The sequence below is a fragment of the Geotrypetes seraphini genome, chromosome 4 (genome assembly GCF_902459505.1).
Source record: "Geotrypetes seraphini chromosome 4, aGeoSer1.1, whole genome shotgun sequence".
NCBI lineage: Eukaryota > Metazoa > Chordata > Amphibia > Gymnophiona > Dermophiidae > Geotrypetes > Geotrypetes seraphini.
Window position 1 is genome coordinate 168,126,723 of NC_047087.1, and position 144,179 is coordinate 168,270,901.

Consider the following 144,179-nt stretch of genomic DNA (forward strand, 5'->3'; position numbering starts at 1 on the left):
TCTTCAAAAGAGGTGCATGGCTGTGCCGCTTAGAGGGAACATTGATCTCAATGGCTTGTTTTTGCACATTTTCTCCTAGAACGTTTTTGTTTCAAAATGAACCTTAAGGAAATATGCATGTAATACAAAAACATTTAGGGCTCCTTTTACTAAGGTGCGCTAACCCCGCGCTACATGAAAAATACTAATGCAAGCGTGTAGCATGTGCGGCAATGTAACGCGCGCTAAAACCATTAGTGCACCATAGTAAAAGGAGCCCTTAATATACAGTGATTTTCAAACCAAGAAGATAGATATTTTTTCTGGCTTGAGAAAGACCATATTTGGCGTTGGACATTTGGAAGATTTTTTAGTAAAACGTCCAAAATCGGATTATGAGTCCATATTGAAAATGCTCCTCTCCACACATACAACTTATTTAATGGAGAAACAGTCTATTTACTGTCTAAAACTTTGAAGGATTATTTCCCAACATGTATTGTATGCGAGTCTTCAAAAAGGTTATTATGCTTGATCTCTGAGATTCAATCACCTTTAACACTTTCCCCCTCTTTTAAAGACGCATAGTGCGGGTTTTAGCACCAGCAGCGGCGGTAACTGCTCTCACAGTCATAGGATTCCTATGAGTGTCGGAGCAGTTACCGGCACTAAAACCCTCGCTATGCGTTGATAAAAGAGGGGGTTTGTTTTGACCTTTTCCTAATATGGTCCACTTTTGTGGAATCCCTTGCCTCAAGAATTAAGAAACATCTAATTATTTGCTTTTTTGGAAACATCTAAAGACAAGGTTTTTCAGTCAGATTTATAATAATAATTTTATTCTTTCATACCGTCATAACCAAAAGTTCTAGGCGGTTTACACTAAAAAGATCTAGACAATCTGCGAAATACAATAATACAGTAAAAAATACAAATATTTGTAAAATAGAATTTCAATAATAAAACTCACTAAGTTATAAACTTATCGAACAAAGTGGTCTTAATTAATTTCCAAAAACTGCAATAGGATAGCATAGCTGCTGAATACATTTACCTAACCAAGATTGTTGCCTACCAGCTTGAAATGCTAGGGTCCATTAATTTTTGGATAAGCAAATAGGTAGAAGTTTCTAGTTTCTCTTGATGGTCTATGCAACACAAAATGAGGAAAAAGGTAAGCTGGTGACAATCCCGATATCAGCTTAAAGCAGATACAGGAAAATATGAATAATACTCTTGCCTCCAAAGGCAGCCAATGAAGTAAACAATAATATGGACTAATATGGTCATTCTTTTTTTAAACCAAAAATCAATCGAACAGCTGTATTTTGAATTATTCTTAATTTCCTTAGAATTTTTTTGGGTGCTCCTAAATAGATGATGTTACACTAGTCTAAAATAGATAAAACTAATGCCTGCACCAATAGTCTGAATGATAAAGAATCAAAATATTTTTTATGGTTTTTAATTTCCACGATGTAAAAAAGCATTTTTGTACCACTAAGTTTGTGTGTTCTGCTAGTGTTAAATGTCGATCTAGTGGTTTGTTTTTAAGGTTTCTCATTTTAAATGTTATTTTGTTGAGCTTATGGATACATTGTTTAGATTTTACTATTTGATTTTGTACTTGCAGACTAGCTCAAAACCAATTTTCTTTTTAGATCCACAATTCATCAAGTCGCTAGGACTCAAGCACGAGTCGATGGCACCTAACAACAACCTCAGCTTTCTCAGTTCTTTGTACTGTGAAACAATTTTTTAACTATTTATTCAAATGCACAAGTCAAGCACAAATGCACTGATACAAAAGTTTACATGAGTAGTGACCCAAATCCCAAAAGATACAAGACAGGCAAAACAACTTGAGTCCAGGTTCAGACTCGGCTTACATAATTATCCCACAGCTTGCCTACCCCTTCTGTACTGTGAAACATTTAATCTTGTACACATATCAAATGAATTAATTAGAATGCAATGGAGGATGAAGGGAAAACATTTAGAATGGAGAAGCAGAAATAGAGAGAGAGAATGGGGGTAAAGAAGGATGGAAGATTAGAATTGAGGAAGAAGAGGGAAAAGAGGTTCTGGGATCTTGTGGACGGGGCATCCAGAGAAAGGCTGCATCCTGGTTCCCTCTCATATCTCCTCTTCTGATCCCTTTTCTTTATCCCATCACATTATTTCTATCCTATCCTAGTCTTCTCTCTCACCCTTCCTCTTTCCATCCCATTTTCTTTCTCTCTCTTCCCATATGCACACACCCAAACCCATAACTATTTACTCTCCTCCTAGCTCCTTTATTACATTTTACATATAAGCCATCAACTCTCACAACCCCCCACCCCACCCCAACAACCCCCCTTTCACATTTTCCCACCCTTCTTTCACATACACATAGCTCCCCTTTCCTAGCACAACCTCACCTTTCATATATCTTCCAATTGTTCTAATCTTGCATTTCACAACTTGTGCACCATGAAAGTTTTCAGCAAGCTAGATCTGCTGGTAGAGAGAAAAGCTGGACTTAAAGCTATCACCATTGTTACCAACATCAGTAACATCCTTACTTCCACCCTTCTCTCACTTACCAAGATCTTCCCAGTTAGCAGGAGGAATCAATTATCAGGCCTTACCCACTGCTCTGCTAGCTTCCTTATGCATTTAGAACCCCATAGTCAGTGAGACCTATCAGCCCCATACAATTCAGACTACAAAGGGAAGCTGATGGGAAAGGAGACGGCAGCAGCTGAAGGTTATGATAAGGGGACAGAGAAGGTAAAGGAATATCTTCAGGAAGAGTGAGATATATAGATGACTGTTCTGTGGGGGGGGGGGGAATGGGAGGAAAGTACTTTTGGGATGAGATGGGGAGATAAGAAAAGGAAATGATAATGACTATGCTGGGTAGGGAAAGAATGGGAGCTGATTGTCCCAGGGTGCAGGGAGTGGATCATAATATCATATGAATTACCATACTGGGACAGACCAAAGGTCTACCAAGTCCAGTATCCTGTTTCCAACAATGACCAACCCAGGTCCCAAGTACCTAGATAGATCCCAAGTAGTAAAACAGAGTTTATGCTGGATAAAGAAGGAAAGATGAATACACTAGGACTGGGGGGCATGAGGGAGATGAAAGGAGATTATGCCAGCAGGGTAGGAGGAGAGGGAAAGGAAGGATAGGGGGAAAAAGTAAGGGAAAGTGATTATACCAGGTTGTAGGAAGGGGAAGAGAGACAAGGTTGAGGAAGGCAGTTGCTGCTGTGGCATGGTAAAGTGAACCTAATGTCAAGTGTGCTACAGCATGAAATAGATTGAGAGCAACTGCTTTATTCTCACACTACCAGCCCCTCTTTCACATTCTTTCCCCTTAAACCTCTCTATTCTCACACCTCAATCCTTCATTTCTTAAAATCCACCCTAGACCTTATTTCATAGATAGCTTCCTACTGCCTGCCTCTCAAGCTGATTGAATAGTAAGAGGAAGAGGAGAATGACAGCATATCAGGTCATTTCCTTACCCTCTTCTGTCCAGGGCCAATTGCATCTTTGAACTGTGGGGCTCCCAGCAAAGATCAGTCCCATGCAGCAGAGGATCTAGCACAATAAATTGTCAATTTCTTCTTCCTCTTCCTTCTGCTACCCAATGAGCATTGGAGGTGGCAAAAGGAAGGAGGGAGGGAGTAAATAAGAACATGCTATAGAGAGCTGCCAGCTCCTTGACCTAGTTCAGACTCTCACTCTCCCATGGGAACCAGCTAACATGATGAGAAGGGACAGATTATACAGTACTTCTGCAGCTATAGAATCCACAGACTGGGGGCCCTGCATAAAATTAGCTGATCCTTGTGTGTGATTTTGAGTCTTTGAATCTTCCTTCTCCAGGCATGCTTTCCTTCACCTCTCTGATCCCATGTTTAGTAGCCTATAGGATCGCCAACTCCATAGGTCCCCAGCAATATTTCATTGATGTAACTCAATGTGACATTACTGAACACTATGTTTAGATGATCTATATTCTCCAACTCAATGATATGAACCCTTTTCTTTTGCTGTTGATGCCAACGCTTGCAAAGTCCCAAACTTTGTGTGTGCACTGAGTCATCCCCTTCTGAGTAGATGATATCTATCGGATCTCCATGTGGGAAGGTATCACCATATATGTATGTCTCAGGAGTAGGAAATCCTGTGCCATAAATGCAATACACCTCCACACCAGGAGGAGGCAGCTCTTCTAGAAGATCCTTGGTGTCTTCCCACATGTACCAGCCATCTTCAAAACTGATGTCTTTGAAGAATTTTTGGTAGTCACAGTAGGTGTAATTGTAGGATGGTGATGAGATAAAGACATGGGATTCAGGCCATGCCAGGTTATTAGGTATCATCCACGGATTGGTAGTAGTCATACGCTGCTCCTCCCGGATCTTGATGTTGGAAACCATTTGGATGCCCTGGTTATCCCCTGGAAAATAGAGAAGTATCAGTACTTCTAATATCATTCACTGTCCAGTCAAGAGTAATGACAGGCTAGTTCAGTAAAATGGTACAAGAATATAATGTACACTTGGTGTACAGCAACATAGTGACACAAAAACCAAAATGACCCATCCAGTCTGGCCAGTAGCATTATGTCCACATTGGGTAGAAAAAACCTGTATATAATAAACTGCTTTGATTGTATTACAGAAAGGCAGTATATTAAATCCCATCACCCTTTTACCCATATGTAGTCCAACATCCAGATCCCATTTCTCTGTGTCCCTCACCTAACCTATGAAAATAGTGTCATTGCTTTTAGGATTGCAATGACCATTCTATCTCTACTCTACCCCCCCCCCCCCACACACACCTTTTATTGAAGCCATGTTAGGCTTTTTTCTCGCTGGCCATGGCAGAAAAAGCTATGATACTCATAGACTTCCTATGAGCTTTGGCGTAAAAAAGCCTAAAAGGGGGGCCTATATTTGCTTGCCCCACCATGCTGTTACTGTTTTGGGTTTTAACTATAACTCCATGCATGTTTCCCCAGTGCTTCATTTACATCTTCATGCCAGCATGTGAGAAAGAGATAATGGTTACTGCGGATGAGCAGACTAGATGGGCTATTTGGCCTTTATCTGCCATCATGTTTCTATGTTTCATACTCCACCCATACCCTGCCCATATATACAACCTATCAAATATATGTGTGTATTTAAAGAATAGCTCTTAGGTAGGTTTTTGTCATTTATGCATATATATGCCAGTTTTCCAATCATTTACATGATGCTTCTTTATATAATTTACCATTGCCTGTTTTGAAATTATTATAGGACAATTCTAATCAAAGCTAAAGTGGAAATGAGTTCCACAGAGTAGGAGCAACACAGCTAAAAACTGTCTATCATCATGATTCCAAAGCTTTTTATGGCAAGATATTATGTTTTACTGTGAAGATCTTAAATCACTTAGAAGGTTGGCAGGGAATCAACAGGGCATGTAAGTAAACAGGTATTCTTGTGTAGCAAGCAAAGTGAGCAAGCATTAAAATTATAAATTTGAGGCGAAAAGAAACAGATAACCAGCGCAACCTTCAAAAATGGTGTAACATGGTCATAAACTTTTGCATCATTAAGTAACTGAATTGTGAATAATACAAAGACTGGCTCCATCACACATGCTCTCTCTGTTAATTTTTTTGTCCATCTGTAGGAGCATAGGCTCTGCTTAAATAGTAAATGACAGAGTCTGGCTACAGTCTTAACCACTTTGACCTGTCATCAGAACAAGTGGTATAACAAGTTTTAATAAAACAATATCCTACAATACATCACAAAGGGAATGCTGTGAAACTGAACTCCTCATTTTGCCTACCTATTTTAGCCAACAATGAGGAAAAAGGCTTGCACTATGTGCCATGTAATCAAGGACATATTACATCAGTGGCAAACTATCACCTAGATGTGCTCATCAGATGGAATTGAACCACTGAGCTCATGTCATGTGTACGATCTTTCCCTGTACCTTTGGCCACTTGAGTTCAAGGACTTTTCTGAATTCTGGGCTTATCTTTGAGGGTTAGAACATTAGTGTTAGCCTTATATTACTGAATGCTGGTTGTTAGCATTTGTGATGGCCTAACCAGTGTCAGCAAAGGACTCTGGGATATTATATTAAACAATCTGACTCTGGGAATATTGGTGCAGATAGATTGAATAAGTCCCTGCCCATAATCCACATATCTTGAGTATCCAGCCAGACTGGATTTCTCAAGAAAATATGTTAACTACTAGTACTTAAACAGAATAAAAGAAGCCAGACAGACTGATTCCATCCACCAGAGCCACAACTTCCATATCAATTAAGGGCCATTGTCTCAAACAAGTACTAAATTATGGCACAGATGCTGGAAAATATGTTAAGATCAGTATCTAACAACTATAAATACTATTTTTAGAGCAAGACTCAAATATATAAAGACATGCTGCAATACCTTGATCTCTCTTTTGCTTATCTCATTCTCTGCCTCCTCTAGCCCCTACACAGACATACAGGACATCCATTCATGCAAACTGTTTTTTCTCTCTCATTCACTAAAGCAAAGAAGCAGCTTTATAACATTTCTCTTCTAAGTATTGTACCTCTGTAATAATAAACCTATTTCTACAGAATTAAAAAAATATACTTTTTATGCAGCCAAATGGCTGTTTCATAATTTTACTTTCCACTGCCTCTTTGAGGATGAACCCAGGACAGCGAATAGACTAGAAAATACATATAACAAAAAAACCAAACAATATAAAAGATTGCATTTGACATCCTAGACTGATATTATTTGGGAGCTCATCTGACAAAGGGAAGGAATCTGCTTATTTTCAAGAACGATTCCTCCCTGAACCCTATAAAAAGGAGTGCTAGAAACCAAGATGGATGCTAGTTTTTCAGTTCAACCTGAGTTGTCATTGTTCAGCCTTCTACTAGCCACCTGCTCTACACTGTGATCTGCTGAAAGCTCCTGCCTTCTGACTCCTAACTTCTTGCTACAGAAGAAGACATTGTCACAAAGTTGTATGTTATCTAGTAGCAGCTCTTAACTTCAGAGCCTAGCTAGGTGTGTGCTCAATCTGACTGATTTTCTGATAAGAATAGATCTCATTTACCTTCCTAACCCCCTCCCCCTTTTTATCAAGCTGTGCGAGAGGTTTTTAGCATGGGCTAGTGAGGTAAGAGCCCCAACACTCATAGAATTCCTATGAGCATTGGAGCATTTACCATGCTGGCTCATGCTAAAAATCTCTAACACAGCTTGATAAAAGGGGCACTAAGCTATTTGTAATTGTATATACTTCTAAATCACTCATGTTTCTATGTTTTATACTTGCTTGTAAATAAATCCCACTGTACCTACATATAGGTGACAACTATAGGCATTACGGCTATTGGTGTGGTGTACAGTTGGGTCCAGTAAGTTTTGGGTAGGTTTTGGAGGGCTCACCATACACTATAAGGGGGTTATGGTGAGATGTGTACCTGGGTCTTTTAATGTGAAGTTCATTGCAGTGTCCCCTAAGGTGCCCCACTACTTTACTTTTTTTTTTTGGGGGGGGGGGCATTTTGAGATGTCCATCTGTTTTGAAAATGAGTGCCGGGTTAGACCATTATCAAAAAGGATGTCTATGTCTGATTTGGACATTTCCTGCTAAATGTCAAACCCCTCCTTTACTAATGCATAGCATGGGTTTTATCGCCAGCAGCAGCAATAACTGCTCTGATGCTCATAGAATTCCTATGAGCGTTGAAGCAGTTACTGCCGCTGCTGATGTTAAAAACAGCGCTACGCGTTAGTAAAGGAGGGGGGAAGTTGGAAGCACAGAAATATCCCCCCAATTTTTTTTAAAAATCATCTACTTGGATGTCTAGGCTGACAGGATGTCTAACCCTTAGGATGCCTAACTTTATACCCCATTTTCAACCAAAGAAATTTCCAAGTCTTCTCATCTTATTGCTTTTTGTGGCGACAAAACGTATATAGGAGAATTTAGAAGATTCTCTTAGTTAGCTCTTATTCTGTTTAATGAATACCTCTTTTTTTCATGGTCATTAGGTGATATTTTTTCTTTTAAAATTATTTCCTGTATAATGAGATTACTTATTGTAGTGAATCTTTAATTGTGGACTTGAGGAATGTATACTTTATGTTACATAAGAACATAAGAATTACCATACTGGGTACAAATATTTCCTGATATGGCCAGATCCACCCAGATGAAAAGAAAATTATTTCTTTCATTAAAATCTAGAATATTGGCTATTGGTGCCACATTTTATTTAAAATTTCCTTGCAAATGCCTAGTGCAATTGCAGGGAAAAGAATATATTTTCTGGGATTCAATTCAATTGGAAAGCTTTTTAAATATGAAAGAACAACATAAAATTTAAATATCTGATTCTTTTTGAGGAGAAATTGAGGATACACCTAAATGTTTAGAAGAGTTTTTTTTCCTTTTTTTGAGGTTTATTTGTGGTTGACTATAAAATATATATTTTTGTTTCTGTACAGGGGAATTATTGTTCTTGTTTTCCTATATGAAAATTTTGTTTTTTAAAAGTATTTAGCCCTCCCTTAATGTGGGCTTGATGGAAGCAGTTTATGATGTAAAGATTTTCTTTGTGTTTGATTTTATTGAGGTTGTAAAATTCCATTCCTTACTGTTCTGGATGTAGAACTGTTGTAAAACTATAAATAAATAAAAAAGTATTACCATACTGGGACAGACCGAAGGTCCATCAAGTCCAGTATCCTGTTTCCAACAGTGGCCAACCGAGGTCCCAAGTACTAGAGAAGTTTGTCCCTGTCTCCACCCCATCCCCATCCCTGTCCAGTCCCAACGGACTCTGTTTCCATCCTTGCCCAGTCCCCGTAGACTCTGTCCCCGTTCCTGCCCTGTCCACGCAGACTCTTTCTGATCCTATCCACACAAGTCTTGAATAGCTATTTTATATTGAAATCATTTTAGTAAAGTATAAAAAGGAACAATATGGTGTACAACTGTCATTTTATAAATCATAAATACTGAAAAAGGATCAACAAAACCCATCTCCCCGCCATTATGAGAAAAACTGAATGCTACATAGAAAATTCATCCTAATAGAATACCTCTGTCATGCTCTTCCATGGCATTGAGCCTCACATCACAGTATGCCCCTCCCACCCACCCCGTACACTTCCTATGTCTCCCAGCACACCCCCTGGAACTCTGGATGTACAGCAGGAGAAACATCTCACTGGTCATCCAGGAAAAGGGTTTTGATTATCGGCACTTGGATGTCCTATGATTAGGATGTCCAAGTGCTGACTTAGGTGTTTTTTTGGGACATTATAGTTTTTTGATTATGAGCCCCTTAGTATCTTAGCAATGACCTTGTCCTTACACATTGCCCCTTTTACTTTTTGATCATCTAGATTAGATTGTTACAAGAGGCTGTTTTATAAAGGCACATAGGTGCCATGTGACCTTTATAAAATAAGCTTAAAGTAGGTGCTGTTTTGGATGTCTCACTTAAGCACCTTGTTCTAAAATTATCCCCACATGTACTTGTGTACTGTACACATGCTATTTATGTGGTCATTGAAGAGAATGTAAAATAGTAAGAATATTTTTGATAATGCCAGGTTTATATGCTGTATTTCTCCCTAAACCTAAATAAGGTTTCTGTAATGATAATAATAGCTTTATTTATATCCCGACATACTTTTTCAGTTCAAGAAGGTATACAGTGTTGAAGCAAACAGCGTGATTATATGGTATTGGTTCAGTTACAGGTTTGTGGAGATACAGGTATATCGCAACAATACAACGTGTTTGGGGTGTGGATAGATGGAGGGGAGCAAGGTAAAGAAATTAAGAGGGGGTATGTAGGGGGTTTAGTCATTGGGAGGAAGTTGGAAATTCAGATGAAGCTGAGTATGTAAGAGATGTAATCCACGATGGAGGCTAGGGCGGTTTCGGTGCTGTGGTGTGCATGGAATTCTGATTGGTATTCATGTAGCAATGAGAATTTATCCAGGTAGTCAATAAGTGCCATGTTGATCAGTCCTTCCATCAAATTGGTGAAGAAGGGAATGTTGGCTACTAGCCTGTAGTTGGAGGTTAAGGAGATGGGGTCTTTGTGATTCTTCATGATGGGTGTGATGAGGATGTGGCCTAGTTTGGATGGGAACTCACCTTTGGTCATCCGTTGTGAGATCCAGTCGTAGAGCAAGTCTTTAAAGGGAGATGGGGCTGTTTTCATGATGATGGGCGGACAGGTTTCTAGGCGGCAATAAGAGTTGGCATATTTGTTATAGAGTCGTAGGGATTGGAACCAGTTGGGGGTTTCGAAGAGGTTCCAAGTCATGTCGGCAGGAATTGAGTCAGTGCGGGTTTGAGGTAAAGAGGGAGTTGTTGAGGGGGAAGTTTTGGAAGGAAGATCTAAGCAAAAGGATTTTTGTCTGGAAGTGAGATGCAAAGAGCTTTGCAGTTGGTAATTGGGTAGAGGGGGATCTTTTATGATGATTAACTTCAAATATCGTGTTGACTAGTTTAAAAAGTTCTTTACTGTTGGATGTGGGAGAGCCTATTTTGTTCTAATAGAACGTGCGTTGTTTTTCATTTGCCATTCTTTTGTATTCATGTTATCTTAGATCTCCATATTGCTTTGTCCTTTTTTCATCTTTGTTTTATTTCAGATTCTTTCTAGTTGTCATGCCTTTCATTTAGTATTGTCAGTTCGGCGTCATACCATCCATCTATTATGTGTCGTCTCTTTTTTCCTTTCTTTAGTGGTGCAATTTTGTCTAAGATCAGGTTACTGATGTTGTTCCAGTTTTCGGTGAAGTTCATTCCTGTGTCAAGGTTGGGTGTTAATTCAAAATGTGACCAGAATTCAGTGGGGTTTAGGGAGGGTCTGAAGGTTGTGATTGGGGTATCCATTCTGTGTTTGGCTGATGGGTTAGAGTTTGAATTGCTCCAAAGCAATTGAAAGTTGGTGAGCAGGTGGTCCGACCAGATAGTGTTGGTCCAGGTTTCATTTATAAGGGTGATGGGAGAGGGAGGTTGGATCTTTTGACGAGAAGGAGATTAGGTCTAGGTGGTGAATTTCTGATGGGTGATAGTCGTGGGGGGGATGGAGATTCCCAGAGAATAGATCCTTAACTGATTGGGAGTCCTGGTGTTCAAGGTGGAGATTTATGTCGCCCAGAAGTAGATTGTATTTGTCCTTGGAAGTGTTTAAAAGGAGAAATTTGAAGAAGTCTTGACTAGCTTTGTTCCATTTGTTGGGCGGGATGTAGAACAGTGTGGTGGCCAGGTGGTTAGTGAGACCTTGTTTTGAGAGGTTACAGGTGAGAATTTCTAGGTCGTCCATCAATTTGGAATCTATGATCTGGAAGTTGAAGTGGTCTCTAAGCATGATGGTGATTCCGCCCCCTCTTTTAAGGATTCTGGAGAATGGTGCTATTTTGTAGCCATTGGGTAGGAAGTCGTTGATGATTATGTCATTGTTTGAGATGAGCCAAGTCTTGGTCAGAAAGACTAAGTCCAGCTGGGAATTTATTAGCCAGTATTTCACTAGGTGGGCTTTATTTCTTTCTTTTTTTTTTTTTTTAGTTCATTAATTTTATTGAATATTATAAGTAATATACAGAAAGCAGTTCAAATACATAAAAATTGAATAAGAAATAGTGATGTAGAAACAAAAGAAACCATAATTGCTGTTATTTGCATATAGTAGATTAGTAAGAAGAATTCAGAGTATTTGAAACTGCTAAGAAAAGAAATAGAAAGGGTAGAAAAGCAGAGAAGATGAATTGAAATAAAAAAGAAAAAAGAGAGATAAAGAAAGAGAGAGAGAAAGAGGCAGAAGTGTCTACAAGGCAGAATGAACATATGAATCTAAGAATGACCAAGGTGATTTATTTCGCACCAAATTTGTAGATAAACGAGATATCATGTTCTTTTCATATGCATATGATTCGAATTTGTGGTACATGCTCAAGGAGTTCCACCAAAAGGTATAGTCTAGTAGTGTGGGTGACTTCCAATTTTTCAAAATGTGCATAAGAGCTGTCACAATCATGGTGTCAATAAGTTTAGGAGGACAGTTTGATAGTGCGAAACAAGGGTGGTGAGAACGAAGGATTATAATGTCTATGGAAATAGCTTCTGAACATTTGGTAATAGATTTTATGGTGTCCCAGATACGAATCCAAAAGGAATGAACCATAGTGCAGTGAAGAAGCATGTGATCAAGAGTTCCAGGCTCTTTCAAACAGTTCCAACAGGTAGGGTCTTGTTTCAGTTTCGCTTTCCACATTCGAAATGGAGTCCATACTACATTCCACATAACAAAGAACATTGATTGCGAAACTCTTGAGGATAATAGAGGACGATTTGTAGATGACCAGAAGAGTTCCCAATCTATTTCAGAAAGCGTGGTCTTTAGGATAGAGCCCCAATGGTTCATGGATTGAGGTGTAAAGGTGAAGGTGTGATCTCTTAAGATGCTATAAAAAAGAGATATCGCCCTACCTTTCAGTAAAGCCAAAGTAGACCAGTGACGAATAGTTTGTTGAGAGGTCATAAAGTCAGGGCGCATTTGCACATTAGCTAGTATTTCAGTAAGCGTAAGCCATTGGGGATATACAGAGGATGGGAGTGAGTTTACAGAACAAAAAGTATCAAATGGGATAAATGAAGTGGAGGAGATCAATTGATGAACAAACCATACCCCCGCCCGTTGCCACCTCTTCCATGAAAGGGATCTACCCTTATTTTGAATTTTAGAATTATTCCAAAGGTACATAAGTGGGCCTTCAGCAACAGAGATCTCAGCTGGGCTTTATTTCTAATGGAGCATATGTTAAGGTAGGCACTTTGAAAAGTATGTATGTTGGGGAGTGCTGTGGGTTCAGCAAGGGTAATGTTTTGTAGTTGTCGTTGTCTTTTGGGGTTGTTTTTGGGTGGGTGGCGGGTGTTGTGGAATGCTTGAATTGGGAGAGGGTCTGGTCCTGGTTGGTGTGAGTGTGTAGGGGAAGGGTAGTAGTCATTGGCAAGTCGTAGTTGTTTGTTGGAGGGGAAGAGGGCGGGAGGTATTGATTCAAAGGCTGTAACCCTGTGGGACCAGAGTCTGAAGCAGATTAGGTAGAGAATCACGTGCTGAAGAAGGATGTCTAATGGAAGTCTTCATGTTTAGTTTTGGAGAGTACTGTGGACTAAGGTGTGAGAGAAGGTGAGTGGGGGAGAGTTAAGGGGAGATTGACCAGACTCCCAGTGAAAGAATGAAGGAAGGGACAGTTTTCACAGTAAAAAAGATTGTGAGCCAAATTGCTGGTAGCAGTTTTCAAGCGCAACGAGAGGATGAAGGAAGGGACAATGAAAGAAGGCTGTGAGTCAGAGATATGGTAGCAGTTTTTTCATGCAGCACGAAAGCTGTGGATCAGTTTTGCAGTAGCACAGTGTGGAAGAGTTTGTAGTGTCATTTCTCAGTTGTTGTGCACTGTTAGCTGCTGAGCCCTTTAACTGGTTCAGCAACTGGAGCGGCATGAAGGGACGGAGTGCGCTCCTATGCCCGAGGGGATCCTCTGTTGCTACAGACCACCGTGGGAGGAAATAAAATGGCAGAGCCAAAAGAAAATTTAAATTGGTTCGGATTTTGCGCTGAGCCTTCCGACTGGAGGGGCAGAGTGCGCTCCCACACCCGAGGAGATCCTCTGTTGCTCCAGACTGCCACGAGAGGGAAAAAAAGAGCTGTACTCATATAGCTAGAAGTACATGTGTTATGAGCCATGGGTATATTGTTGAACCAGTCTGAGGAAAGCAATTTTCAGTTAAGTGAATATCTTTAAAAATTGCAATCCATTAGGTTCCTTTACAAAGGAAACATAGTATGGTATGGTATGCTTAATTTTCCAGTCCCCTCACTTCCACGAGGATCATTAAAGGAAAAGGCTGATGTGATTTCACAAAAGGAACTTCTAATCCCAGTCTTTCATCACTCAGCAGTTGCATTAAAAAATCACCAAAGGTGATGAACACATATCAGAATCTCTTCCTAGACCACCCAAGAGAAGAGGTCTAAGATGAGGTTCAGGTTTATGACAAAGCAGAGTCCAGAGACCAGGCCTCACATGGCCTATATCAATCATCCTGAATCATTCTTAAAGAACAACATGATGAACAGAATATCCCACCTGAGGTCAGCACCATTAGGGTTTTGACGGCTCCACCCCAGGGAACTCCGAGGGAAATAAAGCCCTTGACATATGTGTCTTTCCATTCCTGAGGCTGGTTTATCAGGAAGTACAAGAGATACAACCCCCCTAAACTGTGCCCGATCAAGTACACAGGTTTCTGGTAAGTGTCTCTCATTTCCTCAATCAGGCCTTTCAGCTTGTCGTTGTATTCTTCTTGTTCATCTAATAAAACAAGAGAGAAAAAAGAGGGGAAAACATAGACAATAAGGCAGGCAGAAACAGGGATTGGAAAAGAAAAATGAACAGAGTACAGTAAGAAAGAAAGTGAGTGTGAAAGAAAGGAATTGAAAATTTAAATATAGTGCATTTTTAAACAAACACTTATGAGCCAGTATTTCGACAGCACAGTCAGCATTCTTTTTCCAGGTTTCTTTATGAACTTTTGATATCACTGAACTTTCAAATAAAATCAAATCAATGTCAGTACAAAAAGAATAACCAGGTTTAGCAAGTGGTAAGATCTTAAGGGGCTCATTTTCAAAATATTTAGATATACAAAGTTCATTTTTGTATTTGTTTATTTTTAGGTGCATTTTGTTGATTGCTCTCTCAGCACATGTTTATATCTGAATATGTTTTTAATGATATAATACGATATATAAATTTTTAAAATAAATAGTATTACTCATTGCTTTTATATTCTAATTAGTGTTTAAGCACGTTAGATTAACGGGTGCTAGAATAGATGTGTAGACTTAACAGATCACAAAATTTAATGAAAACTTACCATGTGAGCTGTCTGTCTTTTTTTCTTTCTCTCTCTCTCCTTGGCCGCTGTCTGTCTTTTTTTCTTTCTCTCTCTTTCCTTGGCTGTTAGCTATCTATCTGTCTTTCTGGCCCCCTGTCTGTCTGTTATTCTTTCTGTCTCTCCCTTTCCCTGGCCCCATCTGTCTGTCTTTCTTGTTTCTGTCTCTCTCTCTGCCCGCTGTCTTTCTGTGTGCATCTGTCTGCCTGCCTGTCTCTCTCTGTGGTGCCATGTCTGCCTGCCTTTCTTTCTGTCTCTCTCCATGGCCCCCTTCTGTCTCCTCCCCTGCAGAGCAAACCAAGATTGCTGCCTGCCCCCAGCACACCCTTCCCTCCAAAGCATAGCAAGTTTGCTCTCTGGCCCCCTTTCCCTCTCCCCCCCACTTCCCTGTGCAGCAGCAGCATTTCCCTCCCATCCTTCCCTGTGCAGCAGCACCCCTTGCCTGCTCCCCCTGTCCTGCAGTAGTCCTTCTCCCTTCCTTTTACCTCCCCCCTGTCCAGCAGCACCCATTCCGTTCTTCCTGTCCTGCAGTAGCTCTTTTCCCTTCCTTTTCCCTCCCCCCTGTCCAGCAGCACCTCTTCCCTGCTCCCCCTGTCCTGTAGTAGGCCATCCATCAGTAGCGTTTCTCATCCCCTCCCTCCCCTCTCCTCCCGGGTCTCACACAGCCGTCGGAAGCACAGCATTCACAACTCGCTGCTCCTGCATGCTTTGGTCCTTCGTCGCTGCTGGTTCCCACCTACTTTCTTTTTGCGTGAAGGCAGGAGCAGTCCCGGCAGCAAGGAAGGCCCGAAGCAAGCAGGAGCAGTGAGTTGAAGCCTCCCTCCCTGCCCTAGACAGGAAGCGACATCGGCAATGGTGAAAATCAGCGCTGCAGGCTCCTCTTACGCATGCAAATCAAACCGCCACAGACTTCACTTCCGCGCATGCGCCACACATGAAACACGGCCAAGGAAGCAGAAATCACGGCGGCAGGGATCATGCCGTTTCAACTACGCATGCGTAGGTAAGGGTTTTATTATATTAGATATTTGCATTAAATACAATCAAATTCAGCATACTTACTGGGAGCAATCCTCCAGTCATAAGGAGCAGCACGGACTGTCTCATCTCTCACGTACCCATTGTTCACCAGATGCTGTACTAGTGTGTGCAGATAACCTTCAAAAAGACACTGTCAGAGATCAGTGAGGATAACCAGCAACCTGAAATGCCCAATTAACAGTTGTGGAGGTAGACAAGCTAGAAAATCTGTTAGTTGAACTGAAGAAGAGCCAAATCCAAGCTAAATGAATTTAATTTTCATAAACAAACAAGGCAGGCAGTGTTCACCATAATGAATGTTGACTACATTTCCCATGTCATTTCATGTCTTTTTAACCTGAAGTGAAAGGAAAAAAGACCCCCAAATGTTATATTTTCTTTTTATCATCAATTATGTGATCTATTGCTCAACAGTGTACTCTAATACACACTGTTTATCAACAGACACACTATTGAGCAATTTGTGCAATAACGTCTACATTGAGCAGTAAAGTACACAACTGATGACATCCCCCCCCCCAAAAAAAAAAAAAACCTCCCTGTAAAACCCAAATAAAGCAAAAATTCCATAAATGACACAGGAAACTAAACAATAAGGATAGGCAGGCCTACCTATCATATTAAATATAAGTGAAACAACTTGAACTAGGTTTTTAAACATATGTATTTAATAGTAAGCTTTTTATATCTAGATACATTTTGATTTGTCTAACTGTCCATCTATCTTTGCCAAATGATTTGATACAGTGGGATTTAAAGCAGAGGCTCAAAAAGCAAAACCTAAGTTGTAGGGTGAAAGACCACCACAACAGTAACTGGCAAGACCCATCCCACCTGGCCAAAGAATGCTACCAAAGTGATTCATTGATACCTCTCTCACTGCCTGTCATTGGACCATTAGGAGAGAGGAGGGATATTGGGCCATTTCTTTAGTATAAAAATTCTGCAGCTGATCTCTCTGCACAACCACCCGAGGAAGGGATTTCACAAAGTCATGGTTAAGGTTGATGGTATGTGCAACAATTCTTCCTCCATAGTAACATAGTAAATGTTAGCAGATAAAGACCGCCCAAAAAACTGAGACAAGTAAGTATCAAAAACAATCACAAAAGATACATCAAATAGTGGGGAGAGAACCTCAAACACCCGCAACACACTGGTATTTTTGCTGGGGTAATGAATATCATCACTGGTTAAAAAATCTCCCACTGAAACTGTGCTATAACATTTCCCGATGCTAAAACCGACATCGATTGAAGTAGGCCACAGTTCTACGTGCAGTGGTGCTTATGCTAATGTGCTCTACACAGTAACATGAAGGCTTATAAACTTTAACCCCAGACGAAGCTTTAAAAGGCGAAACGACAAGAGCTCCCGTCGGGTGAAAGCTAAGTATTGGCTTTATTTTAATTACAGTTCATATAGTCAAATGTTACAGTGGTGATATTCATTACCCCAGCAAAAACACCATTGCATTGTGGGCATTTGGGTGTTTGAGGTTCTATCCTCACTATTTGATGTATCTTTTGTGATTGTTTTTGATACTTGTCTCTGTTTTTTGGGTGAACATTCCTAATGAGAATCTTCTATGAGGGTATTGAACCCGGGACCTAGCGGATTGTAAGGCTGCTTCAACATTACCCCTCTAAACCTTACATTTGGGGGACTAAACGTTACAAATACTAGCTTACTGTGGATCATCCCAGCATGTAACTGGGCACCATTTATTGAATCTAGCCCACAATATGCAAGTGTGGGGTATGTTTGAAATTTGGACCTAGGCCTGCATCTGTAATCACTATAAGTTCTACTTGTTTCTTTGCTATGTGTGTGAGGAAACAAGTTATGATTACCTGCTAGCTTTCCTTTGTCTAAGAATTCCACAGAAGAGGTCTTCCCAAAGTCTGGAACTCTGATATCCACCCCTGGGGCATTGGAAGTCTTCCTTGTTGTTCTGTTGTATACCACTCTGCAAGGCATCAGACAACAGGGATGTCTCTTACTCTTTGAATCCACCCAGTCACACATCATATTTTAACAGCAACCAACCTCTAACATCATAATATGTGTCGACCAGAACCTATTCCAAAGGTTCCCTCTCCAGTCCAGGATTTTCCAATGGGCTACAAAAGGTAAGAATGTACCACAATTTGGAAGCAGGCTTTTTCCTTCTGTTCATTCACTTATCAGAAGAAAAAAAAAAAACATTATACAAAACACAGCCGGGATTCCAAGATGGCCACGCTACAGGAGTGCTGAGAGGATCGCTTCCGAACCGCGACACTCAGAACTTTTTCTTGCGATTGTGCATTACTCCGGCTCTAGTAGCCACTTTTAAGATGCTGAAGAGGCGAGGCAGGAGTGCCGCTAGTGGTACGCAGCATCCCGACGTCCCAACCTTCAGCAATATCGAAGAGTGTTTGCGGAGGATACAGGGAGCAGTAGTTGCGACGCCGGAAGCCAGCCCATTCAGGGCTCCTGGTCTTGACGAAACCAGAGTCGCTTCTCTTGGGCCAGACATCACGCTTAGCCCTAACGTGAGAGCCCCACCCCCCAAAAGTTATATAGATGCTCCTACCTCAGCACTATCTGTAGTCATCTTGCTATATTATAGTATATTTTCCTTTATTTTTCGTCTATGTGTAACCTTGGAATCCTAGGTTGAGGACTTGAGCGACTTAGTCAATTTTTTTCTTAATTTTTAAACTTTCTTTGTAAATGGTATTAAGGTATGATTTACATTGTATGAACTACTTTCTGACTAATTCACTTTCTGTACAAGTGTGTGTTTACTTGATCTGTAAATAATGAAACTTATAAATAAATAAAAGAAGAAACCCCCTCAATTGATTATCTGTTCCTATTTAGTGCAGTTTATTAGCACTATAGCACTTTATTTATATATATATTTTTATAACAGTGTGAAGATATTAACTTGTGGAGAGTTTTCAGCATAAATTCTACCTTATCAGGTATCTCAAAATACTGCTATTCTAATACTGAGTGCCTCATACACTCCAAACACAACATGCTGTATCCATCCCCTGCTATGCCTGCTGCTCTGAGCTGAGCACCCCCCCTCCCACAAACACACACACACACAGTTTTGCCAATGCACTTCAGCTGACCTGCAATTTTGTTTCATTTATGTCATAAATTAAAACCATATGCTTTATGGAGTAAATAACCAATGTATGATGTTGCGTGGGTTGTTTACATTTGCAGGATTTGTCATAGCAAAGCAACACTATGGGCAGTTTTGTTTTTGTTTTTGGCCATAGGAAAACTGCCTACAGATATTAGCATCTGGATACTCTGAAGGCAATTTTTCTATCAGAATCCATATGCATAGTTTTATTGTAGAAAGTGAATTAAGCTGTAAGGAATCTAGGTGTTTGGGTGGATTATGATTGGTCTTTGAGGAATCAGATAGGACAGATTGTGCACTCATCATTTTAGAATGTTGATGGGATTGAAAATTGTCTTTTCAGCTTTTCATTTTAGATTAGTGGTTCAAGCACTAATGCTTAGTACTGTAGATTGGAATTTTGTAATATGCTGTATTTAGGAATGAGGAAAATGAAAATGAAGGCACATCAGCTGGTTCAGAATTCTGCAGCTAGAATCATTTTGGGATCACATTCTTCCAAAATTGTACCAACTTCATTGGATGCCAGTGGCTTTTTCAATACAATTCAAAGTCCTTGTACAGATTTTTCAATGCTTATTGAAATTGTCTTATTATTGTATGAAGAATGTGCCCATATCTTATTGTTAACTCAAAATATGTTTGTCATCCTTTTTTGAAGATCTCACTCCAACTATCTTATCACTAACCTTTATTATGTATGTAAACTTGTGATCTGTTCTAGGCTTTTTTGGGGAGGACAAGCTAGAAAATTGAATAAATTAATAAATTTCTGTCAGCACCTGCTTGTCTACAGGCTACAATCCAGCTACACAAACCAGTCTGAGAATTGAAATTTGAAACAATCTGAAAGGCGACCTCTGTAAGATCCATTATGCTAATACTATTTCTTCTTTTTCTTTTGTGGGCCCACAGCTGTGGAATAGCTTGCCAGGGTAACCAAGTTTCCACGTTTATTAATTATTTATATATTTATTTTCGTATTTCTATACAACTTATTACCTAAGTGGTTTACATTCAGGTACTCAAGCATTTTTCCCTATCTGTCCTGGTGGGCTCACACCCTATCTAATGTACCTGGGGCAATGGGGGATTAAGTGACTTGTATCACCAAAAATATATACAGGAATGAGAAAGAACAAAATAATCTCACAAAATACCCTTCTCAAACACTTTGAAGAAATCCATAACAGATTCACTCGGGAGTGTTGTTCTGCAAAGAGAAACTCTTAACTACTTTAATTATCTTCATTTCTTTTGAAAGGGGACAGAGCCTTAGATCCCCGTGCATTGTAAAACTTTAACAACTGCACTAGAAAGAGAATTAACCTCACTGGCTCATGTTCCCCCTTCTGCCCTTCATAGAATCTGGTCTTAAACAATGAACAATGCTGAAAAAATGTTTTAAAAAAAATCTAAGGACTTAACTTTAGCTTCAGGGCAGGGTTTGTTGAAAGTTGAATGTTTCAATTCTGGAACTTGGAGACGTGGTTAATGGCTGGTTAGCTGTTGAGCTCCCTCCTCTGGGCAGCATTTACTGGGTTACAGCGTTATAAATTTTCTTCTACTCACCTATAAAATCCTACACTAATGACTTCTAGCAAGCAGAAGTTGCAGGAAATTCCTACAAAGTCTGCTGAAAAGACAAAAAGGTTAAAAGAAGATCCACAAACCCCTAGTGGGATCCCTTTACCAATGGATGCCTTGGATATGATTGAGATAATGGAAGAACTAAGAAACATCAGTTTAACTTTGACTGAGATGAAGAAAGAGATGGTGATTATGAATAACAAGTTGGACTTGGTTAACAGCAGAATGGATAAGCTTGAAGCCAGAATAGAAAAAAATTGAACAAGTACAGCAGGATTATAAAGAGGATCATAAGATCCTAAAAGAAATGGTAAAGAAGATGACGGATTTTGAGAACCGGTCAAGAAGGCAGAACATAAGGATCCTTGGTTTAAAGGAAGGGGCAGAAGGGAGAAATATAATATCCTTTCTGGAAGAATTAATCCCGAAGATACTTCCGTTTAAGACAACAGTGCCAATTGAAATAGAAAGGGCACACAGGATCCCAGGGAGGAGACCTCAAAATCAGGAAAAACCCAGGCCAGTTATTATGTGCTTGCTGCGCTTTCAACATGTTCTAGAAATTTTAAAGGTGGCAAAGGAAATAAAAAACTTGACTTATAAGGATTCAAAGCTGTTTGTTCTGGATTTTGCCAAAGAGACAGTACAGCTGTGCAAGCAATTTCTGCAACTGAGGGAACCTTTAAGAGAGCTTGGGGCTAAGTATGGGCTCTATTACCCAGCGCTGATGAGGGTTACTTATAAGAATAAATTTCATCAGTTTGAGGACCCTGAAAGTCGCAAAGAATTTTTGGCAAATCAAGAAACACCTATGCACTGAATGATTTATCTTCTCAGTGAAAACTGAGTTTTTATTCTTATTTTTATATTTATTTTCTGTGGTTATATGAAGATGAGTTTTAATGTTTTTGGTTTTAAATGATTTTGATACATGGGAATGGTTTTTCAGCTGTAATAGAACTGTGTGAATATTTTTTTCTCCATTCAAATAGCAGGAGAAAATTCTATATCTAGATGGAAATTCCAGCTCTCTGGACTAATTATATGTAGATTATGCATGATGTCATGACTGTTTGGTGATGGTGAGAGAGATGGGAGGAGCAGTAGAATTGGCCTTCATTTGTCTTCATTCCATTCTGGGGCCTGCCAGTAACACTCACAGAACTGTCGTTTATGGAAATACAGACTGATAAGTATTTATGCATTAAATGTTGGACAAATGGAATGAGAACTCTAGCATGGAGGAAAAGCTGACACATAAATTTTCAGGCTTTTCATAGTGTTCTCTGTTTACTAAAGTATGATAATGTTTTGAAATTGCTTTGTATTAACAGAAAAATTTAAAAATGGTAACTGCAAGACCTTTGTGCTAAATGTTAAAATATGTTCACAAAAGTTTTCAAAGAGTTGCTAAAGTGATAACACTAAGAAAAGATTATTGCTTAAGACAGGCTCCCTTCCCAATGTTGAAATACTGTGCATACAAATTATTCAGACATGAAAAGTTGATGTAGGGTAGATAGAGAGACTCTTTTCTGGATCTTAATGTCATCATGATTATGTCATGTTGATACAGTGCCTCCAGATGTGGGTTGTAATTGATTTACTTGTCTCTCCTGTCTTTCTTTATTATGCAGTGTGAGTTACATGGTACTTAATCTGATAGTGGCCTGAATGATTTGGAGTAAACTAAACTTTTTACAATTCATTTCTTTTAGGTTTATACTTACATCTTTATGCTCTAGTTAGTTTTTGTTTACTATAATGAAATGCATCCAATTTACAATAGATCCATTTACAGGAAAGAATTGAAGAATATGGTTAGTATTGAGATGTGTTTATAAATTAATGTTCAGTTTCTGATATATGAATAAGTAAGGAAGATAGAAGATAGGAATAAAATTATAGATTGAGGGATATTCATATAATATCTTTCCTCTGTTAAATCTTATTTCTTCTTCCTGCAGTTTTGTTTAAAATACTGTGTTTTAGGTGGTATAGAGCCTATATTTCTGACTCACTAGTTTTTAGCCATTGTGTTTGATTAGGTGGAGAAGGGAGGGGTTCTGTTTTACTTCTAAGATTAATTGCATTATCTTTGGGACATTGCTGAAACAAGGCTGCCCTGTGAACTTCTAAAAGCTAAGTTACTCACCATTTCATATTCTGCTCTTTTCACTGGTTTTCAGCATTATATCTGCTTAATTTCTCTTCTCCTCCCTGTTTCTTACTAAAAAAAAATATAAAAAAGCACAAAAAAATCCTTCTCTTTCCTCTGTTAAATCTTATTTCTTCTTCCTGCAGTTTTGTTTTGTCGACGAAGCACTTTGAATCCCCGGAGCTGTTACAGTCATTTCTGGATAATCTCCAAACACAAGGCATGTCGTCCGCTTAAAATTTTCACTAACCTGCTTCCTGATCTACTTGACTTCTCAGTTTAATATACTTACTGACCCTCGAAGATTTTCTTTCGTTTCCGGCTGCACGTGGACCAGCTGTTAATGGCGCTAGTGCTCACTGACTGCTTCAACTCACTATGCTGCTGACTGCCAAAATATCTGACTTTCAATCCAAGTTACTGCCAAGTTACTGCTACTGTCTATTTTCTGGACATTATAATGGGCAGTGAAGCGACAGCCTTCCCCAGCGGCAAGAACAGCGGAGCGCAGCGCGGCAAGAATCAACACAGCGAAACACTAGGCAACTGCAGACATGGCGTCTTTCAAAGCAACCCTCAGCAGAAGAGACTCGCTGGAGAGAGTGATCGGTACGGGTAGGGGTCGTAGCCATGGCGCTACTATGTGGTCTGCCACTGCCTTGCAGACGGACTTCCATTACTTCTTTGCAATATTTTTGCTTGCACTGTGGTATTGTTTCTTTGTCTGCTCTTATCAAAGATAGTAATGTCTTAATCTGAATTTCCTTCTTCTAATCTGACTGTATTGATCGTTATACCTTGAATATTGCTCACACTATGTTGTTGCTTCCTTGTAATCTAAAGGTCTCTTTGACTATATGTTTAGACTTTTTTCTTGAGCTACTTCTTCTTTTTGCTCCATAACTGGTTTTGATATGTTTATATGGAGAGAGGACTCCTATGTGCCACGGAGTCTCTTTTGGTGAATGGAACCAATCTTTTTTCTCTGTTTTCTTGGCTGGACCTTTTTAGTCCTTATGCCTGTTACTTTTGCTAGAGCATGTTGCTCTGTGTTACAGAGGTTATGTGTGTTAGTGTGTTATAGTACAGGGCGTGTTGCATTTTTTTCTTTTCTACATTCTATCTCTGAAGGTTTTTATTTTTCATCTGCATTTGAATATTATGCTTTCTTATCTCTATGTCACTGACAAAACAATCCCAGGTCACTGTTGTCTCCTGGAATATTAATGGACTGAGAAATCCCATTAAAAGGAAGAAAATACTACTACACTTAAAAAGAAAAAAACCGGATATAGTCATGTTACAAGAAACTCACCTCTCATCTACTTCTATTCTAACCAAATCCTGCCCTTGGATTGAATCTGCTATTGATTCTCCATCCACTGGGAGAAAAGGAGGAGTCTCTATCCTATTCTCAAAATCTTTCAAACCCCACATTATTAAACAGGAGATAGATCCTAATGGTAGATGGATAATTGCTCAAATAGAAGTCCATAATATCAACTTCTTATTGATAAATGTTTATGCGCCTAATGGGGATTCTCCAGAGTTTTTCTTAACTCTTCTTACCCACATTCAGTCCTTTGATCCTCTACCGATTATTTTAGCAGGAGATTTCAATATCCCCTTTGATCTACATATTGATAAGCAATCTACCACTAAAATAACTCCGCTTAAATCTCATATATCTTTTCATTCGCTTATTTCGCAATTGCATCTTATGGACTCCTGGCGAACTCAGCACCCTTCCGCTAGAGAATATACCTATCATTCAATACCTCACAATAGTTTTTCACGACTAGACTATATTTTCATATCACAGCATCTCATCCAATCATTAATCAATTCTTCTATATCACCGATACTCATATCTGATCATTCTCTAATTTCCTGTGTTTTAACTTGGGCTCCTAACCTTGTTCCTAAATCTCCTCTATGGAAAATGCCAATTTCACTTATGGAGGATGATCAGACTGTGCAACATATAAAAACCTTTATTAATACTTATTTTAAACAAAACCCCTATTCAGATACCAATCCTTTAATCACATGGGAAGCTTTTAAGGCCTCGCTAAGAGGGGAATTTATTTCTCTTGCTTCCCATAAACACAAATTGGAAAAATCCGCTCTGACAGACTTAGAAAATCAAATTTCAACATTAGAAAACAAATTTTCCATTACAAAAGATCCTCTCCAGTATAATACTTTATGTCATCTCAAGTATCAATATAACTCTATCCTCTCTAAACAGGCTGGAATGCAAATTTTTACGACCGAAGCTGTGTATTATGCAGAGGGAAATAAGAGTGGTAAGTTACTGGCCTCTTATCTAAAAAGGAAAAAACATAAAATTCAGATTCCTGCCATCCAGAATAGTAATGATATAACCGTAACCTCCTTTACTGAGATTTTGACAGAGTTTCAAACTTTCTATGAAAAATTGTATCAGTCTGACTCACCCTCCATGTCGTCTTCCTTATCCTCCTTTCTACAGGGAATTGAGAAACCCAACTGGTCTGCAACAGATGTACATATCCTAGAGAAACCTATTACACTAGAAGAATTACAGATCGCTCTGAAACAACTACCATCTCATAAATCCCCTGGAGCTGACGGAATTCCAGCGGAATTTTATAAGATTTTCCAGAATGATTTAATACACCATCTACACCATCTATTTCAGTTCTTGACCCCTGAAAATGTCATAAATTCACGTTTCTCTGAAGCCATTATTACTGTCTTACCAAAACCTAATAAAAATCTTGCTCTGGTACAGAATTACAGGCCCATTTCACTATTAAACGTGGACTACAAATTATATGCGAAGATTCTAGCTAATAGGTTAAAAATGCTAGTACACAAAGTTATCCACCCAAACCAAATAGGCTTCATGCCTGGTAGGTTAATTGCTGATAATACTAGATTATTTTTCCATTTGGCACATATTGCGGAACGTTCTAAGCATCCTATTATTGCCCTTTCGCTTGACGCCGAGAAGGCTTTTGATAGAATTGAATGGAATTATCTTTTTTCTATCTTAAAATGGTTTGGTGCTCCCTCTTCCTTTATTAACATGATCAGAGTTCTATATGCTGATCCTTCTGCTAGAATTATTGCAAATAATACCCTCTCTACATCCTTTCGACTACATAGGGGAACTAGGCAGGGATGTCCCTTGTCTCCCTATTTATTTAATCTTGCGCTCGAACCCCTATTACTTCACATTAGACAGAACCCGAATATCTCAGGTATACTATGTAATTCCTTTGAAGTAAAGCTCTCTGCTTACGCAGACGATGTGCTTTTGTACATCTCTAATCCTGAGACATCTATAAAAGAACTTCTTCAAACCATTTCAGATTACTCCTTTTTCTCAGGATATAAGCTCAACCAAGATAAAACAGAATCTTTCCCTCTTAATCATTATTCCAACTCCTCCATGATTAAGCCCTATCAGCTCCAATGGACGCCCACAAAAATAAAGTATCTTGGTATTGAACTCACCACATCTATTGAAGATACTATAAATATCAACTCTCAACATATTCTTCAACTAGTCAAGGATCTGATTCACTCTTGGCATCCGTTACACTTATCATGGTGGGGCCGTCTTGAAACAATTAAAATGATGTTAATGCCTAAAATAAACTATATTTTACTCATGATTCCATCGCTTTTCCCATCTGTCTTTTACAAAAAACTTGACTCACTCCTGTCCTCTTTCCTTTGGAAAAATAAACAACCACGTATAGCCCTCCAAAAACTTAAGAGAACTAAAGACAAAGGTGGTGTTTTGTTCCCTGATTTTCTTATATACCATAAAGCATTCATCACTCACCAAGGTCTTTACTGGTTCACAGAAAGTGATATATACTCACCAATATGGTTCGAAGTGGAAAAACAAGCTATACAACCACTTCCTCCCTCAACTTTATTAACGACTTCTACAATTAATCTCCTCAGTCCCATTTTAAAACAGACGTCAAAATGCCTACTAGAACTTGATTCCCAGCTAGATCATCCATATCTCCGGTCGCTGTCAATCTCCTTGTGGTTTAACACTCACATTCTTATAAATAAGAAACCTTTTCTATGGAAGGAATGGATAGATAAGGGTATCTTGTGCCTATCTGATATTTTGGATACAGACTATAAATTGCTACCTTTTAATGTTCTCCAAACTAATTTTGGCCTTCCTGCTTCTTCTTATTTTAAATGGTTGCAACTTAGACATTGTATATCTGCTACCCCCTTTTTTGATTCTCTTCATTCCCATATACCAACCTTGCCTCAAATAGCTTCACAATACTTGACAACAGGCCATGTTGCCTCTAGACTATATAAATTGTTACTAATGAACAACATACCATCCACTCTAGTACTTAAGGAAATATGGGAAAAAGACTGTAATTGTCAAATTGACACTAAGTCCTGGTCTCTTTTATGGTCTAAAACCATAAAAGCTGTTTCTTCAGCCAGTGCATTACAATCTATGTACTTCTTGTATCATAAAGCAATATGGACTCCTTATAAACTTAAAACATCTGGCCTTAGTTCTTCTGACATTTGCTGGAATTGTAAATTACACCCTGGTTCCATGATTCACATGTTATATGACTGCTCTTTTACTCATTCCTTTTGGTATGATGTATGGACTATTATGCAATCGATTTTCCATTTGAAACAAGAATTGTCTTTTTCAATAGTAATGTTTAAATCTCAATCTCCGCATATTCTTCTTGTAGAACAACATAAAAAAACTATTTGATATTCTATTGATATTAGCGCAAAAAATAGTCCTTTCAAATTGGAAATCATCCGATTTACTCCATGTCCATCACTGGTGGAATATGGTTTTGCAACATCAAAAATATGAACTACATCTATACAGGAAAAGAGGTCAATTTCGAGCTGTAACAATGAGATGGTCTCCTTTAGCTGCATATTTACAAAATGTATGTACCTGAGTTTCCTAAGCTTAATCTTGCCCTTTCCATCTTGTAATTGTAAATGCAATTTGCCACTGTACTCTGTACCTTTTTCTTTTGTTCTTGTTATCTGGTTTTTGGAAAACTAATAAATCTTCATGGATAAAAAAAAAAAAAAAAAATCTTATTTCTTCTTCCTGCAGTTTTGTTTAAAATACTGTGTTTTAGGTGGTATAGAGCCTATATTTCTGCCTTACTAGTAGTCTTACTTATAGTCCCACCAACCCCAGGGACCACTATTCATATATAGAGACCCATATAATCAGGACTTCACAACCAATCAAGATGACCTTTATTCTATGCAATCACTGTGGTGCTTTAATTCCAAGACATACTATTTGGAGGCTTAAGGCTTGCCCCATCTGTCTTCAACTTGCCAGTATTAAGGAGGAGCTCTGCAAACTTAAACAGGAATTGAATACAATTAAAGCAGCTTCCATCACTCCACAAAATCATACCAACTTACCACCTCTACCTCAAAGAATAAAACAGCCCAGGAATAAATGGGTCACAGTAGGCTCAGGAAGACTGCGACATGTAACACAGAAACATCCACCTTCACTAATATTACCTCTACAGAATTCCTTCGCTCCACTAGTGCACTGCGATACTCAGGAAAACAGAAGGGAGGTGGGACTGGAACCAATGAAGGAAACTCAAGAGAACAAGAGCACCCTAAGTACAAATAAAAAAGCCAAAAACAGAAAACTATTACTGTTGGGGGATTCCATCATCAGAGGCATTAACCTTGGAACACAGGGCGAGGAGTCCAAAATAGTGAAATGTCTTCCAGGATCCTCAGCTACCAGGAGTTCCAGGCAAATACTGACTATAATTAAGGAAGAAACTAAGGATTTTAACACTGATGTTGTTATCCATCTGGGAACAAATGACCTGGCCAACAACTCCACACTTGCAGCACAGAAAGCTTTTCGGGAGCTTGGTGAGGGCGTGAAACCTTTTGTAAAGACTTTAGCTTTTTCTGAAATATTGCCTGCATATGGAAAAGGAGAGCAAAGAATGAAAAACACAGAGGACTTTAATAGATGGCTCAGAGCCAGGTGTCATCAAGAAGGCTTCAGGTACATAGGAGGATGGGGAAATACATGGAAGGACAAGAAGATATATTGCACTGATGGGCTACATATTACTACAGCAGGAAAAAGAAACCTTGCAGAGAAATTTAGACAATATTTTTCCAGGCATTTAAACTAGAAGGTGGGGGTGGTGTATGTACGAAGGACAATTATAGAGACCACCCACGGCAAAAGAAAAGATGTGATAGTAGTAAAGGCTGCAACATAAGCAATATCAGCAACTCATTTCTTAGTATTGCAACGGAAAGTGAAACGACACAAAAATCCATACGAAAAAGGAGATTATCGCTGAAAAATAGCTGGGAAGCGATGACCACAAATGCTCGCAGTCTAAGCAACAAAGTTCATGATCTGCAAGCCCTGATATTAGAGGCAGATCTAGATATTGTTGCTATCACAGAGACATGGTTCAGTGAATCACATGGATGGGATGCAAACATACCGGGATATAATCTTTTTAGGAAGGAAAGAGATGGTCATAAAGGTGGAGGAGTAGCTCTCTATGTAAAGATCAATATCCAAGCGACCGAAATGCAAGGGACCTGGGGAGAGGAAGAAGCGATATGGATTGCTCTGAAAAGAGAAGATGGAACTTCTATCTACGTGGGTGTAGTCTACAGACCTCCGACTCAATCACAGCAAATTGATAAGGATCTGATTGTGGATATCCAAAAGTTTGGAAGGAAAGAGGAGGTTCTGCTGTTGGGAGATTTCAACCTGCCGGATGCGGACTGGAATGTTCCGTCTGCGGAATCGGAAAGAAGTAGGGAGATTGTGGATGCCTTTCAAGAGGCTCTGCTCAGACAAATGGTGACGGAACCCACAAGGGAAAAAGCGATATTGGATCTGGTCCTCACAAATGGAGAGAGTATCTCTAATGTTCGAGTGGGTGCTCACCTGGGTAGTAGCGATCATCAAACGGTTTGGTTTGATATAACGGCTAAAGTGGAGAGCGGCCGCACGATACTATAAAGTCCTAGATTTCAAACGTACGGACTTTAATGCAATGGGAAAGTACCTGAAAAAAGAGCTGTTAGGATGGGAGGACATAAGAGAAGTGGAAAGACAGTGGTCTAAGCTGAAAGGAGCGATAAAAATGGCTACGGACCTTTATGTGAAGAAAATCAATAAAAACAAAAGAAAAAGGAAGCCGATATGGTTCTCCAACCTAGTGGCTGAGAAAATAAAGGCGAAAGAGTTGGCGTTCATGAAATATAAAAAAACCCAAGAAGAGGAGAGCAGAAAGGACTACAGGGTGAAACTGAAAGAAGCCAAGAGAGAGATACGTTTGGCGAAGGCACAGGCGGAAGAACTAATGGCTAAAAATGTAAAAAAGGGAGATAAAATTTTTTTCTGATATATTAGTGAAAGGAGGAAGATAAAAAATGGAATTGCTAGGCTAAAAGATGCTGGGAACAAATATGTGGAGAGTGATGAGGAGAAAGCAAATGTGCTAAACAAATACTTCTGTTCTGTGTTCACAGAAGAAAATCCTGGAGAAGGACCGAGATTGTCCGGCAAAGTTACACGAGAAAATGGAGTAGATTCTGCGCCGTTCACGGAGGAGGGTGTTTATGAGCAACTTGAAAAACTGAAGGTGGACAAAGCGATGGGACCAGACGGGATCCATCCCAGGATACTAAAGGAGCTCAGAGAGGTTCTGGCGAGTCCTATTAAAGACTTGTTCAACAAATCTCTGGAGACGGGAGTGATTCCTGGGGATTGGAGGAGAGCGGATGTGGTCCCTATTCATAAAAGTGGTCACAGGGATGAAGCAGGAAACTACAGGCCGGTGAGCCTCACTTCAGTTGTTGGAAAAATAATGGAAGTGTTGCTGAAAGAAAGGATAGTGTATTTCCTTGAATCTAATGGGTTACAGGATCCGAGGCAACATGGCTTTACAAAAGGTAAATCGTGCCAAACGAACCTGATTGAATTTTTTGATTGGGTGACCAGAGAGCTGGATCGAGGACATATGCTAGATGTAATTTATTTGGATTTCAGCAAAGCCTTTGATACAGTTCCTCATAGGAGGCTGTTGAACAAACTTGAAGGGCTGAAGTTAGGACCCAAAGTGGTGAACTGGGTCAGAAACTGGCTGTCGGACAGACGCCAGAGGGTGGTGGTTAATGGAAGTCGCTCGAAGGAAGGAAAGGTGACTAGTGGAGTCCCTCAGGGTTCGGTGCTGGGGCCAATCCTGTTCAATATGTATGTAAATGACATTGCTGAAGGGTTAGAAGGAAAAGTGTGCCTTTTTGCAGATGATACCAAGATTTGTAACAGAGTAGACACCGAAGAGGGAGTGGAAAATATGAAAAAGGATCTGCAAAAGTTAGAGGAATGGTCTAATGCCTGGCAACTAAAATTCAATGCAAAGAAATGCAGAGTAATGCATTTGGGGATTAATAATAGGAAGGAACCGTATATGCTGGGAGGAGAGAAGCTGATATGCACGGACGGGGAGAGGGACCTTGGGGTGATAGTGTCCGAAGATCTAAAGGCGAAAAAACAGTGTGACAAGGCAGTGGCTGCTGCCAGAAGGATTCTGGGCTGTATAAAGAGAGGCGTAGTCAGTAGAAGAAAGAAGGTGTTGATGCCCCTGTACAGGTCATTGGTGAGGCCCCCACTTGGAGTATTGTGTTCAGTTTTGGAGACCGTATCTGACGAAAGACGTAAGAAGACTTGAGGCGGTCCAGAGGAGGGCGACGAAAATGATAGGAGGCTTGCACCAGAAGACATATGAGGAGAGACTGGAAGCCCTGAATATGTATACCCTAGAGGAAAGGAGAGACAGGGGAGATATGATTCAGACGTTCAAATACTTAAAGGGTATTAACGTAGAACAAAATATTTTCCAGAGAAAGGAAAATGGTAAAACCAGAGGACATAATTTGAGGTTGAGGGGTGGTAGATTCAGGGGCAATGTTAGGAAATTCTACTTTACGGAGAGGGTGGTGGATGCCTGGAATGTGCTCCCGAGAGAGGTGGTGGAGAGTAAAACTGTGACTGAGTTCAAAGAAGCGTGGGATGAACACAGAAGATTTAGAATCAGAAAATAATATTAAAGATTGAACTAGGCCAGTTACTGGGCAGACTTGTACGGTCTGTGTCTGTGTATGGCCGTTTGGAGGAGGATGGGCAGGGGAGGGCTTCAATGGCTGGGAGGGTGTAGATGGGCTGGAGTAAGTCTTAACAGAGATTTCGGCAGTTGGAACCCAAGCACAGTACCGGGTAAAGCTTTGGATTCTCGCCCAGAAATAGCTAAGAAGAAAAAAAATAAAAAAAAATTTTTTAAATTGAATCAGGTTGGGCAGACTGGATGGACCATTCGGGTCTTTATCTGCCGTCATCTACTATGTTACTATGTTACTATAAGTATATTTATTTAGGAATGTTATATTTAAATGAAATTGTTTTTAGACAATAGATTTTGGTGGAGAGGGGTTTGGATATGCATATATATTTCAAAAATTAAATTAATAGAGCTGAGGTAATTTATTGGAAAGGGAATTCTTATATATTTGTGAACAATTTATTTATTTTGTTAATATACTGAAATAATTAATTATGCTTCTTTTATAGATTTCACTCAAATTATTTATGAAATGCTTTTATCTTATAGAGATGATTGATGTCATTCTTATTAAAGGGGTTATTACTGAGGGTTTTAGGGGTGGGAAATATTATAAAGAGAGTTCACTTAGATATTTATGAAATGCTTTTGTCTTATAGGGGTATTTGAGGTTATTCTTATTAAAGGGATTATTGAAGGGATTCACTTTTTTGAACGTAATTATATATTTATTTTCTAGTTATAAAACTTTTTTTTTAATATGGATTGATTAAATGTAATAATATGGAGGGAAGTATTAAAGTAAGGGTGCCTGGGGGGGTTATGGCTGCCAGTCTAAATATATGTCTTCAAGTAATCGTAGGATGTGGAGGGTGGGGGTTGGGAGGGAAAAGGGAGGGGTTTTGGGGGTATTGAGTGTATATTGATCAAAGGATCAAGGAAAGGAAGGGGATTTGGAAGGGGGTGGTTTGAGGAGATTAGGTATTATGTTCCGGGTTTCAAATGGGGGGGGGGGGGGAAATGAGCATCTACTAGAAAATTATAATAATTTGAATTATCTGATGTGGTTCATGTGTCTTGAAGGAAAATTTTATAATGGAGTTTAAAATATTCTCATTAAATGTTAATGGACTCAATCATCCAGTTAAAAGGGAAAAAAAAAACCTTTCTTTTTTAAAACAACAGAATGCAGATATATGTTATATCCAAGAGACGCATTTGTCGGCCATAGAATCCAAGAAACTAGAAGGGGATTGGGTAAAACATTGTTTTTTCACCCCTGCTGTGGGAAAGAAAGCTGGGGTAGCTATTCTGGTGAATAAGAAATGTACAGCAATGTTTAAACTGAGTTCTGCAGATCCTATGGGAAGATAGTTACATGTGGAGATGAGCATGGGAAATTATACGCTGGCACTTTTTAATGTATATGCCCCTAATTCGAATCAAAGTGAATTTTTCAAAGCTCTACCGCTGGCTGCTGCTAATTTAGTAGTGGCGGGGGATTTTAACACTGTTATGGATCCGTTGATGGATTAAAAAACCTAGTAAAAATCATGAAATCATTAGGATTAAACAATTTGGCACAGTCTTGTGATTTGAAAGATATTTGGCGAATACTTCATTTTGATGAGCGGGAATTTTCATTTTGCTCCCATGTTCACAAATCCTTTTCCAGAATAGATTACATTTTTGTTTCGAATCAATTAGTTCAACAGGTAACACAAGCCTCCATGGATCCAATCATTTTATCTGATCATGGAAGAGTATGGGTTACATTTAAAATTGCTGAACAGGATAACAGTAGACCTGTATGGAGATTTGATAATACATTGATTGCGGATCCAAACTTTCTTGAAGATTTTCAGTTAAAAATGAATGAATATTTCCAAATTAATACTTCAGAAGATATTTCCATGGAAACCTTATGGGATGCTTTTAAGGCAACCATGAGAGGACAAATTATTTCATATTCAGCATACGTTAGGAAGCAGATTAAAAGACAATTTTCTAATTTGGAACAAGAAATTAAGGTTTTGGAATTAAAATTAGTTGATAAATGGGAACAATCTATTTTCCAGGTTCTTTTAAAAGCAAAATGTAAATACAATGAGATTTCATCACAATTGGTAAGAAAAGACTTGTTTTCTCAGCAGACTTTGTATTATGGCAATTCAATAAGGCAGGAAGATTATTGGCAAATTATCTCAAAGCAAAGAAAAGAAAGACAAAAATTTTTGCAGTTAAAGATGAGAAAGGTAATACTTATTCTCAAATTGGACCTATTTTAAAACAGTTTCTAAATTTTTATAAAGCTTTATATTCTGAGCCTTATTTAGACAAGGAAAAAGATGGTTTAGAATTTTTAAAATTAATTAAGGGGCCAAAAATTCCTGAACATATAAAAGGAAGTCTAGAAGAGCCTATATCACTAAAAGAATTGCAAACAGCGTTGAAGTCCCTTAGAGTTGGATCCGCTCCAAGTGGTGATAGTTTCATGGTAGAGTTTTATAAATCATTTCAAAATACCCTATTACCATATCTGTTAAATTTATATCAGGCTCAACTGAATAAAGGTGCATTATAGGTGCATAAAGGTGCATTATAGGTACTATGGCAGAATCTTTAACTATAGTTTTGCCGAAGCCAAATAAAGATCCCACATTGGTTTCAAATTACAGGCCCATTTCTTTACTCAATGTAGATGGAAAACTTTTAGCTGACATTGGCTTTACTCTTGGCTAAGACTTTCCCTTTTATGATCAGTATGCACCAAACAGGGTTTGTTGCTCAGAGACATTCTTCTAACAACACCAGGTTGGCTTTTCATATGTTGAATTTAACAAAAGCCATGAAAGATCCGGCCTTTTCTGTATCCTTGGATGCAGAGAAGGCCATTGATCGAGTGGTATGGGCCTTCATGTATTAAGCAATGGATTGGTTTGGTATAGGTTCAGGATTTATACAAATGATCCAAACTTTGTATAGCTTCCCTGCTGCTAGATTGTATATTAATAATAATTTATCGGAGCGATTCAGTTTGCAGAGGGGGTTAGACAAGGTTGTCCCTTGTCTCCTTTGCTATTTGACATTGTATTAGAACCCTTGTTATTAGCTATTCAACAGGGCATTCCTTATTCTAATCAGGAATAAGGTCTCTGCTTATGCAGATGATATGCTGCTTCATTTGAGGAATCCTGAAGCAACCATTCCATGCTTGCTTGAATTGATAGAGAAATTTGGGAAATTTTCAGGATATATGATAAATTGGAGTAAATCAGAAGTTCTTCCACTTATTGTGCATTGTACAAAAGGTTTATTTGATTCAAACCCCTTTCTCTGGAAAGATGATGGAATAAAATATTTAGATATTTGGATTAAAAACAAGGTGGAAGAAACAATGAAAGTAAATGAAAAATTTGTATTACAGAAGGTAACAGAAATGTGTGAGCAATGGAATCCATTACATCTGTCTTGGTGGGGGAGAGTCCAAACTATTAAAATGATGATTTTGCCTGTAGTTTGTTATCAAATGTGTATGTTGCCAGTTTTTTTTCAGGGGTCCTTTTATAAAAAATTAAATAGTATTCTTACACAATTTATTTGGCTGGGTAAAACTCCGAGAATTGCTTTAGTATCTCTACAAAAACCAATTTTAAAGGGTGGGGTAAATTTTCCCAATTTTTATAGGTATCATCAATCCTATATTATGCATCAGGGTATTATTGGATCCTCCCAGAGCTCATGGAAGAGTTCCCAGATTGGTTGAGTTTGAAATTGGCAACTCATGTTTCCTCTGCGATTATGCCACGTTCTTAGTATCAAAACACCTAGGTTATATAAAGAAAACAGAATATTAGTGGATACATGGAAAACTTTAAGATATGTAAGTAATTTGACACCTATTCCAATACACAAATCAACGAATCAGACAATATGGCTGAACTCCAAGATTCAAATTGGCGGATTTAAGGTCATCTGGAAGTATTGGATGATTGCAGGTATACGTATTTTAGATGATGTTATTTCTAATGGTAAACTGCTTGATTTTTCACAGTTGCAACATAAATTCAGTCTTAGTAAATCACAAAGTTTTAGGTGGTTGCAATTGAAGCAGGCCATTCAGGTAGGGTTCCCTGAATGGAAAGATTTTAATAATCAGTATAGTCTGGAATTCTTGTGCTTTCAGGTGGACTTCCTGGGACACCAGGCCGCTCAGTGGTATAAACTGATAGCTGGATTTATAAAAAAGAAACCAAAAACTGCTCTTAGGGATATTTGGAGCATTGAGATTAAGCATCAAATTACTGCGTCTCAATGGCCACGAATTTGGACTTGGAGGATGAGATGTACAGTGTCTGCATCTATGAGACAAACTTGGTTTTTTCTATTACATAGAGCTTTCTGGACCCCAGTTCGGTTACAATAGTTGGATAGCTCTAAGTCCAATAGATGTTGACATTGTCATCTCAAAGCAAGGACTTTAGATCATTTATTATTCTATTGTCCATTCATTTTTGCATTTTGGAAATCAATTTGGGGTCAAATAAATTGTTTTTTTTAGAAAATCTGGTGGCATTGTCGTATGATACTGTATTATTTGGCATGTCAATGAGGGCTAAGAGTCAAATATCATCGAATAATAATAAGGTTTTACTTATTATGACAGGGGTTGCCATACAACAAATTATGAATAATTGGAATAATTGGAATAGACTAAACTATAGTTTCTGGTGGAATTCTCTGTGTCATATATATAAAATGGAAAGGGTAATAGCTACACAGCAGGGGTATTTAAAAAAAATTTCTGGATGTTTGGGAGCCTTTAACAAATTATTGTAATGAGTAAAAACCTTTTTTCCCTTTAATTGTTTATGTCTAAGGTTGGGGGAGGGGGGAAGGGTAGATTTTGTTTTTTGTATAATTATAAGGAATGTTAAGAAGGGAATTTATTGTATGGTTTTATCTGAGTTAACAATTGTTATGGAATGGGAGGAAGGGGGGAATATAAGTTTTAAGGTGGATTATTGGAGAATATTAAGTGTTGTATTTAAGTTGAAATGTTATTATTTGCTGTTTTAAAAATGAATAAGGATTTTTTTTTTTTTTTAAGAAAGTTGAATGTTTCAATGCAGGTAGTTATCACTCCTGCTGTCTCTGCTAGTCCCTTCACCAACATTAAGCTAGCTGTCGTTTCGCCTTTATGCTGCGTCAGAGCTGTGGACCGATGTCTGAAAAAGTAAAGAGAATTAGCAGGAGAGACTTCACACAGCAGACTTAACACTCTCCAAATAACGCTGCAACTTATTGTGGCGTTTAATTTTCACGCTTACCGTGGCAGAGATGGCCCCAGTTAGAACTGCCTCCTGTTTAATAGCATCTGACGTCACTCACAGCTGACCAGCAAGTCAGGAGCCTCATTCTCATGCCAAGCCCTGACGCAGCTTGAAGGTGAAACGACAGCTAGTTTAACGTTGGTGAAGGGACCAGCAGAGACAGCAGGAGCGATAACTACCTGCATTGAAACATTCAACTTCAAAAAGCTAGTTAAGTCCTTTGATTTTTTTTCAACATTTTTCAGCATTGTTCATTGTTTAAGACCAGATTCTATGAAGGGTAAGAGGGGGAGCATGAGCCAGTGAGGTTATTTCCCTTTTTAATGTGATTGCTAAAGTTTTACAATGCATAGGGATCTGAGACTCTGCCCCTTTCAAAAGAAACAAAGACAATTAAAGTAGTTAAGAGTTTCCCATTGCAGAACAACACTCCCGAGTGATTCTGTTAAGGATTTCTTCAAAGTTTTTGAGAAGGATATGTTGTGGGATTAAGTGACTTGCCCAGGGTCACAAGGAGCAGCATGAGATTTGAACCCATAACCTCAGGGTACTGAAGATGTAGCTCTAACCACTGTGCCACACTCTCCCATATACCACCTGTTAATGGAGGTTGTCTAAGCCAGTGTTTTTCAACCGCCTGTCCGCGGATCGGTGTCAGTCCACAGAAATTTCCTGCCGGTCCATGCAAGGCCGGCGAGATCAGTGCACAAAAATTTCCTGCCGGTCCGTGCAAGGCTGGTGAGATCAGGGGGGCCCAATTCAGTATGTGCCTGCAGCAGTGCAGCAATTCACTTAGGCAGCCTTGGGGATTTTGCTGAGTCTCAGCCTGCCCTGATGACGCAACTTTCTCTTTCCTCAGAGGCCAGCGCGACCCATCAAAGGACCCAAGGCTGCCTAAGTGAATTGCTGTGCTGCTGCATTCAAGTACTGAGAGCTGCCGGGAGGGGACTGGAGGGAAGGGAAGGAAGCCACTGTTGGAGGCTGGGAAGCTAATGTGACAAACCCAGGTCCGTTTCGGGTTTTGGCCAAAACAAACCCGAATCCGTACCGGGTTTTGCCCCAGTGATCAGGAGTATTCACAGTGCACCTAGATGCAGGAGGGCTGATCAGGTGACCTGCCAATTGATTGATGAAGCTGACTTCTGCTCTGATTCTGACATGTAGGTAGAAGAGACAGGGCAGGATAAGATTAAGAGAAAAATCCTACACTCCATGCAGACCTGTCACTGTCAGAAAGCTTATTCAGTTTGAACAGCCTGTTAAAATCAGGGCTAGGGAGAAACCTGCCTGTAATAGCAGGAAGCAAGCCGGTGTGTGGAAAACCCTTCCCCCACCTTCTCAGAGGGGGAGTGGTTATCCACAGGATATAACGAGGCACAGGGGACATATGGGAAAGAGAGAGGAGAGACGGGAGAATGGGAAGCTGAAAGGAGGCAGTCTCTCACAGACTGTCCCATGCTGAGGCAGATGAGTTACCTCCTGTCTGGGACACTGGAGTACAGCCAGAAGGAGAAGCCATGGAGGGGCAGGAAAGCTGTGTAGGAGCTGACACTCTGCCAACACCCATGGAGACCCAGTAAGCCTAAGATTGGGATTTAATTTTCTTTATGCTGCAAGCTTGTCTCTTACCCGTTTGAAGCCAGTGAAGCTCTCCTGGGAAGCCACATTTTTGAGGTTTTCTGTAAAGCAGGAATGTGTGTGTTTTCTGACAAACCATTTTGAATGTATTTCTTGTATGGTGATTCAGCTGGGAAATCTCGATGGTCCTGCTCAGCTGTGCCTGATTGCTACAGCAACGTTTAGAGGGAAACGTTTGCTTGATTTTGAACTCTGAATAATGCTGTGATTCTTATGTGTTCTGGACTGTTGGATAAAAGCATTACTTATCTGATTATTACTGCTCTGGTGAAGAGAACTGTATTTCTTGACTGATTAAAGTCCAGAAGCAGGGGACTGTACACAAGGCAGTGCTGACCCAAATTCAACTGCCTGATTATATTATTGTGAACCTTTGTATTTCATGCAATATCAGTCCATCTTGAACTACAAGGCTGTTGCCTATATTTTTTTGATTTATTCAACCAGTGGTTTAAATAAAGTTTATTTTTGCTTGGCCATTTCTGACTAAGATGCCTTTATACTTTGCATGCTGATAAGTTTGGAATGTGCCTGTTCTAAAGACCTGAAGGATTCCTTAGTGGAAAGGGACACGTCAGGTTTCAGCTTTGGTCACATTCCCAGGTGCTCGCTGCGCCTTACAGGAGCCCGGGTTGTGACAATTTGGTGTCAGGAGTGCGATTTGGTACCTCCTTCAGGTGAAGAAAGGCATAGCAAGGTGGAAAATTTTTTTTATTTTTTATTTTTGTTCTTCTGGATTTTCAACTGTGGATTAATGTTGCCGGAGGAAAAGTTTGTTGGACTAAACTTCTGGAAGTGATTGCTGAACTGGGAGTTAGAAGTCTTCAGGACAGCGTTTTGGAGCCTGCAGAGGAGCAGCTGGATCAACAGCGGAGGAATCCACAGCAGTGCAGCGCAGGAGAGTGTTCCAGGAGTGGAGCCGGTGACCAGACGATCCCTGGAGTTTCCAGTGGAACCAGAGGGGGCCGGGAGGTCCTGGAAGAAGGGCGGTGCACCCTGTAAGGAGCACAGAGGCGAAGACTCACCAGTACCGCGGTAAGCGCACTAGACAGAGGGTCTAGGAGGGTGGTACTGGGGGGGTCAGTGATTGTTAGGATACTACACTTGGATCGAGTGTTTGTGTCTCACATTTCCACAGATCCAGGATGGAGTCTTCAGCATTGGTGGCAGTGGCAGCGGAGTGTCACAGGCAGAACGAGGAGCTGAAGAAGGTGATAGACGCCAATCAAGGTCTGTGGCAGGCGAGCCAGGAAGCAGCAGAGTGGCACCACAAGGACTTTGTACATGTAATGGAGGCACAGGCACAAATGATGGGACGGCTTTTGCAAGTGTTAGAGGCGTACATGGACGCCCAAAGTAGGGTAAATATTGTGAGACCTGCTTTTAGAGCACACCCACCCACACCCATCCCGATACACACATCTGGGGATATAGGACCCAGTGGGAAAAGATTTGCTAGAACCCAGGGTAACACCCAGAGGAAATTTACACCTAATACAGGGGTGCAATGTTTCAAGTGTGGGGGAAGAGGACACCGACAGTGGGAATGCAGGCAGAGGAGAGACTGTACCATAACAACTGAGGTAAGGAGGAGCCCTCAGGGGGGTTATGTGCAGAAGGTATGGGTACAAAACAAAGCAGTGACTGCCTTACTAGACACAGGGGCGGAACAGAGTGCTATGGCCAGTGACCTGTGGCAACAGATAAAAGGTGACATCTCTGAAAGCACTAGCCTTAAGGAAGTTGAGATAGGATGTGTCCACGGTGATAAAAAGAAATACCCGGTGCGGATAGTGAATGTGAAGAGTGAAGGGGCAGCGGTATCATTGCAAGTTGCCCTAGTACACAACCTACCTTATGCCCTGATATTAGGTCAGGATTGGCTAAGAACCCAGGGAGGAGAGTTCCAAGTAGCCGGCCATAATAATATAAGCATACAGGCGGGTAGCCAAATATTAGGGGCATGGACCAAAAGAAAGCAGAATTACCCGAGGAGAGTACGGAGAGGCTGGCAGCCGACATTAAGATGGGTATCAATGTCTGATAAAGCCAAGGCCCCTACTAGAGCTTATGAGCGCGCAGCAGGTTATGACATATATGCAGCTCAAGAGGTAGAGGTGCCCGCTCAGGGGAGAGCAGTAGTATGCACTGACATACAGGTATCACCACCCCCAGGCTCCTATATAAGACTTGCCTCACGGTCAGGTTTGGCAGCGAAGAAGGCTATAGAAGTGGCAGCTGGGGTGATTGATCCCGATTACCGGGGTAATGTTGGAGTAATATTGGTGAATCAGGGGTCGGAGCCCTATTGGGTCCGACAGGGGGATTGCATCGCTCAGATGATATGTGAGCGGATCTGGCCAGCAAAATTGCAACAGTGGGTACACTTGCCAGTAACAGGCAGGGGTGCTAAAGGCTTTGGCTCATCCGATAGGGCAATTCCCGCAGAGCAAGGTAAGCAGGAACAGCTACCAGGAGAGGCTCAGCAGGGAGTTAGGATAGAACAGAATGGCAGTCAAGAACATAAGATACAGGGAAGTGTCCCAGAAACAATTACACTACATGAACCTCAAAGGAAGGGCAGAGCAGGTATGGAGGAAGTCCTCAAACAAGAACTGAGGGAGTTGAGGGAACAATTAAAGTCCCTGAGGGAGGAAAAGAAACAAGAAATGTACGATCATACACAACAGTCAGCAGAAACCTTTAATAAAGCCCTGACGGAGATGGCTGGGCAACTCTCCCAAATAGGCAAACAGGTAGTTGATAACCAACATCAGCAAGAAGAACTGGGAAAAATCTTAGAAACCCTATCGGGGAAATGGAAGGATAGGGAAGGAGAAAATAATAAATGGGGTGAACAGAAACAAGTACTAGATGCCCAAGTAGAACAACAGAAGTTGCAGCTTGATAAAATGGAGAATACACTAAAAGAAATTCAAACCCAAGTAGGGAGGAGTAAAAAGGAAAGGTTGAACGAGAGGGCTGAGGCTGTTGCAGCCCTAGCTCAGCGGGTGGAAGGGGTAGAAGTTCTGGATCAAAGAGAGATGGAGCCTACCCAAACACCAGTGCTACATTGGCCTGAAGATTTTCAGGACCCTCCTTCCATTACACAGGACCTTGAGAAGGACTGTAGGAATTCTAGGTTAAGTGAGGAGGCTGAAATGAATAGGGTAGAGGAAGATCTATCCCTACCGGACCCAATGATGTTAGGAGAGGAGGTGAGGTTCTCTCCCCAGCAGTGGGCACAATTTTTCCCTCACTTGTGTCCCGGTCAGCTCGGAGGGAGTTTACAGGGACCTGAAGCCATTCAGTCCTCAGGTAAAAAAACTAGAAATAAGAAACGTCATTGATTATTGCGCATCCCAGAGAATACAGGAGGTCCTTCATCTTTAAGCAGGAGTCAGCTTTTAAGTGTGGGGGAATGTGACAAACCCAGGTCCGTTTCGGGTTTTGGCCAAAACAAACCCGAATCCGTACCGGGTTTTGCCCCAGTGATCAGGAGTATTCACAGTGCACCTAGATGCAGGAGGGCTGATCAGGTGACCTGCCAATTGATTGATGAAGCTGACTTCTGCTCTGATTCTGACATGTAGGTAGAAGAGCAGGGCAGGATAAGATTAAGAGAAAAATCCTACACTCCATGCAGACCTGTCACTGTCAGAAAGCTTATTCAGTTTGAACAGCCTGTTAAAATCAGGGCTAGGGAGAAACCTGCCTGTAATAGCAGGAAGCAAGCCGGTGTGTGGAAAACCCTTCCCCCACCTTCTCAGAGGGGGAGTGGTTATCCACAGGATATAACGAGGCACAGGGGACATATGGGAAAGAGAGAGGAGAGACGGGAGAATGGGAAGCTGAAAGGAGGCAGTCTCTCACAGACTGTCCCATGCTGAGGCAGATGAGTTACCTCCTGTCTGGGACACTGGAGTACAGCCAGAAGGAGAAGCCATGGAGGGGCAGGAAAGCTGTGTAGGAGCTGACACTCTGCCAACACCCATGGAGACCCAGTAAGCCTAAGATTGGGATTTAATTTTCTTTATGCTGCAAGCTTGTCTCTTACCCGTTTGAAGCCAGTGAAGCTCTCCTGGGAAGCCACATTTTTGAGGTTTTCTGTAAAGCAGGAATGTGTGTGTTTTCTGACAAACCATTTTGAATGTATTTCTTGTATGGTGATTCAGCTGGGAAATCTCGATGGTCCTGCTCAGCTGTGCCTGATTGCTACAGCAACGTTTAGAGGGAAACGTTTGCTTGATTTTGAACTCTGAATAATGCTGTGATTCTTATGTGTTCTGGACTGTTGGATAAAAGCATTACTTATCTGATTATTACTGCTCTGGTGAAGAGAACTGTATTTCTTGACTGATTAAAGTCCAGAAGCAGGGGACTGTACACAAGGCAGTGCTGACCCAAATTCAACTGCCTGATTATATTATTGTGAACCTTTGTATTTCATGCAATATCAGTCCATCTTGAACTACAAGGCTGTTGCCTATATTTTTTTGATTTATTCAACCAGTGGTTTAAATAAAGTTTATTTTTGCTTGGCCATTTCTGACTAAGATGCCTTTATACTTTGCATGCTGATAAGTTTGGAATGTGCCTGTTCTAAAGACCTGAAGGATTCCTTAGTGGAAAGGGACACGTCGGGTTTCAGCTTTGGTCACATTCCCAGGTGCTCGCTGCGCCTTACAGGAGCCCGGGTTGTGACACTGCTGAACAAGGGAAAATAAAGGGAGAGCTGCTACTGGACCTGTAGGGAGGGAGGAGAGATGCTGCTGGGAGGGGAGGAGGGAAAGGTAAAGGAAAAGAGTTACTGCTGGACAGGGGAGGATGAAAAAAGGAAGGAAATAGCAGGGAGATTAGAGGAGGGGAAGGAGAAAATCCTGGAGAAGGACCGAGATTGTCTGGCAAAGTTACATGAGAAAATGGAGTAGATTCTGCGCCGTTCACGGAGGAGAGTGTTTATGAGTAACTTGAAAAACTGAAGGTGGACAAAGCAATGGGACCAGACGGGATCCATCCCAGGATACTATGGGAGCTCAGAGAGGTTCTGGTGAGTCCTATTAAAGACTTATTCAACAAATCTCTGGAGACGGAAGTGGTTCCTGGGGACTGGAGGAGAGCGGATGTGGTCCCTATTCACAAAAGTGGTCACAGGGATGAAGCAGGAAACTACAGGCCGGTGAGCCTCACTTCAGTTGTTGGAAAAATAATGGAAGTGTTGCTGAAAGAAAGGATAGTGTACTTCTTTGAATCTAATGGGTTACAGGATCCGAGGCAACATGGCTTTACAAAAGGTAAATTGTGCCAAACGAACCTGATTGAATTTTCTGATTGGGTGACCAGAGAGCTGGATCAAGGACATATGCTAGATGTAATTTACTTAGATTTCAGCAAAGCCTTTGATACAGTTCCTGATAGGAGACTGTGGAACAAACTTGAAGGACTGAAGTTAGGACCCAAAGTGGTGAACTGGGTTAGACACTGGCTGACAGACGCCAGAGGGTGGTGGTTAATGGAAGTCACTCGGAGGAAGGAAAGGTGAGTAGTGGAGTTCCTCAGGGTTCAGTACTGGGGCCGATCCTGTTCAATATGTTTGTGAGTGACATTGCTGAAGGGTTAGAAGGAAAAGTGTGCCTTTTTGCAGATGATACCAAGATTTGTAACAGAGTAGACACCGAAAAGGAAGTGGAAAATATGAAAAAGGATCTGCAAAAGTTAGAAGAATGGTCTAATGCCTGGCAACTAAAATTCAATGCAAAGAAATGCAGAGTAATGCATTTGGGGATTAATAATAGGAAGGAACCGTATATGCTGGGAGGTGAGAAGCTGATATGCACAGATGGGGAGAGGGACCTTGGAGTGATAGTGTCCAAAGATCTAAAGGCAAAAAAACAGTGTGATAAGGCAGTGGCTGCTGCCAGAAGGATGTTGCGCTGTATAAAGAGAGGCGTAGCCAGTAGAAGGAAGAAGGTGTTGATGCCCCTGTATAGGTCATTGGTGAGGCCCCATTGGAGTATTGTGTTCAGTTTTGGAGACCATATCTGACGAAGGACATAAGAAGACTTGAGGCGGTCCATAGGAGGGCGACAAAAATGATAGGAGGCTTTCGCTAGAAGACGTATGAGGAGAGACTGGAAGCCCTGAATATATATACCCTAGAGGAAAGGACGGACAGGGAAGATATGATTCAGACGTTCAAATACTTGAAGGGTATTAACGTAGAATAAAATCTTTTCCAGAGAAAGGAAAATGGTAAAACCAGAGGACATAATTTGAGGTTGAGGGGTGGTAGATTCAAAGGCAATGTTAGAAAGTTCTACTTTACAGAGAGAGTGGTGGATGCCTGGAATGCGTTACCGAGAGAGGTGGTGGAGAGTAAAACTGTGACTGAGTTCAAAGAAGCATGGGATGAACACAGAGGATCTAGAATCAGAAAATAATATTAAATATTGAACTAAGGCCAGTACTGGGCAGACTTGCATGGTCTGTGTCTATGTATGGCCGTTTGGTGGGGGATGGGCTGGGGAGGACTTCAGTGGCTGGGGGGGGGGGTGTAAATAGGCTGGAGTAGGTTTTAACAGAGATTTTGGCAGTTGGAACCCAAACACAGTACTGGGTAGATCTTTGGATTCTTGCCCAGAAATAGCTAAGAAAAATTTTTTTTAATTGAATCAGGTTGGGCAGACTGGATGGACCATTCGGGTCTTTATCTGCTGTCATCTACTATATTACTATGTTACTATGAGTCAGGGTGGAATGGAGAGATCAGATGAGGGAAAGGGGAGAGACTGAGGAATGAGAAAGTAGAGAGAGATTGATGCTGGGAAAGGAGTCAGCAGAGAAATAAGGAGAGAGGGACAAAGATGCTAGATCTGGTGTAGGAGAGATAAAAATGAAGAGAGCAGTGAAGCTGGAATGAATCATGGAAAAAAGAGAGAGGGGGCACAGGCAGGATGGAAAGGGGAGAGGGGCATAGAAAGAAGGCAGATACCATATGGAAGGAAAGAGGGCAGACAGTGGATGGAAGGGGCAAATGCTGGATTGAAGAGACAGAGGGCAGACGCTGGAAGGAAGAGAGTGAAAAGAAGATGAAAGCAGAAACCAGAGACAACAAAAGGTAGAAAAAAATAATTGTATTTCTATTTTGTGATTAAAATATATCTGATTTGAAATATGTATCCTGCTAGAGCTGGTGTTAAACATAACTGGGGACTGCAAAGCCCAGTAAGTGCTTCTTTAGCTTCTAGCTGGCTTAGGGCTCTCTCTGAACAGGGGGCAGTTGCCCTAGTTGCACTCCCCTAACACTGTTCCTGTCATGTGTGACTGTGGTATTCTGTTAGCATAATATTTCTGTTTAGCATTCTGTAATAATTTGGCTCATTCAGTTTTCTTGATAGCAGAGGGGATATATGTGAAGGGGAGGGGAGACAGGGGTTTTGTTGATCCTTGCCCTGTATTATTTGTATTTATAAAATGACAATTGTACAGAATATTGTTTCTTTTTATACTTTAATAAAATACGTTCAATATAAAATCATAACTATTTGAGGCTTGTACGGATGGGATCAGATGGTTTGCGCAGACCGAGCTTGCAGGGATGGGGCAGAGACGGGTTTTTTAAATTTCAGTCTTAGTAGTTTGCCGGTCCACAAAATAATTATTTTATTTCTGCCGGTCCTTAGGTGTAAAAAGGTTGAAGAACGCTTGTCTAAACAATTTACATTCATATACTCAAGCATCTATCCTGGTGGGCTCAAAATCTACCTAGTGTACCTGGATCAATGGAGGAGTGCTTTTGCACTTCACTACAATAGTTTTTAAAAGTTTTGAAAACCTATTTATTTGCAGATATATTTTCATGTACTTACTTTAATGTAGACGTGAAGGTTGGATGGGATATACTGTATGTTTGTTTTATTATGGATGTTTTATTGTGAGCTGCTTTAATTTAAGCAGCATATAAGTACTGTAAATAAATAAATGAATGCATGATTTTGTATATGGTAACAGCTAATGCAGAAGCCATTTTTGTTATGTTTTGATGGTTACCTCATGCTAAGTCATGCATTATAGGCATTTTGTGTTAGTGGACAGAATTAGGGGCTAGATCAGGGGTGGGCAATTCCAGTCCTCGAGGGCCGGAATCCAATCGGGTTTTCAGGATTTCCCCAATGAATATGCATGAGATCTATTTACATGCACTGCTTTCAATGCATATTCATTGGGAAAATCCTGAAAACCTGACTGGATTTCGGCCCTCAAGGACCGGAGTTGCCCACCCCTAGGCTAGATGCACTAAAGTCAGCGATCATCACTAAATCTGTTTTCACAGCTATAGCAATGATCGATTTTACCGACTCAATACACAAAATGGCTCACTGCATGTTTTTCTCCTCGATCACCCATTTTCTGATCCAACCATGCAAATTAGCTAAAGCCCCATGCAAAGTAGCCCAGCACTAACATCACTTGGCTATGCAAATAAAAAACAACCAAAAAACAAATAAACCCAAGGGTTTTAGCTATTGGAAAAAACTGACAGGTCTGCCTTTTTTTCTTTTTTTTCAATGGCAAAGATATTTTGTGTGTTACACATACAAAATATCTGGGCCATAAAAAAAAAAGAAATAAAAGTCCCCCACTGCTGATGATGGCTCTCCCCAATGACCTCTAACGAACACGGCACCGGGAATCCTCCCCCATGAGAGAAAATTGGCAGGAGGGATGCCCACTCCCTCCTGCCACCAGAAGCCCTAACAGCAGTGACAGGAGGCTGCTTCCCCTGTCACTACTGTTAGGGCTCTGAGCATGTGCCAATCGTTCACATGAAAACTTGGTAATGCATCGATCGCTGATCCACAATCGTCTAGAGAATCAGCCAATAGCGATCCAGTCGGTATTACCAACTGACTTTAGTACATCTAACTCTAGGTGACATATGAGTGAAGAACAAGTGTGGAAAGTGTACAGCATTTGGAGGTCTCTTTACTAAAGGGTGTTAAGCCTTAATGCAAGTTTAACGCACAAGAAAAGGCTTACCACAAAATGTGTTAAACGTTTTATAGTATTGTGCCTGTCAGCATGTGCTTAACTGTGCATTAGCTATTTAAAAAAATAAACATTTTGCAAGGGTCGTGTCATGGGTGGAAAATGGGTATGGAGACATTATCCAGCTGGTGTGTTCTGATTAGCACTTGCTAACTGGATATTTATCTGGGAGCATTTAACACTTCCTAAATAGGAGCTTGTATGTGCTTTCATGTTAATATTTTACAAGTACTGTGTGCTAATAGGAACATTAGTTCATTATCTGCAAAATAAAACCGGTAAATCATGGTAAATCTGGGCTTAGCATGTGGGAAAGTCCTGCATTAGCATGCCCTAAACCCAGATTTCAGTGCACTTTTGTAAAGAGACAACATACAGTTCTTTTTCTTAGGTGCCATCGACTCATGCTCAAGTCCTAGCAACTTGAATTACAGATATATAACAAAATAGTTGTTTTCAATGTGTCCAGCCATCTGATTGCACATCATCCTCTTCTCCTACTTCCTTCTGTAATGATTTTTCTCTTCTGACAGTATGACCAAAATAAAATAGTCGTAACTTCATCATTTGGATTTCTCGTGACATAGCTGGTTTGATCTCTTCCAGAATAAATTTGTTAGTTCTGGCGGTCCATGGCATGTATAAAATCCTTTTCTAGCACCAAAGCTCAAATGAGCTCAAACGTGCAGTTAGTGCCTTCTTTTTAGAAGGCTGTAAGTGGTCCCACATTAACTGTGCCCAAATAACACGTGCTAATAGAACTTTTAACACAAGACCTGCATAAATGGATACTGGGCATGCCTTCAATAGGTGCCATATTAATTTTGCAGTTACCATGCATTAATTTTCTACCTGAAGCCTTGGTAACTTCAAATTTTAACACACTCTAGCCCTGTTCTCAGGAATGGCTCTCAACAATTTGAAGAATTTTCTGTACAGTTCTGCTTCAGATAATTATTGATACCTAATGCAGAAAAAATGGCCTAATGCAGGAAACGCTAAAGCATTCTGCATTATTTTTGTCATATGCGCACGCTAACCATGCCCTAAATATCTTTTTTTTGTGGGGTTGTGTCAGGAGCAGAGAGTGGGCATTCCTGCACTAAGCAGTTAGCGCAGAACCAGTTAGCATAGAGATAATGAGGGAGCCCTTGCTGCTTACAAAATAGGAGGTAGCAAGTGCTCCAGCATCAAATTTTTAAACTGGCTGCGCACTAATGGCAACATTAGTACACAGTAATTATTTTAAAATAAATAAATAAATAAATCAAGATTTCTACAGCCAAAGTAAAAATGGCTTTAGTGCATGGGCCTTAGAACAGCTTGTGGTTTGAACCTAGTGTTCATTGCAAATTATAGTTTTTAATTTTATATAGTAATAAACTGCTTTACATGTACTTGCATGTTTTGCATTTCATTACTATGTAATCTTCAATGACCTAAGGGACAATTAATGAAACTTAAGGCCCTAACATAGCTTGATAACATAATCCACAGACTCAAGGAGGAAGTTATCTATGCAGTAGCAATAGACGTTTTTCTGGAAAATGAAAAGCAGTTCAGGGGCCACATTTTTATTCAGAAAATTTTTAAATAGTGGGTCTTTAGTTAAGTTCATATTCAGTGGGACACATTTTAACTAAAGACCCACTTTTGAAAACTTCTAGAAAAAAATGTGGCCCCTGAACTGCTTTTCTGCAAAAAAAAAAAAGTGAGGAACATTAAACCTCTCAGAGCTTTTTCATAAACCAGTTCCTTCTTCCTTCAAAAATCATCTACACCCAGTATTGAGCCTCTTGAGGCCATTTAGATGTAGCAGATTCCAGGACTAGATATTCTTCCTGTTTCAGGATTCTGCTGCCTTCATCTGGAACTGAGGCCATGGTTAGACACAGTGAGGAGCTCTTAGAACTCAGACATAACTTATCAAATGCCTTTCAATCTAATCTCAGAGCTGTATAAGAAAATGACTCCACCTTACTTTCACCACATCCTGCTCACTAACAGACTGAGGGCCAGATTCTCAAATCCAGCAAGTCGATGTAGTGACCATAATGGGAGCAATTTGACTTTTATGGGTGATTCTCAGCATAATGGCATGCAAATTATATGCATGCTATCAGTGTGGAGAATTGTCAGTAAAGGGAAGAGTAATCACTAAGTTCCTCCCTCCTATCAAGGCTGCTCTTCCTACCCCGATCAACTGAACTGTCAGTTCAGCTGATTGACTGGAAGGGAGAGCAGCAGAGGGAAATTCTCCCGCCGACAACCCCCTCATCGGCTGCTGCCCGGCCCCCTCCCCTTACACTCTGTACAAGATCGGCAAGAAGGATGCCCACTCCCTTCTGTAGCTGGGGTCCTTTGCCAGCCTCCAGGTAGCCCCCCCCCCGCATCTTTAAGATGAAGAACAGTAGGAGGGATACCCACTCCCTCCCGCCGCTGGGGTTCTCCACCCCCCGACAGCATCCTGACAACCCCCAACAGTCCCCTGACCCCCACCCCCACTTTTAAGATGAAGGACAGCAGGATGAATGTCCACTCCCTCCTGCCACAGGGGTCCTCTACCACCACACCACCCAACAACCTCCCGTACCTTTAAAAAGAAGGCCAGCAGGAGGGATGCCTACTCCCTCTGGCCGGCAGACCCGCCTCATCAAAATGACGGGCCTTTCCTTTCCTGGTGCATTCTGGTATACACTAGGGTTAGACTTAAGGCTCTGATTGACCCAGGCATCTAAAGCCCCTCCTATGCCCAGGATCAAACCCACAATCTATAGCTGCTGAGGCAGGAACTCTAGCCACTAAGCCACTTCTCCATACTGTATAGGGTTCTGCTTGAGCTTTGATCAGCAGCAGCAGCAAAAAAAAAAAAAAGACACCCGAGGTTGGAAGCTTTTTTTTGTTTGTCAGAGTTCAAACACAGAAGTAGTAGTTACAGCTTCTGCCTCAACAGCAGTTTGATCCTGAGCAAAAGCTTTAGAATGTTTTGAACAAAGGCAGCTTTTATACATCTGTTATTTGAGTATATGTTTTGTACCTAACAACTGAATTCTGCCCATAGGGATGGCACGTACACACACATAACAGACGCACAAACAACTACTGGCAGCTCCAGAACTCCTGTAAAATCTTAACCGGTAAGAGGTGGGCATTCCCTTTTGTGCATCACAAGGAAAGCTCATTTAAATACTAATGAGCTCCTTGTAAAGCATTTGCAGTGGCTGCTATGGCAATCAGTAAAAGCCCCCAAGAACCCTTTTGCGCATTGGAGGCAGAGTTGCTAGGCACGTTAAGACTGGCTACAAGCAGTCGTAAGTGAAGAGCAGACTTTTGTGCATTGGGACCTAAGATCCTTCAACCTAACAAGGCATTCACAGCAGATGGTGGTATAGATTTACCTAATATTATCAATCCAGCAGTCAACTTCCAGTGGAAGAAATAGGTTCTCCATATAGAGAAGTAATCTTCTGTCTTCTGATAGCACATCCAGTTCAACACAAAAATTTGACTGCTCTAAGTCTGATAGATGTTGGCATTGTCATCTTGAAGCAGAGACTTTAGATCATTTATTGTTCTATTGTCCATTAATTATGGATTTTTGGAAATCAATTTGGGGCCAAATTAATAATTTATTAGAAAATCATGTGGCATTATCATATGATACAGTATTATTTGGCATGTCTAGGAGAGTTAAGAGTCAAATCTCTTCCAAAAATAATAAACTCTTACTTATTTTAACAGGGGTTGCCATAAAACAAATAACATGTATTGGAAAAATTGGAAAAGATTAAGCTACAGTTTTTGGTGGAATTCAGTGTATCATATATACAAAATGGAAAGGACGTTAGCTATTCAGAAAAGGGGCCATTAACAAATTATTGTAATGAATAGGTATTTTTTCCCCTGAGTTATACAAATGAAAGAATGGGGTGGGGGAGGGGGGAAATAATTGTTAATGTAATAATTATATGGTGAATAATGTGTTTTTGTACAGTTTCCTGATATATCAACTGTAATACATTACTGAAGTTTGAAAATCAATAAAGATTTATTAAAAAAAAAAAGACTAGCTACAAGCAGTCATAAGTGAAGAGCAGACTTTTGAGCATTGGGATCTAAGATCCTTCAACCTAACAAGACATTCACAGCAGATGGAGGTATGGATTTACCTAATATTATCAATCCAGCAGTCAAGTCCCAATGGTAGAAATAGGTTAAGGTTCAGCCATATAGGGAAGTAATCTTCTGTCTTCCGATAGCACATCCAGTTCACCACATCCTTCTTGTCCAATTTGGCCTCAAGTTGATTTCCAAGACACCCTGGTACTGCATAGTATAGAGAGAAAAAAAATTGGAAAAGGGAGTCTGTGGCAGGGCCAGATTAAGAACTCCTGGTGCCTTAACCAGTGAAAAATGTTGGTGCCCCTCACCCCAGACTGTATATTGGTCCTGAAAAATTTGGTAAGTTAAAGGTAATGAATTAATCCTAAAGTAAATATTATTACAAATACATATAATTTATTTTCTGAGAGAATTATCATCTCTACGATTAAACATTTTATAATTTAAAAAAACTTTCATCCCCCTCTTTGCTCTTACAAATTCTTCAATAATTTCATTACAATTATGTTGTCGAATACCTATTTCTATGCACAAAGGGATAATACTTCAAATCTTTCATGGATCATTGTTGTAAGTTAAGTTTCTTTGGGAAGAAAATAAGCATTCTGTTGTGCAGTTTGTAACCTTCAGTGGCGTACCAAGGGGGGGGGGGGCGGTGCGCCCCGGGTGCCAGCCCTAAGGGGGTGTTCCCGGCCTTGCCGTTCAGTCCCCCGCCACCCCCGAAGGACCGCTCGCCCCACTGACCTTCCTGCACCACCTGTGAAGCAGCCCGCAGCAGGATCGCGAAGTCAGCGTCAGCGATCCCTGCACTGCTTCCTGCGCCGCGATCCCGCCCCTCCTCTGATGTCATCGGAGGTATGGATGCACTTACCTCGGTCTCAGTCTTGACCTTGAATCCAGTCAAGCTTCTCACAGAGGTTCTGCCTTCTGCCTCAACCTTGGCTTCAACTTTAATCAAGCCATCCTCATTCGGCGGGTCCTCGTCCTCGAGTAAATCTGCTAAGTCTTCTCCTGATGAGATGCTTGCCTCGCTGCCTCCCTCAGGTCAGGTACCAGCAGTAGTTATCAAGATACCCAAGAAGCATGTCTCCAAGTCGAAGAGTCATTTTTCCTCCTCTTCCTCGGAGACTATAGCCACACCAAATGTACCAGATCCTCAAGTCTCGGTGTCACATTTGGAAGCTATCTTGGATTGTCAGTTTGGTAATATGCTTGCTAAACATGCTCCTACCTCGACTCTGCTGCCTGCAATCCAGCCTGAGCACTTAGCAGTATCACAAGGAGTCGAGTCCTTGGCTGTACCTCAAGCTGATCCTCCTCACTCTATATAAGGAGTCGAGTCCTTGGGAGTGCCTCGAGAGGACTCTTCACACTCTATGCAAGGATTTGAGTCTTTGCGAGTATCTCATCTGAAGCAAAAGCACACTACTCAAGGAGTCGAGTCCTTGTCAGTGCCTTGAGATTCTTTGACACCAGGCGTTCAATCACTTTTGGTGTCTCAATCTTGATCTCCAGCCCCCAGCCTTCCCTCCTCGTATAAGGCATCGCCCTTCTTGAGGCATAGGGCAAAGATTCCTCGACTTTCTCAAGACCTGCCTGGTTCGAGGTACGGTTCTCCACATCAGTCGAGGCAATCATCGGGCATAGATCCTCTTCTCGAGACAAGACTCGTCTCTCCAGACCTTGAGACACTTCAAGGCTTCCAATTCTGAAGTCAAGGACACCACCTCCAGATACCGTTGCTTCTTCTCCTGAGAGGGATTCTATCCATTCTCTCAGTGAGTCATCTATACCTGCATATTCAGGCCTCAGGTATCAGTACTCCAAAGAAGCTTCACCTTAGTATATTAATGGGTAATTTGAGAGACTCCGCAGGAGGACGAGACATACCCATTTCTTCTAAATACTCCTGAGAGTATTTGGAATCAGAACCCAAAGTAATATTGAGCTCCTTACTCATTTGACGTAGGAAAGAAGAAAAAGATATCTGCTCCAAGGAAGGTTGACCTCGAGGAGAAGATGGTCACTAAATACTCTCAGGAGTATTTAGAAGAAATGGGTATGTCTCGTCCTCCTGCGGAGTCTCTCAAATTACCCATTAATAGACTTCTTTCTCAAACCTTCAAGAGAAAACTTGAGACACCTTATTCCATTCCCGCTGTCCCAGGAAAGCTGGAGTCTCGTTACAGGATGGTCCACTGCAAGGGATTTGAGAAATCTCAGTTATCCCATCAGTCCCTTCTTTTGGAGTCTTCTTTGAAAAAGACTAATCCTGCCAAAGTTTATGCCACTGTCCCTCCTGGAAGAGAGGGCAGGACCATGGTCAAATTTGGTCGACGGTTGTATCAAAATTCTCTCATGGCAACTAGAGTTTTGAATTACAATTTTGTTTTTATTTCTCATTTCAAGCATCAAGAATATTTCAAATATATTCCTCAACATCGTCTTCCAGGTTTTCAGCAGACGATCACCACTCTGACTCAACTCCGCATGCATCTCCTTCAATCTTCCTATAATGCATTTGAGCTTTCCTCGAGGGTCGCTGCCTTTTCAGTAGTGATGCGCAGGCTTGCCTGGCTCCGCACCATAGACATGGATCTTAATCTTCAAGATCGTCTGGCCAACATTCTTTCTCAAGGCAATGAATTTTTGATGACTCCATCAAGGCAGCTACTAAACGATTGTCTGAACATGAAAAATCATTTGCTTCCATCACTCATCCTAAGCCTTCTACATCTAAAGGCTTCAGACCTCTTCCATATTATCAGAGGTGTTTTCCACAGGGAACAGCTCCTTATACAAGAGCACCTCCTAAGAACCAACTAAAACAGCAGCAGAGGCAGCAAAAAACTCAGACTCCTGCTGCACCTAAGGCCTCTCAGCCTTTTTGACCATCTAATAGAGCATAACCTCCATTGTTCTGCCTCTGTCCTCTCCCCTTCCCATTGGAGGTCATCTCCATCATTTTTACCACCACTGGGAGATCATTACATCAGATCTATGGGTGCTGTCCATCATCAGGGAAGGATACTCTCTTCATTTCATCCAGGTTCCTCCAGATCTGCCTTCAAACGAGTATCCTTCCAATCCATCCCAGACCGCCCTTCTTCTTCAGGAAGCTCAAGCTCTGCTTTGTCTCCGTGCCATTGAGGAGGTTCCTCTGGAACAGCAGAGCAGGGGTTTTAACTCCCGTTACTTCTTAGTTCCGAAGAAGACGGGCAATCTGCGACCTATTTTGGACAAGTTTCAAGTTTATTAGGTTTCTTGATTAATCGCTTAATCAAACTTCTAAGTGATGTACATATTAAAATTTACATTTGTTAGGTGACAATACAATACATAAAAATACTTAAAAAAAGACAAAATTACACTCAATTTAACATACTCTTAACATTAGGTGAGGAGGGACCTCAGAGTCCTCAACAAATTTCTGGTCAGAGAGAAATTTTGGATGCTGTCTCTGGCATCTCTATACCCCCTTCTAGATCAGAACGATTGGTTATGTCCAAGATTGTTCACCAACTGCCTAGTGGTAGAGGCAGCAGCTCTGCAGAGCCATGGCCTCCAGGTGTTCTCATACCTGAACGACTGGCTTATCAAGTATTCAACATCTCAAGGGGTTATTATAGCAACCCAATGGACTACATGGTTCCTACAAAGCTTGGGATTCGAAATCAAGTTTCCCAAATCCAAGCAACAGCTCTCTCAAACTTTGCAGTTCATCGGAGCTGTTCTAGACACTGTCTGACTCAGAGCATTCCTTCCTCAACAACGTCAGGATGCTCTCATTAATCTCTGCCACAAAGTGTCTTGCTTGACTACAATTTCAGCAAGACACATGATGGTTCTCTTGGGTCACATGGCTTCTACTGTTCACGTGACTCTTTTTGCCAGACTTCACCTTAGAATTCCTCAGTGGACCCTGGCATCTCAGTGGGCACAGGATTGCGACCCACTCTCTCAACACATCAAAGTGACTCCTTCGTTGAGACAGTCTCTCCACTGGTGGATGCTCTCTTCTAATCTCTCCAGAGGTTTGCTGTTTCAAACACCTCCTCATCAGAAGGTCCTCACAACAGATTCTTTGACCTACGCTTGGAGGGGGGGCTCATCACGATGGTCTCCATGCTCAAGGCTATTGGTCCAGCATGGATCATCAGTGTCATATCAATCTGTTGGAGCTCAGAGTGATTTTCAATGCTCTCAAAGCTTTTCAGCATCACCTTCATGACCAGGTAGTCCTCATTCGAATGGACAAGCAAGTCGCCATGTACTATGTCAACAAGCAGGGAGGAACAGGATCTCTCCCTCTTTGCCAGGAAGCTCTACAGGTGTGGGATTGGGCAATCCTTCACAACACCTTCCTCAAAGCTGACTACATTCAAGGAGAGAAAAACTGTCTGGCGGACAAATTGAATCGTCTTCTACAACTTTACGAATGGACACTCAATTCCTCGCCTCTTCATCACATTTTTTCTCAGTGGGGGACTGCTCAGATAGATCTCTTCGCATCTTCCCACAACATCTCCCGCATCTTCCTCAGTTCTGCTCCAGGATATACTCTCCTCACCGACTGGAGGAAGATGCATTTGTACTGGAATGGACGAATCAGTTTCTCTATGCATCCCCTCTATTCCCTCTCATTCTCAAGACACTTGTCAAACTCAAACAGAAACATGCCACCATGATTCTGATAGCGCCTCGGTGGCCCAGGCAACCTTGGTACTCCCTTCTACTTCAACTTAGCACCAGGGAGTCACTGCTTCTACCAGTTTTTCCCTCTCTGCTAACACAGAGTCAGGGGTCTCTAATTCATCCCAACTTGCAGTCTCTACCTGATAGTTTGGTACCTCTCAACTTAACTACCACTTTACAGTTTTCTCAATCTGTGCAAGATGTTTTAGAGGCTTCTAGGAAGCCTACCACCAGACAATGCTACAATCAGAAATGGATTAGATTTTCTGCTTGGTGCACCATTCATCATAAGGAGCCTCAAGCTACCTCCTTGTCTTCGTTATTGGATTACCTGTTCAATTGGTCTCAGTCAGTCCTCAAATCCACATCCATTCGAGTCCATCTCAGTGCAATTGCTGCTTACCATCAGCCTATCAAAGGGAAACCCCTCTCTACTCATCCTGTGGTTTCCAGATTTATGAAAGGACTTTTCAATGTCAAACTACCTCTCAAACTGCCTCCAGTGGTTTGGGATCTCAATGTTGTTCTTGCTCAATTGATGAAGCCTCCTTTTGAACCAATGGATTCGGCTCATCTTAAATATCTCACTTGGAAAGTCATTTTTCTCATTGCTCTCATGTCCACTTGCAGGGTCAGAGAGCTCTAAGCTTTAGTTGCAGACCTACCTTTCACAGTATGCCATCATGACAAGGTGGTCCTCCGTACTCATCCTAAATTCTTACCTAAAGTGGTTTCAGAATTTCATCTCAATCAATCCAATGTACTTCCAGTGTTTTTTCCAAAGTCTCATTCTCACCCTGGAGAAACAGCCCTTCATACTCTGGAGCGTACTTTAGCTTTCTACTTGCAATGCATTCAACCACATAGATCTGCACCTCAACTTTTTGTCTCCTTCGATCCAAACAAGTTGGGACATCTGAATTCCAGGCGCACCATCTCCAACTAGTTAGCTGCTTGCATCTCTTTCTGCTATGCTCAAATCTACTCCTATTGAGGAAATCTGCAAAGCTGCCACTTGGTCCTCGGTTCATACATTCACTTCTCATTATTGCCTGGATACTTTTTCCAGACGGGATGGTCATTTCAGCCAGGCAGTTTTACAAAATTTATTCTCCTAAGTTGCCAACACTCCCACCATCCCATTTTGGTTAGCTTGGAGGTCACCCACATGTGAGAATATGCTGCCTGCTTGTCCTGGGATAAAGCACAGTTACTTACCGTAACAGGTGTTATCCAGGGACAGCAGGCAGATATTCTCACAACCCACCCACCAACCCTGGTTGGCTTCTCTGCTAGCTATCTAAACTGAGGAGAGATGTGCCCTGCACTGGGCGGGAAGGCACTCGCGCATGTGCGGTGTGGCAGTTGTGAACTTTCTGAAGTTCTACAAGCAAGTCTGCTTGCAAAGCTGTCGGTATCCGGGCTCCGTGCATGACATCACCCACATGTGAGAATATCTGCCCGCTGTTCCTGGATAACACTTAATATGGTAAGTAACTGTGCTTTCTGGATTGCCGTACACACGAGCAACACTTCTCTACCTCCTTTCCTTTGCCACCCCGACCACTGCTGCTGCTTCTCTAAATGAGTCGCAGTAGTGGCACAAAAGTCTGCCTTATTCTATTGCAGGGCCGCACCAGCAGTTTCTCTATACTCGGTGGCCAGCTGTGCCCCAGAACCGGAAGAGGATATTAGAAGATCGTGACCAAGCAGCTGTGCATACTGAGGCTGCAAGTGCAACCCTATGGGAGAGTGAGGTAGGCTGTTTTACTGCTACTGCTCATTTAGAAGAAAAGCAGCAGGGGCCAGAGTGATGGTGAATGAGAGGGAGGTGGGGAAGTACTGTTCTTGGTGAGTGGAAAAAGCAACAGCAGTCAGGATGTCAAGTGGAGAACACAAGAACATAAGAGAAGAGATAGATGGGATATGTGATGAAAAGCGGGAGGAAGAAAGAGAAAGGATGATGCTGGATAGAAAGAGAGAAGAGTTGATGCTGCATAGAAAGAGGGGATAGAGACTCAAGGAGATGCTGATGGAAAGGAAGAGAGGGAACAGATCTTTATAGAAGGGGGAGACAAAGGGCAGATACTGGATGGAAGAGGGGAAGAAAAATGGCAGATGGTGTGGGGAAAAGAGAAGCAGGAAATGACGGAAAGAAGAAAGAAGCCAAAATCTACATGGAAGGGGGGAGGAGGGGGCAGAGAGGTAGCTAATTCTGGATGGAAGGGGAGACAGATAGAGAGGAAGAAGATACTGATGGAAGGAAGAGAGAGGGGTGGCAGATGCTATATAGAAGTGGGGAAGACAAATTCTGGATAGAACAGGGAAGAGTAAGGTCAGATGTTGGGGAGGGGACAGAGAAGAGGGAGGTGATGACAGGGGGATCGAAAGGGGAGATACTGGAAGGAAAGGTCAGGGAGCAGTCATTGTAGGGAATGGAAAAGATAAAGAGAGGAGGGAAATATTGATTGAAGGGAAAGGGAAATATTGGGGGAAGAGATTTTAGAGAAGAAGGGAAACAGAGGCCAGGATGAAAGAGGGAAAGACAGGACAGAGATGATGGAAGGGAGAAGTAAAAGAGGAGATGTTTAGAAAGCGGAGAGGGGAGAGAGGGGGAAGACTCTGTATGGAAATGGGGGATAGAGAAAAGGAAGATACTGACTGAAGGGGAGAGAGATAGAGAGAGTGGAGACCCTGGATGGAAAGTGGGAGAGAGGAAGCAGATGCTGTAGAGAAGGGGGCACATGCTGGATGGAAGAGGGGAGAAAAAGGAACATATTTTGGGGGGACAGAGACAGAAAGGAGGGAGATAATGATAGAATGGGAAAGAAAGGGGAGAAGAGGACAAATGCTATATGGAAGGGGAGAGAAAGTGGACAGAGTTGGTTAAAGAATGGGAATAAGGAGAAATAAAATAGGAGAGCCAGGGTGAAGGAAATAATGGCAAGCTGCAAGTAGATCATAAAAAGTGGTAACTCGAAAACTTGATAGTCAGAATGAGTTAAATCTGGACACAGAGGTAGAAAAATAAATTAAAGAAAGCCAAAGGGAAAAGGAGGAGAAAAAAATCCTGGCAAAAGCAGAAACCTGAGAAGTAAATGAACAGAAAACAAAGGTAGAAAAAAAGAATTTTATTTTTAATTCAGGATAAAGTAGTTTGGTACCCATGTTTATAAAGATTAATAAATACAAAATTGAATTAATATATCTTTTCATTGGACTAATTTTATGGTGAAATCTGTTTTTATTAAGAAACAAACTATACAGCTACAAAGGCAAACAGCAGACAAAAATTCAAGTAAAGAAGACAATTTTGATCAACTGTCAGTGACCAAACCTTCTTTCTCAGGTTATGACATCTTATTGTCTTGACCTAGGGAGGAAGGTGTTGGCTTTTGAGAGCTAACTGACAAATGTTTCATGTCCTTTCAATAAAATATCATAGTATTTTCCATGTTTTAATTTATATTTGTAATTCTTACTTTGTAATGTACAGTAATATAATGTAATGTATCATCAGGGTAATGTAACGGATAATATTTACACTCATCAATTCAGTCCTTTGCTTACATGAACTCGTTCCTTGGAGGGAACATGGGTGCAAAACAATTTTAAAATTGGAAGATACAAATCTTTATTGTAATGAATACTCACCAGAAAGTAGTAACAATAGGGACACTAGTGCACTTCATTTGCAGAGAACTGCCTTCACAACTGCTACTGAAAGACTGAACTCAGGCTCCAATGTTCAGCAACTTATTAAAACGAATGCAGTATAATACACCACTATGAGTCTCCAACATTCAATATACTTCTGTTGTTTGAGTACTGTGAAAAGGAGCTTTTCGCTCCATGTACAAAACCTCTCTGTTTCTAAGAAAGAAACAGTATTCAAAAGAGAGCAGAAGAGATAATGAGGCATTTCAATTACAAGGGATGGGTTCATAGAAGCCGAGACCATATAGTTCAACAAATTGATTGAATTGGATGGAGCCTTGTAGCTTAAATAATCTTGCATGAGGCACTTCAACTTCCAGCCCTTCTGGTGCTCTTCCCGTGTGTTTCTTGTGCATTATCCCACCCACCCCCTTTTACAAAGCTGCACTAGTGTGGCAACAGAACCAAAGCCTATTAATTCCCAATGGGCTTCAGTGCAATTTCTGTAGGCTGCTGTGGTAATCGTCTTTGTAAAAGAGGGCCTATCTGTTTCAGACAGCTGGTGCTCCTTTTTAGCTTATGCCCTAAACACGTGCTTACCTTGCTTATTGGATAATCTATCCCTGGTCAGTGGGCTTCTTGATGCCAACTAATAATTATGTAATAACTACTCTGATACATGTTGTCAGCATTACATTACTGTGTATTGGCAGATCCAGAGTGTAAGCAAAGGACTCTGGGATATTATATTAAATAAATCTGACCCTGGGAATGTTAGTGCAGATAGACTGAATAGGCCCCTGACCATAATCCACATATCTTAAGCCAGAATGGGAGTACAGTAGAATCTCAGTTATCTGGCACTCATGGGAATTGGTGGATGCCGGATAACTATAATTTCTAGCTATTTGAGAGTTAATGTAAAAATAGTTGTGTCTCCCTTCCCACCTTATTCTATCATCCCCCACTCCCACTTGTAGGAATTAAACTCTAAACTGAGGTTTCCTATGACTATTAGCTGTGTTCTACATGATACTATATGATAATCCCTTTAAATGCTTAAGGAATTGTAACAGTAACTTTAAAAGCTGGAAAAGTATTCCCTGAGCTGAGTAAAAAGATGTGGAAGGCTTCAGTGCCACACCTTTTTACATTGGAAGCACTTTTTAAGCAACACTTTGCATGTTTTTTGTGCCCATTGCTGATGTTTCTGTCCTAATAATTCCAATAAAAAGATTTGAACTAAAAAAAAAAAAAAAAGAGCATAAACTGTGGTGATGATGGGTCAGGTAGCTAGCTTACTCATCAACCTTTCTGTGAGAACCTGGACACATGCTGAGAACAAGTGCTGATAAACAGTTCAATTGCCTCCTTTCCTCATGTTAGTGAGCACAGCTGGGGAAAGTGGCTGAAATTCCATTTAGCCTTCAGTACTCATAACCTTGAGGACTTGTTTTTAGAAAACACATGTACACAGATAATTATTAATCGCCCATTTAGTTACTGTGCTCAAAAGGCTAACCTCCCCCTCCCCATCCCCATTTTACAAAGTCATGCTAGCATCTGTCACATGACAAAAGCACCGAAGCCCTTTAAATCCCTATGGGCTTCAGGGTAGTTACTGCAGCACTAACTGCGAGCGCGACTTTGAAAAAAGGGTGAGAGGAGGTAAGAGAGGCTGCTTTTATTAGACAGTGCTGATTTCTGCCTCTTGACAGGTAAGAGAGGTGGATATAGGATGAAGAGGATTACATAATATTTCCAAATTCAAAAGAAGCAGTCCATGGTTGGATAATGAGCACTCTGTTTTCAGAAATCTTGAATTCTCAATCATTATTTCACATTTCAACTTTATTTGATACACTGCTATGGTGAGCAGATCTAAGTGGTTTACAGTAAATATAAAATACAGGGAAGACATAATATATTTGGAGAACTATATTAGAAGGTCTAGGTTAGAAAAGTTATGTTTGGCCATAACTTCCAATATTACTACAATAGTTATCTATCCAAAGTGACAAGATAGGACAGAAAGGAGTAATAAGGTGAGGGCAGTGGTGCCACAAAGCTGCATTAACCTACCATACAAGCGAAAGGTGGCCAATCCTCAAGAAAAGCATAGCCATAGTAATCTTTCAGAGCTTCAGTCGTCTAAAGGAAGACTTCAAGCATATATCTAAAGAGAGACTGTTCCGGAGTATAGGGCTAACATGCTGAAACAGGCTTGTCTACTGTTATCTAGTCTAATCTTTGAAATTGATGGGATAACAAGGAAATTATGCTGTGGCGAGCAGATTGTCTGAGTAAGCACATAAGGAATAAGTTGATTAGCTAAAAACCAGAATAGAACACTTGGTAGGTAATGGTAAGGATTATATTGAAAGCGGAATTCAGTAGAAGACTTGGAGCCAGTGCTTTCAAAGTGGTGATGTGGTCATGCTTCTTGGGACATGAAGCACCGTAACAGTAGTGTTTTGGATCAAATGGATCTGTCTTAATATGCAAAAGCTTTGGCCCTTGCAATAAAGAATTGCAATAATCCAAGTGCAAAAGCACCATGGTAGTATAAAAGGAGTTGTGATGCTCTCCTGTTTCAAAAGGGAGTGACTTTGCTAAAGTTTGTTTCAGGACAAAAAATGTTTTCTTCATGATATTCAATCTATAAAATATAGGGCTCCTTTTACTAAGCTGCGCTAGCGTTTTTAGCACGCGCTACAGATTAGCATGCACTGCCCCCATAGTACGCGGAAAACCTAACGCCAGCTCAATGGAGGCATTAGCATCGAGTGCATGTGGCATTGTAGCATGCGCTAAAACCGCTAGCGCAGCTTAGTAATAGGAGCCCATAGTCTGCTGTCATTGAGAAAAAGTGATCCAAGTATCTACTAATTTTTGTTTTTTTATATCTTTATTCATTTTAAAACCAAAAATAAGTGCAACATATTTTACAGACATTTTACACTTTAACAACACTTAAATTCTATCAAATTATATTTATGACAAATACATATATCATCCCCCCCTCTGAAGATCCAGCTTGCCAGCTTGCCTGCGTTCAGGGCAGGCAGGTGAAGTCGAGCAGAGGAGGGAGAGAGGAGAAAATCCACCGAAGAAGGCACGAGGTAACAGAGAGAAGGCAGAGGGTGAGGGGCTGAGGTGAGAAGTAGCTCCACCCACTCCCTGACATCACCCAAAGCAGACTCGAAGCTTCCCCTTTAAAGGGGAGGAGCCAACGCTGCACAGCTTCTGAAGATCCAGCTTGCCAGCTTGCCTGAGTTCAGGGCAGGCAGTTGAAGTCGAGCAGAGGAGGGAGAGAGGAGAAAATCCACCAAAGAAGGCGAGAAGGCAGAGGGTGAGGGGCTGAGGCGAGAGGTAGCTCTGCCCACTCCCTGACATCACCCGAAGCAGACTCGAAGCTCCCCCTTAAAAGGGGAGGAGCCAACGCTGCACAGCTTTTGAAGATCCAGCTTGCCAGCTTGCCTGAGTTCAGGGCAGGCAGGTGAAATCGAGCAGAGGAGGGAGAGAGGAGAAAATCCACTGAAGAAGGCACGAGGGAGCAGCGAGAAGGCAGAGGGTGAGGGACTGAGGTGAGAGGTAGCTCCGCCCACTCCCTGACATCACCCGAAGCAGACTCGAAGCTCCCCCTTAAAAGGGAGGAGCCAACAGCTCGCGGCAAAGGCGCTCGCCTTAGCGAGAGCGCCTTTGCAAAGGGCCTCAAGAAGGGCCAAGTCACTACACCCAAGGACATCAGGGAAGGACAGCAAGCAGGCAGAGAGGGATAGAGAGAGGACACCAGCAGCAGGCAGAGAGAAAGAGAGAGGACACCAGCAGCAGGCAGAGAGAGAGAGAAAAAGAGGACACCAGCAGCAGGCAGAGAGAGAGAGAACGACAATGGAAGCAGAGGGAAACCAGAAGATGAGCTTTCCAGTGTTCTTTACAGACTGTCATATGTATGACTACCTCCCCTCGGGGAGACTGTCATATGTATGCGGTCGGTGCCAGGAGCTGGAAAACTTGAAGAAGGAAGTCAAGCGACTAGAAGACAAAATACAGGAGCTAGAAGGACTTCATACTATAGAGGACCCAATCAGGACAGCTATAGACTTCATGAATGAGAGACACATCGAGGAGGAGGTCAGGGAACTCAAGAAATTCATTGAGGAAGCCTACAGGAGGAGAGTGGAAGAAAACGAACTTCAAATGAACGATGAAGTTACACTAACACCAACATGGAAGGGAGAACAAGAAGCAGATGACCTCATAGAAGACACCCACAGAGGAACATCGCATGAGGGGGAGAAAATGGCTAGTCGATGCCCAGGAGAGGAAGCAGCGAAGCACATCGAGACATTGACCTGAGACCGAAGCGAAACCTAAAGAAGGGAAAGTCAGCGATCCTAGTGGGAGACTCAATACTGAGGCATGTGGACAGCCACATGGCAGGAGGGTGAGAGGATCGACTGGTGACCTTCCTCCCAGGATGGAGAACCAAGGACATCGTGGACAAAATTGGAAAGATCCTGGAAGGAGCAGAGACAGAAGAGACCACAGTAATGATCCACATCAGGACGAACAATGTCAGCAGGAGAGACTACAGAAGAAGCACGCTGATAGAACAGTTGAAGATTCTGGGAAGGAAGCTGAAGATGAGGACCCAGAAGATAGCGTTTTCAGAGATCCTACCAGTACCGAGGGCAGATGTGAAAAGGCAGGAGGAACTACAATCAATAAATGCATGGATGAAGAGATGGTGTGAGGAAGAAGGGTTCCACTTCGTGAGGAACTGGACAACGCTCTGGGGCAAGAGCAAGCTCTACAGGAGAGATGGACTGCATCTGAGCGTGGCGGGAACAAGACTTCTAGCAAACAATGTCAGGAGAGGAATAGAACAGGCTTTAAACTAAGAAGAAGGGGAAAGCCGACAGTCGACCAAGCGTCGACGATTCGGAAGAAGGTATCCCGTGAAGATACCGAGGGGAAAAAAGGCTGGGAAGAAACAATGGATAAATTACAGGAGTCGACTAACCTAGAAGAGGAGGTTAGAAGGATTGTAACAAAAGAGAAGAAACTAAAGACCGAAACACTGGGAAATGAAATGAAGACAAGAAAATACCAGGATCTAAATTGCATATATGGGGGAATTAGAAGCCATGGCCAATGCAGAGGACATAGACATCATTGGAGTCTCTGAAACGTGATGGAATGAAGAAAACAAATGGGATACAGCACTGCCGGGGTACAAGCTCTATCGCCAAGGCAGGTCAGGACAGAAAGGAGGTGGAATAGCCCTATACATAAAAGAAAGCATACAATCGACAATAATGGACATAGCAGAGACAACCAACAAACTAGAATCACTATAGGTTAAAATACCGGGATGGAAAGGGCCTGAAATAAAGATGGGCCTATACTATCGTCCACCCGGGCAAACCGGAGATATCGATGAAGAAATGGAAGCCGAGATGAAGCGAGAATGCGAAAGCGGTAACACAGTTATTATGGGAGACTTCAACTACCCCGGGATAGACTGGAGTCCTGGAAGCTCAAAATGCGCTAGGGAGACAGAATTCTTGGAGGCTATACAAGATTGTTTCATGGAGCAGCTTGTTAGAGAACTGACGAGAGGAAATGCTACTCTGGATCTAATCCTAAATGGGTTAAGGGGACTTGCAAAGGAAGTAGACATAGTGGGACCGTTGGGAAACAGCGATCATAACATGATCAAGTTCAAGGTTGAGGTAGGAATACCGAAAGGAAAGAGAACCATAGCGACAACTTTCAACTTCAGGAAAGGAAACTACGAAGCAATGAGGAAGGAACTTAGGAACACTTCCAAAAAAAATGGCAAACGGTAGAACATGCCTGGTCTTTTCTCAAGAACATGGTTAGCGAGGTGCAAAATCTGTATTTCCCCAGATTCAGAAAGGGGTGCAAAAAGAGTCGAACAAAAGACCCGGCGTGGATAACTAAAATAGTGAAGGAAGCGATAGGCAATAAGAAAAATTCATTCAGGAAATGGAAAAAGGACAAAATTGAGGGGAACTGGAAAGAGCACAGGAAGTATCAAAAAGAATGTCACTGAGTGGTTCGAAAAGCCAAAAGAGAGTATGAAGAGAGGCTAGCCAGGGAAGCAGGAAATTTCAAACCGTTCTTTAGATATGTTAAAGGGAAGCAACCGGCTAGGGAGGAGGTGGGACCGCTGGACGACAGAGACAGGAAGAGAGTGGTGAAGGAGGAGAAAGAAGTGGCAGAAAGACTTAAGTTTCAAGTTTATTAATTTTTAATATACCGACCATCAACTGGTATCTAGCCGGTTTACAATAAAATGATAAAATAAGAATAGGAGTAATGCTTATAAAAAGTAATGCTTATGAGAAGGAGGGGATGTGTACATAGAAGACATTTTACAATAACAAACATGATGGCGGGGTTAGAAAAGAGGGGAGGGGAGTAAGAGTACATTATTAGTGGTGATGAAAAAAAACAACCATGTTCTTTTCGTCTGTATTTACAAACGAAGACACATCCAACATACCGGAACCTGAGCAATTCTTCAATGGAAATCAAACAGAAAAATTAACATCCATGGAAGTGAGCCTTGAAGATGTACGCAGGCAGATAGAAAAACTAAAAACTGACAAATCCCCGAGTCCGGACAGAATCCATCCAAGGGTTCTGAAGGAATTAAAGGAGGAGATAGCGGAACTACTGCAGCAAATTTGCAATCTATCCCTGAAAACAGGCATGATCCCGGAGGACTGGAAGATAGCCAACGTTACGCCCATCTTTAAAAAAGGGATCAAGAGGTGACCCGGGAAACTACAGACCGGTGAGTCTGACCTCGGTTCCGGGGAAAATGGCGGAAGCACTGATAAAAGAAAACATCGATGAACATTTTGAAAGAAACGAACTTCTGATAACCAGCCAACATGGTTTCTGCAAGGGGAGATCGTGCCTAACGAACTTATTGTGAGATGATATTTGACTCTTAGCTCTCATTAAAGTGCCAAATAGCACAGTGTTGTATGTTAGTGCCACTGGATTTTCCAGTACTTTGTTCACCTGATCCCAAATGGATCTCCAAAATTGAAGTATCAAGGGACAATAATATAATAGATGATCTAATGTCCCAGGTTCAAGATGGCAATGCCAGCATCTATTAGACTTGGAACTATCTAATTTCTGCAATCTAACCGGAGTCCAAAATGCTCTATATAACAAGAAAAACCATGTTTGTCTCATAGATGCAGACACCATACATCTCATCCTCCAAGTCCAGATTCTTGGCCATTGAGACGCAGTAATATGATGCTTTATCTCAATGCTCCAAATGTCACAAAGACCAGTTTTGGGTTTCTTATTAAAAAATCCAGACATTAATTTATACCACTGAGCGGCCTGGTGACCCAGGAAATCCGTCTGGAAGCACAGGAACGGTAAACTATACTGATTTTTAAGATTTTTCCAGTCAGGGAACCCCTCCTGAATGGCCTGCTTCAACTGCAACCACCTATAACTTTGAGTTTTAGAAATACCAAATGTTTGTTGTTGTCGTGAAAAATCAAGCAGCTTTCCCTCATAAATTACATCATCCAGAGTACATATACCCACCTTCATCCAATGCTTCCAGATGACCTTAAACCTGCCAATTTGACTCTTGGAATTCAGCCAAAGGGACTGACAAGTGGATTTATGAATTGGAATAGATGTTAAATTATTAATAAATTTTAGTGTTTCCCAAGTATCCAACAAAATTCTATTGTCCTTATACAGCCTAGGTAACTTGATACTCAAAACGTGACACAGTCTCATTGGAGACAAGAGTTGCCATTCCAACCACAACCAATCTGGAAGATTTTCCATGAGCTCAGGGAGGATCCAATACATACCCTGACGCATAATATAGGCTTGATGGTACCTATAAAAATTTGGAAAATTTACCCTCCCCCTCCGCAATTGGTTTTTGGAAAGATACTAAAGCAATTTGAGCAATTTCCCCAGCCAAATAAATTTAGTAAGAATACTATTTAATTTCTTATAGAAGGACTCCTGAAAAACCACTGGTAACATACCCATTTGGTAACAGACTACAGGCAAAAATCATCATTTTAACTGTTTGGACTCTCCCCCACCAAGACAAATGTAGGGGGTTCCATTGCTCACACATTTCTGTGACCTTTAGCAATAAAGATTTTTCATTTACTTTCATCGTTTCTTCCAGTGTTTTGTAAATCCAAATTCCTAAATATTTTATACCCTCATCCTTCCAAAGAAAGGGGAATGAATCAAACAATCCTTTTCTTATAATGTCCCTGTTGTATAGCCATCATACGTTCCATTTTAAAAATGTGGCATAGAGATTCCCACCAGAAAGCATAATTTAACCGATCCCAGTTTTTCCAATTCCTCAAAATAAGCTGTATGGCAACCCCTGTCATAATATAGAGAAGTTTATTATTTTGGGAAGATATTTGGCTTTTGACCTTCATTAACGTGCCAAATAGCACGGTATCGTTTGTCAATGCCACTGGATTTTCCAGTAATTTATTCACTTGATCCCAAATGGATCTCCAAAATTTAAGTATCAATGGACAATAGAACAGTAAATGATCCAATGTCCCTACCTCGAGATTTTAATCATTTATGCTCTAAACCTCCTCCCTATCATTTCAATTGATTATCCACAAGTGCTAAAAGGTTTAAATATTAATTAATCATAAAAAATCTTTTTTATACAAAAAACCTTATTTATCACACTAATTAACCACGAGTGCTGAGAAAATTGTGGCACTTGTTGATAATCAATTGAAATGGTAGGGAGGAGGTTTAGAGCATAAAAGATTAAAATACCATATTCAGGATGCGGACCTGAAATGATATATAGATGATAAGAGGTCCTATGATCTGACCCTACTAACAATTTATGATATGTTCACCTCCGTTCCTCAATAAGAATTGTATGATAATTTCAAATGGAAACTTTATTCAATTATTTATCAATTGTTTGTTTGATAAATTTTGTTTAAACTGATATGAAATAGAACTAAAGCAATAGCTATTTATTAGCTCCTTTAAGTAACTGTGTTACCGACAGGTCTGCCTGATTTTTTCATTTTTTTTCAATGGCACAGATATTTTGCGTGTGTTACTCCTGCCATGAAGGACCCCTGCACCATTCGCTCCCCTCGCCAATCATCACCTACCCTCATCCCCCAAAAAAGGTACAAGGGATGCCCACTCCCTCCTGCCACTGGAGGCCCCCCTCAACAATCCCTCATACCTTTTAAGTTGGGAGTAGGAGGGGCGCTTAGTCTCTCCTTCTCCGAAGCCGCCAAGTCTACAATGCTGAGCCTTCCCTTTCCCAGTGCATCATGTGATACACAGGGAGGGGCCTATGGTCCTGATTGGCTCTGACACCTTGGGCCCCTCCCATTGAGCCAATCTGGGACTTCCTTAGGCTCCTTCCTCTATATCCCAGATACAAGAGGGAGGAGCCTAAGGTCCTTATTGGCTTGACTGAGCCGATTAGGACCTTAGGCTCCACCCCATTATATTTGGGATATAGAGAAAGGAGCCTAAAGAAATCCCTGATTGGCTCAGACACCTAAGACCTCTCCCAAAGTGTTTTCATTGCTAGGGCAGGCTGGTTTCCTGAAGTTTTGCAGTCCCTTACCATTGAAAATGTAATAGTGAAACAGCACTCCCCACTGGCATGACCAGAGGTGGAGGACTCTCGCTCGTCTTAGAGAGAACAGTGCCTGGCAGAATCCCAAATAGTAGCAAGATTCCATGCTACTGATCCCAGGGCATGCAGTGGCTTCCCTCATGTCAATCTCAATAGCAGACTATGGACTTTTTCTCTGGGAACTTGTCCAAACCTTTTTTTAAGCCCAGATATGCTAACTGCTGTAACCACATAAGAACATAAGAACATAAGAAATGCCTCCGCTGGGTCAGACCTAAGGTCCATCGCGCCCAGCAGTCTGCTCACGCGGCGGCCCATCAGGTCCAGGACCTGTGCAGTAATCTTTTATCTATACCCCTCTATCCCCTTTTCCAGCAGGAAATTGTCCAATCCTTTCTTAAACCCCAGTACCGTTCGCTGCCCTATAACGTCCTCTGGAAGCGCATTCCAGGTATCCACCACACGTTGGGTAAAGAAGAACTTCCTAGCATTTGTTTTGAATCTGTCCCCTTTCAACTTTTCCAAATGCCCTCTTGTTTTTTTATGTTCTGAAAGTTTGAAGAATCTGTCCCTCTCTACTCTCTCTATGCCCTTCATGATCTTGTAAGTCTCTATCATATCCCCTCTAAGTCTTCTCTTCTCCAGGGAAAAGAGACCCAGTTTCTCCAATCTCTCAGCGTATGAAAGGTTTTCCATCCCCTTAATCAGTCGTGTCGCTCTCCTCTGAACTCTCTCGAGTAACACCATATCCTTCTTAAGGTATGGTGACCAATACTGGACGCAGTACTCAAGATGCGGACGCACCATTGCCCGGTACAGCGGCAGGATAACTTCTTTCGTTCTTGTTGTAATACCCTTCTTGATTATCCCCAGCATTTTATTCGCTCTCTTGGCGGCCGCTGCGCACTGTGCCGTCGGCTTCATTGTCATGTCCACCATTACCCCCAAGTCCCTTTCTTGGGTACTCTCATTCAATAACATCCCTCCCATTGTATAGCTGTGCCTCGGGTTTCTGATTCCCACATGCAATACTTTACATTTCTCAACATTGAACTTCATCTGCCATCTCTCTGCCCATTCTCCCAATTTGTCCAAGTCCCTTTGCAATTTTTCACAGTCTTCCTTTGTCCGAGCTCCACTAAATAGTTTGGTGTCATCCGCAAATTTTATTATCTCACTCTTTGTTCCTGTTTCTAGATCATTTATGAATATATTAAATAGCAGTGGCCCGAGCACTGAGCCCTGCGGGACACCACTCGTGACTTTCCTCCAGTCTGAGTAGTGTCCCTTCACCCCTACCCTCTGTTTCCTACCCGCTAACCAGTTTCTGATCCATCTATGCACGGCTCCGTCCACCCCATGGTTCTTCAGTTTCCGGAGTAGACGTTCATGAGGCACCTTGTCAAAGGCTTTCTGGAAATCTAGGTATATGATGTCTATGGGGTCTCCTTTGTCCATCTGTTTGTTAATTCCCTCGAAGAAGTGCAATAAGTTGGTCAGACACGATCTCCCCCTGCAGAAACCATGTTGGCTGGTTATCAGAAGTTCGTGTTTTTCAAAATGTTCATCAATTTTTTTTTTTATTAGTGCTTCCGCCATTTTCCCCGGAACAGAGGTCAGACTCACCGGTCTGTAGTTTCCCGGGTCTCCTCTTGATCCCTTTTTAAAGATGGGCGTAACGTTGGCTATCTTCCAATCCTCCGGAATCACACCTGTTTTCAGAGACAGGTTGCAAATTTGCTGTAGTAGTTCCGCTATTTCCTCTTTTAGTTCCTTCAGCACCCTTGGATGGATTCCATCCGGACCCGGGGATTTGTCAGTTTTTAGTTTTTCTATCTGTCTGCGCACATCATCAAGGCTCACTTCTATGGATGTTAACTTTTGTGCTTGATTTCCATTGAAGAATTGCTCAGGTTCCGGTATGTTGGTTGTGTCTTCGTTTGTGAATACAGATGAAAAGAACATGTTAAGTCTTTCTGCGACCTCTTTCTCTTCCTTCACCGCTCCCTTCCTGTCTCCGTCATCCAGTGGTCCCACCTCCTCCCTAGCCGGCTGTTTCCCTTTAACATATCTAAAGAACGGTTTGAAATTTCGTGCTTCCCTGGCTAGTGTCTCTTCATACTCTCTTTTGGCTTTTCGTACCACACGGTGACATTCTTTTTGATACTTCCTGTGCTCTCTCCAGTTTACCTCAGTTTTGTCCCTTTTCCATTTTCTGAATGAATTTTTCTTATTGCTTATCACTTCCTTCACTATTTTAGTTATCCACGCCGGGTCTTTTATTCGACTCTTGTTGCACCCTTTTCTGAATTTGGGGATATATAGATTTTGCGCCTCGCTCACCGTGTCCTTGAAAAAGGACCAGGCATGTTCTACCGTCTGCCATTTTTGGGAAGTTTTCCTAAGTTTCTTCTTTACCATTCCCCTCATTGCTTCGTAGTTACCCTTCCTGAAGTTAAAAGTTGTCGCTATGGTTCTCTTTCCTTTCAGTATTCCTACTTCCATCTTGAACTTGATCATATTATGATCGCTGTTTCCCAACGGTCCCACTACTTCCACTTCCTTTGCAGGTCCCCTTAGCCCATTTAGGATTAGATCCAGAGTGGCATTTTCTCTTGTCGGTTCTCTAACAAGCTGTTCCATGAAGCAATCTTGTACAGCCTCCAGAAATTCTGTCTCCCTAGCGCATCTTGAACTTCCGAGACTCCAGTCTATCCCAGGGTAGTTGAAGTCTCCCATAATAACCGTGTTACCGCCTTTGCATTCTCGCTTCATCTCGGCTTCCATTTCTTCATCGATGTCTCCGGTTTGTCCGGGTGGACGATAGTATAGGCCTATCTTTATTTCAGGCCCTTTCCTTCCTGGTATTTTAACCCATAGTGATTCTAGCTTGTTGGTCGTCTCCGCTGTGTCCATTCTTGTTGATTGTATGCTTTCTTTTATGTATAGTGCTATTCCACCTCCTTTCTGTCCTGACCTGTCCTGGCGATAGAGCTTGTACCCCGGCAGTGCTGTATCCCATTTGCTTTCCTCATTCCACCATGTTTCAGAGATTCCAATGATGTCTATGTCTTCTGCAATGATCATGGCTTCTAATTCCCCCATTTTGTTTCTTAGGCTCCTTGCATTAGTATATATGCAATTTAGCTCCTGGAATTTTGCTGCCTTTAATTCCTTTCCCTGCGCTTCGGTCTTTAGATACTTCTCTTGGGCTACAATCTTTCTAACCTTCTCTTCTTGGTTAGTTGACTCCTGTAATTTGTCCATTGTTTCTTCCCAGCCTTTTTTCCCCTCAGTATCTTCACGGGATACCTTTTTCCGAAACATCGACGCTTGGTCGACTGTCGGCTTTCCCCTTCTTCTTAGTTTAAAGCCTGTTCTATTCCTCTCTTCCTCTAGCAATGAGTTCCAGAGCTTTACTATTCATCGAGTAAAAAAATATTTTCTCCTATTTGTTTTAAAAATACTACTATGTAACTTTGAGTGTCTCCTTTTCAGTAGTTTTGTAGACCTCTATCATAAACCCTCTCAGCAGTCTCTTTTCCAAGCTGAAGAGCCCTAACCTCTTTAGCCTTCCCCTTTATCATTTTAGCCACCTTCCTTTGAATCATTTTCAAAAAAGAAAAACGTTCCAAAAGTGACATAATGGGGCAGATGGATATTTTTCCTTCCAAGTCACTATTTTGAAACTCATTTTTAGACAGATTTCTATGGTTGTTTTCTGCAGTGAATATTAATCTTAAGGAAGTGTGTTGGAAGTGTGGTTTGGGCGGGGCTAAGACAAGCTTTTGATTTGGCTTATGATTTTTAGTATTAATTAAACATTTTTGGAAATATTGAGGGCACAATTTGGTCATTTAAGGTAAACCTGTTTTAACAATGAATAACTACCACATGCCCCCAGGGGTCACTGACCCTCCTCCCACCCCCCACTCCCAAAGATGTGAATGAAACAGTACATACCAGCCTGTACTGAGAGCTTCAGGTGTTATGGCCAGTATTAATAAAGCAGCAAGCAGGTTCCTGAAGTTAACCTAGTGGGTGGTGCAATGGAGTACACTACTCTAACTATATAAGAACATAAGAATAGCCTTATTGGGACAGACCAATGGTCCATGTAGCCCAGTATCCCGTCTTCATGGAGGCCAATCCAAGTCACAAGAACCTGGCAAAAACCCATATAGTAGCAGCATTCCATGCCACTGATCAGGGCAAGCAGTGGCTTCTTCCATGTCTGTCTCAACAGCAGACTATGGACTTTTCCTCCAGGAACTTGTGCAAACCTTTTTTAAAACCAGCTACATTAGCCACTCTTATCACATCCTCTGGCAACACATTCCAGAGCTTAACTATTCTGAGTGAAAAAATATTTCCTCCTATTTGTTTTAAAAGTATTACTCTGTAATTTCATCAAGTGTCCCCTAGTCTTTGTAAATCTTGATGCAGTAAAAAATTGTACCTGTTCTATACTTATGGTGGATTATGTGAACCTTCTAAACCCCACCCAAATCCCACTCTACATACATATAGATAATACCTGCATAAGGCTATTGGTGTGGCGTACATCTGGGTAAGTAGGTTTGGGTGGGTTTTGAAGGGCTCATCATACATTATAAGGGGTTTATGGTGAGATATCTGGACCTTTTTATATGAAGCTCACTGCAGTGCTCCCTCAGGGGTCCCACTGCTCAGCTGGGATGTCTGTGTGGCCAGTCTACTGAAAATGCTGTCTACATCCCAATTTAACCATTAATGTATAATGCGTGTAACTATTGGTCAGACTGGATGGACCATTCAGATCTTTATCTGCTGTCAGTTACTATGAAATAAAAACATTTAGAAAGAGAAAGGATTTAGCTCACACCTTTTTCAGTACCGGTAGTAGCTCAGGGCAAGTTACATTCAGGCTGACTAGGGATCTTCCTTTTCCTGGAGGGTTTACAATCTAAGGGGCACTTTAGGATATGTTACATGCCACATGGCCCATAGGTATAAAATAGGACATGCAACATTTAGCACACGCTAATGGCTGTTTGCCTGTGCTAAACTTTAGTGAAAGGGCATCTAAGTTTGTACCATAGAAAATAGAGGGTTAAGGTGTGATGTAGTGGTTAAAGCTACAGCCTCAGCATGCTGAAGTTGTGGGTTCAAACCCCATGCTATGACCCTGAGCAAGTCACTTAATCCTCCACTGTCCCAGGTATATTAGATAGATTGTGAGCCCCCTGGGACAGATAGGGAAAATGCTTGAAGTACTACTTTGAGTGTGGTTGTATAACTACAAAAAAGCAGTATATGTCCTAATCCTTTTCCCTTAAGTGGCTTAACCAGGATTACAAGGATCTGAAGTTTTACTTGAATAGGGCTTCCCGGATTCTCATCCTGCTGCTCTAACCATTAAGCTCCTCCTCTGCTCTGATTGACAGCATTAACACCTACTCTGAGGCTGGCATAAGTGTCACCTTACTGCTCACTTGGAACCAAGATTTGCACAGACAATTGCAGGGAAGGGATGAGCATTCATTAATATGCACTTGGTTTGTTAGTACATCAACATAATTTAAGTTAATCTGCCCCTCCCCCGAACCAGCGGGGGCTACTTTAAAAAAAAGAATTGAGACCTGCGGGCAGGCAGAGGGAAGCAGGAGCCCAATACTGTAGGCAAGTTTATCTGCCCCTCCCCCGAACCAGCAGGGGCTACTTTAAAAAAAGAATCGAGACCTGCGGGCAGGCAGAGGGAAGCAGGAGCACAATACTGCAGGCAAGTTAATCTGCCCCTCCCCCGAACCAGCGGGGGCTACTTTAAAAAAGAAGCGCCAAAGGCACGCGGCCGTTCGGCACGCCGGCTAAGGCACACAGCAAAGGCGCATGCGCCTTAGTGAGCGCCTTTGTGAAGCGTCTGCTGAGAAGCATCCTCCATGGCTGGATCAAACATCCCAGATCGGACCTGGAACAAAACTACTCTGGTGTAGACCTCAGCAGAACTCCTGCAGTGCAGATTTTTGGAACTGGGAGACAAATTATTACAATTAAATGAGGGTTGCTTCTACAAGAGGTTCCTAGAACAAAGAGGAAGGGATCCTTCATCCTCCCTTCTTGCCCTGCCGACCCAACCAGCACAACCAACGTCGGGGCCGTTGTCCCGCCCCCAACGACTGACCCGACCTGACCTGCCAGCTTCAACCCTTGAAAAAGGGCCAACGAGGGTGCCAATTTCAAACCGACAGAACATAGAAGAAGGATCATCCATCTTCCCTCCCACCCTGCTAAGGTTCTTTGCTAAGGTTCTTCTGTTAAGATTTTCTACTAAAGTCTTTGTTCTCCGTACTTTACTTACCGTATTGATAGATGCATGTGTTAGACGCATAAGTGATTACTAAACGCATGTATTAGATGCCTGGGTCACATGTACTAGACGCATGTAGTAGACACATTCGAGGCATGTATTAGACGCATGGGATGCATATATTAGACACATTTATTCGAAGCATATGTTAAACGCATGAGTGATCGTTATATGCTTACATTAGATGCATACATGACTTAGGTTGGGAGAACTAATACACCCAACACAACCACTACTATCAGTTACTAGCTACATCTTAAGAGCTAAATCGATCTGTTTGCTACCAACTAAACAAACTAGAAATTGGGAGTGTTAGGGAAACCAATATAGCGATTGTGACAGGAAGAGTCGCACTACCCTGCAAACATGAATTTCCTATTGATTTTACTGATCTATATAATAAGTGGTAGCATCAAAGATGTTAACTCACTCTGTTCACAATTACGTTCAGTCCATTACCCTGATCTATCAATCAAGCACATAATTAACCCAGACGAAGATAGGGTAAATCACATTAACGTAATCTCAAATAAAGGAAGACATCAACAAACCTCTAAAAAAAAGAATAAGGAAAGTAAAACCTATCAGAACCACTACTCCTATCAAGCCTATCACAGCCGCCTCTGTACCCTGTGCATATCTTAATACTAGGTCTGTCAGGAATAAAGCTTTCCTAATTAAAGATTGGATCATCAGCAAGCAAATAGCCTGTCTTTTTCTAACTGAAACATGGCTATTGTCTGAAGAAGATCCAATAATAACTGATCTTCTCCCAGATAATTTTAAAATCCTTACGCTGAACCGTGAGGGAAGAAAAAGGGGAGGATTAGCAATTATTTTTAAGGAAGGGTTTCTGTTTGATCTATTGGATTCCAAAATTACCAATCAGCTAGAAATTTTAGCCTGCAAAATTAGCAATAAGGAACTAGAAGAATCCCTATCTTGCATATTATTCTATGTCCCACTGAAAAGCTGGCCAAAAGCTAAAGAGGACTTTTGTGAATTTGTTCTACATAATTCAATTACTCCTTCTTACAATATCATCACAGGTAACATAAACATACACCTAGATGAATAGGACAATTCAGATACAAAAGACTTTAAAAACTTTCTATCCCTACTCAACTACAATCTTCCTTTACCCACACAAACACATGAAAAAGGTCATCACTTAGATGTGGTAGCTATGTCCACAAAGGAAATTTTAGACCCTGCCATCTCTCTACCTGATGGCACCTGGTGTCACGATATCTGGTCTGACCATTTCACTTATTATTTCAAATTAAGCTGGACTCATTTAAAATCCAAGACACATCCAAAGGTAGAAAGAGAACATCACACAAGAGGCTTTATTAATCCAGAAGAATACTGGTCACAATATGAACTACAAGCCGAGATAGGTGAAGGAATCGATTTTTGGGATCACTGGATGAAAACTAACACATCCATTTTAGATAAAATTGCCCCTAAATGAAATAGCAAAAGCTGCGCAAATAAATATAACAAGTGGTTTGACACCGAACTTCTGAAAATGAAACTAGTAAGACGACTGGAAAGAATTTGGAAAAAAACAGGAGAATTGTCAGACCGTAACAACTGGAGATCTAACATAAAAATCTACAAACAACTGATAAAAGACAAACGTAAAGCTTTCTTCTCTTCTAAAATCAACTTATCTAGCACTAGTTTAAAAGGAATCAATACAAAAAAGTTGTTCAACTTGGTTATGAATTTATTTGACACCGCATGCTACTCTCAACTCGTGCACAATATTAAACTACCTTCAGCAAATGATTTAGCACAGCATTTCAACTCAAAATTAAAAACCTAAGAAACTACTGTTCGACAAATGACACTAATGATCACCAAATAGTTACCATACAAGAACATGAAATACCAGCAGACTTGATCTGGAGTTCCTTTCAAGATTTAGAATGGAATAATTATATCAAACTATATAACAAATACTCTAAATCATACTGCGTTCTGGACTCATGTCCCCCGTAAATTATGAAAGCGGCTCCATTAGAATTTAAACTATCTTTACTGAACTACTTAGCCCTTAACCTAAAAAATGGAAAGTTCCTCATTAACAGTGGTCACATAATAATAACCCCAATTCCAAAAAATAGCAAAGATTTATCAGCACTGGTAACCAACTACAGACCAGTAGCATGCATCCCACTTATTGTAAAAATCATGGAAGGATTGGTACATACCCAACTGATGGAATATCTTGATCAGTTCTCGCTCTTGCATGAGACTCAATCTGGTTTTAGACCTTTCTTTAGTACTGAGACAGTAATTGCGGCTATCTTAGATAATCTACGTCTCTTGTTCAGTAAGGGCCTTAATGCCCTGATCATGCAATTTGACATGAGCTCTGCCTTTGACTTAGTGGACCATGGGAAACTGCTACAATGCCTAGACGCAATTGGTATTAGGGAAGAGGTGTTAGACTGGTTTTGAGGCTTCCTTATGTCCCGTACCTATCAAGTACGTTTCAATTACGATCTCTCTCATACCTGGAGCAACCCTTCTGGCGTACCGCAAGGGTCACCACTATCCCCATTGTTTTTTAATGTCTACATGTCCTCACTAGGTGCGCAATTGACCCAGCTGGGGAAAAAATTATTCAGTTACGCAAATGACTTTACAATCATCATTCCATTTACTCACTCTCTCTCGGAAACCACTCCCAAGGCATCAGAAGCACTAAATTTGATGAAGCAATGAATGACTGAATTCAAACAGAAACTTAATTCTGAAAAAACAAAATTTTTTGTAGCTTCGCCACACCCGCTTGACACCGAAACACCGCTATACATCAATAACCTTAGTTATCCTATTCAGTCCGCTCTGAAGGTATTGGATATAACACTAGACCAGCGCTTAACCATGAAGGACCAGGTAGACTCCTTAATCAGAAAGAGTTTTTTCACTCTCTGGAAACTTCGATCCATCAGAGCATATTTTGATATGCCAGCATTTAGAATACTGGTAGAATCCCTCGTACCGAGTCAACTTGATTATTGTAACATCGCCTATTTAGCAATTTCCCAAAAGAATATGCGACGTTTACATTTAGTGCAGAATGCAGCGGTCAAACTGATTTTCGGGCTAAAGAAGTTTGATCATGTGACACCTTACTACCGACAGCTGCATTGGCTGCTGATGGAGGCACACGTAAAGTTTAAGTTTGACTGTTTCTGCTATAAAGTACTATATGGTCTAGCCCCTAAATACATAACTGACCTTTTCTCCTTCTCAGCCAACAGACATAAGAGAAGCTCACATTTGAACTTCATTTCCCCTCCAGTTAGAGGATGCAAACTCAAAAGCCACCATCAATACCTTTTCTCACATCAGGCTGCAATATGGGGTAAAGATCTAGAACAATTACTTACGCCTACTACTTATGGGGAATTCAGGAAACGCCTAAAAACATATCTGTTCCTGAAATATCTAGGCAGCTAATCCATACTACTCTTTCTCCTCAATAACTGATCCCTTGAACTGTTAATCTCTAGCTTCCACCCTGTTAAGTTCAATCAATTTGTACCATCTTTTAATCTTTGTAAACCGCATAGAACTTCACGGTCCTGCGGTATATAAACTGTTATTATTATTATTAATTTAGAAAATGCTAAATTTATTTAATGCCCATTAACCTATGAATTAACATATTTTAAGTTGATTAGCACATATTAAATAGTTCTAATGTGCATTTAAACATGTATGACATAAACTGAAAAAGGTCTCAAAATCATGAAAGAAGCTCAAACTGCAAATGAACCAAAGCATTTTGATTTGTGTATATCCCTGTTGATGGGGCAGTTATGATCACCTCTATGGCGGTTAAAATCAACAAAAATATATATAATGTTGCCAGGGTCAGGAGCAATAGTAGAAGAGGGATAGATAATGGAGCAGAGACTGCTCTCTGCTTTGGGCTTCCCTTCCCTTTTTCTTCCCTGCAGGCTGTCTGGAAAAGAGAAAATGGAGCAGAGCACTCTTGCACGAAAACATCCGAAGCTTGGAGCAAACATAGAGATGCTCAGAAAAAATGTCACAAGGCGGTGAGGGTTGCCATAAAGGTCTACGAGGAGAAAATAGTGCAGGTGGCCAAAAATTTCAAGCCCTTCTTTAGATACGTTAAGGGGAAAAAACCCGCAAGGGAGGCAGTGGGACCACTGGACGACCTGGAAGGAAAAGGGTGCGTCAAGGATGACAAATAAATTGCAGACAAACTGAATTCCTTCTTTGCGTTGGTCTTTATAAAGGAAGACACTGCAACAATACCTGACACAGTGAAAGTGTTCAAGGGAGTCATACAGGACAGCTTCATCACAGTAGAAGTGGACTTGGACCAGATTTACCACCAGATCGACAAACTTAAGAATGATAAATCTCCTGGACCGGATGGAATTCATCCGAGAGTCCTAAAAGAACTCAAATTTGAAATTGGAGAACTATTGCAAAAACTTGCCAACCTGTCAATCAAAACAGGACAGATACCGGACGACTGGAAGATAGCGAACGTCACGCCGATATTTAAAAAAGGATCGAGTGGAGCGCCAGGCAACTACAGACCTGTGAGTCTCACGTCTGTCCCTGGAAAGATGGTTGAGGAGCTGATCAAAGATAGCATAGTCCGGCACCTAGACACACACGACCTGATGAGAGCCAGTCAACATGGGTTCAGGACAAGGAAATCATGTTTGCTGAACCTACTCCAATTTTTTGAGACAGTGAATAGACAAATTGATAGTGGAGAACCAGTGGATATTGTATACTTGGACTTTCAGAAAGCGTTCAACAAGGTTCCACATGTAAGACTACTCAGGAAACTACAAGGAATAGAGGGAGATATACTAAAATGGATAGGCAAATGGCTAGAGAACAGAAAACAGAGAGTGGGCATAAATGGGAAGTTCTCAGAATGGGAACAAATGACTAGCGGTGTACCCCAGGGCTCGGTACTTGGACCCATCTTATTTAAGATTTTCATAAATGACCTAGAAGAAGGAACATCCAGTGAAATCATCAAGTTTGCAGACGACACAAAGCTATGCCGGGCAATCAGATCACAGAAGGACAGGGAGGAACTCCAGATCGACTTGAATCAATTGGAGAGGTGGGCAGATAAATGGCAGATGAAGTTTAATGTGGAAAAATGCACAGATGCATTTAGGCAGAAAAAATAAAGAGCACACGTATAGAATGTCAGGTGTAACTCTGGGAAAGACCGAACAGGAAAAGGACCTGGGTGTACTGATAGATAGGACCCTGAAGCCGTCGGCGTAATGTGCGGCGGCGGTGGCGAAGAAAGCAAATAGAATGCTAGGCATGATAAAGAAGGGAACTATGAGTAGATCAGACCGCACCTGGAATACTGCGTCCAGCATTGGTCTCCATACCTAAAGAAGGATATAAAACTGCTAGAGAGGGTGCAGAGACGAGCAACGAAGCTTGTGAAAGGTATGAAGAACCTGGACTATGAGGAACGATTTAGGAGACTGGGGTTGTTATCCCTTGAGAAAAGGAGACTGCGAGGAGACCTGATCGAGACTTTCAAAATACTGAAAGGATTCGACAAAATAGAGCAGGGGAAGCAGTTATTTACAATGTCCGATGTGACACGGACAAGAGGACATAAACTGAAGCTGAGGGGGGACAGGACCAGGACGAATATCAGGAAGTTCTGTTTCACGCAGCGAGTGGTGGACACCTGGAATGCTCTCGCAGAGGAAGTAATTTCAGAATCCACCGTTCTAGGATTTAAGGGTAAACTAGATGCACATCTCCTTAAGAGTGGCATAGAGTGATACGGGTAAGGGTAAATTAGATGCACATCGCCCTTGAGATGCATACGGTGATATGGGACTAAAACTAGGCCAGGGTACATCTGGTGGGGCCTCCGCGTGTGCGGATCACCGGACTTGATGGACCCAGGGTCTGATCAGGAGATGGTAATTCTTATGTTCTTATGCTCTGAAGTCTGAAAGGAAGTGGTGGTACTGCGTTCCAGGCTATTCCCCCAGCCATTAAGCCCTTCTCTTTCTCATTAAGATGTCCATAAGCCCATTAATTCTGTTCTCAACCACAGCTTCAGCCATTCTTCCGGGCACCAACATTAGGTTTCCTGGATTTCCCTAGAATTAAACTTGTTTTTTTTCATGGTATGTAATGATACTATAAGTGCTATCATACCTTTAAAAAGGACAAAGATGGAACAAGAAAAGTTGTGAAAAAGCCAGAGTCAGAACCAAGGTCACAGGAAGCAAAAATAGTATTATGAAATGCATGCATGTAGTCACAAACCGCCCCGTCCAGCCCTTCTCTAAATTTTCTGAAAGCCCTGACCCTCCCTCCTGAACTTGATAAACAACACACAGTACCGCATCAAAAAGGACCAAAGTCTTGCATCAGTCCAGAAAGCAGATACTCTAAATCATTCAGGCACTTTTTGTTGCATGAAAGGAGTTGTAGTCAAGGTCAGTGGAACCACTAGGTGAACTAGGCTTTTGCCTAGGGTAGCATCTGGAGTGGTGGGGGTGGGTGGACAACAAAAAGCTGCTGCAAAGAATGCGTCCTGACAGCCACACAGGGGTAGCTCAGGCAAGTGTATATTCAGCTATAGCAGTGTTTCTCATCTTCTTCAAGTCAAGTACCCCCTAAGTCTAACAGATATCAACTGAGTTCCCTCTCCACCAACTGCCCAAGCTCCGCCCAAGACCACACTCCCATAATAATAGTACTAATTCTGATGCAATTTCTTCCATTCATTTTTCATATACACTTAATAGGAGGCAAAATAAAAAAAACATAAACATCCAAAAAGCATCCTAAATCATTACTTGGACGTTCTAATTGCCAGGATAATCAAAATAATATTTTTGTATGCCTAACAAGGTATTCCAGCCTTTGTATGTTCAGAACATGAGATAGACGTGGTAGAGGCATGTTATGGGTGTGCTCTGGGCAGTGCCAAGGGTGGGTTAGACATGGATATCTGGCAGCTATAGTCAAACATTTTGCAAGACATCCTGGACGGAACTTATACGTTTGGAACTAGACCTGTTTTAGAAGGGTCTAAGTGTCACAAAGGTGCCCAAACTTTCCAGATGACCAGTGAACTCATCAAGTAAGACACTCTCACACTCCCCCAGTGCTCACTGACCCCCTTCCACCACACAAAAATTATAACAAAAAGGTACATATCTGTCTCTAAAACAGCAACATCTGGTATGGGTAAGGTGACCATACATCATGTTTTAAACAGGGCATTCCCGTTTTCGGACCGACCGTTCCTTTGTCCCGACCCACCGCTTCGGGACACCGAAATGTCCCGTTTTCAGGGACAGTGTCCCGAAGCTGTGCGCGGGGACACCAGGATGGGCGATCACTTTCCCTCCCTGTTGCGCCGATTCAAACCCTGGGCCGTCGCCGCTGCTTCTTGCCTGCATCCCGACGTCAATTTTGACGTCAGAGAGGAAGTTTCGGGCCAGCCAATCGCTGCCTGGCTGGCCCGAACTTCCTCTCTGACGTCAAAATTGACGTCGGGAAGAAGGCAAGAAGCAGCGGTGGCGGCCCAGGGTTTGAATCAGCGCGGCAGGGAGGCAGACTGGCAGGCAGCGGTGGTACACAGACAGACGGGCAGGCAGGGGGGGTGAATCAGGCACTGGAGGGAGGAAAGGAGGTAGGCAGGCAGGCTGGCTTCGGGAGAGGGACAAAGGCAAAGGAAGCCATAGTAAAGGGGCACTATGGACATGGGAAGGAGGCACTGGGGGTACTAGGGACAGAGAACAGAGGCACTGGGGGCACTAGGGACATGGGAAGGAGACATTGGGGGCACTAAGGACACAGGACAGAGGCACTGGGGGCATTATGAACATGGGAAGGAGGCACTGGGGGCACTAAGGACACAGGACAGAGGCACTGGGGGCACTAAGGACATAGGAAGGAAGGAGGGATGGAATAGAAAGGGACAATTGTTGGGCCTGAGTGCAGAAAGAAATAAATGAAAGAAAGGATACACAGTCAGAAGGAAACACAACCAGAGACTCATGAAATCACCAGACAGCAAAGGTAGGAAAAATGATTTTATTTTCAATTTAGTGATCAAAATGTGTCAGTTTTGAGAATTTATATCTGCTGTCTTTATTTTGCACTATATTTGTCTATTTTTCTATAGTTACTAAGGTGACATTGCATATTTTAAAGTTATTTGCCTTGACATCTTTGAAAACCCCCCAAATATAAATGACAATTAACATTTTCTCTGCGTATATTGTGCTTCGTATTTTTTTAAAAAAATTTTAAGGTTACCATTATGAATTAATATGAAGATAGTATGTGTACATGAAAAATGAATGGAAGAAATTGGGGGCGGGATTGGGGGCGGGGCTAGGGCAGATTTGGGGCAGGGCTAGGGTGGGATTAGGGGCGGGACTGACAATTAATAGTTGTTCCCTTTTGATGAAAAAAATAAATGGTCACGTTTGGTATGGGGCATCCTAGTAGAGCTGCACACAGGTGCCTTAAGTATCTTGGTGGGTAGGCTAGTGAACCTCTTTCCATCCAGGCCAACAAGCCACTCTAGCCACTATATTTATGGTGGAAAATGTGTGCCCACCAAACCCCTCCAAACCTTACTGTACTGCTATATAGGTACCAACTGCAGGCATAAGGGCTATTGGGGTTATAGACAGGTGGCTATAGTGGGTTTTGGAGGTATTTTGGGGGGCTCACCATAAACTATAAGTGAGGTTTGGTGAGATGTTTATCTGGTACCCTTTTTGTGAAGTTCACAGCAGTGCCCTCTGAGGTGCCCCACTGCTCTTTTGCCATGTCTAGGTGGTCAGTCCATCACAATGCTGGCCCCTCCCATGTCCAAATGGTCTTGTTCTGGCCATTTGGGACTTGGATGAAATTTTGTTCAAAAATATGGTATAAAGATAGACGTCCTGACGGTCTGAGCATCCCAATGACCTGGACGTCCAGATAGAGGATTTTGGGAAAAAAATTATTTCTAGCTGTATGGTGGTCTGCCTTTTGAAAATAGGCATTTTCTTACTGCCAGCTTATGTTCAAATCAAACTTAGACATATGTTTTGAAAATGCACCTCAATATAATCTTATTAACAATACATAATGGTACCCACAAAATTAAACTACACAAAGCACACTGTACATAAAGAAAATTTTAATAATCATTTATATTTGTTTTTATCAAAGAGATCAAGGCAGATGACTTTAAAATATGCAGTGTCACTTCAATAACTGCTACAGAAAAATAAAAATATAGTGCAAAATACAGACAACAGATATAAATTCTCAAAACTGACACATTTTGATCACTACATTGAAAATAAGATCATTTTACCTACCTTTGTTGTCTGGTGATTTTATTTTTCTAATTATTCTTTCCCAGTCTCTGGTTGCACTTCCTTATGTCTGTCCTCTTAACTGTGTTTACAGGGCCTTCTTATCCATTGGCTATTTTTCTCTTCTTCTTCACTTTCTGCCCTAGTCATCTTTGGCATTAATTTTTAATATTCAACTTTTTCCCATTTTTCTGCTCTCTTCTCAAAATCTACTTTTCCATGTCTTACCTTCCTATCTCTCTCCTCTCCCATGATCTGGCATCTCTCTCTTCTTCCCTCCCCATTTCCATGGTCCAACATCTCTCTCCTTCCCTCCATCCCCCCAGTGGTCCTTCCCTTTCCTTCCTTTCCCCCCTTCCCATAGTCTGGCATCCCTCTCCTCTCCTTCCTACAGTCTAGGATAGCTTTCTACCCTCCTTCCCTTCCATTCCCTGGTCTGGCAACTCTTTCTCCTTCCCGCCCCCTTCCCCTTTGAGTGGTCTGACATCTGTTTCTTCCTCCTTCCTTTACCCTTCTCCAGATCTGACATCTCTACCTTCTTTGAGTCATCTCCCTCCCCCCCCCTCCCCGTGTAACATTTCTCTCTTCCTTCCTCTTTTCTACCCCCTGCAGTCCAACATCTCCCTTCCCTTCCTCCTTTCTGGGCCCCCTCCCAGTACAACATTTTTCCCTTCTTTCCCTCCACCAGTCCAACATTTCTTTCTCTCTGCCTCCTGCACAATTCCTCTCCTCCGGTCCTCATTCTCTCCCCAAACCAACATATCTCTCTCTTCCTCCATAAGTCCAACTTTTCACTTTCTATCCTATCTCCCTTCCCCTGAGTGTGACATTTCTTCTTCCTTCCTTTCTGTCCTCCCCAACCAACATCTCTCCCTCTCTCTCTCCATGAGTCCAACACTTTCTGCCTTCTGCACACTGTCTCTCTCCTCGCCCCTTCCCTTGAATGTGACACCCCAAGTCCATCTCCTCAACCCCACTCACAACTAGCCTGCTCTATCCCCATGCATCATTTCTATCTCCTCTCTACCACATGTTCATTTCTCCCTCTTTCACCACTCTCATTCCTCCTATAAACATTTGGGAGACCCACACAATGCCACGTATCCCCTACCAGTGGTTTGCATACTGTACTACATTTTGCATACTGTACTCCGAGCTGCAGTATGTATTTTCCTGTCCACTGGAGGGCTTGGAGAGTTAAATGTCTTGCCCAAGATCACAAGCTACAGTGGATTCAAACTAGGTTTTCTTGATCTACAGCATGCTGCTTTAACTATTAAGCCACTCCTCCATCATCCATGCCTTGCACAAACCCTTGTTTCAGTTATGGTTGTCCAAGGGCTACAACTTTATGCATATACTGGGATAAAAAAACAGGACTGATTCAACTGGTTTGGTTGACCTGAGGTAAACTGGTAACTCTAAGATAGGGAGGGCCAAATTTCACATGACTGCTGGGAAGCCCAAATCAGCTAAAAAGTAAACAAAAGGATCTCAGAATTCAAACACTGGTGTAATACCATGGGGGCTCCACAGCATATAACTGAGCCTCTAATTCTAGCCCATATAATACCACAAGATATAACCAAGTTTAAACACCAGCACATTTAATACCACAGGTTTTCATAGGATAGGAGCAGTCACTATCACTAGAACATGGAATTTTTGTGCACATGCCAAAGAAAATTAAAAGTGCCAGCACACATCTGCAGCTGTTGCTCTGTGCACAAATATAAGCCTTGCAAAAATTTCTTCAACATAACATTTTTGCAAGGCTAACAGTCACGGATGTGTGCTGGCACTTTCATTTTTGTTTGGACACATGCACATTATTGCTGTTATCTCCCATCTTGTGTTTTAAAGTTGCAGATACTGTTCTGGCTGGAGAAGACAAGAAAGGGAAAAATTCCTTTCAACCAACCCTTCTACACTGCCCCAGAACCGGCATAAAATTTCTCCTATTGTGAATATGTCAAAAACCAGCATTTCCTTCTGTGCATTGTAGCAAATACATAATGGTCACATTACCATTCATTTTAATGCAGTGTGAGGCCATGTTCTCTGCAAAATTTAACACTCAAACTTGACCTCTATCTGCGTTGCTTGACAAGCTGGAAGACTGGGCAAACAAATGGCAAATGCGCTTCAATGTGGACAAATGCAAGGTCATGCATATAGGGAAAAAGAACCCGTTGTTCAGCTACAAATTGGGGGGGGTATTGTTGGGAGACAGCAGACTCGAGAGAGACTTGGGTGTGTTGGTGGATGCATCACTGAAGCCATCTGCACAGTGCGCAGCAGCCTCGAAAAAAGCCAACAGGATGCTGGGCATCATAAAGAAGGGCATAACAACCAGAACACGGGAAGTCATCATGCCATTGTATCGAGCGATGGTGCGTCCGCATCTGGAATACTGCGTTCAGTATTGGTCGCCACACCTCAAGAAGGACATGGCGGTACTTGAGAGAGTCCAAAGGAGAGCAACGAGAATGGTAAGAGGGCTGGAACACTGCTCATACGCCGAGAGGCTGGAAAGGCTGGGGCTCTTCTCTCTGGAGAAAAGGAGGCTCAGGGGAGATATGATAGAGACCTTCAAGATCATGAGGGGCATAGAGAGGGTGGATAGGGACAGATTCTTCAGACTAAAGGGGACAGCAAATACAAGGGGGCATTCTGAGAAACTGAAGGGAGATAGGTTCAAAACAAATGCAAGGAAGTTTTTTTTCACCCAGAGGGTCGTGGACACTTGGAATGCACTACCGGAGGAAGTGATCAAGCAGAGTACGGTCCAAGGATTCAAACAGGGATTGGACAGATTCCTGACGGATAAAGGGATCGTGGGATACTGAGGGAGGAGCTGGAATGTAACACAAGTATAGAATGTTAACCAGGTAATGAGTATAAACCAACCAGGTCGTGCATGTGCAAGACTGGAGGGCTAGGACTTCGATAGGAAGGCAGGACTTAAACGAGATAACAAGGTGGCAAGGGAGCCCCTTCTGGTGATTCAGACAGGTCGTGACCTGTTTGGGCCGCCGCGGGAGCGGACTGCTGGGCAGGATGGACCTATGGTCTGACCGGCAGAGGCACTGCTTATGTTCTTATGTTCTTATGATTACAACCTGTGGTAACCGTGCAGTTAGGCTTGAGGTTGCTTTCTGCATTGGCCTCTGAATCATTAATGCAGGCACATAACACCACAGGATTACATAGATACAGCTGTGTCACTAATGCCATCATATGACAGAATTAGAAGGAATTTGAATCAGTCACTGGCTCATACTAGTATATATGACAGCACAGGATTTCACAGGACACAGAGTTATTGTAGAATAAAGTCAAATCAATATGCCACAGTGAGAGACGCACTTGGTTACATGAGCATATGAAAGTTAGCTATGTAGTAGCTCTACATAGAGCAATTTATAGTTAAATAATTTTGAGTACACTTTGTTATATAGAAAACCCTGAGCAGCCTAAAGCAGAGATATCTCAAGATCAGTCAGTCTGAACTTACCAAGCACCACAGGAAAGGTGTTGTTGGACAGCGCTGCTTCAGGGGTCACATTCGGAGGGAAGAGCACATTCAGGAGCCAAAACTGGGAGGCAGGATGGACAAGAAACAGTACCAGAACCAGCTGCAGGGAGAGGAGCTTAGCCATGTTCATAACATCCAGGGTTGTGCCTGGCTCTGATGGCAGCTCCTCTGAGCAAACAGATTTTTATTTGAGCACAAAAAGGTCAGGGCTGAGATAAGGTGGAGAGGGGGAAAGAAGGGGTAGAGATAATGCTGTTCAGCGAGGGAGACAGAATCATGCAGAAAGACTGAAGAAAGAGGAAGAAAACAGAAGGAGGAGAAGAGGGAGAAATGAAGAAGTGCAGATAGAAGAAAAGAGGTTAGAGATATGAAGAGAGAAAAACTGACAAACAGTGTGGAACTGGAAAAATTCCACCTTGAAAATATACATATTAATGTGTCACTAGTATTAAGCTAGGATTCTTCTGGAACTAGTAAGATCATTAACTACATGTCCTCTTTGCTGAATCTTTGCCCTTCTGGGCAGTATCTTGAGTAGTGACCCATTTATGCGGTAACTAATAAATACTAGGCTTCCAGAAGGTCAAAAGGGTGAAGGAAAGTGTCATGGAAAAGTAAACTAACCTATGGTGTGGTGCAGTGGTTACAGCTACAGCCTCAGCACCCAGAGATTGTGGGTTCAAATCCTACACTGTTTCTTATGACCCTGAGCAAGTCTGCCCCAGATACATTAGACAGATTATGAGCCCGCCAGGACAGATAGAGAAAATGCTTGAAATACCTGCATGTAAATTGCTTTGAGTGTGGTTATATACCTACAAAAAGGCAGTATACAATTCCCAAACCCTTTCCCTTAAAAAAAAATAATTATTAATCTATTTTTATGTATTCATGTAATCTCTCATATGTTTAAGATGCCAAAATTCCATATTTAAGGGACAGGTTATTGTCCAGAAATTAGAACATACCTTGTCTATATTTAAGACTTGAATGTCATCATATATTAATAAACAATTGTTAAACTGAGCACAAGCTAGTCTTTATTTCACAGTTTTGGTGGAGAATGCTAAGGGCAATTTAACTCCTTAAATTGAACTAAAGCTTAACTTTATATACCGGGTCATCAACCTAAGGAAGCTCGACTCTGTTTATAACAATTAAATAAAAACTAAAGAAAGTAAAAACAAAGATTTCAAAAGAAATTCGTTTTCAAAATGTTTGGCAAATAAAAAAGTTTTTAGAGATTTACGGAAAGATTGGAAAGAACTGGAGCTCCTCAGAATTAAGGGGAGTTCATTCCATAATTGAGAAAGTTTAAAAGCCAAAGATTGACTGAAGATCTTAACTCCTTTAATTCCTTTTCTAGAAGGAAGGGAGAGTTTGAATTGTTGGATGACTCTTGTAAAGGAAAATCTGTAAGCATTCCATAATAAGGGAACAAGGGGAATAAAAATGCCATATAAAATTTTGAAAGAGATGCAAGCACATTTGAATTGAATTCTAAGATAAACCGGGAGCCAAAGAACATAAGAATTACCGCTGCTGGGTCAGGCCAGTGGTGCATCGTGCCAAGCAGTCCACTCACGCGGCAGCCCTTAGGTCAAAGACCAGTGCCCTAAATGAGACTAACCTTACCTGCATAAGTTCTGTTTCAGCAGGAACTTGTGTAACTTTGTCATGAATCCCTGGAGGGTGTTTTCCCCTATAACAGCCTCTGGAAGAGCGTTCCAGTTTTCTACCATTCTCTGGGTGAAGAACTTCCTTATGTTTGTATGGAATCTATCCCCTTTTAACTTTAGAGAGTGCCCTCTAATTCTCTCTACCTTAGAGAGGGTGAACAACCTGTCTTTATCTACTAAGTCCAGTGGCGTACCAAGGTGGGGGCGGGAGGGGCGGTCCGCCCCGGGTGCCAGCCCTGAGGGGGTGCTCCCGGCCTTGCCGTTCAGTCCCCCCCACCCCCGAAGGACCGCTCACTCCACTGACCTTCCTGCACCACCTGTGAAGCAGCCCGCAGCAGGTTCGCGACGTCAGCGATCCCTGCGCTGCTTGGGCGCTGCTTCCTGTGCCGCGGTCCCGCCCCTCCTCTGACGTCAGAGGAGGGGCGGGACCGCGGCGCAGGAAGCAGCGCCTAAGCAGCGCAGGGATAGCTGACGTCGCGATCCTGCTGCGGCTGCTTCATAGGTGGTGCAGGAAGGTCAGTGGGGCGAGCGGTCCTTCGGGGGTGGTGGGGGGGGGGGACTGAACGGCAAGGCCGGAAGCATAGGTAGTGCTGCTTCATAGGTGGTGCGGGGAGGCCAGGGGGGCGAGCGGGCAGGCAGGCAGGCTTTCAAGGGGGAGGGGGTGACAGGCAGGCAGGCAGGCCTTCAAGGGGGGACAGGCCTTCAAGGGGGGGGACAGGCCTTCGGGGGTGTGTGCAGACCTTCAAGGGGGAGGGACAGGCCTTCAAGGGGGGGGCAGGCAGGCCTTCAAGGGGGGACAGGTCTACAAGGGGGTGGGACAGGCCTTCAAGGGGGGACAGGCCTTCGGGGGCTGCAGTCCTTCAGGGGGGGTGCAGGCCTTTGGGGGGTGCAGGACTTCGGGGGGGTGCAGACCTTCAAGGGGGTGCAGGCCTTCAAGGGAGGGGACAGGCCTTCAAGGGGGGGGACAGGCCTTCAAGGGGGGGGCAGGCAGGCAGGCCTTCAAGGGGGGGCCAGGCAGGCAGGCCTTCAAGGGGGGGACAGGTCTACAAGGGGGGTGGAACAGGCCTTCGGGGGGGTGCAGGCCTTCGGGGGGATGCAGACCTTCAAGGGGGTGCAGGCCTTCGGGGGGGGGCAGACCTTCAAGGGGGTGCAGGCCTTCGGGGGGGTGCAGACCTTCAAGGGGGGACACAGGCCTTCAAGGGGGGGACAGGCAGGCAGGCCTTCAAGGGGGGGACAGGCCTACAAGGGGGAGGGACAGGCCTTCAAGGGGGGGACAGGCAGGAAGGCCTTCAAGGGGGGGGACAGGCAGGCAGGCCTTCAAGGGGGGGACAGGCCTACAAGGGGGGGTGGAACAGGCCTTCGGGGGGTGCAGGCCTTCGGGGGGATGCAGACCTTCAAGGGGGTGCAGGCCTTCGGGGGGGTGCAGACCTTCAAGGGGGTGCAGGCCTTCGGGGGGGTGCAGACCTTCAAGGGGGGACACAGGCCTTCAAGGGGGGGACAGGCAGGCAGGCCTTCAAGGGGGGGACAGGCCTACAAGGGGGAGGGACAGGCCTTCAAGGGGGGGACAGGCCTACAAGGGGGTGGGACAGACCTTCAAGGGGGGAGTAGGCCTTCAAGGGGGGGACAGGCAGACCTTTAAGGGGGACAGGCATTTGGGGGGGACCCTGGTTTAGAAGTACACGGAGGGAAGGGGGTGTTCAAAGAGACGTGCATATGCCAAACTGGGGGGGAGGAAGAAATAATGCATCTGAAAATAGAGGAGAGGGAGAGAGATGATGGACCATGGGATTTAGGGAGGGAAGGAACAGAAAGGGAGAGAAATTGGACACAAGGGATGGTGTGGAGGAGGGATAGAGATACTGGATAGGAGGGTAATTGGGAAAAGAAAGGGAGAGATGGTGGACTCTGGGTTGGTGGGGAAGGAGGAAGAGATGCCGGATGAAAGGGTAGTTAAGAAAAGGTGGATCTGTGGAGGGAGATGAAAAAAAGGAAAGATACCAGACTTCCTGGGGAGGGGAGGGAAATAGAAAGGGAGGACAGAGTTGGCAGATGGATGGTTAGCACGCAGAAAGAAGAAAGAAGGAGACCCTGGCAAGCAAGTTATCAGAAGAAAACCAGAGCCTTGGACCAACAAGATTTGAAATATAACCAGACAACAAAAGGTAGAAAAATTAATTTTATTTTCTGTTTTGTGATTATAATATGTCAGATTTGAAATGTGTATCCTGCCAGAGCTGGTGTTGGACTGCAAATGTGAGCTAGGATTTAACAGAGAGAGGAAAAGTCCTTTTTGTTTCTTTATTTTATTTACACCACAGCGCCAGTGTGGTTAGGAGAAGCCAAAGGGGATGAAAAAGCTATAAAACCCACCAGGAGTTTTGAAAATAATCACCCAACTGGGCAGGAAAATCGAATTGAAAAACCAATTCAATAGGCTGAATTGAATCAAATTTTTTTTTCCTGAATCTGGCAGCATTAGTTTGCGCTACTGTCTTAGACTTTAGGACCTGGGATTGGGGAGAGATGGCATCCTCAGTACTTTATAATGCAAGTGAAACGAGGATTTGGTCAGACGTTTGAAGGGTCTGCAGAAAAAAAATATTGTATAGGCCGGGGACATGAGACAGCAGGAAATGGGAACTTTTCTTCCTTCTATTTTTGTGAATGGAAAGGCTGAGGATGTCAGAGAGTTCAGTTAAAATATGTGCTTTATAAGAAAATATAATAATGTGTTTTATAAAGTTTATAGCATAGCTGGCCTACCCAGTGAGGTGTTCCTAGTGGTGGTGGTGGCAGCGTATCAATGTGTTGAGAGGAAGAGGTGGTCTGGGAAAATCTGCTGAGCAAACTCCGGGCCCATTTCCACCCCCCAGTTAGTCCACTCCACTCAACTGGTTCACACACTGAGTGGGTCTTTGGGTGTTGTTTTGGGATATCTTCCAGTGGTTTATCAGTATCTCCTTCTGGTCCAAGGAAGGAAACTTTGTTATCCTTAGCATTGACCTACAGAATATGTTTGTAACAGCGCTGCTTGTGTGGCATTAGGCTATGTAGTGATCGAAAGAAAAAAACAGACCTTTGCACATTTTTGCACTATATGGTGGGTGTATGAGGAGATTCACATTTCCTGCACAGCTAAGTCCATGTGAAGTTACCTTGTGCTGTATTTGACATCTAGCAAGGTCTCTGTTTGAAAGGAAAGATCTAAACTTAAAAATGAAGTGGCCAGAAGTTATGGTAAAAGCAGATAGTATAGCTGGTTTTAAGAAAGATTTGGACAAATTCCTGGAGGAAAAGTCCATAATCTGTTATTAAGACATGGGGGAAGTGTCTGCTTGCCCTGGATTGGTAGCATGGAATGTTGCTACTCTTTGGGTTTTCACCAGGTATTAGTGTCCTGGATTGGCTACCATGAGAATGGGCTACTGGGCATGATGGACCATTGGTCTGACCCAGTTAAGCTATTCTTATGTTATGTTCTCATCTGTAGGGGCCTTTGTTTTTACTTCTTATTTTAATGTATTTTTTTTCTGGGAACTTATCAGTGTTTTTTATAATGGGAACAAAAATGGAAGAGAATTAATGTGTGTGGGATGAGGGGGGTAACTAATTTCTTCAGCTAAATAATTCAATCCACTTCAAACAGACATAGGAGAACTCACGCACCATTCACACACCCTCCAACCAAAAACGTCAAAAGAAAAAAACTGTTCGACAACCTCCTAGCCATTCGAGCTGCAACACTCGACCCCCAACTCTACAACCAATTGACATCGACCACAGACTGCAAAACCTTCAAAAAGAAATAAAAACCCTTCTATTCAAAAAACACATAAAACCGAACTAACACAATCAGAACTGTCCCAAGCATCACCTGCAACTACTCCATATGTACTTTTGATGTCATGACAATTCAGACGTAATTTATGTTATGTTATGTTTGGAATATAAGAAAATTTTCACTGCCTGTTTCTATTCTGACCATTTATTCTGTTTCATGGTCATTACAAAAAATATTTTTTTACATGGGGGGATGTCAAAAAATGATGGGCCCCGGGTGTCACATACCCTAGGTACGCCACTGACTAAGTCTATTCCCTTCATTATCTTGAATGTTTCGATCATGTCCCCTCTCAGTCTCCCCTTTTCAAGGGAGAAGAGGCCCAGTTTCTCTAATCTCTCAAAGTACGGCAACTCCTCCAGCCCCTTAACTATTTTAGTCGCTCTTCACTGGATCCTTTTGAGTAGTACCGTGTCCTTCTTCATGTACGGTGACCAGTGCTGGATGCAGTATTCCAGGTGAGGGCGTACCATGGCCCGGTACAGCGGCATGATAACCTTCTCTGATCTGTTCGTGATCCCCTTCTTAATCATTTCTAGCATTCTGTTCACCCTTTTCGACGCTGCTGTGCATTGCGTGGATAGCTTCATTGACTTGTCAACCAGTACTCCCAAGTCTCTTTCCTGGGAGGTCCCTCCAAGTACTGCACTCAGGAGCAAAGGGGTCACATGGTCAAATTAACTTTTTCCAAAAATCAGCTTCGCAGAAGTATTCTGGATTAATTGTAATCTTAGAAGACAGATCTTTGTGATGCCAAGATAGATAGCGTTGCAATAATCTAGTCAAGATAATATAATTGATTGGACCAAAACAGAGAAATGTTGATGATGAAAAATATGTCTAACCTTCCTCAACATTCGTAAACTAAAAAAGCATTTCTTGACCAGGGAATTTATTTAGTCCTTAAAGGCAGAGCCGCCATCAGAAATCAGAAATTTCTGGGCCCCTTACTGAGCAATCCTATTGGGCCCCCCCACGCACCCCTTCCCCCCCCCCCTTTTGTCAGGGGGGGGGATGCTATCAGGAAATCGGTAGGGGACAAAAAAAAGTTTGACAGCAGTGTTTATTGTTTATTGTTGTGCACAGCAGAAGCATAATACAGGAATTTGTGCTATGGTGGCCTAGGACCAATGTTTCCTCTAAGGATTGATGAGGTGTGTGCAAAAAAAAATATGCATGAGCGACAAGTTACATACTCCACAAATTTATGAGCAGGCACGGAGGACGCATTTTTAAACAAATGTAGTTTATCCTTGTACTCCTTATGTATTTTTAATCATCTATGGATATGTTTGTATGTTTATTGTTCAAATGGTTTTATTTATTTCCCCAAATTTATTTCTGTTATACGCATTGAAAATATTTGATATTGCGTTTAAATCAAAATCTCAATAAACTTGAAACTTGAAACAAGTGCCCGTGAGATTGTGGGAGGGTTAAATACTCAAGAATAACAATTTACTTAAAGTTTTTGCTACGCCAGCTTTCTGGTATCTTTACATACAGTGGCGTACCTAGCATATGTAACACCCGGGGCCCATCATTTTTTGGCACCCCCCCCCATCTGTAAGAAAAACATGATTTTTAGTAACAAACCACACGTCACACATGAGTACCTAGGAAAAGGCAGCATCTTACATATTGCAGTGAGCAGTACATCAATACACCCATTGTAAAACTAAACAAGCCAGACCAGCACAGATCAATCCTACATCGTCAATCCTAACAGAAAACCATGTCTTTCGAACACACAGAACACAGAAAACACCTTCGCCTAGTATGGAATATGTCATCACAAACTAACCCCTCCCCCTTTTACAAAACTGTAGTGTGGATTTTAGCCACGGTGGTAACAGCCCTGACGCTCATAGAATTCTGAGCATCAGAGCTGCTACCACCACGGCTGGCGCAAAAAAACGCTCCACAGTTTTGTAAAAGGGGGGATAAAATAGAAATACACAGTTTCAACACTCTAGCTCAGAGATGCCCAAACTTTTTGGGCTTGCGAGCTACTTTAAAATGACCAAGTCAAAATGATCTACCAAAAATAAAATTAAAAAACACAAAGCACACTATACGCTGAGAAAATGTTAATTATCATTCCTATTCTGGGTTTTTTCAAAGAGGTCAAGGCAGATGACTCTATGCATTGTCACCTCAGTAACAACCATACAAAAATAGACAAATATACCCCCCATCCTTTTTATTAAACCACAATAGCAGTTTTTAGCGCAGGGAACTGCGCTAAATGCCCAGCGCTGCTCTCGACACTCATAGGCTCCCTGCACTAAAAAACACTATTGCGATTTAGTAAAAGGGGGCCATAGTGCAAAATATAGACAGCATATATAAATTCAGACACATTTTGATCACTAAATTGAAAATAAAATCATTTTCCTACCTTTGTTTGGTAATTTCATCTGGTTGCACTTTATTCTTCTGACTGTGCATCCAATATTTCTTCCCTTCTTTCAGCCTCCTGTATGCTTCCTCTCCTCCAGACCTCATTCCCTCCCCCAACTTTTTCTTTCTTTCTCTATGTCTGTCTTTCTCTGATTCTGTGCCCCATTTTTTTGCTTTGTTTCTGGTTCCCTGCCCCCCCCTCTTCTTTCTTTCTTCCTTCCTTCCTCCGTGCCCCATTTTTTGCTTTTTTTTCTGGCTCCCTGTCCCCCCCACACACCTTCTTTCTTTCTTCCTTCCTGCCTCCCCCATGCCGCCACCACCGCCGCGGAATAGGCTGCTGCTGCTGCCGCAATCGGGAACAGGCCGAAATCTCCCTGCTTCTCTTCTACATGGGGCCGATCAATTCTCACCGCCCGACATCAATTCAAATGTCGGAAAGGACGTTCCGGGCAGCCAGGCAGCGATTGGCTAGCCAGAACGTCCTCTCGACGTCAGAATTGACGTCGGGCCGCCGCAAGAGTTGGTCGGCCCAGCAGGGAAGAGAAGCAGGGAGATCAAAGACACGGTGCCGGCCTCATCCCCGATGGCAGCAGTGAGAAGGGAAGGGAAGCAGGTTGGGCACCACTCCTCTAGACGAGCCGCACGCTATGGAGAACAGTTGACCGCCCCCCCCCCCCTTGGTACGCCACTGGAGCAGCAGCGTGTCTGGCCGGCTCATTCGTTCAAAGCCGTGGGTGGCGGCTCCTTGCGAGATCCGCGCCTGCATCTGAAGCCTCTCTGATGGTGTGACATCAGAGAGGCTTCCGATGCAGGAGTGGATAGAGCAAGGAGCCGCCAACCCGCGGCTTTGAATGAACGAGCCGGCTGCTGCTCCAAAAGGAAGAGAATGATGCCTCCAGACCGCGGGCCACAAATAAAATCTGGAGAGCCACACGCGGGCCGCGAATTTGAGACCGCTGCCTTAGAGGTAACACTGCCTAGGACCCTGGGGGAGCCCGGGCCCCCTGTCACCTCCGGGCCCCTGAATGCAGGACTGGTAGTACTGCCCTGATGGCGGCCCTGCTTAAAGGTAAGATAGGAATCAAAAAGGACTCCCAATAACTTAGAAGAGAACTCGATCTGTAAAGAGACCCCAGATTCCAAACTACAGTAGGAGGAAGACAGTCCAATTATGGACCTAACCACAGAAATTTAGTTTTAGTTGTATTAAGCTTCATCCGGACAGACATAGTCCAAGCTTGAAGTTTGGAAATGCAATGATTTACTTTAGAAACTATATTGGTAATATCCGAATCGATCTCAATCAGTATAAAGATATCATCCACATAGGTGAACAGCATTTCCCAAGCTGACAGCTTAAAAGTATTCAGTGTGGTCATATAGAGATTAAATAGAATAGGAGAAAGCGGAGAGCCCAGGGGAACTCCACAAGGAGGCCGCCAGGGATGGTCTGCCCTGGACGTCATCATGGTGGGGGCGCCGGCACACCTCCTCCTCACTGCCCCCTGCCTCTTCCAATCCTCCCCCCGCTGTGCACGCCCCCTTCCCTTACCCCGTACCTCTAGTTGCTCACTGCCATGAGCAACTACGTCAACGTGCTCCTCATGATTATGTTGGCTCTCACTGATGTCACACATAGGAAGTGATATCAGAGGCAAAACCGACATAGTCGTGAGGAGCACGTTGAAGTTGTTGGTCATAGCGATGAACAACTAGAGATACATGGAAAGGGAAGGGGAAGCATGTGCAGCAGGGAGTCATGGATGAGGCCGGGGGAGGGGCACCACTGCCCCAGGTGCCTCTCACCATCGCTACATCACTGCAGGATCCTGTTTGTGTGTTAACAGCATGTTTGTTAGTGTTAAGTGTTCTTTGTGGTCAGGTCAGGGAACTATACGGGTGGGGCTGACAGTGGTCTCATGCGGGCATCTTTGCCTAACACTGCCTCCTGTCAAAGACCATTCTATACTTTCTTTTTATGTGTCTACTTCTTCCTCATAGCTAAAATTTGGGATTGTAGTTTAAAGAAAACTGTGCACAAATGGTCTCAGGCCAGAGATAGAATTTCCCAAGACAGTGGGAAGGGGGAAATAGGAGATATCCCTGGGCTTTAAAAGCAGATAGAGTTCCTGAGACACATAGGGATTTTAGATAATAATAATAATAACTTTATTTTTGTATACCGCCATACCCCGAAGAGTTCTAGGCGGTTCACATCAATTAAATAGAGTTACAAATGGTTCACATCGATTAAACAGAATAACAGCGGTTCAAGACCAACTTGATCAGAGTTGCCAGGGGGGAGGGGGAGGAGGTGAGGGGGGAGGTTTATTTAGTTAGGAAGGGGTATTAAGGATCCTGGTCTTGGAAGAGGTGGGTTTTGAGCATTTTTCTGAAGCCGAGGTAGTTGGGAGCCTTGAGGGCCATTTGGGTTAGCCATGGGTTTAGCTTGGCAGCTTGGAAGGCGAAGGTTTGTCAAGGAATTTTTTAGAGTGGCATAGTTTTAGGGAGGGGTAGGCGAAGAGTTGAATTCTGCGGGTGTTCTTGATGATGTGATTCAGGAGGAAGTGAGGGATGATGTAGCTTGGGGATAAACCAAACACTGTTTTATAGCAAAAGCAGGCAAATTTGAATAGGACTCTGGATTCCAGTGGTAGCCAGTGGAGTTTGTGGTAAAAAGGGGAGACGTGTTCCCATTTTTTCAGACCGAATATGAGGCGGACCGCGGTGTTTTGGATTATTTTGAGTCTCCTGATGGTTTTTTTTTTGTGGAGCTCAATTAGATAATATTGCAGTAGTCTAGTAAGCTGAGGATGGAGGATTGTACTAACAGGCGGAATGAGGTGTCGTCAAAGTATTTTTTTATGGTGCGGAGTTTCCAGAGCACCGAGATACTTTTTCTGACTGTGATATCAGTGTGCTTGTCAAGGGATAGATGTTTGTCCAGTGTGACTCCCAGTATTTTTAAGGTTTGTTCGAGGGGGAAAATGGATCCTTTTACTTGAATTGTGGTGTCTTTGATTTTGTCTTTGGGGGTCGCTAGGAAGAATTTTGTTTTGTCCGGGTTTAGTTTTAGTCTGTAGGCTAGCATCCAGTGTTCTATCTGGTTGAGTATGCTTGAAAGGGAGGTGAGGAGCTCTGGTGTGAAACTGGTTAGCGGGATGACTATAGTGATGTCATCTGTGTAGATGAAGAATTTGAGCTTGAGGCTTTGCAAAAGGTTTCCTAGGGATGAGAGGTAGACATTAAACAAGGTGGGGGACAGGGGGGAGCCCTGTGGCACGCCACAGGAGTTATCCCAGCTGTATGAGAAAGTGTCGTTCTTAAATACCCTGTACGATCTGTTCCGTAAGAATCTGTGGAACCAGTTGAGGACCTGGCCGGAGATGCCTATGTAGGCGAGGCAGTCTAGGAGAATGTTGTGGTCAACTAGGTCGAATACGCTGCTCAGATCAAGTTGTAAAATCAAGGCGCTGGAGCCCTGGCTGAATAGTGTGTGTAGGTGATCTAGGAGAGAGGCTATGATGGTTTCGGTGCTGTGGTGGGAGCGGAAGCCTGACTGATTGTCGTTTAGGATATTGAATTTTTCTAGATGTGTGGTAAGTTCGGCGTTTACCACCCCTTCTGCTATTTTGGTGAATAGCGGGATACCTGCGATTGGTCTGTAGTTGGACGGGGCATTGGGTGGTTCTTTCGTGTTTTTTATGATTGGAGTGATTGAGATGTGGCCCTGTTCAGCTGGGAAGCTACCGGTGGATAGTAGGAGGTTTACTCATGCCAGCATGTTTGCTTTAAAGTGGATTGGAGCCGCTTTCATAATGTTAGAGGGGCAGGTGTCTAGTCTGCAGAAGGAGTTGGTATATTTGTTGAAGTATTTGTTGAAGGTTTGCCAGTCAATAGTTGTGAATTGATCCCAGCTTAGGTCCGTTCTAGACCCTGGGTCAGGATTGGACCTGTCCTTGTCTAGGAGGGTTAGAAAGTCCCCGTGGGTATTGGCTGGGGCAGTTATCGATGATCTTAGTTTCTGTATTTTGGAGGTAAAGAAGTCTGCTAGGGTGTTAGCGGTTAATGTGGGTTCTTCATCACGGTTGTCAGTGAGAGTCTCAAGATTGTAGAGGTCATTGACCAGTTTAAAGAGGTTACTGCTATTGGTTGTGACATTTCCAATTTTGTGTGCATAGAAATTTTTTCGTTTATCCTTGGTTAGGTTTTTGTAGTTATTTAGTTTGAGTCTCCATGCTATTCTGTGTTCTTGGGTTCCAGATTTAATCCAGCTGTCTTGGAAATGTGGGAGGGAGGTTCTGGAAGCCAAATTTAGGCTCTTAGGTAGAAAGCTGAAATCCAATCTTCTAGGGTAGCATTTTCAGAAATGTTCCCAGTTCCACACGCAGGACCCAAGAGGCAAGCAGAGCTCCGAAGTCTCAATGTGTGGTTGAGACGATGGTGCAGGGATGAGGGATCTAGATTTGTTAGGAAATGGACAACTTTCTGAGAAAGGGGAACTTGTTTTGAAAGGATGGACTCCACCTTAACTGGGATGGAACCAGGCTGCTGGCGCTAACATTTAAAAAGGAGATAGAGCAGCTTTTAAACTGAGATGTGTGGGAATGCTGACAGTCGACCAGGAGCGGATGGTTCGGTGTGAGGTATCCTTGAAGGATACTACTAAAATAAGGATACTTAGGGAGTCCCAGTAGAGAGGTTTCAGTAATGGTGAAAGAAAGCCAGGAGGGTTTAAGAGGAAGGCAGAATAAAAGACTCAAAATTTCCCTGTCTTCTCAGCAGCCTGTAGTTACAAGAAAAAACACAATTTGAAGTGTCTGTATACAAATGCTAGAAGCCTAAAAAATAAAATATGACAGTTAGAGTATACAGCATTGAATGAGGAGGTAGATATACAGTGGTACCTCGGTTTGCGAGTGTTTTGCAATCGCGGTGGGGGGTGCCCAATCAAGTCGGGGGGGTGCCGGATCGCGGCGGGGGTGCCCAATCGCGGCCGGGGGTGTGTGTGCCAAATCGCAGGGGGGGGTGCCGGATCGCGGGAGGGAGGGTGCTGGATCGCAGGGGGGAGCAATGCCGGTTCTCGGGGGGGGGGGGGACGTATCAAAGCGAGTTTCCATTATTTCCTATGAGGAAACTCGCTTTGATAAACGAGCATTTTGGATTACGAGCATGCTCCTGGAACGGATTATGCTCGTAATTCAAGGTACCACTGTAATAGGCATCTCAGAGACCTGGTGGATGGAGGATAATCAACAAGACACTATTACCTGGGTACAAATTATGTCACAAGGATAGAGTAGATCAAATTGGAGGAGGTGTTGTGCTATATATTAAAGAGAGAATTGAATAAAATCAAATAAACATTCTGCATGACATAGATAGCAGTGTGGAATCCATATGGATAGAAATTACATGTGTGAAGGTAGGGTTATACTACTGTCCCCTGGGACAAAATGAGCAGATAGTTGAAAAAATATTTTCAGAGATTAGGAAAGCTGGAGAACTGGGTGACAGTATAATAATGGGTGATTCCATTACCAAAATAGCAAGCGGGAGTATGTTAAATCACCATATGCTCAAGACACATAAGAACATAAGAATTGCCGCTGCTGGGTCAGACCAGTGGTCTATCCTGCCCAGCAGTCCACTCACATGGCAGCCCTCAGGTCAAAGACCAGTGCTCTAAATAAGTCCAGTCTCACCTGCGTACATTCCAGTTTAGCAGGAACTTGTCCAACTTTGTCTTGAATCCCTGGAGGGTGTTTTCCCCTATAACAGACTCTGGAAGAGCGTTCCAGTTTTCCACCACTCTCTGGGTGAAGAAGAATTTCTTTACATTTGTATGGAATCTATCCCCTTTCAAATTTAGAGAGTGCCCTCTCGTTCTCCCTATCTTGGAGAGGGTGAACAGTCTATCTTTATCTACTAAGTCTATTCCCTTCAGTATTTTGAATGTTTCGATCATGTCCCCTAGCAGTCTCCTCTTTTCAAGGGAGAAGAGGCCCAGTTTCTCTAATCTCTCACTGTACGGCAACTCCTCCAGCGCCTTAACCATTTTAGTCACTCTTCTCTGGACCCTTTCAAGTAGTACCGTGTTCTTCTTCATGTACGGCGACCAGTGCTGGACGCAGTACTCCAAGTGAGGGCGCACCATGGCCCGGTACAGCGGCATGATAACCCTCTGCGATCTGTTCGTGATCCCATTTTTAATCATTCCTAGCATTCTGTTCGCCCTTTTCGCCACCACTGCACATTGTGCAGACGGCTTCATCGACTTGTCGATCAGAACTCCCAATTCTCTTTCCTGGGAGGTCTCTCCAAGTACTGCCCCGGACATCCTGTATTCGTGCATGAGATTTTTGTTACCGACATGCATTACTTTACACTTATCTACGTTGAACCTCATTTGCCATGTCATTGCCCATTTCTCAAGCTTGATTATGTCACGTTGCAGATTTTCACAATCCCCCTATGTCTTCACTACTCTGAATAACTTAAGAACATAAGAACTGCCATCTCTGGATCAGACCTTCGGTCCATCAAGTCCGGCGATCCACACATGCGGAGGCCCAGCCAGGTGTACACCTGGTGTAATTCTAGTCACCCATATCCCTTTATGCCTCTTGTAAGGAGATGTGCATCTAGTTCGCTTTTGAATCCTAGAACGGTGGATTCCACAACAACCTCATCTGGGAGAGCATTCCAGGTGTCCACCACTTGTTGCGTGAAGTAGAACTTCCTGATATTTGTCCTGGACCTGCCCCCCTTAGCTTCAGTCCATGTCCGTGTCACATTGGACATTGTAAATAATTTTTTTTCCTGCTCTATTTTGTCGATTTCTTTCAGTATTTTGAAAGTCTTGATCATATCCCCTCGCAGTCTCTTTTTCTCAAGGGAGAACAATCCCAGTCTCTTAAGTCGTTCCTCATATTCTAAGTTCTCCATACCTTTTATTAGCTTCGTTGCTTGTCTCTGCACCCTCTCCAGCAGTTTTATGTCCTTTTTTAGGTTGGGATACCGATGTTGGACACAGTATTCCAAGTATGGTCTGACCATTGCTCTATAAAGCGGCATTATAATTTTCTCCGATCTACTCGTGATTCCTCTCTTTATCATGCCTAACATTTTGTTTGCTTTCTTTGCCGCTGCCGCACATTGTACCGACGGTTTCAGGGTCCTATCTATCAGTACACCCAGGTTCTTTTCTTGTTCGCTCTTACCCAGAGGTGCACCTGACATTCTATACTCGTGTTCCTTGTTCTTTCTGCCCAAATGCATTACTTTGCACTTTTCCATTTCTCTGCCCATTTCTCTAACTGACACAAGTCACTCTGGAATTCCTTGCTAACCTTCTGCGATCTGATTGCTCAGCATAGCTTTGTGTCATCTGCAAACTTGATGATCTCACTGGATATTCCTTCTTCTAGGTCATTGATGAAAATATTAAATAAGATGGGCCCAAGTACCGAGCCCTGGAGTACACCGCTAGTCACTTTCTCCCAGTCTGACAACTTCCCATTTATGCCCCCTCTCTGCTTTCTGTTCTCCAGCCATTTGCCTATCCATCTTAGTATATCTCCCTCTATTCCATGGCTTTGTAGTTTCCTGAGATGTCTTTCATGTGGAACTTTGTTGAATGTTTTCTGGAAGTCCAAGTATATTATGTCCACCGGTTTTCCATTATCAATTTGTTTGTTCACGGTCTCAAAAAATTGAAGTAAATTCGTCAAACATGATTTCCCTTTCCTGAAGCCATGTTGACTGGCTCTCATCAGGTCGTGTGTATCCGAGTGCCAGACTATGCTATCTTTAATCAGTGCTTCAACCATCTTTCCAGGGACAGATGTAGGACTCACAGGTCTGTAGTTGCCCGGTTTTTCTCTTGATCCTTTTTTGAAAATTGGCGTGACGTTTGCTATCTTCCAGTCGTCCGATATCTGTCGTATCGTCTGCAAATTTAATCACCTCACTCATCGTACCAATGTCCAGATCATTTATAAAAATGTTGAAGAGCATGGGTCCAAGCACTGAGCCCTGCAGCACCCCACTGATGACGCTCTTCCAGTCCAAGTATTGTACATTTACCCCCCCCCCACTCTGTTTCCTATGCTTCAGTATTTCACCCTTGATTCCATGACTCACAATTTTCCGAAGTAGTCATTCATGTGGAACCTTGTCGAATGCCTTCTGAAAATCCAGATATACAATGTTGACCAAGTTGCCCTTGTCTATCCGCCTGTTTACCGTACTCCCTCGAAGAAGTGCAGCAAGTACGTCAGACAAGATTTGCCTTTGCTGAAACTGTGCTGGCTGGTCCTCATCAGACCGTGTCCATCAAGGTGATCAATGATGCGGTCCTTTATCAGCGCCTCTACCATCTTTCCCGTTACCGAGGTCAGACTCACCAGTCTGTAGTTTCCCAGATCTCCACTTGAACCCTTTTTGAAAATCGGCGTAACATTCGCTACCTTCCAGTCTTCCGGAATCTTTCCCGATTTGATCGACAGGTTGGCTATTAGTTGAAGCAGTTCAGCCATAGTCTCTTTCATTTCCTTGATGACCCTCATATAGTTGCCCTCCGGTCCCGAGGATTTATCATTCTTTAGCCTATCAATCTGCCTGTATACCTCTTCTAGACTGACCGTAAGCCCTGTCAGTTTCCTGTCTTCGTTTCCAGCATAGAGCCTGATGGGTTCTGGTATGTTGCGTATATTCTCTTCGGTAAATACAGACGCAAAAAATGTGTTCAGTTTGTCGGCGATTTCTTTATCTTCCTTTAGCACTCCCTTTATTCCATGGTCATCCAACGGCCCCACCACTTCCTTCGCAGGTCGTTTCCCCTTAATGTATCGAAAGAACGGCTTGAAGTTTTTCGCCTCCTTGGCTATTTTTTCCTCATAGTCTCTTTTGGCTCCTTTTACCACCTTATGGCACCTGCATTGATGTTGTTTGTGCTTATTCCAGTTTTCATCCGTTTTTGACCTCTTCCATTCCTTAAATGAAGTTTTCTTGTCTCTGATCGCTTCCTTCACCTCTACAGTGAACCATGCCAGTTCTTTGTTCTTTTTCCTCTTGGATCCTTTGTTGATATGCGGTATATGTAGATTTTGCGCCTTGGTGAGTGTGTCCTTAAAAAGGGACCAAGCTTGCTCTAGTGTTTTTACAGTGTTCATCCTCTTCTTAATCTTCTTCCCCACCATGAGTCTCATCCCTTCGTAATTCCCTTTTCGGAAGTTCAGTGCCATGGCCATCGTTCTGGACCAATATTTCGCCCCTGTGTCCTGGTCAAAGCGAATCATGTTGTGATCGCTGTTTCCCAGCGTCCCTTCTACTTCTACACCTTGTGTCGGTCCTCGCAGTCCATTTAGAATTAAGTCCAGTGTTGCATTTCCTCTTGTATTTTCCTTGACAAGTTGTTCCAGGAAGTAATCGCCTACATCATCCAGGAACTTGGTCTCCCTAGCGCAGCCAGAGTTGTCTAGGTTCCAGTCTGTCCCCAGATAATTGAAGTCACTCATGATAACTGCGTTGCCTCCCTTGCAGTTGAGTTTAATCTCGTCCGTCATTTCTCTACCAATTTCTTCGGACTGTCCTGGGGGTCGGTAGTAGATGCCGATCTTCATTTCCAGTCCATTTGTTCCCGAAAGTTTGACCCATAGAGACTCTAACTTATCCATCAGTTGTGGCGTGTTCTCTCCAATAGATTTAATTCCCTCTTTGACGTATATGGCAATGCCCCCACCTTTTTGAGCCACTCTGTCTCTGCAGTATAGTTTGTATCCCGGTAGCACAGTGTCCCAGACGTTTTCCTCTAAAGTCACTAATTTAAATGAGTCCTCCTGATGCTAAATACTATTACTAAATACACAAAGGAGGAAGAGATTCAAAAAGGCCAATCAACCATACATGCATACATCAACCAAGAAAAGCACAAAAGAAAAAAGTGGAGAAAAAACCTCAGTTAGGCATCATGGGTTTAAAAAGTGAGAAAGTGTCTAAAAGTGGCAGGGTAGTATCATCTGTCTATCCTACTATTAATATGAAATGTAAATTCCAAAGGAGAAAGAAGGCATTCAGGACTTTGTATAGCACATGAGAGTTTAAACAGAACTCTGGCTTCCACTGGCATCCAGTGAAGTTCAATATAGAATTTTGAGACATCATATTTGCTTAAAGAAAATATTAATTGAACAATGGTATTTTGTATTGTTTGAAATTTTTGAATAAGTTGTTTTGATGCTCTTAAATAAATGATGTTGTGGCCAGTCCTCTCTGACAACTTACTGTTTCTGCTGGGGTGGACTGCAGTGGAGAAAAGACGCTGGGGCCAGCAGCAGGGAGATGCTATGAATCGGTTCCACTGCCTTGCAACTTTTATAAGAAATTTAAAGTAGATGCATGAGGTGGGGAAGGAGTAGATGTCAGATAAGGGACTCAGCAGCGAGAGATGACCAGTGGGTATGCTGGCTGGCAGCAAGATGCTGCTCCCATAAGAGTGTGCCACCTGAGGCCACCGCCTCAGTTGGCCTCATTATAGGGCTGGCCCTAGGTACACTGTTGCAGCCTCGAAAGAGGTGTTTCTATCCCATCAGATTAAGGCATCCAGGTTTTACTTCCATTGAAAGCAATGGAATAAAACCCAGACGTCTAAATCTGTCATCCTTTTTCTGGAGCTATATGATAACCCTAGAGCAGACAGAGTGATTGTGGAGGGGTGGGGGGTGGTTGTAGTAGGAAATGCAGTAGCATTTTCAGCCAAAATCAAACCTGAATTTTGGGCCAGTTTCAGTGGCGAAGTCAACACCAAAATGGAAACTGAAATTTAGTCAGCCTCTAATCCAGGTTGGCAGTAAAATAATAATTAATAATAGCCTAAATTCATCAATACCTTTCCCTCTAAATTATGTATCAGCAAATCAGAATTACTGTCAATAGAGGGCAGTGTTATTTCATACAAAATACAGTCACTAGCACCAAGGCAAATAGCTGAACACAGAGGAAACTAAGAAAAAAAAAAACAACCAACACATAAATATTGCAAGGTCACATAGAAAAGGACAATGCTGAGAAAGACTGGAGGGGCAGCAGCAAGTTAGGGATATGCATTTGTCACTGGGTATCCGAATTGTTAGTGTGCCTACTATTGGTTATATTATTGCTACCAGTTGTTTCAATATAATAATAATAATAATAATAACAACTTTATTTTTGTATAGCTCGGCAAGCAAACACAGAAGGCTGTCCTCCTCTTGGTTCTCTACAAGCAAGCACAGCAACATCACATCGACACCACAGATCACCTTGAGCAACAGATTTCAGCCACTAGAGGAAAGAGCCACCAACTGAACTGAGGATGATATACAGGAAGATATCCAGGAGACCCGGCAGACAACCTGAACCCAAGAAGCAACAAATCAGCAACTTCCCAAGAAGCACAGAGTGGTTGTCATTGGGGACTCTATGCTACAGGAATGATTATGTTGGGGGGTTATCTCTCACAACCTAAATCATATATGCATCTAACACATACGACTAATCTGAATCACACCCTAAGATTTCACAATCTAAATCACTAAGCTCTCAGAACCTAAATCGCACATGCATCTAATCTAAATCATATCTGCGTCTAACAATCACATATGCGTCTAATAATCCAGCAAGTAGAGTGCAAAGTGCAAGGAAACCTAAATCACACACGCGTTTAACATTCCAAAAGGTAAAGTGCAGAGTGCAGCAAACCTTAGCTTAATTTCTCACCCAACTCACAGTTCAGTGCAGTGACATGAAGCATGTAGGGTCCTGAATAATGTCTCTTCTGTGATTGCTGTCCAACAAATAAAGGGCAAAGTCTCTAGTTTTTAGGTTCTGCATGGCTTTCCGCAAAGACACATGCTAAGATGAGCGCCCGCCTTTGACTCGCACTTTAGACGGTGAGCCGAATGGCAGTGTGCCGTTAGGCTCTGCCTTTTCAAAGGGATGAAGATCGCTGGGCAGTCCTTGGGGCGGAGCCAAGGCCCCCGATGCTGGCTGCTGTGGTCGGGTCGACAGGGCAGGAGAGGGAAGATGGTGGATCCTTCCTCTCTGTTCTGCCGGCTGAAGAAAACTGGCAGAAGCACCCTTGGTGGCTCTTTTCAAAGGGCTGAAGATCCTGGGCAGTCCTTGGGGGCAGAGCCAAGACCCCCGATGCTGGCTGCTCTGGTCGGGTCGGCAGGGCAGGAGAGGGAAGATGGTGGATCCTTCCTCTCTGTTCTGCCGGCTGAAGAAAACCACAACAAAATGAACTGACTTCAATGAAAAACTGTCTGTAGAGAACAACTGATCACTCTCTACAGTTTTTCATTGAAGTTAGTTCATTTTGTTGTATTTAAACTTCTTTCTGACTTCCACCTTGATATTTATTATCCCTGACTTTTTAAAGGAAACAAATTTCTGGCTGAAGAAAACCGGCAGAAGCACCCTCAGTGGCCCTTTTCAAAGGGCTGAAGATCCTGGGCAATCCTTGGGGGTGGAGCCAAGGCCCCTGATGCTGGCTGCTGTGGGTGGGTCAGTAGGGCAGGAGAGGGAAGATGGCGGGTCCTTCCTCTCTGTTCTGTCGGCTGAAGAAAAGGAGGAGAGGGAGGTATTGTTCATACTGCCTGGAAATTCAGAAAAGAAAGAGCTAAGAAGAAGTACTCATGTTAGTGTTGTCATAAGTCCGACTCCCATTCCTGTCTTGTGCCAGTTAGGAACCCTAGAAACCACCCTGTGAAACTGGTTAGGGTTGACCATTGTGTCCCTACAGTACAAGAACAGGGTTATAAAGCTCAGGATGGGTTCATAGCCTTGAGAAGGTTTGGTCTCTTTAAGAACTCCCTGCTTGAAATTGCTGACCAAACAGGTTGGAAGGCAGCCTGAGCTGCAGAAAGCCCTTCCCCGTGTAGGGCTGGGCGTGGCACTACAGCTCTCCAACATTTAGAGAGCTGGCTGCCCCAGAGGAAGCAGTAGCCAAGGGAAGCTCCCATGTTAGAGGAGCCTCCACCTTCTCAAGGACCAGCAGATATAGAAATGCTAAGCCCAGAGGCAGAGGAAGAAACCCAGAGGAACCAGGAACCAGAAGATATGGACTGGAATGCTCTGCCAGAACTTGCCCTTCCAGAGGAAATGGAAGTAAGCTAAATGGACTGTGTGTTTGCTTTGAAAAGTTTTTTTTCTTGATTTTTGAGTTTTGGCTGTCTTACTGCTGGGAGAATTATTCAGCTGCAGAAATGTTTTAGTAGCTGAGAAAGAGAATGGACTGTGTTTGATGAGGAAGGAAAGTTGCTAACAATTTATTTTGTGGTTTAAAAGTTGTTGGTTTTTTTTATCCAAGATGGCCACTGCAAGCAGAGGCTTAGCTGCAGTTAGGCAGCACTAGTAATGTCCTTCCTGGAGCTATAAAACCCTGAAGGTTGGGGGCAGGATTTGCCCGACATCTACGTGGTGGGTTTTTGAGGGTTTATTTTTGTACTTTGCTTCGGCAAGGTGCTACTTTGGTAAATCCACCAACCTTCTGCTCCTTTAATTCCTGCAAAGAAGAGAAGATCTATAGCATTGCAAAGATATAGTTTTTGTGTTTGGCCCAAAGACTACTTGTGACTGAACTGGTGCTTTATTCTGTTGAGGCCATTGTTTAGTAGGACTTACCTGGGACATAAGCTGAAGACCAGGCTGGTGAGTACTGCATTATTGTTTTGTTTCACTCATGATTGCTGATATTTTTGAATTCTTTTTCCACATTTTGTTTTGCCAAGTTTGGATGAGTAATAAATTTGATTTCATTACTTTGACTTTGAATGGCAGAATGGCACCACAGAATGGCACTTACCTGTGTGGTGCCATTCTGACTTTTATCCACAAGGTATGCTCGCCACCACAGGTACTTCCTCCCTCTTGGGTAAGCACGCCAGGGCTAGCTAGTAGCTGTGTGCCGGTCCCTACCTTGCCTTAAGGGATGGCCACGCTACAGTGTTCACTCTAAGCCAGGAAAGCAGATGTGCAAGTCATGATGTGTTCTAAGCAACAGTTGGTTTGGACTGGGCTGGTGCATGGTGGTGGTGGTGGTGGTGGGGAGGAGTGCAAAAACCAGCAATTTTTGAAAATTATGCCAAATTATATTACAAATATCAAGAAGTTAAATTATTTGTATTGAACTGGAAAGAAAATATAAAGCTGGACATAAAACATATTTATACTCATATACATATTAAAACATTATTAAAAAGTAACAAATAGAAGTGCAGTGGTGTGAAAAAGTTTAAACCCCCCTCCCACGCCATTCTGATTTCCCCTATTATTGCAATATGTCACATTGCACTACAACCATAAAATAATTTAACTAGCAATGTTTTTGGTAGGTTGTCAAATGGACCACCAGCTTCCGCTCCACTAGCCTTTAGTTTGCTGATTACCAAACAAGGTTAGAGCATCTGAGAACTAGGGAAGCCAGGGCTCAAATCCCACTGATGATGCTTGAGATCTTGGAAAGTTACTTTCAAAGCTTAAAAATTTATAAGCCCTCCAATGACATGAAAAATACCTACTGTACTTGAATGTAACTTGCCTTGAGCCAATACTAATAAAGATATGATCTAAATCCAATACCAGGTATAGTGTAAACTTAAGTAATACAAAACACTACAAATGTCACTTGACCTACAGAGCAATTCCATAATAGCAGTAACTTGCACAAGTCACAGAAGCACCTACCCAGGAAGAGATGGAAGCAAAAACACTGCAGTGACCAATAAACCTATTGGAAGACTAAACAAACCAGATTAAAATAGATCAATCGTGCAATCAGTTCCAACAGAAAAACATGCAGAACACAGATCTTCACCCAGTATAAAATAAGTAACAACAATATAAAAATAGAAATTAAAATTAAATGGAACCCCAAAGAAGTTAGATTCATCATACATTGCAACACCAGAGAAAGACTGACATATTCTTTGTTTTTTAATGTCTTTATTCATTTTAAAACCAAAAATAAGTGCAACATATTATACATACTTTTTATACTTTAACAGCACTTAAATTCTATCAAATTATATTTTATATATATCATCCCCCCTTTCTACATATCCAACAATAACACTCAAATTAAAAGTACCTCCCCACCCACCCACCCTAGATGTGTATTCTAACCACTACATTACAAATTAGCAAATGCAAATACACTTCTCTCTCCATATTCGTGGGGGTTAGGTGCAGAGCCGGACCGCGAAGTGTGAAAAACCGCAAATAACTTTTCAGCCGGCTCTGACCCACTACAATGGGAACTCACGGCAGCCATTTTGGTGACGGCTCTGCACGGGGCAGGAGCATAGGAAGATCGCTCCTTCCCCGCTTCACCGCTAGACCACCAGGTAAAGTTCCGGAGAGGCTCAGATGGTTAAAAAATAGCGCAAAAAAGGAAATTGTTTCTAAAAAAAAAATCACGAATAACCGAATCCGCGGATACTAAAATCACGGATTCAGAGAGAGAAATGTAAAACAAAAAATGGAACTTTTAAATTAGCTTTCAGAAGCCTAATTAGCTTTCAATTAGCTTTCAGAAGCCAAATCCTCCTTCCACAGTATACTACTATTGTGGTATCCTGACCTGACCTGAGGAAGGATGTTTTGGTCTCTAAAGTTAGTCAAAGAGCTATTAAAATTAATCCAATAAAAAGACAACACCTTAATTAAATATACAGTATATAGAAAATGGAAATATTGTTTATTAACACAGTTACCACACTACTTTATCTTAAACTAAAAATAAAAATTTTTTTTCTACCTTTATTGTCTGGCTATTTACTTTTTTCAATTGTGTTGGTACCAGTCTCTGGTTTCCAGCATCTCCCCTTTCACTTCCCCATTTCCATCATTTCTTTCCTCTCTGTCTCTCGCCTCCCTGCCCCCACACACATCTTCCCCCTCTCTCTCTCCCCTGTTCTATCTAGAATTTGTCTTCCCCACTTCTATACAGCATTGGCTCCCTTTCTCTCTCCCCTCTTCTCTGTCTACTATCCAGTGTCAGCAATCTTCCTTGTCTCTTCTCCACTTCCATACAGCATCTGCTGTGCCTTCTCTCTCTCCTTTCCATTCAGCACCTCCCTTTCCATCATCTCCCATTTTTGTCTCTTTCCCAGTCTCTTCCCTCTTTCTCTCTCCTCTTCCATCTGGTATCTGCCCTCTGTCTCCTCCATTCCCTTCTATAAAGCATTTGCTCCCCTCTCTCCCTTCCATCAGTATCCCCTAGTGTCTCCTCTTTCTGTACAGTGTCTTCCTCTCTCTCACCTTCTCTCCCTTTCATCATATCTCCCTCCTGTCTTTTCCCCACTGAAACCTGACTGTTGCTGCTGCTGCTTCTTCTTATGCCATGCAAAATCAGATTATGAGGTCATATTGAAAATGCTCCTCCACACATACATCTTCTTTAATGGAGAAACAGTCTATTTATTGTCTAAAAATTTGAAGGATTATTTCCCAACATGTATTGTATGCGAGTCTTCAAAAAGGTTATTAAAGAAATCAGACGATTACAGATCATTCAAAATGCTTCAATTAAACTCATAAGGAAAGCCAAGAAATTCGACCATGTGATACCTCTCCTTAAGAAAGCACATTGGCTCCCAGTTGTTCACCGAATAACATATAAATTAAGTCTGCTGACTTTCAAATCTCTTCTTTATAAAACTCCCGGCTTTATTCATAGATTATTGATTCCCCATACTTCTACAAGATTACTTAGGTCTACCGACCAACGTCTATTAATAGTTCCCTCACTCAAAAACATTAATACACGGCGACAATTCATCTTTTCTGTCACAGCCCCCCAAATATGGAATTCCCTCCCTATTTACATACAGAAAGAACGCAATTTAGACATATTCAAGAGCAAGTTAAAATGCTTTCTTTTTAAAGGTGCATTTGACAGCAAGAAATCTAGATTAGGAGCCTTAATTGAATCTTAGTTCCCAATTTTTTTAAAAACCCACTGCTCTCCCCCCTCCGATTGTTTTTTTTCCTTACTCGTCTTATTTACTATCAATAACTTGTATTTCTTTCCCCATTTTTTCCTTTTGTATTATATGTTTTGTCAGGTTAGTCGTATTTATTTGGTTTGTTTCCCCCAGAAACTTGTAATTTTACCGTTTTTGTACATCACTTAGAATTTTGAATAAGCGATTAATCAAATTCATAATAAACTTGAACTTGAAACTTGAAACTATGTTTGATCACTGAGATTCAATCACCTTTAACACTTTCTCCCTCTTTTACGGACGCATAGTGCGGATTTTAGCACCAGCAGCAGTGGTAACTGCTCTCACAGTCATAGGATTCCTATGAGCGTCGGAGCAGTTACCGGCACTAAAACCCTCGCTATGCGTTGATAAAAGAGGGGGGTTTGTTTTGACCTTTTCCTAATATGGTCCACTTTTGTGGAATCCCTTGCCTCAAGAATTAAGAAACATCTAATTATTTACTTTTTTGGAAACATCTAAAGACAAGGTTTTTCAGTAAGATTTATGAGTAGTTGGTTTGTATTTAAGGTTTCTCATTTTAAATGTTATTTTGTTGAGCTTATGGATACATTGTTTAGATTTTACTATTTGATTTTGTACTTGCAGACTAGCTCAAAACCAATTTTCATTTTAGATCCACAATTCATCAAGTCGCTAGGACTCAAGCACGAGTCGATGGTACCTAACAACAACCTCAGATTTCTCAGTTCTTTGTACTGTGAAACAATTTTTTAACTATTTATTCAAATGCACAAGTCAAGCACAAATGCACTGATACAAAAGTTTACATGAGCAGTGACCCAAATCCCAAAAAATACAAGACAGGCAAAACAACTTGAGTCCAAGTGTTGGTTCTTACAACCCAGACTCGGCTTACATAATTATCCCACAGCTTGCCTATCCCTTCTGTACTGTGAAACATTTAATCGTGTACACATATCCAATGAATGAATTAGAATGCAATGGAGGATGAAGGGAAAACATTTAGAATGGAGAAGCAGAAATAGAGAGAGAGAGAGAGAGAGAATGGGGGCAGAGAAGGATGGAAGATTAGAATTGAGGAAGAAGAGGGAAGAGAGGTTCTGGGATCTTGAGGAGGGGGCATCCAGAGAAAGGCTCCATCATAGTTCCCTCTCACATCTCCTCTTCTGATCCCTTTTCTTCATTCCATCACATTATTTCTATCCTATCCTAGTCTTCTCTCTCACCCTTCCTCTTTCAAGTTAATTTGGTCTTATAGTAAAACTAAAACACGTCCAATGATAAAAAGAGAACACCACACAAGAGGCTATATTAATCCAGAAGAATACTGGTCGCACTACGAACTGCAAACGGAGATAGAAGGATTCGATTTCTGGGATCACTGGATGATAACCAGCACATCCATTCTAGATAAAATTGCCCCCAAACGTAACAGCAAAAGCAATGCAAACAAATATAACAAATGGTTCGACATCGAACTTCTAAAAATGAAACAACTAGCCAGACGATTGGAAAGAACCTGGAAAAAAACAGGAGAATCAGCAGACCGTAACAAATGGAGAGCTATTATAAAAATATACAAACAAATGATAAAAGACAAACGTAAAGCATTCTACTCCACTAAAATTAACTCATCTTGCAATGATTCGCAAGGAATCAATACAAAAGAGCTATTCAATCTGGTCACGAATTTATTCGACACCACTCGATACACCATACCCACACACAACACTAAGTTACCCTCTGTGAATAACTTAGCACTGCATTTCGATTCAAAAATTAAAAACCTTAGAAACCACTGCTCAACAAACGACCCTAATGATCATCAAATAGCTAACACCCAAGGAAATGACATACCAGCAGACATGATCTGGAGCTCCTTTCAAGACCTAAAATGGAGTGATTACACCAAACTATACAACAAATACTCTAAAACTTATTGCGTTCTGGACTCATGCCCCTCAGAAATTATGAAAGCGGCACCATTACAATTCAAACTATCGCTGCTACAATACCTGGCCCACAAGTTCCTCTCTAATAACGGTCACATAATAATAACCCCAATTTGAAAAATTGCAAATAACCCTCAGCCCTAATAACCAACTACAGACCGGTAGTATCCATTCCGTTTATTGTAAAAATCATGGAGGGATTAGTACATACCCAACTGATGGACTATCTTAATCAGTTTTCTCTTCTACACGAAACCCAATCCGGTTTCAGACCTTTATTCAGTACGGAGACAGTAATTGCAGCTATTTTAGACAACCTGCGCCTACTGTTTAGCAGGAGCCTCAATGCATTGGTTATGCAATTCAATATGAGTTCGGCCTTTGACCTGGTAGACCACAGGAAAATGCTACAATGCCTAGACACCATTGGTATCAAAGACGAGGTGCTGAACTGGTTTCGTGGCTTCCTTATATCCCGCACCTATCAGGTACGCTTCAATTATGAGCTTTCTGATACCTGGAGCAATCCATCCGGTGTGCCACAAGGGTCACCATTGTCTCCATTGCTATTTAATGTCTACATGTCCTCACTGAGCTTGCAATTAACTCAGCTGGGGATAAAACTATTCAGTTTATACAGATGACTTCACGATTATAATCCCATTTGCTGACTCTATCTCGGAAACTATTCCCAAGGCTTCAGAAGCCATAAACATGATGGAGCAATGGATGATAAACTTCAAGCTCAAACTTAATTCAGTAAAAACAAAATTCTTCAATGCTTCACCACATCCATTTGACACCAAAACACCTCTATGCATCAATGAACTTAATCACCCCATCAAGCCCACCATAAAGATACTAGGCGTAACTCTAGATCAATGCCCAACCATGAAAGACCAGGTGGACTCCTTAATCAGAAAGGGTTTCTTCACTCTCTGGAAACTCAGATCCATTAAAGCTTATTTCGATACATCGGCATTCAGAACCCTGGTCCAATCCCTCGTACTAAGTCAACTTGACTATTGTAACATCACCTACTTAGCTATTTCCCAAAAAAATATGCGACGTGTACAACTAATGCAAAATGCAGCAGTCAGATTAATCTTCGGACTAAAGAAATTCGATCATGTATCACCCTACTACTGGCAGTTACATTGGCTACCGATGGAAGCATGCATAAAGTTTAAATTTGCCTGCTTCTGCTTTAAAGCGCTAAACGGACTTGCCCCTAAATACATAATTGACCTTTTCTCCTTCTCTGCCAATATACACAAGAGAAGCTCTCATTCCTACTTCGTTTCCCCCCCAGTTAGAGGTTGTAAACTGAAAAAACATCATGAACACCTTCTTTCAGATCAAGCAGCATTGTGGGGTAAAGACCTAGATCAACTGCTTTCGCCCACTACTTATGAGGAATTCAGAAAACGTCTAAAAACTCAACTGTTCCTAAAGTATCTAGACAAATGACCCACTCATCTTCTTTCTCCTCCATAGTGATTCCTCTGTCCTATTAATCTCTTTCTCCTCAACAACGCATTTCCGGTCCTATTAACTCTCCTCTTCCCCCCTCTTAAGTTCAATCAATTTGTACCTCGCTTAATCTATTGTAAACCGCATAGAACTTAATGGTATTGCGGTATATAAACTGTTATTATTATTATTATTATTTCCATCCCATTTTCTTTCTGTCTCTTCCCATATGCACACACCCAAACCCATAACTATTTACCCTCCTCCTAGCTCCTTTATTACATTTTACATATAAGCCAACAACTCTCACAATACCCCACCCCCACCCCATCAACCCCTCTTTCACATTTTCCCACCCTTCTTTCACATACACATAGCTCTCCTTTCCTAGCACAACCTCACCTTTCATATATCTTCCAATTGTTCTAATACAGCATTTCGCAACTAGTGCACCGTGAAAGTTTTCAGCAAGCTAGATCTGCTGGTAGAAAGAAAAGCTGGATTCAAAGCTATCATTACTGCTGCCAACATCAGTAACATCTTTAATTCCACCCTTCTCTCACATACCAAGATCTTCCCAGTTAGCAGGAGGAATCAATTATCAGGCCTTACCCACTGCTCTGCTAGCTTCCTTATGCATTTAGAACCCCATAGTCAGTGAGACCTATCAGCCCCATACAATTCAGACTACAAAGAGAAGCTGATGGGAAAGGAGACGGCAGCAGCTGAAGGATATGATAAGGGGACAGGGAAGGTGAAGGAATGTTTTCAGTAAGAGTGTTGGGAGATAGATAGATGACTGTTCTGGGGGTGGGGGGTAGGAGGAGAGTATTTTGGGGATGAGATGGGGAGATAAGAAAAGGAAATGATAGTGACTATGCTGGGTAGGGAAAGAATGGGAGCTGATTGTGTCATGGTGCAGGGAGTAGATCATAATATCATAAGAATAGCCATACTGGGACAGACCAAAGGTTTATCAAGTCCAGTATCCTGTTTCCAACAGTGGCCAACCCAGGTCCCAAGTACCTAGATAGATTCCAAGTAGTAAAACAGAGTTTATGCTGGATAAAGAAGGAAAGATGAATACACTGGGACTGGGGGGGGGGGGGGCATGAGGGAGATGAAAGGAGATTATGCCAGCAGGGTAGGAGGAGAGGGAAAGGAAGGATAGGGGGAAAAATAAGGGAAAGTGATTATACCAGGTTGTAGAAAGGGGAAGAGAGACAAGGTTGAGGAAGGCAGTTGCTGCTGTGGCATGGTAAAGTGAACCTAATGTCAAGTGTGCTACAGCATGAAATAGATTGAGAGCCACTGCTTTATTCTCACACTACCAGCCCCTCTTTCACATTCTTTTCCCCTAAACCTCTTTATTCTCACACCCCAATCCTTCATTTCTTAAAATCCACCCTAGACCTTATTTCATAGATATCTTCCTACTGCCTCTCAAGCCTCTCAAGCTGATTGAATAGTAAGAGGAAGAGGAGAATGACAGCATATCAGGTCATTTCCTTACCCTCTTCTGTCCAGGGCCAATTGCTTCTTTGTACTGTGGTGCTCCCAGCAAAGGTCAGCCCCATGCAGAAGAGGATCTAGCACAGTGGTCTCAAACTCAAACCCTTTGCAGGGCCACATTTTGGATTTGTAGGTACTTGGAGGGCCTCAGCAAAAAAAATAGTTAATGTCTTATTAAAGAAATGACAATTTTGCATAAAGTAAAACTCTATAGTTTAGAAATCTTTCCTTTTGGCTAAGTCTTAATAATAATATTGCAATTTATAGCTAAAGAGACATATGATCAAGAAACTGTTTTATTTTACTTTAGTGATTATGATAAATATACCGAGGGCCTCAAAATAGGACCTGGCGGGCCGCATGTGGCCCCCGGGCCGCAAGTTTGAGACCATTGATCTAGCACAATAAATTGTCAATTTCTTCTTCCTCTTCCTTCTGCTACCCAATGAGCATTGGAGGTGGCAAAAGAAAGGAGGGAGTGATTAAATAAGAACATGCTATAGAGAGCCTCCAGCTCCTTAACCTAGTTCAGACTCTCACTCTCCAATGGGAACCAGCTAACATGGTGAGAAGGGGCAGATTATGCAGTACTTCTGCAGCTATAGAATCCACAGACTGGGGGCCCTGCATAAAATTAGCTGGATCCTTGTGTGTGATTTCTAATACTAGACCGCCAAACCATACCACCAGTTAGTTTTGAGTCTTTGAATCTTCCTTCTCCAGGCATGCTTTCCTTCATCTCTCTGATCCCATGTTTAGTAGCCTATAGGATCTCCAACTCCATAGGTCCCCAGCAATATTTCATTGATGTAACTCAATGTGACATTACTGAATACCATGCTTAGATGATCTATACTCTCCAACTCAATGATATGAACCCTTTTCTTTTGCTGTTGATGCCAACGCTTGCAAAGTCCCAGACTTTTTGTGTTCACTGTTTTATCCCCATCTGAGTAGATGATATCTATCGGATCTCCATGTGGGAATGTATCATCATATATGTATGTCTCAGGAGTGGGAAATCCTGTGCTATAAATGCAGTACACCTCCACACCAGGAGGAGGCAGCCCTTCTAGAAGATCCTTGGTGTCTTTCCACATGTACCAGCCATCTTCATAATTGAAGTCTTTGAATAATTTTTGGTAGTCACAGTAGGTGTAATTGTAGGATGGTGATGAGATAAAGACATGGGATTCAGGCCATGCCAGGTTAGTAGGTATCATCCAGGGATTGGTAGTAGTCATACGCTGCCCCTCCCGGATCTTGATGCTGGAAACCAATGGGATGCCCTCGTTATCCCCTGGAAAATAGAGAAGTGTCAGTACTTCTAATATCATTCACTGTCCAGTCAAGAACAATGACAGGCTAGTTCAGTAAAATGGTACAAGAATATAATGCACATCTGGTGTACAACAACATAGTGAGTGATGACACAAAAACCAAATGGCCCACCCTGTCTGGCTAGTAGCATTATGTCCACATTGGGTAGAAAAACCTGTATATAATAAACTGCTTTGATTGTATTACAGAAAGGCAGTATATTAAATTCCATTACCCTTTTACCCATATGTAGTCCAACACCCAGATCCCATTTCTCTGTGTCCCTCACCTAACCTATGAAAATAGTGTCATTGCTTTTAGGATTGCAATGACCATTCTAACCCTATTTTCCCCCCTCCCCCCCCCCATTTATTGAAGCCATGTTAGGCTTTTTTATCACTGGCCACGGCAGAAAAAGCTACAATACTCATAGACTTCCTATGAGCTTTAGAGCTAATACCGTCATGGACGGCAATAAAAAGCCTAAAAGGGGGCCTATGTTTGCTTGTCCCACCATGCAATGCTACTGTTTTGGGTTTTAACTGTAACTCCATGCATGTTTCTCCAGTGCTTCACTTACATCTTCATGCCAGCATGTGAGAGAGAAAGAGATAATGGTTACTGCGGATGGGCAGACTAGATGGGCTATTTAGCCTTTATCTGCCATCATGTTTCTATGTTTCATACTCCACCCTTACTCTGCCCATATATACAACCTATCAAATATATGTGTGTATTTAAAGAATAGCTCTTAGGTAGGTTTTTGTCATTTATGCATATATATGCCAGTTTTCCAATCATTTACATGATTCTTCTTTATAGAATTTACCATTGCCCAGTACAGAACAGTTCTAGCTGAAATGTTTAATTTGGGATTGGTGGGCAACCGGTGTTTTTAAATAAATGATATATAATTAAATCCTATTGAACAGTCAAAGCAGAGAGAAAGTGATTTTCAAAGGCATTTACCTGAGTAAAATGGTCCATCTGAAAACTACTGAATGCATTAATTTGGAACACGTGAAAAAATTGTCATGACAATTAAGTTATCTGGATGTTCAAACACAATTAAGTGGGGGAAGTTATCAACATGGTCTACCATTAAGACAGGTTATTTTACCACTAATTCATGCTATTTTAACATAGGTAGCAAAACGCTTTTTTGTATGGGGCGAGGAGGGGCGAAATCTCCACCCTACGCTTGCCCTAGACCCTGCCCCCCATAATAATAGTACTTGTAAATGCCATTTCTTTCATTCATTTTTCATATACTATACATGCAATATAATTTTTTTTTTTTTTTTAAATAAAATATTTTATTAAGGGCTCCTTTTATAAAGGTGCATTAGCAGGGTTAACGAGCGTGACTTTTCATCACGCGCTAACCCCTGTGTTGGCCAAAAACTACTACCTGCTCAAGAGGAGGTGGTAGCGGCCAGCGCATCCGGTGGTTTAGCGTGCGCTATTACACTCATTAAAGTGCTAGCACGGCTTCGTAAAAGGAGCCCTAAGTTTCAAAATAGTTAACAGTGCAATGTATAGATTAATAAACAGACAATAAAGTGTGAAAGCACATACAATTTACAGGTATTTATACACAATCATTTTATCCCCCTCCCCCCTTCCAATAAATAATCATCATACCACCCAAACACAGTTTCATACTATTTTCTGATCTCAAACACCTTCTGGGATGATAAATTATGAAAAATCCTTGCAAAACGGTAGGCGACACGTGGTACAGTATCAGATGTACTATTGATAAAATTTTATAAATGTACTCTTTGTTGGATTGGCCACCAGTGTAGCTGCTTTAAAACTGGTGTTATGTGTGCAATTCTGGTCATATCAGTAATTAACCTTGCTGCAGAATTAATAAGCAGGTGCAACACCCTCATCTTCACTTTTGCAACCCCCAAGTATAATGCATTGCAGTAGTCTACCCTACTCAAAATTAACGCTTGTACAACAATACGAAAATCATAATATTGAAACACTGGTTTTTTTTGTTTTTTTAAAAATATTTTATTAAGTTTCAAAATATTTAACAGTGCAATGTATAGATTAATAAACAGACAATAAAGCGTGAAAGTACATACAACTTACAAGTATCCATACACAATCATTTTATCCCACCCCCCTTCCAATAAATAATCATCATAAATAATAAACATTTTAACCCACCTTCCCACCCTGGATGTGCATAGAACTAACCAAATTAAAGACCAAAAATATCTATTCTGATGCAATATAAGATGTCAACGGGCCCCAAACCAATTTAAATACATTACTATGCCCTAATAAATCTGCATTTATTTTCTCATTCCTATATGTGGAGCATAAATTTGCCCACCAAAAAGAGAAGTTAAGACGATCAAAATTCTTCCAATTATATGTTATCATCTGCATTGCTACCCCAGTCATAATTATGAAAAGATTACATTTATAATGATCTAGAGGGGGTTTAATATGTAAATATTCATCAAAAATTGGAGAGATTAGAAAATTATGAACGCAGATTGAACTTGATTGAGGATGTTGAATTTTCCACAATCACCAATGTTATCACCTGTTGAAATGTTGAAGAAATATCTAAGAGAGACATTACAAATATCTGAATCAATTCCTCCAATTACTAAAGCATTCTATGTGAACTCTGGTAGCCTGATGGTTAACTTAGTTACAGAACAGAAATCGGAAGCCAATTTTGATCTTACTGGCTTCCTGGAGGACTCTAGATCAATAGTGTCTATGTCCACCTTAATTGCATCTGTATTTTCGCTTTAAGAATGAAAAGTTTCTGGGTCAATCAGTAATGATTTTTCCTGACCTTTGTAGGGCCACGCAACTGAGGAGGAAGGCCTTTTTGGCATTTAAACCTCAGTTGCTGGAGCTCAAAGAGATGTTTTTCCTTCAATTTCCATGCAAATGCATATGTATACACATATGACTATCTCGTATGTTAACGGAAATGATGACTCAAGTATTGCATTAATCTGTCCCCATATCGACTTCCAAAAACTGAGAATCAACAGACAAAAGAACAACAGATGATCCAGTGTCCCTATGTCTAGATGACAGTTCCAGTATAAATTAGATTTAGAACTATCTAACTTATGTAACTTAACAGGGGTCCAAAAAGATCTGTGTAACAGGAAAAAACAAGTTTGTCTCATAGATGCTGACACTGTACAAAGTGTCCAAAGTCCCTCTAAATGACACCTAAAAGCTGTAACAGCAGAGCCACCAACAAGGCCACACATACACCTGTGGCCAGGATCAGGGGTGTGTAAGGCAGGTATCCCAGGGGAGGGGAGGGGGGTGAGGTGAAGCAATCATTAGAGGAAGGAGGTGGCATTGTGGGATAGGGAGCCCCCCTCTAGGCAGGGATGGAGGACGGGGAGAGGGAATAGATGTGTTCCCCAATAGAGAGTGCCTCTCCCTCCCCCCACTCTTCCTCTATATGCTGTTTCACACAGCCTTTCCAGAGGGTGACCAGCAACGTGAGCCCCAGACATGTCTATGAGCATTCCAAACATCATAGATGAAGCAGGAATATTTGCTTACCTGAATACAGCCACAGGCTTGAAAAGGCAGCCCATGTAATGTGTAACATCCAGCAAACGAGTGCGGATTGCAACAGTAGATAGGAAGGTGTCTCCGAACAGACAGGAGACGGAAGTTCGTGGTGATGTAGACGTATCCCGGGCCTCAGTATTTAAACGTACCAAGGAAAGTGAGCTAGACGTCTTTCGGATTTGTCCATAACCGACCAGATGAACGTATTACGTCAGGTCGTCTAACGTACGGCTTGTTGGACGTGCTTAATTGTGTATAAATACGTCTAACTTCATATTATCAAAAATGTGGATACTTTGACACCATGGCTCCCAAAGCAGTGAAACCTATGGCGAGAAAGCCCAACTTCACCTAGGCTGAGACTGAACTGCTGGTGCAGGAGGTCCACACTCATCACCAGCGCCTCTTCTCGCCCCAGGGAGAAAGACTCGGGGCATACTCTAAGAGCAAGCTCTGGACCGAAATTGCTCACCGCCTCAATGCAGTCCACCACCATAAGCGGGATGTGGAAGACTGCAAGAAGAAATGGCGAGCCATTAAAAGGGAGGTGTGAGCAAAGGTGGGGAACTGGCCTCCGGATGGAGACATGTCAGACCTCAGCCCCATGGAGCAGCTGGTGCTGAGCTTTGTATCAGTATTCTCCACCTATGGTGTGGGCACCCAGGACACCTCAACTGCCCCACCTGCACAGCCTTCTGGTAAGTACCTGTCCTCATCCCCAGTCTCACAGCTATGTCCCATATTCTGAGAGCCCTCTCTTTCATCCGCCTTCCTCTACCCCTCTAATGGGCCAGTGAGTACACCTGCTGTTCAAAACTTCACATAACACCTATTTGGTACTGCTGATGGCACAGCATGGAATTAGAGTCCACCACCCTTATACTCACAAATTGGAGCATTTGCTATGATCAGCAGGTGTGGTCACGTAAGGTGTCTGCACATACACTGCTTTCATCCCCTTCATACTGTCACCAACACACCGCCCTATGGTTGCTGGCTATGTGGTACTACACCTTTGGGATGCATGTTACTGGCAACTCATCTCACCTACACACAGGTAGCACACCTGTGCTATGCGGTGACATCTATATGTGCTTTTCCCCTATGTAGATGCCAGCTCTGATGAGGAGCAGCCCTGCAGTAGTGGCATGGACACAGCAACTCTGCAGGATGAGCCAGCTACAACTACAGTCAGCCAGCAGGAGCTTCAGGGGTCCCAGCACACCCTCACACAGGAGCCTGCAAGTGGAGCTGAGGACCTGCCAATTCTCTCACCACCTGAGCAGTTTGCCACTGTGGTTGGCGAGACTGAAGACGGCAGTGAGGGATGCCAGGCTGCCCGCTGGAGGGCACCCAGTCGCCAGCGTCAACACCTGGTTCGACTGGCCCAGAAGCTACTGGGCCAGAATCTGACCCTGGAGGGGTATCGCCAGCAGAAGCTCCAGCTGCTGAGAGAGGCTGTGGAGGCCCAATGGGAGACGAATGACCTTCTGCGCCAGCTGGAATTCCTCCGCAGTGAGCTGCGAGATGCACACCGTACTCACTCCACAAGCCACCACACTGATTGTTTATTGTTTATTTTATTAATTTGATGAATCGCCTATCCATAATTTACTAAGCGATTTACAATAAGATATATAAGCATTTTAAAAAACATACAAATAATATTAAGTAAAAGGTAAAAAACAGACGAAAACAAGAACACATAATGATAAAAGGGGAAAAGTTACATAATAAATGTTTTGAAAAGAAGAAAGGGAACATTCAAGGAAAAAACATAAGGAGGGATGACTTAACTACAGTGATTAAAAGTATTTGTGTTAAAGACTAAAAGCACCACCCTCCAGCACTGGCTCAGTGCCAACCGGCCACAAAGCCACACAGAAAACCAAGCACCCCCAGGTGTTGGGGCCTGTTCCACGCTTGCCTTCCTCGGCTCCCTTAAGATGGCCAGCGTTTGACCACAACACTACCTCCAGCAGTGAGAGTGGCAGCTCAGACACTGATGTGGCACCAGTTGTTCCAGAGGCTACATCTCTACCTAGAGGGTGAGCTGGGAGGGCTGTCAGGGGCCGTGGGAGACCACGTGGGCGAGGGAAGGGGAAGTAGGTGGGGACTGCAGTTGTTTGTGTATAGGGTGGGGGAGGATGTGTGTATGTAGGGGTGGTGTTTTGCACATTATGTGGGATAATAAAGGTGTTTTTGGAGAGGAACCTATTGTCAGTGCTGTTTTCCAGCTTCAGTTTATGTACACTGAAGCTGACTATTGTCAGTGCTGTTTTCCAGCTTCAGTTTATGTACACTGAAGCTGACTTGGTTTTGCAGTCCAGTTAAATGGCACTGGACTGATATAGTGTCAGGTGGCTAGGGTACACTATCCATGTCACACGAAGTGGGTCTGTATTAGATGGTGCCTGGCGTTGAACCCTTCGTGGACGGCACTCTGCTCGGCTCTGTGTGTGGGGGTGGAGGGGGCTCGTCATCATCAGCATCAGGTTGTTGCTGTGGGGGATCCGGCAATGGCAGCTGTTTGCGTAGTGCAAGGTTATGCAACATGCAGCATGCTACAAAGATGTGAGCCACCTTCTCAGGTCTGTACAGCAGCTGGGCCCCCGAACGATCCAGGCATCTGAAGCGGTTTTTTAACTGGCCAAATGTTCTTTCAATGATGCTCCTGGTGGCTCTGTGACGCCGGTTGTATTCCTCCTCAGCTGCAGTATGAGGGTGGACAATCGGAGTCATCAGCCAGACTCCCTGCAGATACCCCCTGTCACCTATCACACATAGAGGGAGAGAGAGAGAACAAGGATGAGTGGCAGTGATTTGCAGGTGCAGGAGGACAGTGTTGGGAGGGGGGGGGAACAGGGTAGCTGTGTCCCTGAGGTGCTTACCAAGAAGCCAAGCCCCATTGAACTCCCCCTGGGTTGCTCTCCTGTGGAGGCCGCAATGTTGCACTATATAGGAGTCGTGTGTTGGACCAGGGTATCGGGCACACACATCCAGGATCTCTCCCTCTGAATTGCACACCACCTGCATATTCATGGAGTGGAACGCTTTCCTATTACGGTAACTGGCCTCATCCGCTCGAGGAGGTCTCAGGGCAATATGAGTGCAGTCTACCACTCTGATGACAGAGGGGAATTGTACCACATTGCAGAACCGCCTCATACTGTCCTGTAGGGCCTGGGGTGTGGTGGGGAAGGAGATGTAGTCACGGGTGTGGGTTAGGAAGGCATTAAGAAATTGGGTGAGGCAGTTGGAAATGGTAGGTTGAGTGAGCCCAGTGCTGGAGGCCAATACAGACTGGAAGCTCCCAGTTGCCAGGAAAGCGAGGGCTGTTGTTACTTTTAGATGCACTGGGATTGGATAATTACGGCGAGTGGGGGCCTGTAGCAGGGGCTGCAATTGGAGGCAGAGATCCTGGATGGTGGCCTTGTCGAATCGATATCGCTCCACACACTGCTGGTCGGTGAGCTCAAAGAAACTGGAGCGCCCCCTAAGCTGCCTCCTACAGTGCACTCGATGTTGGGGCCTGTCATTCTCCATCTCCTCCTGCAGAAGGAGTTCTACAGCAATGACCACATTGATTCCTTCCATGGGCCACACAGAAAGCACCTGGCAAAGAAAGCAGAGCTCATTACAGGCTAAACAGGCCCCAGCCCAGTGGTCAACCCACACCCCCTCCCTCCAGGAATTGAGACAGGTGGTGAAACAGCCCACTCATGCCACACAATAGAGACCACAGTGTATGAGTAAGCTGTAATAGATGTAAGAGAATGAGCTGGTGATGGTGATAGAAGGTAGGATGAGAGAGGGTTGTTTGCAGAGGTGGATGAAACGTGGGGTGACACACAGCAGTGAGAACATAAGTGGGGAGGTTGAGATAGAGATGGTGAAAGTGAGGGGGTATACACACACGATATTACACATTCTTCCCTTATCTGTAGACTGCACGACACACACGCTGGAATAGCTTAGATGTTGTGAAAGCAGGTCTAAGTCAAAACGCTACTTTGAATGTACTGAGCAAACTGATGTGGCTTTAGTTATCGTATTTGTACATTTGGAGCCTAAACCCGCCCTTGGAACGCCCCCCGGAATGCCCCCAAGTTGGATGGCTTACGTTCGACGTTTTGCGGCGTGGGACGTGCAGCTGGCCGACTTTTGATTATGGTTACTTGTACGTTTTGCCGGGTAATACGTCCAAACCCCGACTTATGCGCTTTTTTAGACGTTTTTCTGTTTTGATTATTACCCCCATAGGATCTTTAATGAGATCTTTAATAGGATATTTAATGAGAGGGGCATAATCAAAAAAAGCGTCTAAGTCCCCTTTTGGCCTAAGTCCTTAAACGTTCAACGCAGAAGCAGGGAAAGTGTCCATAACCAAAACATACGTCCGTGTTTTGATTATGGCCTTCCTCTGCCTAAACGCCCAATATCCACTACATCTAAAAGTACCCCTACAGCACGTCTACACTTTTTAACCATAATGAAAAAAAAAACACAAAACGTCCAACAGAAGGGCTTTTAGGCGAAGAAGGAGCCAGTCCTTCGTCTAAAAGCTGGATTCTGTAACCGGTGTCTGTCAAAAACAACACTGGTTACAGAATCCTCCCCCCCCCAACAACAATCCAGGCAATATCGGGGCAAGAGGGAGTCCAAGCCCTCTTGCCCCATTGAAGCCGCGACCCCCCCGATAACATCGGGGCAAGAGGGAGTCCAAGCCCTCTTGCCCCAGGCACCCGCAGCACCCCCGACTCGTTTGGGCCAGGAGGGAGCCCAAGCCCTCCTGGCCCAGGCGACCCCCCTACCCCCACCCCCACTACAGTACGGACAGGAGGGATCCCAGGCCCTCCTGCCCTCGATGCACCCCCATCCCCCCAACGTCCGCCCCCCAAGAACCCCCGATCGGCCCCCCCCAGCCAAACCCGTCCATCCGGCATGCAGCTCAACAAAGAATGGGGCTGGATTGGCCCAGGGGCACCAAAGCCCCGCCTCCTGGTGGGGCCTAAGGCGCCTGGGCCATGTGCCTAAGGGCCATGTGCCTAAGGCCCCGCCCACAGGAGGGGCCTAAGGCTCCTGGGCCTATTCTGATTGGCCCAGGCGCCTTAGGCCCCACCAGGAGGCGGGGCTTTGGTGCCCCTGGGCCAATCCAGCCCCATTCTTCGTTGAGCTGCATGCTGGAAGGATGGGTTTGGCACCCGTCTGTCCGGCCAACCTAAAATAGGTACGGGGAAGGGGTGGGGTGGGGGGGGGGTCGGCCGGGGGGGGTCGCGGGTCGGCTGGGGGGGCCGATCAGGGGTTCTTGGGGGGCAGACGTTGGGGGGGATGGGGATGCGTCGAGGGCAGGAGGGCCTGGGATCCCTCCTGCCTGTACTGTAGTGGGAGTGGGGGTAGGGGGATCGCCTGGGCCAGGAGGGCTTGGGCTCCCTCCTGGCCCGAACGAGTCAGGGGTGCCGCGGGTGCCTGGGGCAAGAGGGCTTGGACTCCCTCTTGCCCCGATGTTATCGGGGGGGTCGCGGCTTCAACGGGGCAAGAGGGCTTGGGCTCCCTCTTGCCCCGATGTTGTGTTTGGGGGGGAGTGATTCATCGCGGCAGGAGAGATGCCTCATCTCCCCTACCGCGATGCCATCACTCCTCTACCCGAACTGCCGCGGGTGATGGCATCGCAGTAGGGGAGATGAGGCATCTCTCCTGCCGCAATGGTTAGGTTGCCAGACCGCTGAACTGATGGCACCAGCGGCCATCAGCTCAGCGGCCCGTTTTTCGGCACTTAGACCTGGTTTTATTTCGTCTAAGTGAAACAGGTCTAAGTGCCGATTAGATTGTTTTGGTTATACCTGTTGTACGGCTAGGTGTAGGTCGGCCCACCTCCTGCCCACTGCCCGCCCTTTCCCCTCCTCTAAACACACCTCTTTTCTCTCTGTACATTTAGTGGCAGGGAAAGGCCTAAGTTGGTTTTTGATACGTCTAAAAACCAGGCTTTTTGATCGTCCAAGTAGCCACTTAGGACACTTTTTAGACGTTTTTTTTTTTTGATTATGAACCCCTGAGTTTTTAAGTTTTGCCAATCAGGGAACCCACTCTGAATGGCCTGCTTCAACTGCAACCATCTATAATTTTGAGACCTTGAAATACTGAATAACTGTTGCAGTCGTGAAAAATCAAGCAGTTTTCCAATAGATATAACATCATCTAATATACGAATGCCTGCCTGCATCCAATGCTTCCAGAAGATCCCAGAACTGCCTATTTGAATCTTGGAGTTTAGCCATAAGGATTGATAAGTGGATTTCTCTACTGGAATATCTGTTAGTTTATCAGCAAATTTCAAGGTTTTCCAAGTATCAAATAAAATTGTATTGTCCTTAGCATATTTAGGTAACTTGATACTCAATACATGAAACAATCGTAATGGGGACATAATTTGCTATTCTAAATATAACCAATCTGGGAGATTTTCCTTGAGCTCGGGGAGGATCCAATACATACCCTGCCACATTATATAGGCTTGATGGTACCTATAAAAATTTGGAAAATTTACCACACCCTCCGCAATTGATTTTTGTAGTGATACTAAAGCAATTCTTGTAGTTTTACCCAGCCCAAAAAATTTAGGGCTTCTTTTACTAAGGTGCGCTAGGGCTTTAACGTGCGGAATAGCGCGCTCAAGATCTTAACGCCAGCATTGAGCTGGCGTTAGTTCTAGAAGCATAGTTCGGGGTAGTGTGTGGTAATTTCCTGCATGCGCTAAAAAAGCTACCTTAGTAAAAGGAGCTCTTAGTAAGAATGCTATTTATCTTCTTATAAAAGGATCCCTGAAAAAACACTGGCAACATACCCATTTGGTAGCAAACCACAGGCAAAATCATCATCTTAACTGTTTGCACTCTCCCCCACCAAGACAGATGCAAGGGATTCCATTGCTCACACATTTCTGTAACCTTCTGCAATAAAGATTTTTCATTTACTTTCATCGATTCTTCCGTTTGTTGTATCCAAATACCCAAATATGTAATACCCTCTTCCTTCCAAAGAAAAGGGAACCTTTCAAATAATCCTTTTGGCAATGCACATTTAGTGGAAGTACTTCTGACTTACTCCAATTTATTTTATAACCAGAAAATTTGCCAAATCGACCAATTAAATCCAGTAAATATGGGATGGAAGTTTCAGGATTCCTCAAATGAAGAAAAATGCAATCTGCATATGCAGAGACTTTTATATTCCCGACCTGCATAAGGAATACCCTGAATCTCCTTTGCCTGTTGAATAACCAATAGCAAGGGTTCGTGAACAATGTCAAAGAGCAAAGGAGATAACGGACGCCCTTGTCTAACTCCCCTCTCCAGATGAAAACGTTCTGAAAAAGTATTATTAATATATAATCTGGCAGAAGGGGAACTATACAAGATTTGAATCATTTGTATAAATCCAGAACCAATACCAAACCAATCCAAAGCTTGATACATGAAGGTCCACTCCAAGGATACAGAGAAGGCCAGATCATCCATGGCTTTTGTTAAATTTAACATGTGAAAAGCCAATCTTGTGTTGTTTGAGGAATGTCTTTGAGCAACAAACTCCGTTTGATTCATACCAATGATATAAGGGAGAGCCTTGGCCAAACGTAGAGCCAATAATTTAGCCAAAAGTTTTCCATCTACATTAATCAAAGAAATAGGCCTGTAATTTGAAACCAACATGGGATCTTTATTTGACTTTGGTAAAACAATAGTTAAAGATTCTGCCATAGTCCCTGTAATACAACTTTTAGTCAGTTGAGCCTGATAGAGATCCAACTCTAAGGGATTCAACGCTGTCTGTATTTCTTTTAGTGAAATATGTGCAAGACTTCCTTTCATATGATCGGGAATTTTTGGCCCCTTAAGCAACTGTAAAAACTCTAATTCCTCGAACTCTTAGTTGAATAAAGCTCAGAAGAATACAAAGCTTTATAATATTTCAAAAATTGTTTTAAGATATTCCCAATTTGAGAATGAGTTTCTCCACTCTCATCTGTAATAGCCACAATTTTTACTTTCCTTTTTTTTGCTTTAAGATAATTAGCAAGTAATCTTCCCGCTTTATTTGAGTTTCCATGATACAGAGCTTTATGAGATAACAACTCCTTCTTAGCCAATTGAGAAGAAATCTCATTGTATTTATATTTTGCTTTTAAGAGGGCCTGGAAAGTACTTTGTTCCCATTTCACTATCAACTGTGACTCCAAGGGATCCTTTTATCAAGCTGCGGTAGGGGTTTAATGTGCGTAATACCGCGCGTTAAACCGCCTGCCACGCTAGCGCCTGCATTGAGCAGGCATTAGTTATTTAGCCGGCTGTGGGGGTTAGCGCGTGATGAAATGTCTGTTGCGCTAACCCCGCTAGCGCGGCTTGATAAATGGACCCCCAAGTCTTTAATATTTTGTTCCAAATTAAGAAATTCTTCAGTAAGTTGTTTTCTGATATACGCTGAATATGAGATTATTTGCCCTCTCATAGTAGCCTTAAACGCATCCCATAATATTTCTAGAGAGATTTTTTCTGAGGCATTAATCTGAAAGAATTAATTCATTTTTACCTGAAATTCCTCAATAAAGTTGGAATATGCAAGCAATGCATTATTGAATCTCCAAACAGGTCTACTACTTTTCCACTAATTTCAAATTCTATCCAAACGCCCCCATGATCCGACAAAACAATTGGATCTCTGATAGCTTTTGTGACCTGCTGTACTAAATTATCAGATATAAACACGTGGAGGGGCATAATCAATAGGTCGTATAAAAGATCTGTGCATCGGTGGCGTAAGACGTCCAGGTAAATGTACCGATAATGGAAAGATGTCTAAGTCGTTCGATTATCGGCACGAAAGACGTCCAACATAAACACGTCCACAAACATAGAAACATATAAACATAGAAAATGATGGCAGAAAAGGGCCACCCCCCTAATTTCTTCCTTGAAGTGATCCCACATGCTTATCCCATTTTTTCTTAAAATCTAGCACGCTGCTGGCCTCAGTGCAGTGGAAGATCATTCCAATGATCAACGACTCTTTTGGTGAAGAAATACTTCCTGGTGTCGCTATGAAATCTCCCACCCCTGATTTTCAATGGATGCCTTCTTTAAGAAAAAAGATATTTTCTTCTACCTCAATACGGCCCGTGACATATTTGAACGTCTCAATCATGTCTCCCCTCTCTCTGCGTTCCTCGAATGAGTATAGCTGCAATTTACCCAGCCGTTCATCATACGGGAGATCCTTGAGTCCTGAGACCATCCTAGTGGCCATTCGCTGAACCAACTCAACTCTCAGTACATCTTTTTGATAATGTGGCCTCCAGAATTGTACACAATATTCCAGATGAGGTCTCACCATGGATCTGTACAACGGCATTATAACTTCGGGCTTCTTGCTGACGAAACTTCTTCAGATACAACCCATCATTTGTCTAGCTTTGGATGAAGCTTTCTCCACTTGATTGGCAGTCTTCATGTCTTCACTAATGATCATTCCCAAGTCTCGTTCTGCTGCAGTTCTTGCTAAGGTCTCACCATTTAGGGTGTAAGTTCTGCAAGGATTTCTGCTGCCAAGGTGCATGACCTTACACTTTTTGGCATTAAAACTTAGTTGCCAAGTTATGGACCATTGTTCCAGTAAGAGTAGGTCCTGCGTCATACAGTCGGGCACTGTGCTTTTGCCTATGTTGCATAGTTTGGCGTCATCGGCGAATAATGTATTTTACCTCGAAGCCCCTGAGCCAGGTCCCTTACGAAGATATTAAATAGGATCAGACTCAAGACCAAGCCCTGCAGCACTCCACTGATCACTTCTGACGTTTCAGAGAGAGTACCATTCACCACCACCCTCTGAAGTCTACCTCTGAGCCAGTCTTTAACCCATGCAGTTAATTTCCTCCTAATTCCATCGAACTCATCTTGCTTAATAACCTGCGGTGTGGGACACTATCAAAAGCCTTACTGAAGTCCAAGTACAGGCTTTTGATAGTGTCCCACACCGCAGGTTATTAAGCAAGATGAGTTCGATGGGATTAGGAGGAAATTAACTGACACGATCCTGAACAATGAGAATCTACGAGATCCCCATCAACATGGATTGATAAAGGGAAGGTCCTGTCAATCCAATCTAATCAGCTTCTTTGACTGGGTAACGAAAAAGCTGGATATGGGGAAGTCCCTGGACGTCACCGGTCTGTAATTTGCAGCCTCCGTCCTGCATCCCTTTTTGTGGAGTGGAATGATGTTGGCTGTTTTCCAGTCCAATGGGACTCTTCCTGTACTTAGGGAAAGATTGAAGAGCTCGGATAACGGTTCCGCCAGGACATCTCTCAACTCCCTAAGCACCCTAGGATGTAGTTTGTCTGGTCCCATGGCTTTGTTCACTTTGAGCCTTGATAGTTCATAGTAGATGCTGCTGGACGTAATCTCAAAATTTCGAAACGGGTCTTCTGAGCTTTCTCTTGTCTGCAACTGTGGACTGGATCCCGGCGCCTCGCAGGTAAAGACTGAGCAGAAGTATTCATTTAGTAATTCGGCTTTATCGGAGTCCGATTCTACATAGTTCCCATCTGGTGTCCTAAGGCGCACTATCCCATCTGTGTTCCTTTTTCTGTCATTAATATACCTGAAGAAGGATTTATCCCCCTTTTTAATGTTCTTTGCTAGGTTCTCTTCCATCCGGAGTTTGGCCTCTCTGACTGCTGTTTTGACAGCTCTAGACTTGGCCTGATAGTCTTCTTTAGTTTCTTGTTTTCCTGATTGTTTTCAGGAGATAAATGCTCTTTTCTTCTTTTTTACGAGGTCCGAGATCTCCACAGAGAACCACTGAGGTTTATTGTTTCTCCGCCGTTTACTTACTGTTTTTATATAGAGGTTGGTAGCTTCGTGTAAGGTAGATTTCAGAGCTGACCACATTACCTCTACATCATCTATTCCGGCTTGGTTTTGCAGCGCCCGATAGACGAAATCTCCCATGCTTTTGAAGTTAGTGCCCTTAAAGTTCTACAGAAGTGACTAAAATTACCGACTAAAATGACGATCGTCCAAACAAGATGTACAAATATTTTTCACGCTATCCACTGGATGACTTACTAGTCGTATAACGCTCCTTATCTATTAGTTGTCCTAGCACATGTCCTACTGATATTATTATTATTATTATAGCAAACACTTTCACTAGAAATATGAATAGGATGTCATGAAAAGTTAGTGCTGCTATAGTTCCAATTAAGGGAGTTTCAAATCACTGGAGGAAAAAGCCTCAGATTGGAACCCTTCCACCACCACAATGGTGGTCCAAGGTGGTCGGGCGAACACCTCACTGGCAAAAAACCTCCAGACCAGCTCCCGACAATAGTGAACTTAAAGCAGGACTATGGTGTAAAGATAGAGGAAAATTTCCACTTATCAATCAAGGTTTTTTGCCAGTGAGGTGTTCGCCCGACCACCTTGGACCACCATTGTGGTGGTGGAAGGGTTCCAATCTGAGGCTTTTTCCTCCAGTGATTTGAAACTCCCTTAATTGGAACTATAGCAGCACTAACTTTTCATGACATCCTATTCATATTTCTAGTGAAAGTGTTTGCTATAACATTATTGATTTTTCACATTTCCGGGTTATTTTTTTGACATGTCCTACTGATGACACACTGTCCCCAATAATGTCCTGCATGCCCATATATAAACCTCCACGTGGAAGTGCGACCCTTGTGGGTGTAGTAGGTGTTGTGTGAGGAGTTAGGAGGGTTGTAGGAGTTAGTTGGTGGAGAGTTTAGTTATATTGATTTCTGAGTGGGATTGAGTGATTGGAGAGTGATTCTGTGAGTGTGTGTGTGAGAGCAAGTGAGAGAGAGTGTAAGGGTGACAGGAAAGACAGTGGGAGTGATTGTGGGAGTGATTTATTAAGACCATATTTGTGTTGAAATTGTGAAAAGTCGAGCAGCTTACTATTAGAAATATTATCTAAAGTAAGTATACCTACCTTCATCCAATATTTCCAGATGACCTTAAATCTGCCAATTTTAATCTTGGAGTTTAGCCATAGGGTCTGATACGTTGATTTAAGTATTGAAATAGGTGTTAAATTATTAACATATCTTAACGTTTTCCATGTATCTACTAATATTCTATTTTCTTTATATAATCTAGGCATTTTGATACTGAGAACATGGCTTAATCTCAAAGGAAACATGAGTTGCCATTCCAATGTCAACCAATCTGGGAATTCTTCCATGAGCTCAGGGAAGACCTGACACATAATATAGGCTTGATACTGAGTGGGAAAAGTGCTGGGAAGACACTAACAACGTCAAGCAAGCAACAAAATACCGACGGAGCCAGACAAATCAGGAAAGGGATAGGAGGAATCTACTACAGGGGGAAGACAATAAGGAACAAGAAGAAGGGAATGAACGTAAAGAAGAAACATACCACGCACCACAGGGCGAAGACAATAAGGAACAAGAAGGGGATGAACGTAAAGAAGAAACATACCATGCACCACAGGGGGAAAACAAGAGAGACAATAAGCAAAAGTCTGCAGAACAGGAAAGGGACAGAACAAATAATGAATTGCAAGGGAAAATAATAAGAAAACAAAACTGTTGAGACTTAAAAACTGTATGTACGGTAATGCAAGAATCCTGAGGAACAAAATGAGGGAACTAGAAACCAGGGCCAAAGATAAGAATCTAGACATCATAGCAATCATGGAAACATGGTGGAACGAGGACAACAAATGGTACACAACACTACCAGGGTACAAGCTCTACCAAAGAGACAGGACACATCAGAAAGGGGGAGGAATAGCACTGTACATAAGGGATACCATTCAATCGACCGGAGTGGACATAGCAACATCAAATGGCCAATTGGAATCAATATGGGTTAAAATTCCAGGAAGAAAGGGAACCGAGATAAAGATGGGACTGTACTACCGCCCACCCGGGCAAACAGAAGCAATGGATGAATACTGCGTCCAACATTGGTCTCCCTACCTAAAGAAGGATATAAAACTGCTGGAGAGGGTGCAGAGACGAGCAACAAAACTGGTGAAGGGTATGGAAAAACTGGAATACGAGGACAGACTTATAACACTAGGATTATTCTCCCTTGAGAAAAGGAGACTGCGTGGGGATATGATCGAGACCTTCAAAATACTGAAAGGAATCGACAAAATAGAGCAGAGAAGATTATTTACATTGTCCAATTTGACACGGACTAGAGGACATGTAATGAAGCTAAGGGGGGACTGGTTCAGGACTAATGTCAGGAAGTTCTGCTTCACTCAGAGAGTGGTTGACACCTGGAATGCCCTCCCAGATGAGATTATTGCGGAATCGACCATCCTAGGCTTCAAGAGCAAACTAGATGCATATCTCCTTAAGAGAGGCATGTAAGGATATGGTGGACTATAAATTACGACAGGTGTACACCTGGCAGGGCCTCCGCGTGTGCGGATCGCCGGACTTGATGGACCGAAGGTCTGATCCGGAGATGGCATTTCTTATGTTCTTATGTTCTTATGTTCTTATGAAGAACTGAGAGCCGAGTTGAGGCGAGAATGTAAAAACACAAACACCATAGTTATGGGAGATTTCAACTACCCAGGGATAGACTGGAGCCATGGAGTTTCAAAATGTTCAAAGGAATCAGAGTTCCTAGAGGCTATATGGGACTGCTACTTGGAACAGCTTGTCACGGAACCAACAAGAGGGACAGCTATTCTGGATTTAATCCTCAACGGGCTAGGAGGACCTGCCCAAGAAGTGGAAGTAGTGGGACCTTTAGGGAACAGTGACCACAACACGATCCAATTCAAAGTGGAACTAAGTATGCCAAAGGGGAGGAGAACCATTGTAACAACATTCAACTTCAGTAAAGGGAATTATGATGCCATGAGACAAATGGTAAAGAGAAAACTCAAGAACAGCTCCAGAAAGGCACAGATGGTGGACCAAGCCTGGACCTTATTCAAGGACACGGTGAACGAGGCACAAAATCGGTATATACCCAGATTTAGAAAAGGGTGCAGAAAGAATCAAACCAAAGGCCCAGCGTGGTTAGCCAAAGAAGTTAAGAAGGTGGTAGGAGATAAGAAAAAATCCTTCAGGACGTGGAAAAAGGACAAAACCGAGGAAAATTGGAAGGAGCACAGGAAGCTCCAAAAAAAATGTCACCACTTGGTCAGAACAGCAAAGAGAGAGTATGAAGAGAGACTTGCAAAGGAGGCACGGAACTTTAAACCCTTCTTTCGATATGTGAAAAGGAAACAGCCGGTGAGGGAGGAAGTGGGATCCCTGGACGAGGGTGACAGGAAAGGAGTAGTAAAGGAGGAAAAGGAAGTAGCGGACAGATTAAACACGTTTTTCTCGTCGGTTTTCACGAAGGAGGACACAGCCAGTGTTCCGGAACCGGAAAAATTCTTCAAGGGGGACCAAGAGGAAAAATTATCGTGCATGGAGGTAAGCCTCGAAGACGTACTCAAACAGATAGATAAGCTAAAAACTGACAAATCTCCGGGCCCAGACGGAATTCACCCAAGAATACAAAAAGAACTTAGAGACAAAATAGCGGAGTTACTGCAGCAGATTTGCAACCTATCCTTGAAAACAGGGGTAATACCGGAAGACTGGAGGATAGCGAATGTTACACCTATCTTCAAGAAGGGATCCAGAGGCGACCCGGGGAATTATAGACCGGTCAGCTTAACCTCAGTTCCGGGGAAGATGGCCGAATCATTAATCAAGGACAGTATCAATGAGCATATAGAAAAAAATAACCTGATGAGAACAAGCCAGCATGGTTTCTGTACTGGAAGATCTTGCCAAACGAACCTGCTGCACTTCTTCGAGGGGATAAGCAAACATTTGAACAAAGGTGACCCCATAGACATAGTATACCTGGACTTCCAGAAAGCCTTCGACAAGGTACATCACGAGCGCCTACTAAGGAAACTGTGGAATCACGGAGTTTAAGGGGACATACACAGATGGATCAGAAACTGGCTGGCGAACAGGAAACAGAGGGTAGGAGTAAAGGGACACTATTCTGACTGGAAAGGGGTCACGAGTAGGGTCCCACAAGTGTCAGTGCTGGGATCACTGCTATTCAATATATTTATTAATGACCTGGAAACAGGAACAAAGTGCTTGAGGGAGTCCAGAGAAGAGCAACTAAGCTGATAAAGGGTATGGAGAACCTCTCATATGCTGACAGACTGAAAAAGCTGGGGCTGTTCTCCCTGGAGAAGAAGAGATTTAGAGGAGACATGATAGAAACCTTCAAGATCCTGAAGAGCATAGAAAAAGTAGACAGGGACAGATTTTTCAAATTATGGGGAACCACAAGTACAAGGGGGCACTCGGAGAAATTGAAAGGGGACAGGTTTAGGACAAATGCTAGGAAGTTCTTTTTCACCCAGAGGGTGGTGAATACATGGAACGCGCTTCCGGAGGCTGTGATAAGCAGGAGCACGTTACAGGGATTCAAAGGTTTGGATAGGTTCCTAGAGGACAAAGGGATTGAGGGGTACAGATAGAAGTAGAGGTAGGTTATAGGGATAGGAGTAGAGGTAGGTTAAAGAATTAGTTAGGGACCACTGCTCAGGCAATGGGCCTGATGGGCCGCCGCGGGAGCAGACCGCTGGGCGAGATGGACCTCTGGTCTGACTCAGCGGAGGCAACTTCTTATGTTCTTAAAATTCGCGGATGACACAAAACTCTCCGGTAAAGTTAGATCTGTAGAGGAATGTAAAGAACTTCAAAGGGACCTGAACAAACTGAGTGAGTGGGCAAATAAATGGCAGATGAGCTTCAATGTAGAGAAATGTAAAGTTATGCACGTAGAGAAAGGGAACCCGATGTACAACTATGCGATGGGAGGGATGGTACTGGGGGAAGGCAACCTAGAAAAGGACTTGGGAGTTTTGGTGGATAGAACAATGAAACTGGCGGCACAATGCGCAGCGGCCTCAAAAAAGGCGAACAGAATGTTGGGCATTATCAAAAAAGGTATCACTATCAGAACCAAGGAAGTTATCCTCCCGCTGTATAGGGCGATGATGCGACCGCATCTGGAGTACTGCGTTCAGTACTGGTCGCCGTACCTTAAGAAGGATATGGCGATACTCGAGAGGGTCCAGAGAAGAGCATCAAAAATGATAAAGGGCATGGAAAACCTCTCATATGCTGAGAGACTCGAGAAGCTGGGGCTCTTTTCCCTGGAAAAGCGGAGACTTAGAGGGGATATGATAGAAACTTATAAGATCATGACGGGTGTAGTGAAGGTGGAGAGGGACAGATTCTTCAGACTGGCGGGGGCATCAAAAACTAGAGGGCACTCAAAAAAATTGATAGGAGATAGGTTCAGAACAAATGCTAGGAAGTTCTTCTTCACACAGAGGGTGGTGGACACCTGGAATGCGCTTCCAGAGGAGGTGGTAGAGCAGAGTACGACTTTGGGGTTCAAAAATGGATTGGACGAGTTCCTGAAGAAAAAGGGGATCCAGGGGTACAATTAGAGGGTTACTATACAGTACAAAAGGCTATAGAGTAAAAGAGTAGTAGAGTAATGGATCACTGCAGGTCATTGACCTGGGGGGGCGCTGCGGGAGCGGACTGCTGGGCATGATGGATCTATGGTCTGACTCGGCAGAGGCAATGCTTATGTGCTTATAAAAGTTTGGAAAATTTACCCCACCCTCCGTAATTGGTTTTTGTAAAGATACCATGGCAATTCTTGCTGCCTTTCACAGCCAAATACCCATTTGGTAACAGATCACAGGCAGAATCATCATCTTAACTGTTTGGACTCTCCCCCACCAAGACAGATGTAATGAGTTCCAATGCTCACACATTTCTGTGATCTTCTGCAATAAAGATTTTTCATTGACTTTCATAATTTCTTCTAGTGTACTTTTTATCAAAATACCTAAATATTTTATACCCTCTTCCTTCGAGAGAAAAGGGAATGTATCAAATAATCCTTTTGTACAATATACATTTAGTGGAAGCACCTCTGATTTACTCCAGTTTATTTTGTAACCAGAGAATTTTCCAAATCTATCAATCAGATCCAGTAAATTTCAAGATTCCTCAAATGAAGCAATATATTATCCGCATAAGCAGAGACCTTATATTCCCGACCTGTATAAGGAATACCCTGAATCTCCTTTGCCTGCTGAATAGCCAATAACAAGAGTTCCAATGCAATGTCAAAAAGCAAAGGAGATAACGGACACCCTTGTCTAACTCTCCTTTTAAGACAAAAACGTTCAGAAAACTTATTATTAATGTATAATCTTGCATAAGGGGAACTATACAAGGTTTGAATCATTTGTATAAATCTAGAACCAATACCAAACCAGTCCATTGCATGATACATAAATCAAAGGCCTTCTCTGCATCCAAAGATACAGAGAAGGCCAGATCTTTCATAGTTTTTGTTAGATTTAACATGTGAATGGCCAGTCTGGTGTTATTTGATGAATATCTCTGAGCAACAAAACCCGTTTGATGCATACCAATAATATAAGGGAGAGCCTTGGTCAAGCGCAAAGCCAATAACTTAGCCAAAAGTTTTCCATCTACATTAATCAAAGAAATAGGCCTGCAATTTGAAACCAATGTAGGATCTTTATTTAGCTTTGGTAAAACTATAGTTAAAGATTCTGCCATAGTACCTGTAAAGCAACCTTTAGTCAGTTGAGCCTGATATAAATTTAATAGATGAGGTAATAGGGTAATTTGAAAAGATTTGTAAAACTCTACAGTGAACCCATCACCACCTGGAGCGGATCCAACTCTAAGGAACTTCAACGCTGCTTGCAGTTCTTTCATTGATATAGGTTCCTCAAGACTTCCCTTTATATGCTCAGGAATTTTTGGTCTCTCAATTAATTTAAAACATTCTAAACCTTCTAGTTCCTTATTTGAATAAGGCTCGGAAGAATACAAATCTTTATAAAATCTTAAAAATTGTTTTAAAATCGTTTCAATTTGAAAATGAGTTTCCCCATTCTCATCATTGATAGCCATAATTTTTACTCTCCTTTTTTTAGCTAGCATTCTCCCCGCTTTATTCAAGTTTTCATAATACAGAGCCTGTTGAGAAAACAACTCTTTTCTAGCCATTTGAGAGGAAATCTCATTGTATTTGTATTTAACTTTCAAGAGAGACTGCAAAGTATTTTGTTCCCACTTCAAGGCCAATTGTGACTCCAAGTCCTTAATCTTTTGTTCCAAATTAGAGAATTCCAGTTTAAGTTTTTTCCTAACATGTGCCGAATATGAGATAATTTGCCCTCTTATGGTTGCTTTGAAAACATCTCATAATGTTTCTAAAGATATTTTCTCTGAGGCATTGATTTGAAAATATTCATTTATTTTTAATTGAAATTCTTCAATAAAGTTAGAATCTGCAAGCAATGTATTATTGAACCTCCACACAGGTCTATTACAATCTTGTTCCTCAAATTTTAAGTCCATCCAAACTCCAGTATGATCTGATAAACAATTGAATCTATGCCAGCTTTGGTTACCTGTTGAACTAATTGATCTGATACAAATACATAATCTATTCTTGAAAATGATTTATGAACCAGGGAACAAAAGGAAAATTCCCGAGCATTAAAATGGAGAATTCGCCATATATATTTTAATCCACAGGATTGGACTAAATTATCCAATCCCATTGATTTCAAAATCCTACTTGGTTTTTTATCCAACAATGGGTCCATAACAGCATTGAAGTCCCCAGCTACCACTAGATTAGAGGCAGCCAGTGGCAGAAGTACCTGTTGAAGCGTCTTAAAAAATTATGTTTGATTCAAATTAGGAACACAAAAATGGAACCCAAAAATGTATAGGGAGGAAAAATATATAACTGCTGCAAAACCTCCCCAACCCCAAGAAAACCAACTGACAAGGGGGAGAGACAAGAAGAAACCTCAATCTAAGTTAATCAGCAAATTACACATAGTGTGAAACAGGAGAACCCTCAGTAACACAGCCGCCCACTAAGGGAAAGGCTGTCACCGGCTGACACTCAGAAAGAGTGTAAACTGTGAAACATCCCCGGGTTCTTCCTGTAAGTGAGAATAAATCAAGTGCACCCCCAAAAAGTGCTACGTGTGAAAAAAGATTCTAGAAATCAAAAAAACACAAAAAAATCCTCCGTTAGGTGCCATTTTCTGCCTTACTTTCCAAGCCACGCCGGAGGAATCACCAGTCTTATTACAGTCCAGTTGTTCCTGAGGAAGGGGGTGTGCACCCCCGAAACGGAGTCCCGTTGGACGGACGATGTCACACATCGGCTGGCTGTTCTACAGTTTAAAGAAGCTAAGTACTTCCACTCATTGACTGGCTTGGTTCTGATTTGGACAGATTTGGACACTTTCCTTCCTTGTTTGGCCCCCCTGGCAAGGAGTAGAGACAAGAATTTCTTAACCTCATTGTGTGTTTTTTTGATTTCTAGAATCTTTTTTCACACGTAGCACTTTTTGGGGGTGCACTTGATTTATTCTCACTTACAGGAAGAACCCGGGGATGTTTCACAGTTTACACTCTTTCTGAGTGTCAGCCGGTGACAGCCTTTCCCTTAGTGGGCGGCTGTGTTACTGAGGGTTCTCCTGTTTCACACTATGTGTAATTTGCTGATTAACTTAGATTGAGGTTTCTTCTTGTCTCTCCCCCTTGTCAGTTGGTTTTCTTGGGGTTGGGGAGGTTTTGCAGCAGTGATTCAAATTAGGGGCATAGATAGAAAACAGCATCAGAACACGTTTCCCCAAGGTCATCCTTACCTGAACCCATCTTCCTGAAGGATCTGCATACATAAAATT

General features: G+C 42.5%; 2 protein-coding genes across 6 annotated transcripts in view; both read right to left on the minus strand.

Annotated features, from left to right (window-relative positions):
* Positions 1 to 2,348: 2,348 nt before the first annotated feature.
* Positions 2,349 to 89,938, minus strand: LCAT (lecithin-cholesterol acyltransferase). Of its 2 annotated transcripts, XM_033942868.1 has the most exons (6): positions 89,522 to 89,933; positions 52,280 to 52,436; positions 17,891 to 18,006; positions 16,059 to 16,154; positions 14,189 to 14,413; positions 2,349 to 4,441 (listed from the first exon to the last, which is right to left on the minus strand). In XM_033942868.1, the coding sequence occupies exons 1-6, from the start codon at positions 89,670 to 89,672 to the stop codon at positions 3,897 to 3,899; spliced, it is 1,290 nt and encodes a 429-aa protein (XP_033798759.1). In that variant the 5' UTR covers positions 89,673 to 89,933; the 3' UTR covers positions 2,349 to 3,896. The 2 variants fall into 2 exon arrangements, with proteins under 2 accessions (XP_033798759.1, XP_033798760.1); XM_033942869.1 differs by lacking the exon at positions 14,189 to 14,413 and having other exon boundaries at positions 89,522 to 89,938.
* Positions 89,939 to 119,686: 29,748 nt separating this feature from the next.
* Positions 119,687 to 144,179, minus strand: part of LOC117359104 (phosphatidylcholine-sterol acyltransferase-like) — a 152,516-nt gene continuing 128,023 nt past the window's right edge. For all 4 annotated transcript variants that reach the window (XM_033941283.1, XM_033941282.1, XM_033941284.1 and 1 more), the window contains one exon: positions 119,687 to 120,714. In XM_033941283.1, the coding sequence (XP_033797174.1) occupies positions 120,170 to 120,714 (545 nt within the window). In that variant the 3' untranslated portion in view covers positions 119,687 to 120,169. The remainder of the gene's footprint in view (positions 120,715 to 144,179) is intronic.

Coding starts and splice junctions, on each gene's coding strand:
- LCAT (XM_033942868.1), bottom strand. CDS start 89,672: ATGAACATGGCTAAGCTCCTCTCCCTGCAGCTGGTTCTGGTACTGTTT. Junction 18,007..52,279: donor TGCTGGATTGATAATATTAG/GTAAATCCATAC, acceptor GATGCCTTGCAG/AGTGGTATACAACAGAACAA. Junction 16,155..17,890: donor AGACAAAGGAAAGCTAGCAG/GTAATCATAACT, acceptor GTCTTTTTGAAG/GTTATCTGCACACACTAGTA.